General features: G+C 41.9%; 1 protein-coding gene and 1 long non-coding RNA gene across 4 annotated transcripts; both read left to right on the plus strand.

Moving 5' to 3' along the window:
- The first annotated feature begins 557 nt into the window (after positions 1-557).
- ATG5 (autophagy related 5) lies at positions 558-99,971 on the plus strand. Of its 3 annotated transcripts, XM_073220848.1 has the most exons (9): positions 558-780; positions 9,459-9,624; positions 13,574-13,701; positions 22,241-22,319; positions 28,536-28,698; positions 57,647-57,741; positions 83,712-83,829; positions 98,179-98,266; positions 99,234-99,367. In XM_073220848.1, coding segments are annotated over exons 2-9 (780 nt in total). In that variant the 5' UTR covers positions 558-780; positions 9,459-9,516; the 3' UTR covers positions 99,235-99,367. The 3 variants fall into 3 exon arrangements, with proteins under 3 accessions (XP_073076949.1, XP_073076947.1, XP_073076948.1); XM_073220846.1 differs by lacking the exon at positions 98,179-98,266 and having other exon boundaries at positions 99,234-99,971; XM_073220847.1 differs by lacking the exon at positions 98,179-98,266 and having other exon boundaries at positions 609-761; positions 99,234-99,971.
- A 37,332-nt stretch (positions 99,972-137,303) lies between these two features.
- LOC108396452 (uncharacterized) lies at positions 137,304-140,949 on the plus strand. Its single transcript, XR_001852950.3, has 4 exons — positions 137,304-137,388; positions 138,420-138,797; positions 139,954-140,058; positions 140,851-140,949. It is a non-coding gene; the product is annotated as an uncharacterized lncRNA (long non-coding RNA).
- The last annotated feature ends 3,230 nt before the right edge of the window (positions 140,950-144,179 follow it).

Consider the following 144,179-nt stretch of genomic DNA (forward strand, 5'->3'; position numbering starts at 1 on the left):
GGCTCCCAGGGCTCGGCGGACGCTCCTCCGGACAAACCGCTCCCGGCGAGTCCGCGGAGCCCCTGCTGTGAGCGTGGGCCCGACAGCGGCCACGGCCACGCTCGGGGAGACGCCCGACAGCGGCCGGAACAGACGATTCTCCCCGACGCGGCGGTTTTTGTTTCAGCCAGTGCAAATACAAAAAATCCCCCAAACCAATTATTTTACTAATGTTACTAATTTGATTCTGTGAAGCCTGGAGGAGCGGGATGCCGAGATCAAGCGTCAGAGAAGCGTGGCTTAGTGTTTCCGACACTCTGGCAGGACTGTCACCTCCCGGACACCAGTGACCGAGCGAGGCGCGCGGCGGCCGGGAACCGGACCTGCCAGGGGGCACTGCCCGCCGCGCTCAGGCGCCCGCTCCGGCCGCGCATGCTCCCGGGCCGTTCCGGCCTCCTCGCGGGGCGGGGCCGAGCGCGGAGGGCGGGCCCCGTTGCCCGAGACGTCATCTCCGGGCGCCTACGGTGCTGGACTCGCCGTGAGCTTGCAAGGCTCCGGGCCGCTGCGGGTCGGGTCCGCGGGCACCCGGAGGGCGGAAGTGCAGCGGGGCTCGGCCGCGCCCTCGGCGCCGGTGCCGTCTGCGGCTGCGCGGGCTCTCGGGGCCGCCGGCTCGCCCGCCTGTGCAGGGCCGTGGGTCGGACGCCCTCGGCTGCCGCCTCGGCAGAGCCCGGGACCCGCGATTCGTGCGGGCAGCCGGAGGAGGAGCCGGCGCCGCTGGCAGGGTGTGTGTGCCCGTCCCGGGTGAGGAAGCGCGCGGAGGAGGAGGGCCGGGAGGTGCCCGGCAGCCATGGCAGGAGGGGCTGGTGGCCGCGGCGGCGGCGGTGGCGGCTGGAGGCGGCTCCGGGGGGTGGGGTTGGCCCGACGCCGCCCCGCAGCCCGCGCCCGGCTGGGGTGTAGCCGGACGGCCTCCCTGGGGCGCGCGTCTGCGGCGAACTGCCGTAGGGAGCCCGGGTCCCCGGCAGACTCCAGGGTGCAGTTGAGGACTTGCATTTTTCCTGGGGCGGTTATTTATATCCTCATTATTTCACAGGCTGTTCGAGTCTATCCGAATGTAGTGGTGTTTCCTCCAATTTATCTTCTCAACGCATGAAGTATCATCATCATAATAATATTTAACGCTTACACAACTGTTTCTTTTGGCAAAGCACTTTCACACACTTGAAGTATACTTTGGACTGTTTTCCGATCATATCTAAACTGGAGGAACACCGGGCGACTAGATTGGTTCTCTGTTTTTCGGAGGGGTGGAGAGGCCCAGCGTGTCCTCAGCATCAGAACCCAGGGACTGTCAGTCAGGGCTTCCCAGGCCTTCCAGAATTCACTTGACGGGTCTCGGAGACTTTGGTAGGGCGGGTCTTGGATCTGCACCGAATTGCTTGTGATTTCCTTAGAGGGAGTTGTTGCTTAAATGTTGAATTTAAAAGTAAAGATGTTGGGCTGAGGGTAGTCCTTGAGGGGAATTTTAGAGTTCTACCCTAGATTTAAGCATGTGCTGTGATCCTCAGACGCAAGCTGGTTAAAATCGGGGGAAAATGAACAGCATGGTACTGTGTAGATGAGTTTTTAGGAGATGTCCACACTTCAAGCGTAGGTTCTCTTTATTCACTTAACAAGTCCTGAGTGCCTGCTTGTGTACCAGGGAATGAACAAAAAGTAAACAGAGCAATGGTGAACAGCCAGAAGGACTCCTGCCATCCTGAAGTTTACTTGGAGGGTGTGCGGAAAGACATTCATTTAAACATGGATTAAAATACATGTCAGGTGGTCACAGTGTTTGTGAGAAAAAGTAAAGCAGTGAAAAGTAAGGGAGAGTGCTGGCGACAGGGAAAGTCAGTGGTGGCTTCATCCCAGAAAGACACTGGAGCAGAAACCTCAAGGCAATGCGGCAGAGCGCATGGAGGGATGCGGTGGGAAGAGCCATCGTATCAAGCAGAGGCCCTGAGGCAGGGCACACCGGCCCTCTCGGCTGGAAGTGAGCCAGCCAGAGCCTGGAGAAGTGGACAATCAGGTCCGAATGGGGCTGGGTCACGTAGACCCTTTGTAAGACTTTGTAAGAACTTTAGTTTTTCCTTTGACTGAGATCATAGGATTTTGGGTAAAGGGTTAAACTGATCTGACTTGGCAGCTTTCTGATCAATGTGTTGTCTGTCTGCAACAAGGGCAGAAATATTGACACTTAGTAGGCCGTTGCATTTACCCAGGTTAAAGGTCAAGGTGACTTGTGGCTTAGTGTGGTAATAGCGGAGGTGGTGAGAAATGGTCTGATTCTGGGCTTATGTCTAAGCTGGAGCCAACCTGCGTGAAGAGGATGACTACAAGGTTCATGGCTGCAGCAACTCAAGAACAGAGTTATCACTTGGTAAATTTGGGAAGACCCCGGGATACTAGGGAGAGGAGGGAGTGAGATCTGAAGTCATTTTCAGTTTTGCACATGCTAAATTTCCAAGTGAAATGTCAGTATGCAGTAGTATATATGAAACTCAGGTTCAGAATAAAAGCCTGGCCTGAAGATACAAATGAGGGACTAGTTGGTGTATAAATGATGTTTAAAACCATGAGACACCTGCAAAGGCCTGGTTCAAGGACTGAGCTCCGGTCCCCTTCAACATTTGGAGGAAGGTGGAGACATTTACAACCGTCCTCCTGGGGTTGGGGTGGGGCTGGGGCTGTTCTTTAAAACACTTGTTGATAACCACTTATCCTTAGGAATGGGATAAAAGGAAATAGAGATCCAGGTCATTGGCCGAGAGTCAGGGAGATGTGGACATTTGAGGAGAGAGAAGGCAGGAGATGGTGTTCAGGACAGTGGAAGGATACATGGACTACGGAAATGTCAGAATGCTGGCCAGTACTCAGGGCCCGCTTTGAGGCTAGAGCTCAGGAATTTAGAGGGAGACCAGCCAGCAGAAATTGTTATTTTTCGATGTTTACAAATTTACTGCTAATAGGTATTTGACATGTAAGGTAGTTTCTAGGTAGTTGGGGATTTTGTCGGCAAAATAGCTGCCAGTGTAGGTTAGCCTTCCTCGGTTTATAGCGTGAAAGGCGCTGTTAACCGAGCGCTGTATTTTTATCATACTTACTGTGCTATTTGCTAAATGGTGCTGGGGCGCCTGCTCTGTTCTAGGCCCTGAGCTCGATGCCAAGAACACAGCAGCCAAGAAGTGGCTCCGGCCCTTGAGAAGCTCACTTCTAGTAGACCGACCACCTCCGTGGTGCTTCCTAAATGTTGCCTTTGAAGTTTGGTGCATGGTGGTGACATGACAGTGTAGTGTATAGGTGGGAAGGAGAAGTATTTTTCTAAAATAATGAAACATTCCAAATTTAAAAAGTGATTGTATTGATTTGGAAAAAAGTTTAGGTGGAAAAATTTCTTAAGTAGCTAGTATAGTATAACTTTTGGACTTACATATTTTATATATTTTCCAGTTGTTTAACACAAATGCCAGAGTCTGCTATGTGCTAATTATACAAATATTGAGGATACAAAAATAAATATGACTCAGTTTGCTGCCAAGGAACTCACAGTTCAGTGTGGGGTGGGGCACGAAACAGATACCGTAAAGTAACTGCAATGCATAGTTATTACATGTGGTCATAGAAATAGTGAGAATGGAGGTTGCTTAGCAGACGGCTTCCCAAAGAGCTGATGTTCAGGTGACTTCTTAAAAGAGGATTAAGAATTGGCCAAAGGAAGAGAAAAAGGGTGTTCAAGCTGAGGGGCCATGCATGCATGAGGAAACCATGTATTAAATATGAGCCATTTATTGAGTGGTTACCAGGTGCTAAACACCCAAGTGCCCTCTGAAATGAGAACAATCCTCAGTTTACATATACAGGGTTCAGAGATGTCAGGTTTGTTTCACACAGCTTTTATAGCGGAAGTCAGGGTTTAAACCCATTCAGTTTGATTTCCAAATCCCTTAACTGCCTTACTGTATTCCCTGCTGCCAGCGATTAATCTTTCCTGTTCTGTTCTTTGTCAGCCAGGTTTTCACCAGCTTCTATTCATTCTGTTCACATGAGGTCTTTCCTGTCCCTTGTCATTGGGTCAGGCCCTCATTACTGTGTGCCTTAGTTGCTGACCTTGTTAACTGGCTCTCCTATCTCTGGGTCGGCATCTCTTTTTGTGTACTGCTACCGGGTAACTGTTTTTATTTCCCCATTATAAAACCTTATAGGTTCTTGAGGCCTGGTGGATGAAATTGAGAACCCACAATCTTACTTGGTTCATGAACTAGTCTTATTTTACATTTGCAGATTTGAAATGAAAGGAATGATAATTGCTTTACTTCTTGGCATTTATGACATGTCTAGTACCGTGTCAGACATTTTACAGATTTTTTTAATTAAACATTTTTTTTCAATAAGTTTTATAGGTAAGGGAATTTAGGCTTAGTGAAGTAAGGTGACTTGCCTAGGATCACATGTGACATTAAAATATGTCACAGTGTCAGCTCTTTCATTATCTACTCTTCCTAACCTAGAGTTTCCCAAAAAGTTGGTATATATATGGCTCCTGCCCAGTCCTGCCTTTGCTGATGCTATTTTGCTCTGCTTGGAATATTTGTTGTCCCTTTGCCTGTCTGTATTCTGCGAGTTCCCTATCTTTTGAAGTTCTTGCCTGAGCACTCCAGGATATATTGATATTTCACTTCTCTCTCTTCCCCTATGAAAGCTCTCGCAAAGTAACATTTAATTGTAACTATGGACATTTTGGAGTTGGAAGGGATGCCGGCAGTCGGTATATTGGAAAGAATATGAGACTGGAAATCAAACAAGTCTCTCCTACAAGCTTGTGAGTGCTGGCATCGCAGAGGAAGGGAGGCGAAGGTCCAGGGGGGAAACAAAGGTTCCGCCGGACTCATGCGTAGAAGAGAGGCTGTTTTGAAGTGAGTCCTGAAGGATGAAAGAGGAGGTGGGAAAGGCTGCTTTCAGCTGAGGAGCCATCGTGAGCAGAGGATCGTGGGCGTGAAGATCCGTGGCGTGTGGGGTTCCAGTAGCTTTGGAGATTGTACCTTCTGGGCAATGCCTGAGGTTTAAAAACATGTGCTGTTACTGTCACCGTCCTATCATCTTGAACGCCCTCAGCACGTGCCACAGTGCTCGCCATCTCAAATGATCAAGGTGACGCCATATTGAGTGGTGTTAGCCATGCGCAGCACATAATTTTTACTTATTTTCCCTTACTTTTTTATTTTCTGTTTACAGTGTATAATGCTTATGATTATTCTTAATTCTTGAAGTCTTTATGACTTTTAAACACTTTTTGAGGCTTGCTTTTCCTGGTTCTTTAAGTTATAACGATAGGTACTCTTTATAGTACTATTTTATAGGCATCGTTGTAAGTGCTGTACATGTAAGGATTTAATTTTTCACATTTGTCTTATGTGGTTAGTGCTGTTATTCCTGTTTTGTAGACGAGAAAACAGAAGTTACGTGACTTACTTGAGGCCCCCCAGTGAGTGGTAGAGCGAGGGTTTGAATCTAGCAGTCTGGCTGCGTATTCTGCGTTTTGAACCTCCACACTGTAGTGCCTCTCCAGTAAAATTTTGTTTTTCTGCCTCTGTTTTAAAAAAGATGATTGAATACTCATCCATGTATCAGCCAGTTTTTCTTGTACATTTTTCGTTTAGTGTATTCACTAGAGACATGCTTTCATATATAATTCATTGTAGATGAACATTTATTAATATTGAAAGTAACATTTTATGAGCCTGTAAGCTGGGTGTGTATTCTGAGGCAGTAAGTAGCCTTGTTTGCAGTTCTCATAAATCTGTTTTGCAGTTTCTATTTGTTTTGTGAAATTTCTATCATTTCTTTTGTATATGTTTCTTGAGGTCCTACAAGAAATTTTTTTTTTCGTTTGAGTTTTATACTTGATTTATATGTGAATCCCACATTTCTCCCTTATTATTCTTATTATTTTTAATAAAATGCTGAAGTGGTAGGTAAATGCAAGATAAAGGTAGAAAACATAGTTTAGTGCTGTAAGAAAGCAAATGTAGATGATCAGGTGTGTGCCTGTAGGCTAAGTATTAATCCAAGCTAGACAAGGGCAATAAAACATCCACAGATGCAGAAGATTTCTCTCAGAACAGGGGGGGTGAGGTTCTAAGCCTCACCTCTGTTGATCCCCAATTTCTCTACAAGAAATTTATACCTAAGAAACAATGGTAGATGGAAGTAAGGTACCAATTTATCTTCCACTGGTTCTGTCCCTAATATCCTACCTCAGGAGTTTGGTAAGGTTCAAATGATCCAGGCCAGTTTACCAAAGTTTTGCAATGGGATTTTAGGTGCAAAACCAGTAAGTGCTAACTTCATTCTTGCATCACTGTTGAGTGAAGTCTTGCAGAAGCAAAGAGAAGAGGGAGGCATCGGCCTTCCTTTTAATGTGCCCGACACATGGGGAGAAGCAGAAGAAAATGCCATGGAAACAAAGAGCAGGATGACCAGCTGTTTTCATTTGGCAGCGTGGAAGGGCGAGTAGGGAGCCACCCCCACATCGAGATATTTTGGCTTATGGTGACCCTTGCCTATTAATAAACAAGACTCAAAGAGTGTCTGGAATCTGACCAGTCGGATCGTCATGCCTTCTTGAGAGGATGGTGGCTAGAGAGAAGAGAGACCTGCGGAGATGCCTTTCCTTAGGCGGCCATACCCACTTTAATTTTTTAATTAATTTTTACTGAAGCATCATACATTATTATGTTAGTTTCAGGTGTACAAAGTGATTTGACACTTACATACGTCCCACAATGCTCACTGTGATAGTCCCCGTACAAAGTTATCACAATATTATTGGCTCTATTCCCTGTGCCATAGTTTCCATTACCGTGACTTACGTGCTTATGATTGGGGGTTTGTACCTCTTTGTGGTCATCTTCCCCCCTCCCCCGCCCCACACCCGACCAGTTTGTTCCCTGTATTTGTGAGTCTATTCTGGGTTTTTGGTCCTTCATTTGTTTTTTAAATTCTACATGTAAGTGAAATCATATGGTATTTGTCTTTCTCTTTTGACTTACTTCACTTAGCCTAACACCCTCTAGGTTCATCTACATTGCTACAAATGGCAAGATTTTGTTCTTTTTTATGGTTGAGAAATATTCCATTGTGTATATGCACCACGACACTTAGGTTGCTTCCGTGTCTTGGCCGCTATGAATAATGTGGCAGTAAGCACAAGGGTGCATATATCTTTTCAAATCATAGATTTTGTTTTCTTCAGGTAAATTCCTAGAGGTGGAGTTACTGGGTTGTACGTTATTTCTATTTTTAGTTTTTGATGACCCTCCTTACAGTTTCAGTGGCTGCACCAGTTTACGTGCCCATCAACTGTTGGCAACGCTTGTCATTCTTGTCTTTTTGATACTAGCCATTCCAGTCGGTGTGAGGTCATACCTCGATATTGTTTTTATATTCATCTCCTTGATGATCATCATGTTGGTCATCTGTATGTCTTCTTTGGAAAATTTCTATTCGGGTCCTTTTTAATCAGGTTGTTTGTGTTTTTGTTGTTGAGTTATATGAGGTCTTTATGTATTTTGTATATTTACCCCTTATCAGGTATGTCATTTATAAATACATTCTCTCATTCAGTAGGTTGAATTTCATTTTTGATTTAATTTTAAATTTTCTCCTGAATTACATTTTCTACTTATTTTTTCTGAGGAAGAAAAATCATCCAGTATAACAATGTTGATAATGATTTTCAACTTTAAAACTGTATTTAAATGTTCTTAAAATCTCTTAGGAAATAATAGCTCTTTGTCTCAAAAGCTCTTTCTCTCTGAGCACAGAATAATCTCAGTTGTAGCTGTCAGCTACTTGGATGTAACAGGGTTGCAGAAGTCACTGCTAACCACCTTTATATCAGATTCAATTTTAGATTTACTTATTCGTCATACCTTGGATTTCGTTATTTCCTGCCACTAGTAAGTTTATTCATAAAGAATAGCTGTTACTGTGATCAGAAGGCAATGAGGGCTGACCTATTTTCAGTGAGTTAATTTTTTGTGATTTGTAAATTTGGGAATTTCCTGCACTGAGAAGAAATTCAGTATGTTGTTTGAATTTGATGCCTATCAAGGTGAAATCAAATGAAGTTTGAGTGCATGTATCATTTGCTTAAAATGGTGACTTTTGTGGATAGATTTTAATTAAAGCTAAGACATGTATGCTGAAAAGAGGACTGTGCCCAGAATTTTTATCCTAGTCTGGCTGTTACTGAGCGTTCTTGTTCTGGTTGATGGAGTTGTTCACCTCTTTTCTTCTATGACTTACCTGTAGATAAAGGTGCATTCTGTTGACCTCCAGGTGCATTCAAGTATAAGGATAGAAAATTCAGACCTCTACTGGTGTTTTTCCTCTCTTTGACTAATTAATTTATGACAATCTTGCATTTGGCTTTGGTCAGTGGAAGAGAAAAGAGAAAAGAAGTCCTTCAATAATTGTTAATAATTGATGTTTGACTAAACTAATATGGTTATTTAAAATACTTCCAAAGGCTACACTGTGATTAATTATGAATCAGCTAGCCTATGAAAGGTTGTGGTGTTACCCAGTTGTTGGATTTTTGCTCTGGAAGACACTTGGCTATTACAGAAGTCAAAGCCATGTCCTTCTTGCATACCCGGGGTATTTCAGTTTGCAGATTTGGTGCTATCTTTGTGGTGTAGGAAATAGTCCAAGTTCCGAGTAAAAGCATTTCCTTTTTAACTGGGGTGGGGGGTTGTGAGCGGGGTTTGCAGAGTGTTTAGGATTTGAACAGGTGAGAGAAGAGCCTACTAGTCAGGAGGAAAGTAGAACAGACAGCAAGATATTTCAGGGGACAGTTTTGCTAGAGGATTTATAAAAGCAAGTATAGTAAATAGGACTAGAAACGTTGGTGGAATCAAATTTCAAAGCATGAAGTTTAGAATGGAAATAGGATTATACAAAGATTTTCCCCTGAGGGGAAGGGAGAGGTGTTTTTTTGCAGGAAGAGTCAGAACTGTGTGTAATAGGAGGGGCTGAGTATGTTAGATGTCAGGGATAGTTGTGGGGGGTAATATTTTGGAATTGGACTATAAGGGCACCTAGAGCGCCGGTGAAGGGTTCTCGTCAGATAAGCAGCGCACTTTTTAGGGGCTTGAGCGCTGCAAGTATAGTTTCCCTTGGGCTGTGGTTCCTTAGTTGTGTATGTCAGCATATGTAATTTTGAATTGGTTGCTTCTGTGTTTCCTTTCAGTAATAGCTCTGCATTAAGAAACTGTCTTACTGATGTTTGCATTCATTCTGAAGAGTGCCTATCGCACAGTTTTTCAAAGGGAATGATGTTTATGGCATTCATTTTTTTCCTCTAATCTTTTTTGTTCCAGAGCGGGTTCGTTGACCCTTGCAAAGATCTGACTAATGCTCTTCCTTCTTATTTTCAGTTTGGCTTTGGTTGAAAGAAGAATTTAGCCTGTATGCCCTGCTTCAACCATTGGAAGAATGACAGATGACAAAGATGTGCTTCGAGATGTGTGGTTTGGACGAATTCCAACTTGCTTTACCCTCTGTCAAGATGAGGTAACCGAACGGGAGGCGGAGCCATATTATGTAAGTCTGTGGATGGTGGCAAATGCGATATCTAACTTTGTCCATTTCTGTAAAAAAACCTGTAAAAAAAAAATGGAGGCTGTTATCCAACATTTTACATACAATTAATAAATGCTATTTACAGAAAAAAAATTAGAAAATACACATCAGTAAAAATTAGAAGATGCAGAACTTTCTTTTTACTAATCCTACCATACAGAGGAAAAAAAAACACTGTTGATACATTGATGTGGGACCTTCTTGACTATTTCCTTATGCATGTGTAATATGTGATAACAGAATCGTAAGTTATGTGCTGTTTTCTAACAGGAAGTTATTTTGAAAATAATAGGTTCAGATTGATTGTTTTGTATTTAGGTCGTTCCAACAGCTGTATAACAAATTCTTTTTTATAGCTCAGTGAACATATGAATGTATGTTTTCACATTTTGATGAGCTAATATGCATTATATGAAACAGTATTTAGTAACAGATTGCTGTATGTAGACTTGTAGGTTTGAATTAGTATGTTATCTGTTGAAATAAAAAAGGATGAAATTATCTTCTGCTTTTGACCTGATTTAATTCTGACTCTCCTTTTCTGTGTGCATATATAATTCCGATCCATGACTCTGTCAATCAGAGCCAAAAGCATCTTGCCTGCGTACTGAACAGCCCCCAAGAGGTAACAGCATTCGCAGTTGTCATTATTTTAGTTTGCTCTTTTTGTGTCTCAGGTACACGTAATATTGTTTGCCCAGGAGGATCTGGGTAAGAGTGGAAGTGCATTTGTGGTCCTTGACCATTTCTTGCTTCACCTTAAAGAAGCCTGCCCTCTGCTCTCTCCCCGTCTCTCTGAGGGGCCGCCCTGCCCCTCAGCCGGCTCCAGCTAGGGAAGGCAGCCAGTGGAGGAAGCTACCCCAGGAGCCCCTTCACCAACTTGTTTAGGATAGGAACTGCTTCACTTTTCTCTGTTCACCCTCAGTGTCTGGTGTAGGTTGTGCAAGGGGTGGATATTTGGTGCACGGAAGTCTCTCACACTTATGTTGAGGTTTTGTTTAAAATTGTCTCTGGATTTTCTCACTGGAAATAATCATTTAAGAGAAATAGGGCAATCTTTTGTTACTAGTACTCTTTATCATAATTGATCATATACACTTGAATCATTTTAATCTTGGCAATCTCGACACTTTTCTGCCTTAGAAACCATAGTAAAAAACAAAACATGGTCATAATTTTTTTTTAGAAGAATTTCATTTGTTGGATATATTTTTCTCTTCTCCTGCTATAATGGTCAGGATGTCATTTATGTTTTGTTTCCAAACTAGTTTTTGCTATTTTAATTTTAAGTTTTTACTTTGGATGGCTTTCTAATAGTATCTAACCAAAAGAGTATGTGTGGCTAGTTGGTCAAAGTGGCAAAAACTGAGAAATACCTAACTTGCTTGTTTACTTTTAAATCAGAAGGTGATGTTTGACACACTTCCTGAAGTTAAAAAAAAAAGAATCCAGGTGAAGAAGATAGTACTTTTCCTTCTTTATATATTAATCTGTTTAAATATGAAAAGACTTGTGAGAACTTGAGTGTAGATTGTTTTCTAGATGTTTCTAGTCGGATTAAAAATAGCAAAAAGTTGGGACTAACTGTAGGAGGAAATTTGTTTTGTCTGGTTACTAACCTTTGTCCCATCTGTGGCATCTCTGATTCATTCAGCAAATGTTTATTGCGTGCATACTTTAAAGCAGGCCCTGTTTTGGTCATTTGGAATATAGTCAAACAAAACAGACAAAAATCCCTGTCTTAATGGGACTTACATTCTAAAGTCCCTCATTCCTTACTGTAAAGAAGTTTTTGTTTTGTCAGAATCATTTGTGAATTTTTCAGCAACCTTAATTGAACCCTAGGCATGTAGTACAACCCTCTCCGGAATCAGGAACCTATACCCATACCTCCTTAGTCCTAAAGTGTCTTCCTTGTTACAATCGCCATTGGTTAACAGCATTCTCTAGAGACCAGATTACTAACTATGGATCGCCCAACAGACATTTTAAATTAAAGTTCTGGACTTAACTAATACAGAACTTATTAGACTGACAGGTTACGTTTATTTATTTATTGTAAATGACTATCATGCTCTTTTAATTTTTTGGAGACTTCCCATGTTACATCTGTATTTGATTCTGTCATTTCTGAACCTAATGAACCTTTTCTTTGCCATTTATTTAATAGAATGTGATTTTGGCATGTTACTTAAGCTGTACTTAAATAAAATGTAGGTGATAATACTTTCTATAAAACATTGTGCTTTCCCTTATGTATAGTCCATCTTAGTTTCCTTTTTCTTTTCTTCCCTAATCCATATTCTAGTTGTTTCTTTACAAAAGAGGGGCTTCATTCTGTTGAAGTCAAGGTCCTAGCCAACAGCTCGCTCCTAGTGTTATTAGTACCCCCTATTCCGTAGCGGGGCATGCCAACTACCTCCCACACCCCACTCCCTATATATCCCCTAGGACCTCTTAGTTCTCTTACCAGCTGGGGCCTGTTTTCTTGGTGTTCAGTGATTAAACATCAATTCCTTTAACCAGAATATTTCTCACTGTATGTGTTCACCAGCCTAGTGGTTGTTCTTGGTGATTTACGAGCAAAAGGCATAACCTTGAATAAGCAGCAAGAAAAATAATGCAGAGAGAGACTCACAAAAGCAACTGAGAGAGAGTAACAGAGCACTTTTCTCAGCAAAAGCAGACAGAAGCTTAGGAAAGCAGGAAATGGCTAGAGTGTCTACTGCAAAGGAGGAAAAAACATGAATTTTTGCTCATTTCCTCCTTTTATGTATTTGTAGGCTCTTTGTATAAACCCTAACCAATTTTCTAAAATGCTCTCTTATGTTTTCTTTCTGGATATCTTCCTGGGGGTGGACACCGCTGGCCCAAAATTCCCCCCAGAATTTTCTCTCTCCCAAGTCCAAGCAGCCCAGCCTCCATAAGGACAGAATTGAGATCTGATTGACAGTGGCAGGATCACCAGGCTACCAGCATCATACCTTAAGCTTGTGCTTTATTGCTCTTTAAAGACTTAATGTGTAGCTCAAAAGTCAGGCATCTTTGTCTCTTTCCTTCAGTTTCTTGATTAGTAATTAGCAAAATCTGTTCTGACTGATGTCCAAATCTTACCACTTTTCCATCCCTTCATCCCCATCTCCTTATGTGATATCTCCTTAATGGATTTCCTGCCTATATATAATCTTAGCTTCTTTGAGTCTTTTAGGTACAACTGCTAGAATGTTCCTCAAGTACTGTTTGCCCTTCTATTGATGGCAGTTCATCAGATGAAAATTTCTGTTGACCTTTAAAGGCCTTTCTTTCTGCTGCTGCCATGTAGTATTTTTATGAAAAACAACTTTTTTTTTTACTTCTACTCTATTTTAGCTTCATATAGAAGAGGACAGATTATGTCTTTGTGTGTTCTTCATTGCCACTAATTAATATTCAATAGATTATCAAACACAGTGGACCAATGAGAAAGCCTGATTGATATGTCAAGGTACATTAGGACTGAGTTGATTATCTTCTTAGAATAGTTTAATTAACTCAGGTGAGCCATACTAATTTTTAAGTTAACCTTGATAGAAGTAGTAAGTATCCTAAATAGTAGTATCTGATCACATTATGTATGACGGCTGTTTACATTCTATGTTTATTTGGAGAGAAGTATGGAAAGATTGTACATAGGTTTGTGTTGCTTATTCAAGGCACTTATGCTATGAATTGTACTTAATGACCTCATGAGAAATTTTAAAATGTCTTAACTTTTAGACTTTGATTTGCTATATAAAAAGTAGTTAACTTTGTGAGGAATACTTTAAGTAGTGCAAAGGTCATGGCTATTTTTCCTCAAAATTCAAAAGCCTACTTAGTATATTTTTTTGAAAAAATAGTAAATAAATTTGGTTTTACAATTTCATTTCAGTTGCTTTTGCCAAGAGTAAGTTACTTGACGTTGGTAACTGACAAAGTGAAAAAGCACTTTCAGAAGGTTATGAGACCAGAAGACATCGGTGAGATATGGTTTGAATATGAAGGCACGCCTCTGAAATGGTGAGTGACTCTTTCCGCATTATTAAGCGTTGAGTACATACTAGCTTTAAGAAGACGTGGTGCCCTGAAGCAATTTTTAAAAAATTCTTTAGAGAAACAAATCACTAGTTAACCTCATAAAATACAGTGAATTTTGAACCATTGTTAAAATATTTTATTGAAGATATTTCTGCCTTCTTTATAGATACAATAGGAGACTGGATAGATTTGTGTATTTTCAGCAATAGATTTTTATGTGGGATAATGAGAATATATATATATATTATATAACAATCACACACACACACACTTTTTTTTTATAGATGTGTTTAAAACTCCCTTATGAATAAGTCACTCTGACACTATTCAATTTTGTTTTATCTCTAAAGTCTTTATGGTGTATCTTTATATGCACATGGTTACCCAAAGTGGCATCTTTTAAACTGATAGCCATGTTTAATTGATCATTGTGCCATAAGTGCATCTTACCTAGCCTTAGTTTTGTATTTAAAATACATTGCTTTCCTTTTTATGTGAAAAATAATTTTAATAGTATATCATTTTTAAGAAACATATTGAAGATAAATCCCAAATCTGGGCCTCTCAGTGTAAGATGGTGTGTTTTTTTACTTCCTCTTTTACTGGGAGTATTGTTCATTGTGCTTACAAAAATACTTAATGAAAGTGGAGAAAATACAGAGAGAATAATATTAAAAAATGGTTCAGGGTGTGCTGGGATGTAGGTGTTGAAATGCTGCCATGTGAGTGTTGAATGAAAAAGATGCAGACGGAGTCAAGGTTTAAATGAAATATGCAAAATATAAATAGGTGAAAAGTGGACTTCCTCTCTGAATCTGGGAGTATTTAAATGAAGAATTTTAAAAGAGAATTAAACAAAAGGAAGCCAGTGGTGTTTAATAAGGGCAGCTGACTTAAATTCAAGGATCACTTAGAAACCAGGAATGAACTCTTGGGACTCTGCTGGTAGATTCCCAAGAGTCAGTAGATTTTTCATACTGGTTTAGAAATATACAAGATGATATTCTGTATTGAATTATAGGCAGATTTCTAATCTTTTGAGATGGTTCTGGGAAGGGATGATAAAGTTCTTTTTTTATAGCCTTCATTTTTTAATAAAAACAGAATACTGAGCTTCAGGGTCACGTATCAGACTCATTATGACTCTTGAGTAGTTGTACACCTCAAGCAGCACAAATAAGTACATGTTTTTCATTTCTGTTTATTTCCCAGAAGAAGTGGAAGTTTTGGAATGGGAAGGTGGCTTAAAAGAAGTGTAAGAGGAGTAAGGAGGAGGGGAGGAGGGGGAGAGGAAGGAGGGGAGTGGTTGTGGGTGAGTAGCAGGGGGGTGTATCTATGTTCTCAGGAGCTCTGTCTGTCCTGCACTTGGATATTAAAATTGTATCGCTTTATGTGTATCAGGTATAGGTTATTGTAACAATCTGTGCAACTGACGCTGGGACTTCCCAGTTGCATCCTGGTGCAGCAGGGTTTCTCAACACGGGCCCCGGTGACCTTTGCCCTGGATGATTCTGTGTCGTGGGAAGGCTGCCCTGCACACTGTGGGGTTTTGAGTTAGCAGCCCTGGCTCTACCCGGCTGTGCCAGTTGCGTTCCCTCCAGTTGCAATAATAAAAAAGGTCGCAGATGTCCTGGGATGAGGGGCACGAAAACCACCCTCCATAGAGAAACTCTGGGAAAGATGGGAAACTTCAATTTAGCCTTCATATTTTATAGTAAATAATTGCTGAGTCACCATCCTTGAACTACTGTTTTAATCTATCCTGTGGTGTTTATTTTTGAATTTCATATGATTTATATTCTGTATTTGTATTTTATGATTATCAACAAATGTTTGAACCCATTTCTCCCTGTCACTAAGGAGTAAACACTTTGAGTTAACATATTATATTCCTACTTTGTCAGTATTTATCTCTCCTGATAGTCTTTTCTTAAAGAATACAAGTATTCTCCCTAAAAATTATTTGGAGAGCATATGTGAAAGTAATTGTGTCCGCATGTCATCTTTTTAGGTTTTGGGGGTTAAGTTCTATGGACGATGCCACTTGCGTAGTCACGTCTTGCCATAAGCTCAGGTGTGCCGATACAATCTGTCTTGTAAGTGCAGCAGGCACCCCCTTATCACAGTCTGCTTTCCGTGGTTTCGCTTCTGTGGTGTCAGTTACCATGGTCAGCCGTGGTCCAGGAGCTGACGATTCTCCTTCTGATGTATCGTCAGAAGGTCCCTGGTAGCTTAATGCCATGTCTCAGTGGCTACGTCATTCACCCCATTTCCTCTCATCACGTAGGCATCTTATCATCTTATGTCATCACAAGAAGAAAGATGAAGACAGTACATCAGATATTTTGAGAGAGGCCATATTCACATAATTTTTATTATAGTATATTGTTATAACTATTCTATTTTATTAGTTACTCTTCATTTCTTACTGTGCCTAATTTATAAATTACACTTTATCATAGGTATGAATGTTTATCTGTTCTTTACTCACAGTAGTAACAATTTTCTCATATGTTAAAATAATTGTGTTCCTGGAAATAGGCTTTTAACTCTATCTGTCATCTCAGCAGTGGGCTTCATAGGATAGGGTCATCCTCGAAGGGAAGCAGCTGCCGCTGAAGTGCTGTAGCACTTGCACTTTGGAGACTGTACAAGTGTCTTAAGAATACAAGCATTTATTTCAAGTTTTAAATAAATTCAAGTGAGAAGAGAAAACACCTCAGACAGTTCATAAAAGAAGGGAGAAGGAGCATAAGCTGATCCTCCTTTTCCCTCTGTAGCTCCTCCTGCGCTTAGTGTTACTATGATTGTTTGACTATCTGTGAGATACTTGATCAGGGGCTTTGCCTGCTAAACAGCAGCAAGCAAGAGGTGCTTAAGTGATGTTCAGTGAATGAATGAGTCTAAGTCTCTTTTTACTGAGAAAACTGAGGCTTGGATAAATAAAATAGAGCCACATTTTGAAAGTCTCGTTTCAGAGCTCTCTCCACCACACCTGCTGATGCTCTGACTGTCATGTGTTGTTTTCTTCCATTCTGTATGTTCTAATTGCTTATGCTAATTTGCCTTTATTAGAATAGGAAAGTAATAATTGTGGTATACACCTAATGAATACTTGGCATATTGTTGATTTATGGAGGGATTTCAAGGAGGCTTTATCTGGTAAGTACTTTTTCCTCTACAGTCCTTTGTCTCTTTAACTTTAAAAAATTACATGGAAGTAGAAAGTGCTGATGAAGCTCAAATACAAGGGCCTCTTTTTAGACTGGTTTGATTTGATTAGTCAGCAGAGGGTGCTCTAACATTGCATTTTAAAGGGTGAAGTTTCTTGTTACCTTAACCCAAGTGTTCAAATTTGTTATTTGCTACTTTTATATTAGACTTACTTTAAGAGAATAGCTCGCGGCTTTTGCAAAGACTGCGTTGTTTGTATACCCTGAGGTGGGCTAGCTCTTTGGCCTTTTCAGTTACAAAATTTAGAAGCAGCTTCTCTTTTTGTCACTATAAAACAAGTATCTCTAATAGGATATTATTGTTTTGTGTAAATTGACTTGTTTTCAGGACTGGTTGTTGAGAATAAGAAGTTGAAACTGCTTTTTGAATTAAAAAAAAAAAGTAAATAATCTTAAACATAGATGTAACAGAATCACCCAGAATTTAATACTCAACCTGTATGATTTCAGAAGTAAAGTCTAGCAAAGTAACTTTAACATCCTACTCATAAATACTATACAGGTTCTTTTTTTTTTTTTTAACGTATAGTCATTTCTCTAGAATTGTGAATTTCTTGAATTTTATTATTCTGTAAAGTAGACTGCTGAAGTGTGGTTTACTTGACACACTGTATTTGATCATGATCTCTCCAACTGTTCAGAAGCTTTTTCCTCATTATAGTAAACATCTTAAAGAAAGAAAAAAAAGAAATTTGATTTACTTACCATTTTAAAAATGTTCCCTTGAATATTCTTGTATGTTTTCATACGTAAGAGTAGACTCAGAAAGCTGTGAAGCACAATGCTAGTCTGCAGTTTGTGTTTGTCTTGTAGATAAGAATAAGGCAACTGATTGTAATTATTGAATCACTTTGGTTTACATTTGAGTTACACCCATTTTATTCAGTGAAATGTAATCCTGTTTCCAGTGAATCACTAATGTAGCAAACGTATGAATAGGATGCATCCAGTTTCAGTGAAATGGAATGCGGCAGTAGTTCTCCAGTATACAGGGAACCTTCCTTTCCGTGCCGGTCTTCGAATACCGGTCTGCTGTCTGCCCGCACGTTTAGACTAGAGTGCACGCCCTTGGCGGACTGCGGAGCAGGTCCCTTGCGGCTGCATCAGGTGCCGGTGTGTGTTTAAGCAGTGAAGAAAGGGTGAAGAAGAAACAACTTTTACAGAGAAAAGGGAAAATGTTATTCATTTTGAGAAATGAATTTAGAAAAGACGAGCAATATAAGAAGGAGAAAGAAAACACATAAAATGTGACAGCAGCAGACCTGGCACTCGATATTCCGGTGCGGTCCGTTTTCAGAGGGCGGTGGATTGAGCCTTTGCTGGCCGAGCGCTCTTCCGGGGCGGACCCCAGGCGCCAAGCCTCTCCGCTCCTTCCTCTATTAAATTTAGGTCAGTTGGCAGGAGTCGCCAAACGGGCTACTTTACGATTTTCTTACAGTTGCAGCCTGTGTGGTTTCTGTGTTGTTGGTTAGCAGCCTCCTGACACAACTGTACAGAATGTGTTTGGAGGAGTTGTGCAAATTAGCTTTTTTAAAATCCTTAATGTAAATCAGATCATAGTGTAAGAGAAATTCAGTACCTTTAGTTTTTGCCAGTTGTTTTATTTATTTCTTGCATATTAATGGATTAACTAGAAATAAACAGTCTTGGAGCCAGTTAATTCAGATAGTACAATTATTTGGAGTTAGCATCTTTGAATCAAAATCTTTCTGATATAAACATCTGCATTGACCCACATATGAGCTGTAGGCTTTGACAACAGAAATAGTTATTTTGTTCCTAAGTTTTTCTAACTCAGTTTTATTTTTAAGGATTATTAAGGATAATTCCTAGTTATGGTATTTAGAATGCTTTTATTTTAATACTTTATATGTATATATTTTTAAATATAAATTTTAGAAGCCATAATCCCATCCTAATCTTTAGTATATCAGGGTCACCATTTACCATCTGAGACCAGTAGCACTTTAATATATGTGTGTGTATATATATATTTAAGTCATTTTATAAATAACTTAGAGAAGTAGGAATGAAAGAATAGTGTGTAACAGTTTCATTAGAAATTTTTAAAAAGCATTTAAATGTAGAAAAAAATAAAATTTTCACTCTATTTTCCTGGTTTTGAAGGTATATATACTGGAAATGGGCAACGTCCTCTGAATGCAGCCAGCCGCTTATGGGTCGTCAGACACTTCCCAGCAGTTCTCTGAGAGCTTCTAGGTTATCATTACTTCTGGCTTTTCTTGCACTCAACAGTGATGCTTGAAGAAATTTTTAAAACCCTTGACATCATGACTTTATTGTAAAATATTTTTTAAATTAGTACACGTCAGTTAGAATGATCTGTCCAATACTTTTTCATTTCTACATCATCTGATTCCTTCCAGTCACTTTTGTGTACAAATTTGCCTTTAGCATTCACAGTGCACAAATGGCGTAAAAGGTAAAAAAAAAACACTGTCATATAGCCTTTTGGCGAAATTGAGTGGTCCAGATTCTTGTCATAAAATACTGTTTGATGAAATCCTTCCTGTTGAATGACTAAGTGGATAAGAATGCCGTGTATCCTTAGAAATACATTGTTCATTAGTTTTTGAATTCTATAAAATTCATTTAGGAAATCATCTCAAGACTCAGTCTGAGGTTTCACTTAATTTTACCATTGTCGATAAAGTCTAAAGTACTGCAATCCATGTCTTTGCAAGTATCTTCTGATTTATCTAATAATTAATTGTGCTACATCTTCCCTTGTCAGTTTTCTTCTCTTTTCCATTGTAGGTGGAAAATTAAGGCATTTTGAATTTTCAGCTCTATTAATCTAGCTAAAAGCAGACTCCAAAGATAGGGTCTGCATCCTTATTTTATACTTTCTTGAAATATGTAATATTTTAGATGACAGTAAGAAAATGGAAAAAGGATGCATCATTGTATCATTCTGGTAGGCATGCCATTATTCTTACAAAATTACATTTTAGTCTTTTTTTTTTGCATAGTTGGGAATAATTGATGTAATGATGAAATAATTGCTAGAATGATGAAATAGCAAACAGTTTCAAGACTTGTGAAAAAATAAGATCACTAAGATCCCATAATATATCCTAGATTTATAAAAGGGCCCAGTCGATCTGTATGACTATTACTAGGTAGCATGTTTTATTCTTTTCTTTTTTACGTGAGTGTTTTCTGTGGTTTTTGGGAGACCTTTAAGAAAAAATAAGTTATCAAGTATCAATCCTGAAGTAGAACTACTCAAAAAGGAAACTCAGAATCCAAAACAGGGTCCATTGGCTCTTTATGGGATTCCAGGGGTTGACTGACTCGCCTGTGGATCTTGGATTTACGCAGTCAGCAGGTATTACCTGCTTTGTTAAAGATCTTGTGCACTTATAGTCTCTTTTTTATATCATGGGTAAAACAATAGTTGATGATAATGAGCCTTTTAATGTTTAACTTGTATTTTGACCCAAATACTTCTTATTTCTGTTAAAAATTGTGTTTGATTTTATGTGACATTATAGATTGCTTTAAGGTGACATTTGATTTAGCTTTAGAATTTACTTACGGTTCTATTTGTGAATGGCAGAGAATGTGTACAACCCTGAATTACTAGTCATTTTATGGGATCACTAGTGGATCTGTTCAATAAATCACTACATAATTTGCTAAAGGGATTCTATAATTGTGGGTACAGTGATACATCGAACTTGGAAAGCAGTATGCTCTGTTAGTTTGCCCTAATTGCAGATACCTAAGACAGACATTCTAAAAAAAGTATGGAGACTAGAAATGTGCAAGCCATAATGTAGAGTTCTGGACAATTTTAAGAGTTCAGAGAGAAGGACTAGAGCTCAATAAAATCTATAGCTTGTCTATAGTGTAATATATATATTTTTTGATTATTATTTTTATTTTAGTTTTTTACTTAGGCCAGAGTTTTTTCTGGTTTCTAAAATGTTTCTGAAGGAAATAATAAGGAAATGTTCTGTTTTTTAGATAGTCCAAAATTTCCTTCAGTGTTCATATCTAGTCATGAAAGAGTCTTGTTAGATGCTGACTTTCAAACAGAGAGAAGTTAAAGGGTTTTTTATTAGGAGAAACAGTGCGTATATGACTAAAGCTACCCACTGTTTTATTTTACTATCAGGGCATTCATCCTAAATTCATTCTAGATAAAATACATGAACTCTAATGGCTGATGACTTTTCCAGTTATATTATGTAGATGTAAGCAAGCACAGACGGCATAGCTAGCATTTGAATCTTGGTCAGGTAATATATGGGGTCACTCATTTTGAGGGGCAATTAGATGTGTTTTAAAATTTCTCATTTCTTAAAATCTAGGAGTAACTAAGGAACAGATTGTCCATAAACGAAGTCAACCTCTTTTTGCGTTTGTATTACTTAATTCTGATTTACTAATTAAGCAATTTTAGATTCTTTAAAAGGATGATTTTAAAAGTAAGGTTTACTCATTGAAAGTTGCAAGGTTTGTATTTTTAACTTTTGTTTATTGCTAAATATTTCGCTTCACTGTGAGTAATGGTTATATTATGAAATGTTCTCTTACTTAGAAAGTCCAAAACAAAGTGAATTTGTCATTGCAAGGGAGACAACTGACGGCATTTTTTGCCAGTGATAAAATTTGAACTTCTAAGTGAGAGTTAGAATTTTGGAGAATAAAACTTTAGAATTAGGTTGCAGAAGAATATTCATTGACTTTTGAGAATGTTGACAGTATTGAATGAAGAAAGTATGTTATAGCAGTTTGTAAAGGATAAGTGTAATCTATGTTTAGATCTGTATGCATAAATAAAAAACTGGAAATTTGTATGCTATAATGTTAATAATAACCACGGAATAGGTTTTGCGTGCCTTTTTAGGTGCTTTTCTCTGTTCTTAATGTCTCCTAAAATTTTAAGTTTTTTCAAGATAAAAAAATACTTAAATAAACTTTAAAACACTGGTTGCCCAATATGAATACTGGGATGATAATTAAATACTGTGGTACTGGGACATAACAGTGCTCAGGGTGATGAAAAGATGCCGTAGCAATATCCCATTATGTATTTTGAGGCTTCCCTGGGGAAGGAAATGGTTAGAAAACCACCTGATGCCTGGAAACTATGCCTGTCAGCCCAGGCAAGAAACTGTACACCTGTACCTTCCTGTGATTTGTGGTTTCAGCCCCCTTGTATTTGATGGTAAAACATGTGCTGGAAATTGGTTTTGGAATAATAGTTATAGCTTTAAATACTTATTCTTTCTTAAAACATACTCTTTCATTTTTAGGCATTATCCAATTGGTTTGCTATTTGATCTTCTTGCATCAAGTTCAGCTCTTCCCTGGAACATCACAGTACATTTTAAGGTATAGTTTAAATAGCATTTCCCATTCACCCCACTTGTGCTACTTAGTAAGCAGCCTTAGAGTAGAATTCTTTTTTTTTTAAAGTGAAGTCATTTATTGCTTTTCCCTTGACACTTTTTGATTGCTAACCTGCCGTTGGTGTTCATCTATAAAAGCTTTCAATTTCTTCCTAGCTTTTTACAGAACCTTTTAACTCAAAGAATAGGCATTTAAACACATAATGTATAAACGCCTATTCTTTCTTGAAGCTGAATACACTGTGTTTAACATTTTTAATATTTTGGAGTATTTATATTCACTTAAAAAATCAAATAGGAACAATAAATCCTGAGTTTAGATAAGGGGGCATGGGAGTGGGGAAGAGGACAGTCTAACACTGTCGAGGTCACTGAGGTTATTTTGATTGAATTGTGAGAAGGGTTCGGAGACAGAAGTCCAAGCCCTTGCTCTGAGTCTGTTGTGAGAGACACTAATTCCTGTAATTTTAAGACCGGGATAGATTTATTGTAACCTAATTTTGTCCCAGTATTTTATGAAGCGCTAGTCTCTCTTTCCTCCAACCACACTGATTGCCCACCCCCCACCCCCCAAGCAATTCGTAAATACCATTAATTGATCACTAGGTGATGATTTTCCAGTGGTGATGGCGAGTGGGCGGGAGGCATTCAGTTAACATTTAGGGGTCTGATTTGCTTTCCCGTAAGGGGCATTCATTTGAAGTCACTGCCCAGAGACTGCTTACCCACTCTTCCTGAAATGCTTTTGTTCCCATTTTACTGAAATTGAGTGTGTGGTCATTGGTGTTTATTTCCCTGTCGTTTGCACTAATGCACTTTGCCCAGCACTGCGTTACCGCAGAGCCATGCAGAGTGAGGCTGTGGTGCTGATACACATGAGTTTCAGTTTCCATGGTGCTGTGCATGTCCAGGACTGGCTGTGTCTGTGACCTTTTAGTTGAGAATGGCATGATGGTAAAACCACCCCAAGCATGATGAGGGTAGAGTTTTCATAGTGCCTAACAAGTCTTTTCTATTATATTGAAAAGTACTTCATAATTAGATTATTTGTGTGGATGGTGTGTCTATGTGCAATCTAAAAGACTTTCAAATCTAGGTTAAAATATATCATAGCTACCCATTTATTTATTCATTAGCAAATATTGAGAGCCTGCTGTGTGCCCCCCAGGCACTGTTCTAAGTGCTTGAGATACATGAGTGAATGACCCAGAGACACAAACATTCCAACACTTTAAGGTGCCTGGCTGGCAATACATACTAAGCGCTCTGTAATTATTGATTGTATGAGTCCATGGATTGTAGTAATGACAGAAAAGGTATAGAATTGTTGATTGCTTCAATGTAATGGTTCTCAGAGTGATCTGTGGACCCCTGGGCTTCCCCATGCCCTTTCAAAGGATCTATGAGGTTGAACCTGTTTCCATAGTAATTTTAAGATGCTGTTGGCCCTTTCCACTGTGTTTACATTTGTACTGACCTGCCAATGCAATGGTGGGTGAAACTGTTGGCATCTTAGCACAAAGAGAGGCTGGCATCAACCCACACTAATATACTGCACAGTGGTTATTGTGTTCTTCACACTTGCAGTAAAAACAGTTCCAGTTTTCACTTAAGATTGGATGAAGCAGTACAGATTAATGATGAGTATTTATCGTGACTGTTTAAGTACATGTCTTTTTAACCTCCTGTGTGATGAAATGGGAAAGTACACAGAAAGCACCCCTGCTTGTTGCCAAACAGGATAGTTTTCTTAAGGAAAAGCACTTGTGACCTTGGTTGAGTTGCAAGCTGAGTTCACTTTTTTCATGAAACACCATTTTTGCTTTGAAAGAATGACCGAAAAAGTGTGGTTATTCAGACTTGGGAATTTGTAAAGCCATTTCATGAAAACAAAGTGAATTTGTAATTGCAAGGGAAACAACTGACCGCATTTTTCGCCAGTGATAAAATTTGAACTTCTAAGTGAGAGTTAGAAATTTGGAGAACATGTATCTGCCACCATGAACTTGACAACCTTATTATCTTTAAAGAACTCTCTGGTGAGATTGGTGGTTATTGTAACAAATCTGATTTTTAAGAGATTTTATACAATAAAATGTGTCACCATTTGGAGAAGATCTACATTTAACTCAGTTAACAAATATTTTCCAAATGACCAATGCATGATGTTACAAAATCATGCATGTGTGAAAGATTTGTTCAAAGACCAAGGTTAGAATCAGGGATTTTAATGAAACAGAAGTCAAATGTTTATTGACGCAGTTTCAGATTCTACATTAGTGTTATAATAAATCCTACTTAGTTGAATTTGTGTAGTATCCAAACAATATCAACAAACCTAAAAATGCTATTAAAAATATTATTCCTTTTTTCCCACTACATGTTTTTATAAGCTTGTACATTTATATAATCTAATGATGTTCTAACCATTGTAGAATATTGAGCATAGAAGCAAATAAGATAGTCCATCTACTTTTTATTAAGCCAGACATTAAAGATGCTTACAAAACTAAAATAGTGCCAATCTCCTCTCTATGCTTTTGTTGTTCTGGAAAATAGTTATTTTTCACAAAAATATGATTTTTATGTTAACATGTACTGGGTTTATTCTTGGTATTTTTAAATGAATTGCTCTTTTTAAATGAATTGCTGTCTCTACTAGGTCATATTTTCTTCCAGATGGAAAGTTTATTAGGGAAATCAAGTAGAAAGCAGAATCTTAGCACTAATAAGGAAATTGTAGAAGATGTTTTAAATTTGCTTAAACTAACAGCGTTTCTATTGGGTGTTCTTTCTGACTCTGGCCTGTGCTGGGGGAAAATCATTGCCCAGTTTCCTTTCTGTATACTAAGCACCCTTTATTTAGGGTTGTAAGGCTTAGCTTCCTTTAGAGGTTGTCCCCTGGCGTTTCACTGGAAGCTTATACTGACTGATACAGGCCCACCTCCCTTGTTTTACCTTATGGCTTCTGATTGATGACCCTCAGTAAGCATTACATTGGCAGGTAGAAAAGCAGTGCTTTTAGAGTGAGGAAGCAGCTTTTCTTTTTAACTTTCTAGCAAATAGTTTATCATCAACAGATTGAATTTTTAAGTAACAACTTTGTCAGTTGCTGTGTCAGTGTTTATTTTATCTTTCATGATGTAGAATGTCACATGCTGGCTATGTTTTAACCAGGCTGCTTGGAAGTTATTTCTTTTACAGTTGCTTTCCAAGATACTTATTTATTTTGATTAAATTTTGTGCAATACTTAAGTCTTTCCCCACTGCCTGTAACACACACAAACACCACACACACACACACACACAGGTCAGGTTGGAGTTCAGACTGAATTCTTAGAAGGGAGCATGCCCACTAAAAAGCCTTCAAGTGGACATATAGTCTCTGATTTTTAACTCACTTTGATGCTTGTAATTTGAATAGAATTATAATATTTATAGTAAATTAATTTTAATGTCTAGAGCAGTGCTTTTTAAACTTTAATGTGCATGCAAATCACCTGAATATCTTGCTAAAGTGCAGATTTTGACCTGATTCTGTAGGGCTGGGTTGAGGGCAGACATTCTCTATTTTTAACGGAAAAATCACAGGTGAATGGGATGTTGTGGGCCCACCAGCCCACATGTTGAATGACAAGAGTACAGAGAACCATGCAGATTTAATAGTTAGTAATATTGTGTACAGAACCAAAAGGTTATAATAATGGTTTGGTTTTAATTAATATTTTTGGGGAAATTTTTATATTATTTTTTTGCATTCTGAGATATATAATTGTAAAGTGGTAAATGCTTTAAAACACGTAGATACTGGTATTTGCTTTCTTTCTCTATTTACCAAAAGGAGTGAAAATGGTATCTTCTTCAGACTTTTCTAATTAACTTCAAGGACATTTTAGATTCCTAAACTTCACTAACCTACTGAGAAAATTATCTTATTCCTCTTTCCTCAATTTGTTGTGTTTTGGAAAAGTCGAGAACTGTACAGTGAACATCCAAATACCTTTCACCTGGACTTACCACTTAACGTTTTGCAACCTTTGCTATTTCTGTCTGTGTTTTTTTCTCTAATATTTTCATTAATCCTCTAGGTGCACTCCTTGCAAAGCTGCATTTTAACCAAAAGGTTGCTAACAGTGTGTGGAATTTTTAAAAAGGGAAAATAGTAGTGTGAGTCAAAAATTTAGTAATATCAAGTGATGATATTGGGCTCTTTAAAATGCCCAGTTCTGTTGCATATACTAAATAAAGTTTAATGAGTAAACAAATCTAAGAATAACTTGGCATTTTTCTTTTCCTCCTGATAACATAGTGCTAAATTAGTGTATTTTGGTTTTGATAAGAGTAGAAATTCTAATTTTGAATTTTGATGGTGATTATTTGGGGTCAGAGCTCACATTTGCTGGGTAAAGTTGGGTCAGCATTAAGGTAAGTGCTTCTGTGCAAAGCATTGCTGAGTGGTTGTGACCAGACAAAGCCTGGTTTGGGGACCAAGGCACTCATCCTACAGTGGTAGGAGGCACTGCCACAGCCCTGACTGTTCATGTATGACTGACCGAGACCTTCTGTCGATGGACACGTTCTTCTGTGCTGGGCCGAGAGCCACTGTGTCTGTCCAGGGTAATTCACCATTCTCCTGCTGCTTCCGCCTGCGTGTTGAGGACGTAGGTCTCACGTATCTTTCCTTGTGGAAGATACTCCATGGTCTCTCCCATGTTTCTGCTGCCCGGACTTCCCACCTTCGTTCTTTATGGATTTCTGGCTCAAGAGCACCATGAATCTGATTCCCTTTGTACCTAGAGAGACAACTTGATTGTCTCAATTGTTCCTTTCTGCTCCAGGCAACTGTGACCAGTAGATAGTAGTAATACAGTGACTCACCTTGTACTCAGCAGATCTCTGAGATCAGACTCTGCTAGAACAGAAGGAAGTATGTGTCATTTTTTACATTTAAAAAATACACTTTAGGAAATAGCCATGGGTAGCAAGTGCCCTTTCCTCTGGTAGGACGGCATCTGCTGGACGTTTCCTTGTCATTCAGGGGCTTTCCGTGGCTTGGACAATAAATGGTGTCTCTTAGTAGAGTAACCCAAGGAGCCTATAGCTCCACATTTTCTCCTGCTATTATTTGACTCAGTTTTTACTGACAGCTTATAGAACAGTGACTTTTTTTGGTAATATAATCATTATCTCAAGTACTTAGGTCTTCCAAGAAAATGGTGTCACATCGGATCCTCGAGTCAAACTAGTCCTGGTCCACCTCCTCCACTTGAAGGCTCCGGCTCCATCCACTCTTGAGCTTTAGGCTCTTTATCTGTAAAAGAGCAGTACCACCAGCGCTAACCTAAAGGGTTGTCATGGCTGATAGAATCTGTATGAAAAGGCCCAGTACAATGTCTGCTCCCTGCTAAGTGTTCAATTAATGTTGCCTACTGTCTTTCTTTTTTTCAGTGAAAAGTGTTGTAGTCGTCTTATTTACACAACTGCTTATCTGTCCAGTGATCACTTCCTCAGTTGCCTGAAAGGTTCAGTGAAGGTATAGGATGTAAATTTAGGTATTTGACCTTAAAAGGTACATTTGAATAGCTTTATTAAGATCTAATTGACTTATAACAAACTATACATGTTTAAAATGCACCCTCTTATATGTTTGTACCATGCTTTACCTGTTGACATAAAGGATGTTTCCTGTTAGCATTCACATACAAGTCTTTGTGTGGACATAACACTTTTATTTCTTGTAGGTAATTACCTAGTTGTAGAATGACTGGATCTGATGGCAGGTGTATGTTGACCTTTTTTAAGGAATTACCAAACAATTTTCCAAAGCAGTTGTACTGTTTCACCCTCCCAACAACCGTGTATGAAGATTCCACTCCACATTCTTGCCAACACTAGGTATGGTCAGGCAACAAGCTATTTTTTAAATTATTACTCTTTCATATCTTTGCATATGATAAACACACATCATACTACAAAAGAATTATTTGGAAAAAGTACAAAATATGCCAGATAGCCAAAGATTTTTTAATTCACTTAAAAAAAGTATTTGGAATTGTACTGAAATCTCTTTACTGGGAGGTTAAGAGAAAGTTTGCTAAAAATATTAGATAATTAAATTAGGGAAGAAACACTTCTTTAAGATGTTAATTTTGTGATGTGTGTACCTGTTTTTATATGTGTATTTTTTTTCCTTTGATAGAGTTTTCCAGAAAAGGACCTTCTGCACTGTCCATCTAAGGATGCAGTTGAAGCTCATTTTATGTCTTGTGTGAAAGAAGCTGATGCTTTAAAGCATAAAAGTCAAGTCATCAATGAAATGCAGAAGAAAGACCACAAGCAGCTGTGGATGGGCTTACAGAACGGTAAACAGCGCGTGTGATTCCAGGGCGCCGCCGTGGGAAGTGACCACAGTCCGCTGAGATTGGTGCAGCGTACGATTGGTGGTACAGGTTTCAGTTCTAGCCTCTGTGCCCAGAATTCTGCAGAAAGCCACCTTCAGTCACCCCTTGCATTGTACCCTTCCAGCACCCATCTGTTCATGGGTCCCCTAGTGTTAGCACGGTTGCTTTTTCTGTAACCTATGTTGGTGTAAGTAAACTTCCTGTGCTTAGCTTCTGGAGAACGTACTCGTATACCTAGTCACGATCTCTCTGGAATCGGCCCTGAATACCCTGTGTGCACCCCAGAGCGCCCCCACTTGAGTAGAGCATGAACTCCAGCCTCTGCTTTCTCAGAACAGGAAACTTGCTTTGAGCTCTGGGCTCGGACTCTCTCTCCTGGCTGGGATTCAGAGTACACACTCAAGGAGAGAGTGGCAGGAGCCTGCAAGTCCCCTCTGTGTTCCCCACCTTTCAGAGCTTGCTGTGACCGAGCTTTGCCCACCCTGGTGCCCCCGGTGCCCTTGAGCAGTCGTTCTGTATGCAGGCTGTCCCCACTGTGCACGGGTCCAACGCGCTTCGGTTAACATGCTTTAGCTAAGTGATACCAGTTCCTCAGCAATATGGTTCCTGTTTCATTTACTACCACTTATTAACCGAGTAATTACGTAAAGTACAGACTTTATTGCCAGCTCTCCAGTTCATGAATCTTTATATAACAACAGATATACATCATTATCAGTGACCAGTCATGTCACGTTCAGTGTCTGTCACTGAATAATTGTCACGCATCTGTTACTTAGTTTACCCGCAGACAGCAAAACATGTGGTTGTATTGGCTCCTTGTCTCCAGAGATAAGCCCACATAACATTTTATAAAACGGGATAATTGAAAGAGGGAATTGGCCAAGAAAGATGAAGTGTGGAAAAGAAACAGTAAGTGATAATGCCAGAAGTGAGATTTGAATAGAATGTAATGGAATTAGACGAAATAGTTGACTGTGAGAATGTTGGCACTGTTGCCATTTGAGAGACATTAGGTGTGCAGCCCCCGAAGCTTAGCGAGGGTGAACTTTTCCACGTAAATGGAGAGAGTAGTGGTGATAAAAAAGGGTGAGGTTATCCCAGAAGAAAAGATGCTGGCAAAAAACTTCGCATTAAAGGAACTCACGGAGTTTCGTAACATTGAAAGCACAAATGACAACTTGTTGGGAAGTGGATCTGAACTTAGAAAGGATGTGACAATTTGCCAAGGTTTAGGAAAGATGCTGGCTTGTAAGTTACATGTCAAGTAAACATGCACTGTTCAAACTGTGCTTAAGTGTTTTACAAAGAAATAAAATTCTTTTTTAATTCTCAACATTTCTAATGCTTTAAATTACAGAGTACTAAGTAAATGTTAGTTTTATTTACATTTTTCATTTTCCTATACATTTGTAAACAACAGGTGTTAATGTTTTGACATTTTTAAAGATCACAAAACTATCATAATTTTTCCTGTTAAATATTAAGATCACTTTATGTGGTTTCATTGTCACTTTTCCAGCTCCATGTTACTATCAAAGCAAGACTGAATGTATTTTCTTCATCTTGGGCAGGTGTTTTTGGACAAGGAGTTACTCCAATATAAGCTGCTCATTAATGGCAATAATTAGAAGAAAATAGAAGGAACCCCCCAACCTCCCCACACCCTCCAAAAAACCATAATTAAGAAAAACGTGACTCAGTTTTATCTTTTGGACTATACTATTACCATGTCAAAGAAATGTTTATAATTATTTAGTATTTATTACTTAAATTATTCAAAGTATAGGGCATTACCAATGACTTCAGTAGCTCAAAAGGCATGAATTTTATGACAATGTGTAGTAGAAATTAAATTTTTTCATTTAAGTTTCTTAGATCTGACCTGAGTTACATGGAGTTGCTCCTCAGTTTCATACTTATACACCTGGTATTTTTTTTTTTTTGAGAGGGCATCTCTCATATTTATTAATCAAATGGTTGTTAATAACAATAAGATTCTGTATAGGGGAGTCAATGCTCAATGCACAATCATTAATCCATCTCAAGCCTAATTCTCGTCAGTCTCCAATCTTCTGAAGCATAACAAACAAGTTCTTACATGGTGAACGGATTCTTACATAGTGAATAAGTTCTTACATGGTGAACAGTACAAGGGCAGTCATCACAGAAACTTTCGGTTTTGATCACGCATTATGAACTATAAACAATCAGGTGAAATATGAATATTCATTTGATTTTTATACTTGATTTATATGTGCATCCCACATTTCTCCCTTTATTATTATTATTATTTTTATTTTTAATAAAATGCTGAAGTGGTAGGTAGATGCAAGATAAAGGTAGAAAACATAGTTTAGTGCTGTAAGAGGGCAAATGTAGATGATCAGGTGTGTGCCTGTAGACTATGTGTTAATCCAAGCTAGACAAGGGCATTAAAACATCCACGGATGCAGATTTCTCTCAAAATAGGGGGGGTGAGGTTCTAAGCCTCACCACTGTTGATCCTCAATTTCTCACCTGATGGCCCCCCTGCGACTGTGCCTGTCTTAGGTTGTTCCTCCCTTGAGGAATCTTACCCGTCTCTGGCTAACCAGTCATCTTCCGGGCCATACAGGGAGATGTAAAGTTGGTAAGTGAGAGAGAAGCAATATTGTTTGAAAAGGTTAGCTTTTTACTTCTTTGCAGATTTATGCCCTGTGGCTTCTATGCCCAGCATTTGTCTTGAGGTATCTTTACCACTTGGAGGAATTATGATACTCGGTAAATTTGATATGAGGCACGATTTCTATTTAAGGGTTGTAATTAGGAAGGAAGAAGAAAAGCTATAGAAGTAGCAGGCGGAAGAGAACATGGGAGGATTGAGTATTTCTTTGACATATCTTCTTGTAGAGTAACTTAAGCATGTATAGGTCTTAACTACTAATTAAATTGCGCACACACATTAACATAATAGGAGTAGAGTTACATAACCAAAGCAGATCTATAATTACCAGCCATCTCCAGTGAAGCCAAGAAAACCAGTTAGGCATCCTAGGCATTTGTGAAAATTTATTCTATGATATGATGGATATTGTCCAACTGTACTTGAACAGTCTGAGAGAAATCAGACAAATTAAAACAACCCATTCCTGGGAACTGTTCACATCCCATATGTTCTTTTAACAGTAGATAGTTTGTAGTCGTAAGATTTTGGAGCGCCACAACTTGCACTTCTCCTAATTCTTGGTTGAGTTCCAACAGTATAAATCCAGTCAAATTTGTTGTTTTACTGTATGCACAGGCCAGCTTAGATATCTCCTTCTTCATTCCCATGGCAAGTCCAGGAACCGGTGGGATGAATGCAGCTACAACTGTAGCAGCGCCTGGATCTTTGTTGAGGTTTTTTGATGATCATCTTCTGGTATGAGTCTTCCAGAGAGTGCTGATGTTGGAAGTTCTTCATATCATATCTTAGTTCATTTTCTGTGTAGCCAAATTAGGCTTTGATCCTCTGTATAAACACAAACAGACCCTTTGCCCTCACTTTGATATGCCCTTTATACCACTGTGTAGAACTCATTGGAGGTCACCACACAGGAACTGCTTTTTTTTTTTGTTATCATTAATCTATACTTACATGACGAATATTATGTTTACTAGGCTCTCCCCTATACCAGGTCCCCCCATAAACCCCTTTACAGTCACTGTCAATCAGCATAGCAAAATGTTGTAGAATCATTGTCTTCTCTGTGTTGTACAGCCCTCCCCTTTCTCCCCCCCCACCATGCATGCTAATCTTAATACCCCCCTTCTTCTTCCCCCCCCTTATCCCTCCCTACCCACCCATCCTCCCCAGTCCCTTTCCCTTTGATACCTGTTAGTCCATTCTTGAGTTCTGTGATTCTACTGCTGTTTTGTTCCTTCAGTTTTTCCTTTGTTCTTATACTCCACAGATGAGTGAAATCATTTGGTATTTCTCTTTCTCCGCTTGGCTTATTTTGCTGAGCATAATACCCTCCAGCTCCATCCATGTTGCTGCAAATGGTAGGATTTGCGCTTTTCTTATGGCTGAGTAGTATTCCATTGTGTATATGTACCACATCATCTTTATCCATTCATCTACCGATGGACATTTAGGTTGCTTCCAATTCTTGGCTATTGTAAATAGTGCTGCGATAAACATAGGGGTGCATCTGTCTTTCTCAAACTTGATTGCTGCGTTCTTAGGGTAAATTCCTAGGAGTGGAATTCCTGGGTCAAATGGTAAGTCTGTTTTGAGCATTTTGATGTATCTCCATACTGCTTTCCACAATGGTTGAACTAATTTACATTCCCACCAGCAGTGTAAGAGGGTTCCCCTTTCTCCACAGCCTCGCCAACATTTGTTGTTGTTTGTCTTTTGGATGGCAGCCATCCTTACTGGTGTGAGGTGATACCTCACTGTAGTATTAATTTGCATTTCTCTGACAATTAGCGATGTGGAGCATCTTTTCATGTGTCTGTTGGCCATCTGTATTTCTTTTTTAGAGAACTGTCTGTTCAGTTCCTCTGTGCATTTTTTAATTGGGTTATTTGTTTTTTGTTTGTTGAGGCGTGTGAGCTCTTTATATTTTCTGGACGTCAAGCCTTTATCGGATCTGTCATTTTCAAATATATTCTCCCATACTGTAGGGTTCCTTTTTGTTCTATTGATGGTGTCTTTTGCTGTACAGAAGCTTTTCAGCTTGATATAGTCCCACTTGTTCATTTTTGCTTTTGTTTTCCTTGCCCGGGGAGATATATTCATGAAGAAATCACTAATGTTCACATCCAAGAGATTTTTGCCTATGTTTTTTTCTAAGAGTTTTATGGTTTCATGACTTACATTCAGTTCTTTGATCCATTTTGAATTTACTTTTGTGTATGGGGTTAGACAATGGTCCAATTTCATTCTACATGTAGCTGTCCAGTTTTGCCAGCACCATCTGTTGAAGAGACTGTCATTTCGCCATTGTATGTCCATGGCTCCTTTATCAAATATTAATTGACCATATATGTTTGGGTTCATGTCTGGAGTCTAATCTGTTCCACTGGTCTGTGGCTCTGTTCTTGTGCCAGTACCATATTGTCTTGATTACTATGGCTTTGTAGTAGAGCTTGAAGTTGGGGAGTGAGATCCCCCCTACTTTATTCTTCTTTCTCAGGATTGCTTTGGCTATTCGGGGTCTTTGGTGTTTCCATATGAATTTTTGAATTATTTGCTCCAGTTCATTGAAAAATTTTGCTGGTAATTTGATAGGGATTGCATCAAATCTGTATATTGCTTTGGGCAGGATAGCCATTTTGATGATATTAATTCTTCCTAGCCATGAGCATGGGATGAGTTTCCATTTGTTAGTGTCCCCTTTAATTTCTCTTAAGAGTGGAGTAGTTTTCAGGGTACAGGTCTTTCACTTCTTTGGTTAGGTTTATTCCTAGGTATTTTATTCTTTTTGATGCAATTGTGAATGGAATTGTTTTCCTGATTTCTCTTTCTATTGGTTCATTGTTAGTGTATAGGAAAGCTACAGATTTCTGTGTGTTAATTTTGTATCCTGCAACTTTGCTGTATTCTGATATCAGTTCTAGTAGTTTTGGAGTGGAGTCTTTAGGGTTTTTTATGTACAATATCATATCATCTGCAAATAGTGACAGTTTAACTTCTTCTTTACCAATCTGGATTCCTTGTATTTCTTTGTTTTGTCTGATTGCCGTGGCTAGGACCTCCAGTACTATGTTAAATAACAGTGGGGAGAGTGGGCATCCCTGTCTAGTTCCCGATCTCAGAGGAAATGCTTTCAGCTTCTTGCTGTTCAGTATAATGTGGGCTGTGGGTTTATCATATATCGCCTTTATTATATTGAGGTACTTGCCCTCTATTCCCATTTTGCTGAGAGTTTTTATTATGAATGGATGTTGAATTTTGTCAAATGCTTTTTCAGCATTTGGTTTTTGTCTTCCTTTTTGTTGATGTGGTGGATGATGTTGATGGATTTTTGAATGTTGTACCATCCTTGCATCCCTGGGATGAATCCCACTTGGTCATGGTGTATGATCTGTTTGATATATTTTTGAATTCGGTTTGCTACTATTTTATTGAGTATTTTTGTATCTACATTCATCAGGGATATTGGTCTGTAATTTTCTTTTTTGGTGGGGTCTTTGCCTGGTTTTGGTATTAGGGTGATGTTGGCTTCATAGAATGAGTTTGGGAGTATTCCCTCCTCTTCTATTTTTTGGAAAACTTTAAGGAGAATGGGTACTATGTCTTCTCTGTGTGTCTGATAAAATACCGAGGTAAATCCGTCCAGCCCCGGGGTTTTGTCCTTGGGTAGTTTTTTGATTACCATTTCAATTTCTTTGCTTGTAATTGGTTTGTTTAACTTTTGTGTTTCTTCCTTGGTCAGTCTTGGGAGGTTGTATTTTTCTAGGAAGTTGTCCATTTCTTCTAGGTTTTCCAGCTTGTTGGCATATAGGTTTTCATAGTAGTCTTTAATAATTCTTTGTATTTCTGTGGAGTCTGTCGTGATTTTTCCGTTCTCATTTCTGATTCTGTTGATTTGTGTTGATTCTCTTTTTCTCTTAATAAGTTTGGCTAGAGTCTTATCTATTTTGTTTATTTTCTCAGAGAACCAGCTCTTGGTTTCATTGATTTTTGCTATTGTTTTATTCTTCTCAATTTTGTTTATTTCTTCTCTGATCTTTATTATGTCCCTCCCTCTGCTGACTTTAGGCCTCATTTGTTCTTCTTTTTCCAGTTTTGATAATTGTGGTGTTAGACTATTCATTTGGGATTGTTCTTCCTTCTTCAAGTGTGCCTGGATCGCTATATACTTTCCTCTTAAGACTGCTTTTGCTGCATCCCACAGAAGTTGGGGCTTTGTGGTGTTGTTGTCATTCGTTTCTGTATATTCCTTGATCTCTATTTTAATTTGTTCATTGATCCATTGATTATTTAGAAGCATGTTGTTAAGCCTCCATGTGTTTGTGAGCCTTTTTGTTTTCTTTGTAGAATTTATTTCTAGTTTTATACCTTTGTGGTCTGAAAAATTGGTTGGTAGGATTTCAATATTTTGGAATTTACTGAGGCTCTTTTTGTGAGCTAGTATGTGGTCTATTCTGGAGAATGTTCCATGTGCACTTGAGAAGAATGTATATCCTGTTGCTTTTGGATGTAGAGTTCTATAGATGTCTATTAGGTCCATCTGTTCTAGTGTGTTGTTCAGTACCTGTGTGTCCTTACTTATTTTCTGCCCAGTGGATCTATCCTTTGGAGTGAGTGGTGTGTTGAAGTGTCCTAAAATGAATGCATTGCAGTCTATTTCCCTCTTTAGTTTTGTTGGTATTTGTTTCACATATGCTGGTGCTCCTGTGTTGGGTGCATATATATTTAGAATGGTTATATCCTCTTGTTAGACTGAGCCCTTTATCATTATGTAGTGTCCTTTATCTCTTGTTACTTTCTTTGTTTTGAAGTCTATTTTGTCTGATATTAGTACTGTAACCCCTGCTTTCTTCTCACTGTTGTTTGCCTGAAATATGTTTTTCCATCCCTTGACTTTTAGTCTGTGCATGTCTTTGGGTTTGAGGTGAGTTTCTTGTAAGCAGCATGCAGATGGGTCTTGCTTTTTTATCCATTCTATTACTCTGTGACTTTTGATTGGTGCATTAAGCCCATTTACATTTAGGGTGACTATTGAGAGATATGTACTTATTGCCATTGCAGGCTTTAGAGTCGTGGTTACCAAAGGTTCAGGGTTAGCCTCTTTAGTATCTTACTGCCTAACTTAGCTCGCTTATTGAGCTGTTATATACACTGTCTGGAGATTCTTTTCTTCTCTCCCTTCTTATTCCTCCTCCTCCATTCTTCATATGTTGTGTGTTTTGTTCTGTGCTCTTTTTAGGAGTGCTCCCATCTAGAGCAGTCCCTGTAAGATGCCCTGTAGAGGTGGTTTGTGGGAAGCAAATTCCCTCAGCTTTGTCTGGGAATTGTTTAATCCTGCCATCATATTTAAATGATAGTCGTGCTGGATACAGTATCCTTGGTTGAAGGCCCTTGTGTTTCATCGTATTAAATATATCATGCTATTCTCTTCTGGCGTGTAGGGTTTCTGTCTAGAAGTCTGATGTTAGCCTGATGGGTTTTCCTTTATAAGTGACCTTTTTCTCTCTAGCTGCCTTTAAAACTCTTTCCTTGTCCTTGATCCTTGCCATTTTAATTATTATGTGTCTTGGTGTTGTCCTCCTTGGATCCTTTCTGTTGGGGCTTCTGTGTATTTCCGTGGTCTGTTCGATTATTTCCTCCCCCATTTTGGGGAAGTTTTCAGCAATTATTTCTTCAAAGACACTTTCTATCCCTTTTCCTCTCTCTTCTTCTTCTGGTACCCCTATAATATGGATATTGTTCCATTTGGATTGGTCACACAGTTTTCTTAGTATTGTTTCGTTCCTGGAGATCCTTTTATCTCTCTCTATGTCAGCTTCTATACGTTCCTGTTCTCTGGTTTCTATTCCATCAATGGCCTCTTGCATCTTATCCATTCTGCTTATAAATCCTTCCAGGGTTTGTTTCACTTCTGTGATCTCCTTCCTGGCATCTGTGATCTCCCTCCAGACTTCATCCCTTAGCTCTTGCATATTTCTCTGCATCTCTGTCAGCATGTTCATGATTTTTATTTTGAATTCTTTTTCAGGAGGACTGGTTAGGTCTGTCTCCTTCTCAGGTGTTGATTCTGTGATCTTTGTCTGCCTGTAGTTTTGCCTTTTCTTGGTGATAGAGATAATTTGCAGAGCTGGTACGAGTGACGGCTGGAAGAGCTTCCCTTCTTGTTGGTTTGTGGCCTTCCTCTCCTGGGAGAATAGCGACATCTAGTGGCTTATGCTTGGAAGCTGTGCGCAGAGAGGGCTTCTGCTTCCTGCCGGGCTGCTATGGAGTTTATCTTCGCTGTTGCAGTGGGCCTGACCTGGCTGGGGCTGCTCCTCCAAAATGGTGGAGCCCCATTGGAGGGGGAGTGGCCGGGAGGCTATTTATCTCTGTAAGGGGCCTCCGTGCTCCCTGCAGCCCAGGGGATTAGAGTGCCCCGAGATCCCAGGATTCCCTGCCTCTGGGCTAAGTGTCCTGTCCTGCCCCTTTAAGACTTCCAAAAAGCACTCTCCAAAACAAAACAACAACAGCAACAAAAAAAATAAAAATAAAAAATTAAATAAAAAATTTTTTAAAAAGAAAAAAGCACGATTTTCTTTGTCCTCAGGTGCCGGTCTCAGGCACCCACTCACTGGTCTTGCTTCCCTGTTTCCCTAGTATTGGGGTCCCTGTCCCTTTAAGACTTCCAAAAAGCACTCGCCAAAAAAAAAAAAAAGCCACTCCCGTTCCTTTGTTCTCTGGTGTCGGCCTAAGGGACCCGCTCCCCGGTCCTGCTGCCCTGTTTCCCTAGTATCCAGGGCCCCATGCATGCACTGTGCCTGCGCTCTGGTCCGGAATCCTGGGGCTGGGTGCTCAGCAGTCCTGGGCCTTCTCTCCCTCCCTGCTGACTTCTCTCGATCGGCTGGGAGCCGGGGGGAGGGGCACTCGGGTCCCGCCGGGCTGGGGCTTGTATCTTACCCCCTTCGCAAGGCGCTGGGTCCTCACAGGTGTGGATGTGGTCTGGATGTTGTCCTGTGTCCTCTGGTCTCTATTTTAGGAAGAGTTGTCTTTGTTATATTTTCATAGATATATGTGGTTTTGGGAGATTTCTGCTGTTCTGCTCACACCGCCATCTTGGCTCCACCTTTCTACACCTGGTATTTTGTAAATTGATTATAAGCTCTGTGAAATAAGTACCACTTATATCACTGAGAACACAAATTATTTTTTAATAACTAAAGGAGTTTAAAACCCCTGGCAAAGGTGTACCTAGTTCTTTTTCATGGTGGCTATTTGAAGATGAATAGACGTTTTAGGAGATTTGTGAATAAAAGCCTGAACAGAAGACCCAGATCTTGGAAAGAGAGAAGGGTCCTGAGAATAACCTGCGAATGGCTTCAGAATGGAAGTAAATAATTGAAATGAACTTCTCAGTAAATGTTCTTGAGAGCTATTGTGAATGTGGTGAGTCAGCTCTCAAGAGCTCCAGGCAGCAGAGGAGTCCAAAAAGGGTGCGGATGTTTTGATTGTGGCCTTAGAGGACTGGCCACAGAGGGTGAGGGTTAAGAATGGTGAAAAGAACAAACATCTGGTTGTTAGTTTCAGCTGGACTAGCAGCTTCTTAGGCAGCTCACTTAATCCATTTAAACTTCAGTCTCTTCACCTGTAAAACAAATATCTGCTGTGTTCTCTTCTAGGTGTCATTAGAGACTTGAACAAAACACTAATACAGTTTATGTGCAAGGGCCTAAAAGGAAGTACAGCTGTCCTGATAAAAAGAATTATTGAGAAGTCACTTTGAGGCTCTAGAACAGGGGTTGGGAAACTGTGTTCATGGGCCAGCCACCCGTTTTTGTAAATAAAGATTTATTAGAAGTGTGCCACACCCATTCATTTGTGTGTCGTCTGTGGCTGCTTCCATGCTACAACAGCAGAGCTAAATGGTTGTGACAGAGACCCGGTGGCCCACAGCCCAAAGTATTTACTATCTCTGACCCTTTTAGAAAACCTTTGCCGGTTCATAGAAGGTTGACTAAACCAACAGCTTGTATTTATCACTGACCTAAACCCTGACTCAGTGTCACACACTCAGAACTTGATAATATCTTATGTATCAAACTTTGCCTAGTAACTGCCTTCATTGCTCTTTTTTGGCATGACTTCCTTTTTTCCCCTATTTTTGTCTTACCTCGTATTTTTCTTGGCTATATGACTGTCTTAAAATTATCTTTATTAAAAAGTTATATTTTATTAAATGACTTTCAAAATGAGTTTTATTAAATCTGACTCAGAATGGTACATGGCTAAAATATACCTCACTCCATTCTTATTTTTAGCTGCAAATGACTTTTGGAGCTATTAAGTTTGGTTTTGTTTGTGTTGGTAATGATCGAGCTTAAACACTCAAAATCTTACATGTGGTATCCAGTGGGTACTGGAGACCTTGACAGTTTATTTTCTAACTTTTTTTAATTAAAATATTTACATAGGAAATCTTTATGTGGGTAAAGGAGGTTTGTACAAGATATATTTTGGGGTGAAAGGCTGAATGTTACCTACATTAAGGTAAATTGTTAAGAGGTGGGTGTGGTGATACCTCTCTTCCCTTTTATTTAACAACTCCTCATTGTGGCCGTGGAGGACTGTTTTTATGCTCATCTCTATTGTCACTTTCTGTGGGTGGCTTTCCTTCATTAATTTTTTTAGCCAGCAAATAAATTTATTGAACACCAAATGTGTGCCTGAGGCTCTGCTGCCAGCTAGTGACCATCCTGCAGTGACAGAGCCCCCGTGGGCCCTGTCACCATAGAGCTTACAGCCAAGTGGAGGCAGAGCTGTCCATGTTTCCATGCTCCTTGTCCATTTCTGTGCTAGTGTTTTATTGCTATACTCTCTGGTATGATTATGGTTGATGCAATTCTGCTAGAATATAAGTTTCTCCTGGTTAGAGTATATTATACATTTTTCACCCTCCGCCACCTTATCTAGTCTTAGGCATAGAGCAGACAGAATTAAATACCGACTGAGTGACTCCTTTATTAACAGCTTTTTGTAAATAATTTAATGTTAATATAAAACAGAAAGAACCTTGTTTGAATTTATTTACAGAAATGGATTTTATGTTTAAGAATTTTTCAGTCCAAAAGAAGTTCCTTTTAATTTTTGAAGTCATAGTTATACCTTTTGGTTAGTATAACCAAAAGTATAACCAACAATGAGTTGGTCAGAAGTGAGACATAGCAGATAGTAAATTTATTTCATTGAGAACTGCACCTGTAGAGCCTAACAAGTGAACAATTTAAACAATTTTTGAATACTTATAAATGCCAATTTTAATTTTTCACATCTCTGTGAAAGAGAAATAAGAAAAGCTTTTGAAACCAAGAAAACTCATTTAAGACACAATGTGCCTTTCAGTGTTTTTTATGGGTTTTCATTTTAGATATAAAAGTATTTATCCTCCCTGTGAAACCAAGTTAATGACCACAAAAAAAGAAAAGAAAGTAGCATTTTCATTATTTATGAGGCAGTTGTCACTACATGTGCAGGCTATTTTCTATTAAATGTGAAGCTGTTTTTCTTCTAAGCTAGAGATTTGAGGAAATCTCTAAAAATATTTTTAACGTAATATAGGACTTAGTTTTCAGCCTTGGTTTTCTGAATATACTAACAAAGAAAGAAGATTCCTATACACTAATGATGAACTAGCAGAAAGGGAAATGAGGAAACAATTCCATTCACAATTGTATCAAAAAGAATTAAATACCTAGGAATAAACCTAACCAAGGAAGTGAAAGACTTTTACCTTGAAAACTACAAGACACTCTTAAGAGAAATTAAAGAGGACACTAATAAATGGAAATTCATCCCATGCTCTTGGCTAGGAAGAAATTAATATTGTCAAAATGGCCATCCTGCCTAAAGCAATATACAGATTCAGTGCAATCCCTATCAGAATACCAACAGCATTCTTCAGTAAACTGGAACAAATAGTTCTAAAATTCATAAGGAACCACAAAAGACCCCAAATAGCCAAAGCAATCCTGAGAAGGAAGAATAAAGCAAGAGGGATCTCGCTTCTCAACTTCAAGCTCTACTACAAAGCCACAGTAATCAAGACAGTTTGGTACTGGCACAAGAACAGACCCACAGACCGCAGCACAGAAAAGAATAGAGAGTCCAGATATTAACCCAAACATATACAGTCAATTAATATACGATAAAGGACCCATGGATACACAATGGGGAAATGACAGCCTCTTCAACAGCTGGTGTTGGCAAACCTGGACAGCTACATGTAAGAGAATGAAACTGGACCATTGTCTAACCCCATACACAAAAGTGAGCTCAAAATGGATCAAAGACCTGAATGTAAGTCATGAAACCATAAAACTCTTAGAAGAAAACATAGGAAAAATCTCTTGGACATAAACATGAACAACTTCTTCATGAACATATCTCCCTGGACAAGGGAAACAAAAGCAAAAATGAACAAGTGGGACTATATCAAACTAAAAAGCTTCTGTACAACAAAGGGCACCATCAATAGAACAAAAAGGCATCCTATAGTATGGGAGAATATATTCATAAATGACATATCTGATAAGGGGTTGACATCCAAAATATAAAGAGCTCACACACCTCAAGAAACTAAAAGCAGATAATCCAATTAAAAAATGGGCAGAGGATCTGAACAGTCACTTCTCCAAACAAGAAATTCAAATGGCCAACAGGCACATGAAAAGATGCTCCACATCACTAATCATCAGAGAAATGCAAATTAAAACCACAATGAGATATCACCTCACCATCCAAGTAAGGATGGCTACCATCCAAAAGACAAACAACAAATGTTGGCGAGGATGTAGAGAAAGGCAACTCTCCTACACTGCTGGTGGGAATATAAATTAGTTCAACCATTGTATGGAGGTTCCTCAAAAAACTAAAATTAGAAATACTACCATTTGACCCAGGAATTCCAGTATGGAGGTTCCTCAAAAAACTAAAAATAGAAGTACCACTTGACCCAGGAATTCCACTCCTAGGAATTTAACCTAAGAATGCAGGAGCCCAGTTTGAAAAAGACATATGCATCCCTATGTTTATCGCAACACTGTTTACAATAGCCCAGAAATGGAAGCAACCTAAGTGTCCATCAGTAGATGAATGGATAAAGAAGAGGTGGTACATATACACAATGGGATATTACTCAGCCATAGGAAGAAAACAAATCCTACCATTTGCAACAACATGGATGGAGCTAGAGGGTATTATGCTCAGTGAAATAAGCCAGGCGGAGAAAGATAAGTATCAAATGATGTCACTCATCTGTGGAGTATAAGAACAATGCAAAAACTGAAGGAACAAAACAGCAGCAGACTCACAGAACCCAAGAATGGACTAACAGTTACCAAAGGGAAAGGGACTGGGGAGGATGGGTGGGAAGGGAGGGATAAAGGGGAAAAGGGGGCATTACAATTAGCGCACATAATGTAGGGGGGGCACAGGGAGGGCTGTACAGCATAGAGAAGACAAGTAGTGACTCTATAGCATCTTACTACACTGATGGACAGTGACTGTAAGGGGGGTTGTGGGGGGACTTGATATAATGGGGGGAGTCAAGTAACCATAATATTGTTCATGTAATTGTACATTAATGATACCAAAGTAAAAAAAAAGAGACGATAGCATTAAATAAATTCCATGGACCGTCAAATGAAAATTTTGACTGCTAAATATGTTGAAAATTTTCATTGTTCCTAAAGTATAATCTTCTTTAGGAACTAAGTAATTTTTTAGAGAAATCAGTTACTTGGCAGTATACCATCTTAACTTAAAACTTGTTTTTAAGAGGAGACAATGATAATTGAAAGGTAATACTTATATTAAGTCATAACATTTTGAAAGTACTCTGGTGCTGATTTAGTGGAGGCCTGACAGCTGCATTGTAAGTGTATTACTCTGTCTTCATCAGGTGTGTGTAGTAGCATTAGTGTGTCAGACTCATCTGTTGGTCGAGAGGGACCTGATGTTTACCTCGCCGTATCTCTTTCTGGTTGTGTGGTCATGACAGGTCACTTTTCTCTCTAAGCTGGAGTTTCCTTTTAAAAGTGAATGTGGTAGTAACTCACAAGTCTCAAATTCAGGGTCTGTAAAGTGGCAATCCCATATACCCAAATTCTCACCTTTTCAGTTGATTTCAGAAGGACTTCTTGGAAGAATAATTAGGTGAGATGCAATACTTGCTTAGACTATATATGGTGGCCTGAGGGTAGCGAGCAGTGGATGGATTTAAGGAATGTTTGAGATATAGCACCCTTTGGACTTAGTAGTTGGTTGAACATGGTAGGCAGTAGACTGAGAATGTCCAGGTCGACTCCGGACATTTCAGAAACTGTTGAGTATGCTGAACTGCTCATCCATCTTATGCATATTGTCCAGACGTACATCTTTGTTATATTGTTACATTTAAGATAAGTCACTTATTGACGCCCCGTCCCTTAATACTGTCATAAAAAGGAATGTGGATCACTTTGATGCCATACGTATTTTTAAATTTATGCTGATTTCTTCTAATTACTGTTCTGCCTTTGGAATGCTCAAAAGCATTCTAAAATTTTGCTAGAGATTGATGTCAGGCTTACTAGTTGATAAAAAAACATTAGTATGTTTAAGTCGAAGCACTTACCTGTCTCCTGACCTCTAGCACCACCCCCATTTTTCATCATTTCAGAAGATGACTGGCATTGGCTGTGTGACCCTACCTTCAGCTCTCTTAGTGTCCTCTGAGGTGGTCCCCCTTTATCTAAAGACTTGCGTTAAAGCAGCAGACCCACCTGAGCAGGGTACCTACTCTCATGTCTGGGTCCATGCAAGCATCATCTTCACTTTAGCTGTATGTTTTCATGTTTTTCTTGAAAGATCATTCTGCTGGTGGAGAAAATGGAAGTTAAACAGAAGTTGAATAGCTGACTCTACACTATTTTGAAGCAGTAAAGTGCTGAGAATAGAGACTCAGAGGGATGGAACCTATTTATATTAAGGTGGTTAGCAAAGACCTCCTTACAGAGATGATACAAAACCTAAGGATGAGAGAGAACCAGTCACATTAGGGAGCAGCATGTTTCAAGGACATGAGATACAAGAGAGTTTAGTATGTTTTAAGAAATTAGGAGGACCAGGGTGTGGATATAGTGGCCCAGAAGGAAGGGTGACACGAGATGAGGTTGGATGGTGGAGAAAGAACTAGGTTGATCATGCGGGGCCCCTTAGGCCAAGGAAGAAAATTTAGAGGGTAAAGGCCGTGGGAAGCCATTAGAGGATTTCTAAGCAGGAGAGTGACGAGCTGCAGAATATGATGTGAGGACATTCTGGCTGCTGAGTGGTGAATGGAGAAGGAGGGGCAAAGATGAGCAAGTGGAGAGGTTATAGTAGTAGGTCCAGGTATAAGATGACGGTGGCCTTAGCGTGATGATGGTGGAGATGGGGAAAAGTCAGGAAACTTGGGTTTTGATTCAGAGGTAGAATTGACAGAATCCATTGTTAGATTGGATGTAAGTTTAGGGTGAAAGAAAGGAAAGAGTTGTTGCTGATTTTGACTTGAACAGCTCAGTGGATATGGTGCTTTATATACCAAGATCGAAAAAACTAGATAGGGAATAGGCTTGGGTGGGAACACAGAGGCGCGGTGGTCAGCCTGGAGGTGAAGGTTGGAGACGCCTCCGAGACATTCACATGAGGATCTCTGAGTGCTGCGTTGCTAGTGTTCCGGATTGTGAGCGCTCAGTACATGGAGGTGTGATAGATTTGATCACATATAGCAAGTGGCATCTTCGTTATTTCATCTTTAAGGCTGTGACAGTTATGTCCCCAGTGATACAAGGTGACAAAATATGGAATGATCCCCTATGTTCCGGAAGTTATGCGATTCTTTATACCCACTAACCGTTGTGGGCTTTTCTTTCTGTACACAGCTGAGTTAGTAATTTCCACTATTTTTCCTGTAGTACAATAAGGTGAGTAAGTTTAGTTTGAAGCTATACGTGTGGCATTCAGGAATCTCTAACTTTGTGAGCATGTTGCTTAGAGTAAATTTGTAACCTGCTTTGAGCATTCAGTTAAGTTTCACTGTGGAACAAACAAGGATTTTACTGTGTGTTTTAAATCAGTCCCTTAGTGTCCTATATTTTATAATTAAAAATAATGATGGAAATCTAATAAGTTTATTTGTATTTTAACATAACAGTTAGATTGCTGGAGAAAGACTGCTCTTGAAAATACATGATTTAAATGAATAAATAAATTTGGTAATGATTGGGATCACAGCCTCTTAGAGTTCTTGGGTAGAGTTGGCAGTGAACATCCTGGATAATAAAACTTGGTGAAAAACACTTAGGCAGGTATTTCATAGTATACTACAAATTATTGTAGTATATATACTAACTAGTTTATTGGGAAGAGTTCATTAATAACTGTCCCAGAGCTCTTCAGTGGTAGAGAATATATTTTGCATATGAGAGCCAGTTGAATATGTATAAATGCGTATGACTAGGTTGTACTCTAAACTGATTACTAATTGAAAATATTTTTAGTGAACTCTTAGTGTTCTAGGAATGCAAAAGTTTCATTTGTAATGTCCTTTTTAATAAAACTTAAAATCATCTACAGTAAAAAGATATCATTATATTTATTCCAATTAAAAACTAAAAACATAACTTTTAGCATACTGACATTTTTTTTGTTTTTTTAGAAGTTAAGTCTGGGAAGGTTTAAGTCTAAAAGCTTTTCCTTGTGAATGTTGGTGCACGATGTAGAGGAAATACAGACAAACATCTATCTGATAAATGATTTTTACTCTTGGAGTTACGACCTATCGTTACTACTGGAATTTACAACACAATTTGTCTTTTCCTCTTAAAAAAATACACCACATACAGCTTAACTTATTTTGTTTTTAAATGAATGTTTTGTTTTGAAATTTAAGAATTTCATGGTTCTCAAGAGAACAGAAAACCCCAAGTGTACTTACTTTCCTAAAATGCTTTGTTTTGTCCATTAGCTCCTCATTCTCTCTGGAGCACTGTTTGTCAAAGTGTACACAGTGGGCCAGAAGTCTCAGCATTACCTAGGACCCGATTAGAAATGCACCCGCGACCAACTGCATCAGAAACTCTGGGGTAGGTCTCAGCATCTTTGCTTCCACAAGCCCTCTGGGCAGCCGTGAGGCACTAAGATTTCTCATTGTTGGCAGGTGTTTTGGACTGGGTCATTCTTTGATGCAGGGGTAGCAGTGGCAGAGGGGCTGACCTCTGCATTGCAGATGTGAGGCCGCATTCCCGGCCTCTACCTAGATGCCAGTAGCGCACTGCTTCCCACCCTCTATCATGACAGTAAAACGCGTCTCCAGATACTGCCAGACACCCCCTCAGGGGCGAAAGCAAGCCACTGAAAACCGCTGCTGCAGGAGAGGAGTGATGTGGAGTTAATGCATAAAACTGGTTCGCCTTTAGAGTCCTAGCAGTGCTCGGTATTGAATACCGAGCTTGTGCTGGGCACTTCGTGTGAGCTCTCAGCCTTGCGAGATGTGTTTGAAAGTCTAGTGCCTGGGACCCCCACTCAGGACGTTTCTTCTCTCTTCACCAGCTCAGCCCTTGAGAACTAGTCTGTTTGGTTGTTACAGTGACACACTAGGCTGTATTTGGAAGTATGTATTTTAATTTTAAACAGAAGATATTTGGCATTTAAACAAATTAAACAGTTATTTTAACCAGTTAATTCTTCTTATCCGTAAACTTAACCATGTGAATTTCTTATGGTAACCTTAGCCATAATTGTTTCTGGATGATAGCAATTATTTTATTTTGCTGAGGTTCCTGTTAAATGGCAAATAAATCAGTAGTACAGTATGCTGTCATTTCAGTAAGGCTAGATGTGCAGACATTTTTGAAATAACAAGTGTCTTCTGTATTTTTCCTTTTTCCCTTTTTGTTTCCCTTCAGTGTCCTTCGCAGCTTTCTGTGTGCACTTGACCTAGTTCTGTGTATCTTAGCACTTCTTTCCCTCTCTCCTGCCTCTTAAATTTACCTAGTCACTGACCCACTCCTTCATTATCTTTCTAGAGTCTGGATGGCCAGATATACATTTTATCTCAACAATCTGTAGTTACTGCTGGCCAGTATGTTACCCATTCACAGGTGCCTCTTTCATGCACTTTTTAACAAAGATCTAGAAATGGCTGTCTTGAAATATGTCAGAGTTTCCAGCCGCCTTGCCCCTCCTGTCCTGCCTCTGGCCCCCAGGACATTCTGCTCGGTCCACCTCTGCCTCCACCGACCAGTTTTGATTAGTGGCTGCAGTGAGTTCTGGGTGTCACAATTCTGTATAGTAATGTTGTCTTTTCCTGAACTGGAAAAGTAAGAACAGTTCTATAGCACGGCTAGTTTCTTGTTATCTATTTCATGTCTCTACTCTTTTTATTGCTTGATTCAGAAATCCTTTTATGTGAAAATCATATTTAAATACTATTAAACTCTGTTTTAACTAGCATTCAAAATGTTGCAAGATTTTAACCTGAAAACTAGGAAAGAAAGAGCCCATAAACAAAAGAGTGCAAAATAAACAAATTTGTTCATCTCATATGCAGCGTGTTCAGTCAAGTCCTGATTATTATCTTCAAAGTGGTTTTCTACCTAAGAAGTGTTTCTTCTCACAGGGTCCTGTTAGGATCCACACTATCCTTGGTTCCTGGGCCTTTTTACATCTAAATTCCTTCTTTCTGTCCCAGTAGAAGGATAGCAATAAAATAGCCCCCCAACCATTTTTAATTGGAGTTAATTTCCATAAAAGATTTAACCAAAAAGATTTTACTTTATTTTAAATTACCACAAGGTACACTCCGAATTAAACTTCAAGATTTTATGGGTCTTTTCCTTAAACTAGATTCTTATTTTTGTTAATACACTCCTTAGATTTTTTTTTCCTGACAGGTATGTTAGTTTTCATTTATTCTAAAGTGAAGGTAAAGTTATTTTTATGTAGGATTTAAAAACCCTATAAACACATTCATAGTTTTTTTTTTTGCAAGATAAAAAAGTATTGATACATGTGCACTCAGAATTTAAAGAAGGAGCAGAAAAGAGAAGATATGAGGGGAAGTCTAGTATCTGGAAGTAGGGAGAGAAGGAAGGCAATTCCTCAGGTGTGATAAGGGGAGAGGTTTTACATTTAGAAGTCCCCCCCAATATTTTTACCATAATCTATTTTTAGATGTTGTAACACTACATAGGATTTAGATATTTGAGTTGTAAATGAGTAAGCTGAGGAACAATGGTTGAATAATTTCAAATTTTAATAACTTCATTCTCATTTTTACTCAGGATTCTTAGAAATCCTGATTAAATTCTTGTGTGTCTTACAGGACACGTTATATACGTCACTTATCACTAAAAGCTACTGAATTTGTTTAAAATAATAGTATTTAGTCCAAAATAAACTCATTATAGGAAGTAGTACAATGTAATGTTTATAATATTAGATGGGTCCTATCTTTGGAGGTATGTATATAATTTTAAGAATCAACTGTTTTGGCAATGAATTAGATATTATAATAAATCAATTTTGTAGTAAATGTCACCTGAATAATCCTAGTAGCTATAAACTGAACTATGATTGAATTTTCCAGTTTCACTCGTCATTGTCCTTGACTTCTTTTAAGAGTTATTTCTTAATTGAGTGGTGTTTTCAGTTGATTATCGCCGTACATTTTTCCTTGTTCACATTGAAAAATTACATGTTGAAACTAGTAGCATTTATTTCTGTGGCAGCTACTACTAACTGTTCAGTTTTGTCATACATAACTGCTGTTAAACTATCATACCTGACATTGAAGCATAGAACTCTGGAATTTTTGACAGTAGGAACATTTCATTCATTAATAGTTTCCCAGATTCTTGTTAATCTTAGGTCATTGAATTGACTCAACTAGGAGTTTTACCAAGCAAGCGGTGTTTTTATTTCTGGAAATGTAACTGGAGGTTTTCTCGATGTGCCAGCATCCCTGAGAGGCGACTGGCCCAGTGACCGCAGGTAAATCATTAACCTGCTTTAAACTGCAGTTTCCTCCTATGTGAAATGAAGATAGCTGCCTCAGTAAGTTACTGTGAAAACCAAACAACATAAAACCCACATAGAGTTTTAAAAACGCTAAATTCTGTGCAGGTCTGTTTTTAATAAGAATGATCGCTGACGTCCTACTTAAATCAGAACCCACAGCTTTTCACTCTAGCATCACGTTAGTGTTTTAATACCGTTCCTTAACCAGCCCAACCCTAACGTGCTTTTTACTTAAGTGTCTGCCACTTGAGATGGGGGTGGGGTGGGAGGACTTGAACCGTGGAGCAGGGCAAGTGTGGGAAAGGGGCCCGCCAGACCGCTGAGAAGCTGTGATAACTGTGTATGTCAGTTAGGCTTCCCCAGTTAATAGTAAGTGAAGGAACAAACACTTTGCATAGCTGTTCCATTTTGTTTATTTTGTTTTTTAATTCTCTTTGGCGCCTAGTACTCAATTAGATACATAATAGAAGAAAGCAGATAGTTTGATAGATTTAACTCTTCGCAAATCCTACAAAGTAAAAACCTGCAGTTTGAGCGCGCCATTCATTCCTTCTGTCCACTGTTTGACTCTTACTTCTCTCTTCCTTGCCTAGAATTAGCCGAAAATTCATAATACGAACCATTTACAAATTGGAAACTTCTTTTAACAGGATATTTTTCATATAGTCACCATGGACAGGTCAGATGGCTTTGAAATAGAACAGAACTTACCTGGAATTACATTATGTTTACTAAATTCCTGTGATGTTCCAGGCCTGGATACTTCTTATATGCATTACCTCCGTGGTTTCTCACATGAATAAATTACATTATGAGCTTTGAAAATGAGGGTAAGAGCTCACAGAACTACCTAGGTGGGACCAGAATTTGAATTTAGATCTCTGATTCTAAAATGAATGTGTTTTCCATTACATTTGGGGTTTTTAACTCTGGCTACATATTAGAATCATCTGTGAACTTCCAGGTTGGGAGAGAATCTGAAATACCCAGTGTAGAGTGGGGCCGCTGTGCAGTGGGTCCTCAGGTGACTGACGTCAGCAGCTACACCTGAGAAATGTTCAGAGACCACTGGTGCCCCCAGCCCCATTTTTGAAGCTTTTATTTGTCGGTGAGTTACTATTAATAGGATCTTCCATTTACATTTTCTCATCGGAGGCATGAGGTATTTGTATAAACACAGAATATCCTGCATAACAGACATTGTAGAGATACAGTGAATATAATGGAGTATCTTCTCTGTCTTTCAAAAATTAAGGATTTTTGTTTTTTATGATTTTGGAGTGCTCTCTGAAGTGAAAATGAGCTTGATGACTTGTTAGATTTGTTCCTGGCCTCCTGACTTTGGGGAAGTGGTAAACTGTAATTTAGCCTACGAGGAAAAACATTTTGTCAATTTACAGTAGCTTTGAAAGGTAATAAGTCAGGTTATTGGTTATAAATCTGTAGGTGATGCGCACAGGAATACGTTTAGTTAGTCTTGGCCTGCCACTGTGCTAACAGCTCTGTGAATCTCTACTTGGCAAACAAGCCACTTTAAAGATTGTTTTGTAGATTAAGTGAAGACTTGACTAAAATTTAAGGTAATTTTTCCTTTTTTTATTTTTAATATGAGCACATAGAATAAATTTTTTTTTTTTACATTATGACAGTTTTGAATTTTGAATTCCTTTTATGTAACTCCTGGCCCAATTTCAAAATAAATCATAAGTAAACCTCTCTAAACTGGTTAAAACACAGTAATTGAGTTCTATTTTCAAATAAACTCAATTACTAGGATTGACTCTTAGAATACATGGAAGACATTGTAACTTGTAGTTATGGTTTATTGGCTTGTGATGTTGAAATTAAAATTTACATTCTTCTTTTCCCTATACTTAGTAAGATTAGTTTCCTTTAAGCTCCCAGCAACATCTTTTTAACCATTTATAAAGTAACTAGTTTTTACTGGCTGTGTTTATAGACCTTTGCTGTAAAGGTATAATAGTTGGGAGCCTCTTACCATCCCAGATTAACCAGAAACCTCATTTTTTTCCCCCTACCACGCTTGTCCCCTCTCCCTTAATATTTTGAGACATGTTAGGAGAGGGAGGGGTTGAGAAAGTGGTTGTTAGATCTTCAAGGCTGTAGGAGGTAGAGCTCAGACTAGCCTGACAAGACTGGAGGGCTCCTGAGAAGTTACCTAGATATTCTTGGACCACCATTCCTGGTACAAAGTACATAACTCTAAATAACTAAATAACTGAATGAATGGCTGAGTCAGGCAAGTGGGGAACAACACAAAGGAACCCAAATGCCAAAATCGTGGTGTGGTTGAAAACTAATGCACTTGAAACTGATGGAAGGTAAATAGCAACTAAATTGTTCCCTCAGAGTTTGGGGCCTGATAATGGTAGTTGAAAGGGTTGGAGGCAGAAGCCAAAGGGGACGTGAAGGGAATTCGGTCTGGGGAAGTGCTACGGCTGAGCTGTGTGGTGGCTCTTTCTTCCCACCGTGGCCGGCACAGCCCCTCAGTTGCATAGCCTGGAGGCGCTCAGAGCTGACACGGAGCCGCGTGCCCCAGGGGCAGGCGGCGAGGAGGAGTTTTCCAAAAAATGATTCCAGTACTTCAAATAGCCATATTGTTAAAGTACATCATCATTTATTCCTGACTTTATAAAGGACAGACATGAAGCACAACATACTGTTCCTTAAGGCCCATTAGAAAAATATTTGGAAGTGTGTTCATTAATGATATGATTCGATTTGTGTTTTAAAAGCATCCTGAATGCTGTGTGGTGGGATGTAAGCAGAAGGACAAAGTCCAGTTAGGAGGCTATTAAAATGGTTCAGGTGAGAGATGATAATGGTTTAGATAAAAGTTGTAGCTGAGAATACAGAGAAATTGTGTCTTGAGTATACATATTGTTTACGCTTCCTGATGCCAATTTTCTAGACTGTAGCACTACTTTTGTAGGGAAAAGGAGTAAATACCTTCCCTCAGTTTATTCTGAAACAGCACTCGTCCAGTTCAAAATTTTCCTGGGATCCAGGTTTTCTGCTCTTTTGAGTCACTCAAACAAATAGCCCAGGTACCGGCCTAATGCCAAAATGAGTGCTTAGGCCCAGGACGAGGGATTGGCCTTCTGCCTCCAGGACCCGCACTCCTCTCCACGGTGATGCAGAGACCAGCCTTTTGGTCCTGACTACTTCTGTCTTCATGAGGAATTTTAGGGGGCCTGAAGCCTCTCCCAGGTCTTGGTTAGGGCCTCCCCACCAGCTATGTCTCGGTAACTGCAAATCTCAAACACGAGGCTCACAGAAGTATGTGGCTGTGCTTGTGCATGGCCAATCCAGGCCACCAGTGCGTGTGCTGCCTAGAGAGACTGTCCCTGCCAAGGCTCAGCCTGACTGCCCCATTACCCTGTGATTCTCTTAATTTGACTTGACTCAGAAGACAACTAAGTTGGAAGACACAGATTACTTGTCTAACACACCTGCATTTGGCACTCTACCAGTAATCACCATTCCTTTTCCCCCTCCTGTTGTGCTTTACAAAGATGTTCATCGTGTTACATGTGAAGAGGATTCTGATCTGACGCTTGTTTGGGGTGCTGCAAGTCTGTTCGTGCTGACATGACAGGTGTGGAGACCGGAAGTGCATAGTGTGTGCAGATGGCAGCCGTCACACTTCTCCCTCCAGCCAGCAGTACTGTGTTCCTGAGTTGGGACTGAGTAGCAGCTCTGGCAGTCCCTTAGACGTCCTCCGTGTCTCCTGGGGGAGCTTGTAGACACACACGCTGTTGGTGACATCAGAGTGTTAAAAGTTACTTTGTCATGAGGTCGTAGCTCTCATGAAGCCCGAGTGAAAGAACACGTACATCCTTTAAAATTGCCACTCCTGTTCTGCAGTGTGGGGAACAAAGAATACAAATGTAGTCAACGTTAGCTCTTCTGCTTCCTAGGGAGGACTTTGGTTTGAAAAAAGCTTTCCCCTACTTTTTAACTTTCCAAGACCAACATAAAAGCTTAATTCAGCAGAGAGCTAGAAAAAAAATTGGTGTCTACCAATACCTTGAGGAATTCTATTCTTAATATATTTTTAATAAGAAATAGGTTGACTTTGTATAGGACAGTCCTTCAATTGTGTGATCCTTGATTTTGGCCTCTTCATAAATGTGCTAAGTTGAAAAAACAGACACCGACCTGCCAGTCATATTGTGAGTAGCTCTGGCGGGAGGGACGCCGGGTCTCCCACCCTCCCCCATACTTTGAATGAGCTGAGTGGCGCTTGTTGTGATTGCCTTCTGCTTGGCTGTTTCGTCTTAGGATTCGAGCTAAGCTAATTTGAAGTTCTTGATCCTGATGCACATTTACCTACAATTACAGTCTAAAAACTGAACAGCCAAAAAACATCCTGCTCCCTTTATGTACAAGTACTGCCTTTATGGCTGACAAAATGACTAACTTTATGACTTAATTACGATAACTGATTGCATAGTTCGAATATTCAAAGTTCTGCGTGGTAGCAGGTCAGTATGCTCTTGATTCAGTGATACATAGAAAAGCAGTAATGCCTCCTTAGTCCATTGTTTAGTTATTGACTAGGGGATGGAAGAGATACTGATACCACAAATCCAGCGTGAAAGACCTTTGGCTGCACCCTCAATCTCAGCACTGATTTTCTTCTAATTCCTCCTATTTGTGTCCTTCTTGTTAACAACTTTGACTTATAAAAATTACGGTTTTTGTGGTTGGAATGTTTTTCACTGTTTTTGAGGAAGTGCCTATTTTATATAGAAACCTAACATTTTTATAAAAAGATTAAAAGCTAATATTAGCTAATACAGATCTTTTATGGTGTCTTTATTCCTATTAAACATAGTTGTATCAGACTGAGTCCAGTAAGGAGATAGAAACCACACAGGGTTAAACAGGTTAAGTTTTATATAAAAAATTATTAGACTCTAATGAAAGAGTGACTGTAAGATAAAGATATAAGAAAACTGCGTACGGTGCCCTGGAGCTAAGGGGAGGAAGGTCACGTTTATAAGGAGCTCATTTCCAGCCCCAAGGCTGGGCCTAGAGCTCATTGGTGAAGGTATAGTCCAGCCCACGGGGTTAGTAGGGAATTTCACTCGCTGCCTAGACTGGCGCTGGTCTGCAGTCACTAAGCCTCTGGGCAGGTGGAGTTCAGGCCCTGTGCGGGAGTGGCAGCTCTGTGGGACCTGGGAGGCAGGTTTGGCCTCCAGGGGAAATCAGATGCGATGAGGTCTGGAAGGGCCTGCTGTGCGCCTGTGCATGCAGGAGCCTCGTTGCTCTGCGACGGCCTTTGAGCACGCAGTTACTGAGAACACTTGGTGTGCTTGTCCAGTAGCGATGCCCAAAAAACTGTCTGTTATGGCAGTACGTACACTGACGGGTAATTCTGTAGTTGAGTCATTAAATTGATAATGGGCATAATAGTGTACCTCTTTTCAGTTCACTTTTTGACATTTAGGTATATAAAAGCCTGTTACTAATTGCCTTTCTGTATTGGATGGTTTTGTTTGCTGTCCTTCCTTAAGCCCCATTGATGTTTGGGGTCGGAGAATTCTCAGCTGTGGGGGGCTTCACGGTGTTGCAGGGGGCCTGGCGGCATCCCGGGCCTCTGCTCCGAGTGCCTCTGCTCGCCTGCTTACAGCTGGGACGAGCTGTGTGGCTCGTCCAGGCCGCTGGGGAGCAAAGTCTGTCCTGGGTGAGAACCACTGCTTTAGCCCATGCTTTTTTCTCTCTTAAAAACATTTGAGATCTCTCTTCTAATGAAGGTTTCCTTGTGGCTTTTAACAAGTTCTATTTTAATAAAGAGGGTGTCTTAAACAACTATAAAGTTTTATTTTTGGAAGAAGCAGAAACTAATCTAACTACTTTATTTCACGTGTAAATGAATTTAGTCAGTTCTAGTCATCCAGCTACTTCGTTGCAGATCTAGGTTCAGAATCCAGAATGTTTCCAATACAAAGTGACACCCATAGTGTCCTGTCACTCTCTGACTTGTGCCTGTGTTTCGTGGGCCCTGTGGGAGGTGCTGGCGATGTATGCTGAGGCGGTGAGTAAAATTTCATGTATGCCGGAAGAGCAGTTTATTTAGCTATCACACTCTTTCTTGATACTCGATGATAGATTTTTTTTTTTAAAGCAGTGAAAGAATAATTGATTCATATATGAAAGGACTGTGGTCAGAGGAGCTACTCTTAGCAGTAAAATGCAGTTTTGTGGTTGCAACTGTTGAAACGGCTGTGGGCTTTGAAGCAGCAGACCCGGAGGCTGGTCTTGGGACTTCATTAAACTCATAACAACTTGGGCCTTAGCTGTCCTCTGTCAAATTGCCCTGGCCTGACTGGATTCTAAGTTCCCTATCCTGCCAGTTCTAACTGAACTCCCAGACGGGGGTTGAGAATGAGAGTAGAGAGGCCTGGAGCCTGTCACAGTCTTCTGGGACAGAGTTACAAGATACAGCTAAACATTGTCATATAATTATGATGGCCTAAACAGTATCAGTGGATGGGCAGTAAATTGGATTAGGACGAGTCTAGTGGGAGAGAATGTGCTTCAATACCAAGCCGATCTGAAATTCTGGAGCTATTCACGTGCATTAAAGAGATTTGATTCTGAAATTTCGGAATATTAAGAAATATTGTAAGGTAGGTTCTGGGTGAGTTCAAAAGGAGTTACTTAAAAAACTACACAGAGTGGGAAAAAACTATTTGTATATCATTTATCAGATAAGGGGCTTATATCCAGAATATACAGAAAAACTTTTACAACTCAGCAATAAAACCACAATACAATTAAAAAGGGGACAAAGGATTTGATAGACATTTCTCCAAAGTAGATATATAAATAGCTAGTAAACAAATGAAGGTGTGCTCCGAGTTACTAGTCATTAAGGAAATGCAAATCAAAACCATAGAATATACTACTTTGCACCCACTGGCATGACTCTAATAAAAAAGATTGTCAGGGCATGACTCTAATAAAAAAGATTGTCAGCATTGGAACCCCTATCACTGCTGGTAGGGATGTGAGGTGCAACCTCTTTGGAAAACAGTTTGCTGGTTCCTGAAAATGTAGTTACCACGTGGCGGTTAAACAGTTACCATGTAACTCTGCAACGCCACTTCTAGGTTTATGCCCAAGAAAATTGAAAATACGCATCCCCACAAAGGCTCGTATGTGGACGTTCATAGCACTATTCAGAGTAGCCAAAAAGTGGAAACAGCCCAAATATCCATGAACTGATGAATTGGTAAACAAACAAACAAATCGTATCTCCATACAGTGAAATACTATTTGGCCACAAAAACAAAGAAATTCTGATACATGCTACAACACAAATAACTGAAAAACACGCTAAGGAAAAAAATACACCAGAGGTCACTTACTGTGTGATTCCACGTGCATGAAATGTCTGGAAGGGAACAGATACTTGTGGTTTTCAGAGGATAAGAGGAGGAAAGGATTATGGGTCTCTTTGGGAGGATGAAAATGTGCTGAAATCGGATGTTGGTGATGGTCGCTCAACCCTGACTGTACTAAAAACCACTACGCTCTACACTTTAATAGGGTGAATTATTATATGCACATTACATCTCTGTAAAGCAGGTTTTTTATTGAGATTGAAAAATTTTAAAGTCGTTTAATCAACCTGAGATTAAACTGCAGTTGAGTTACTGTTCATGTCAGTTCGTTGCTTTCAAAGCTTTTCCTGTCATTCTACCCTTTTTGCTGTTTAATGTTTGCTGTGTTTGGTATTTTGACTTTGTTTCTTGAAGCAAGTTCTGGTTAAAATCAGGTCATTTGAAGCTGTGTCTTTCTAGTTCAGACAATAGGGAGCAGCACCGAGGGAATCAGACTTTTATCCCTGCCTGATGTTTTTTGCCTCGATAACACAAGTAGTCATACTCTGTTCAGGGTTTCTCTGACGAGAAAACATGTCTATGCAAATGTTTTTTTGGAAGAGGAAGCAATAATGTAGAAAAAAATTAGTTTTATATTTTGTCTTATATTTAGCCCTAGAAAGATAAGTTTAAGAAAAAATAATATATAAATGAAGCCCTTTCGGAAACTTCTAAGAGGATGTTTCACAACTTACAGCTCTTCATGTGAGGTATTAAGTTACAATGTTCACTTTTAATAACAAATAATTTATCATTACAGATAGATTTGACCAGTTTTGGGCCATCAATCGGAAACTCATGGAATATCCTGCAGAAGAAAACGGATTTCGTTACATCCCTTTTAGAATATATCAGGTAGGAAATGACATTTTTAATAGTACCAACTGTGAAAGCCTCAGACATCTCACCTCTTGAAATACTCTAGTCCAAAACTCTCGAAGTCTGTGTAGTAACTGAAAAGTATTCTCAGACTTCCATCTTTTGGTGACAGATCAGAGACTTGAACCGAAATGTATTTGACTTATTCGCAGTCGGTTGTCACTATTTGCAGATTCTGTATTTGCATATCAGTTTGCTTCTAGAACTTGTTTGGACCGACAGAGTCAATACTCTGCGGTCCTCATGGACGTGTGCAGAGCTGTGAGGAGTGTGACTTACCCAACGTGCGTGCTCAGTGAGGCTGGGTGTACCTTCGTGTTTCTGCTCTTGTTCTGAAAGCAAGGGGCTTCTCCCAGTCTGTTCAGTGCCATGTTTTTCACATTTTTGTGCTTTTTGATAGTGATTTTGCTGTTTAAAGTACCTCCTGGTGCTGAAGTGCTATCTTTAAACAGAAACTCACATAAAGCAAGGTTATGTATTGAGGAGTTGAAGAATATGTTGCCATCGGAGGCGTGAGGTGACCCAGTCCTGTACTTCCCCCAGGAACAGTGGTTCAGTATTTGCTAATTCAGTGTGAGTGATACTATAAAACCTTATGACTAAAGTGAGAATCAGCTGTATGTGTTTTAGATGGGGAGTCTTTGGTGTTTTACAACAAAATAGATGGACTTTGAGCACGCTTCGGTGTGATAGAGAAACCTCCTGTTTCTGTAGAGCTCTTTGAAACTCAGCATGCTTCATGATAGCGAATGCTGGGTGAATTCTGTTGAACAAATGGTATTCCAGAACCCAAGTTATCTACTATCATGAAAAAAAAAACAGTTGAAAACAGGAATTGGAAACATCATATCACAGACATAGACTCTAATAATAGCAGGACTTCCATTCAAACTCAGTTAAGAGTTTGTATCCGAAGTTCCCTTTGTAGCCATTTTCACTACCCCACAGTCTTCATTCATAGTTCTACAGTTAGTCTTTTACAGCTCCATCCTTCATCACATAAGTGTGTTCAAAGAGGAAAACGTTGTCTAATTAAAAATTCAGTTGTCTAATTGCAAAAAAATAAACAAAAGTCCCCAATATACTTAGAATGAAAAGTTTCTGATTTAAATAAGGTTACTTTTCATTGATTTCATTAACATAGTGGCAAGTAGACTATTTTTAGTTCATGGATTCGTGATAGGTATAGTAGAAATATAATGAGAAAAATACCTGGTGAAATAAACCAGTGATCTAATCAGCCATGTTAATTAGTTTCTCTGATTCCATTTTTTAACAGGGAAATAAAAGTTTAATTCCAGAAGTCTTTGTTAAGCATAGATATATTACACAGTGGTTTTGGAAATATCATAGCTTAATTATTTATACTTTATCTTGTATCATAAAGAATCTGAGGTAATTTGCAAGAATATATAGGCACACAATGGAAAAGGATTTAAAATCAAAGCCACTGAAAATATAAAATGGAAACTCAGCATGAAATTACATAAGCTGTGAATGAATGAGATCCTCAAATGTGTTAAAATTGACCTGCAAATTTGACCTTGAGCTTACTCGTTAGCCAAAAGCACAGGGAGGAAAATGTAATGAGATACAATTTTTTTTTCATACAAAGGTAAAAGCATCCCAGCTATCAGTGAAAGCTAAACTTTCTTGGTCATTACATAGGAAAAGAATATCTCATATGGCTTCATTTAGAGGGGGTAGGGTAATGCCCTTTATAACTTAGCCACAGTAATAGTTGCCGTAAAGCTGCTTCCTGAAGTGTCACTCATCAGTGGCTGAAGACAGCCTGTCATAAGCCACGGGTCACCCATACCGTGACACACAGTTGGGTGGAATAAAGCAGAGGCTAAGACTGAAAAGATTTTTAGGTTATTTTATGGAAAAAATGTGTTTATCAAATAAGAGGCAAAGTAATAGACGGAGCAAGGTGGTTGGGGATTGGGATTCACAGTAAAGGTTTGTCCAGCAGAGCTGATGTTTGCAGAAACCGTTCAGGAAAAGGAGGGGAAATTGTTGCCCCTCAGAAGGGAGCACCCAGTCTGCTCTGTCCAGTGGGAAATAAGCCGTCTGCTGAGAAGAGCCGTGCTGTAGCTTTGGAAACTGGTCTGTTTGTGAGCAAATACAACGGTTCCTGTATTTGCATAAAACAATATGAGAAAGAGGGCAGGAAGCCTGGTTGTTTGTATTGAGAGAAGAAATATCTCACATTAGATGCTTCTGTTCTGATCACGTAGGCATTCCCCAGGGCAAACTTGAGGACCAGTTTTACAGCTAGATTCAGTAGTGATATACCTTAGTTATTTCACAGAGAAAAGCTGAAATAGAGCCAGATTTATGGACTAAGCATAATAATTATAGTGACTAAGTTCCTTCACATAGTCTGTAAATCTCATAGGGAGCATCTGCTTCTTCCCATCACTGATGCAGGTATCAGTGATTAAAATGCAGATAAAAAAATGACAAGTTATCATGGAATTTTAGACTAGTCCCTGTATTTTCTGAGTGCATTTCAATTTTTTTAAGCAGCAGCCACTTTGGGACTGAGCTTGGGAGGGAAGGTTGGGTGGGAACAAGTGGGATTGGCTCAGACGGTTTGATTTCTCTCCTTCTGGAGCCAGTAGTTGTCGCATCAATTATTCATGGAAATACTGAAGCACAGTTGGAAAGTCACCTCTCTGTCTCGGCCCGGACAGAATCGGTGCTTTGTGTAAGTTAGATGGTTTCTGATCTAGCCGACACTCCAGATGCACTAGACCTCAACATACTAGTGGTGTCTCGGAAGGCAAGATCATAATTTTTTGAAATCTGTGTAGTAGTATTTAGTATAGTGTGTCATGCATTCTGAGTGCTTCATTAAATACTTACGTAATCAAATCCTAGAGTATTAAAAGCACTGAAAAATTACATAATTTTAAAGCTGAAAAATGACTTTTATACTTTGATCCAAAGGTGCAAAGGCTAGAGGTTTCCTTGATTTTAAATGTGTGGCAGCTTTACCAAGGACGGTGCCATTGTGGTGAAGAAAACAAAACACGTTAAAAATGAACGAAAATAATAGGAGAGTAGGAGCAAGTGGAAAAGAGCCGTTGGGGTTGCAGTATAACGGGGCGCAGAAGACCAAGGTCCTATTTCTGCCTGTTTATTTAGTAGAAAATTATTTTGACTTGTTGCTGCAGCTTCATGTAAACCTCACTGAACTCAGAAGGCTGTGAAATGTGAGCCATTGAAGCCGAAGCACCCGTCCTAGAGTAAGGTTGTGTTTCCTAGACAGAACGCTGACTTAGAAGGGGCCTCTGTGGCTCTGTGGGAGGCTGGCACTACCAGCTGTGCAGCCGTGGCAGGCCGCTCAGCCTTGCTGGGCCTTCGTTTCCTCAGCCATTAAATGAAAGGGGGCATGCCCGAGTGGATTTATACATCTGGTTGAAGTTGTTCTTTAAAGAAGACATATTAAAGTCCATGTAATTGTATCCATGTATATATGTAATTGTAGAAAATGGTTTTTTTTTTAAGTTCTATAATCGGGTAGAAAGTGGAAAGCTAGAGAGTTCTCAACATTTGCTTGACAAAACTGGCTGCCAGGTGGGGACTGTTTGGTGAGCTTGCTGACCGATCTTCCCCGAGGCAAGAGGCTGGCAGCTTCTCCTCAAACAGGAGGAAACCGAGCCTGAGAACCTTACTGGTTTTCGGTTGACTTACATAACTTTCCTGTTGGCTTTACCTAACCTCTCCGATTAGGTTCTTACTTGAACTTGATGAAAAATTTTCGAAGTGAGGAAAGTGAATATAAAAATGTAGGGGGCTTAGTTTTTGCCAACTGGACATTTCCTGGCTTTTCTCATTTCCTTGTTTCGTATTTTTGAATCTTCATCCAAGGAAAGATAGGCTCTGCTTTTCATTTTACTAATTATATAATGTAAAGGTAATTGCAGATTTCCACTGCTGACCCCTTTACAGCTGATTAGTTTGCATGGTTGGGATATTCCACTGATTAAGTGTAGCTTTTTGATGAATTTTGATGAGTTTGCAACATTTTGATGAATCTGCAACTTTCATTTCTTTAACCTACTGTATATAAATACCTGTATTATTTCAGACCTTTACTTGCTATTCAGAAATAGTAAGTTAATTAAGCAAAACCTGAGGATCCAGGTTTATTAGTAAGGGAAATGAAGGACATAATTTTCACTAGAACATTTGTTTTTCTTTACAGATACCTAATAAAACTGCTATGTAACAAGGAGTAAAAAGGAAGGGCCCTGAGCATGCGCAAGGCCCATTTTATCTTTTGAAGCCTCAAAAGTGTTTTATGATGTTGGGATCATTGTCTGATTTTATGTTCGAGGAAAGTGAAGCTGAAGGATTTTAGTCACTTGCTCAGGGGGCACACAAATGAAAAGTGTCAAAACTAGAGTCTAGATCTAAGTGATACTTACAGAGTATGAGTTTGTGTATAAAATGAAGTTTACAGAATTTATCAGGACATAGTTATCACATAAAGTGAAGTACACCTTGACCAAATAAGTTGATTGAAAGCTAGAAAACCTCTAATTGGTGATATTCTTTAAAGGCTGACTTTCGTTCAGATTGTTGAAACTTTATTTCTCTTTCATCTGTAATTCAGTTATTATGGGCACAAAATGACTATAATCTAGTGACACAGTGTTAGTGGTAAAAGTAAAATAGGTCCAAAAGTAGTCTACAGATCCATTACAGACCAAAATGTGTCATTTCTGTCATTTACATAGCAGTTTGGTTTAGTGTGGGGGTTTCGGGTCTGTGTTCCTGAGATCCAGGTGCTTCATATTAGCCAGTATTCTAGAGATGAGGTCAATGGCAGGAAGTGTTTCAGAAATGTAACCTGAACGTTATTTAGAATAGCACATGTAAGCAGATGGTGATGAATGAGGGTATCTGTTAAAAAGATTTGTTAAATGACTGTGCAGTCCTCAGGCATTGGTGTTTAGGTTGTAGAGTGAAAATTAGGCACACTTTTTCTGTTTTCAAGAAACAAAGAATTTATTAATGTTATGTTGCCAGTATACTTTATGTAAGAAATTATCTTATTCATTCATTCAACATGTTCATTTACTCACACCTATGTTGTGCACTTGTTCTGTGCACAGGGATGCAAGTGCTGATTAATACTGTACGTCATCCTTTCTGCAGCATACATTATAAAAGTGGGGAAAAAACTGATCAAGTATACAAATTAATGTAAAATCGCAATTGTGATTGGTGCTGTGAACACAGGAAAGGCATGTAATGCAAGAAAAGCCTAATTCCTCTAGGTGGAATTTGATTTAGTTTGGGGGGGGCAGGGAAGGCTTCCTTGATGAAGTGGTAGGTCTCTTGAGATGTGGCAAATGGGTGGAAGTAAGGTGGGTAGACATGATGGGAAGAGCTTTGTAGGCAGAGGGGACATTGAAAGTATGAGGAGAGCCTTGAGCACAGAGCTGGGGGAAAATAGTTTGCCTTGAACACACAATTCGAGGAAAATTTGGCTGCAAAGATAAGGGTCAGACCATATTAAGTTTTTTCTTTATCCTATAAGGATTTTTAATCCAAATACCCATTCATATTTATTCAATAAAGATTATTTAATCACTTACTTTGTTGTATATGTTATTTTAGAGGTTATAGGTAAGTTCAGAAAAAATTTCCAGGAACAATGTCACAGTATTATTTTTAGTTTTAAACAAAAACCTAAAGCTGATAAACAATGGTTGTTTTCTAATAAAGTCAGAATGGTTCCTACTTGTCTTCGGAAGTTGTTCATCAGTTAAATGGTAGTGCATAAATTAGAATTTTAACTTAGTTTTGTTCTCTTTCATAATCCCCAGAACTCTGCTCTTCCCTGTTATTTTCTTACTATTTCATGATAAAATTGTTCGTTATGTCTTTAAAACTCTATATAATATTTTGATTGTCTTAAGAAGTTGACCATCCAAACTAGAGGGTATTATGCCCAGTGAAATAAGCCAGCCGGAGAAAGACAAGTACCAAATGATTCCACTCATATGTGGAGTATAAGAACAAAGGAAAACTGAAGGAACAAAACAGCAGCAGAATCACAGAACCCAAGAATGGACTAACAGTTACCAAAGGGAAAGGGACTGGGGAGGGTGGGTGGGAAGGGAGGGAGAAGGGCGGGGAAAAAGAAAGAGGGCATTACGATTAGCATGTATAGTGAGTGGGGGGCACGGGGAGGGCTGTGCAACACAGAGAAGGCAAGTAGTGATTCTACAGCATTTTACTACGCTGATGGACAGTGACTGTAGTGGGGTGTCGGGGGGGACTTGGTGAAGGGGGAGCCTAGTAAACATAATGTTTTTCATGTAATTGTAGAGTAATGATACCAAAAATAAAAATAATGAATGAATGAATGAATGAATAAATAAATTAATTAATTAATTAAAAAAAGAAAGAAAAAAGGAGTTGACCATTTTATTTAACCACATCTTTCTAATTTCTACTTTAATGTGCTAAGATATTTAAGAATCTAGATGCTTAGGGGTTTAGGGGGGAGAAAGAGTGGGTGCTGCCCAGCCTGAAGAAGGAATCAAGCTTTAGACTCTGTCTTCAGAATTATTAATTTATGAATTTTGCAAAATGAGGGCAACAGAAATGTACGGCGAATTATGGCAGTGCTGTGAGGGAAGGATTCCTCCTTCCCTAGGATTGTGGCAGTTTGGGGGAGAAATCACAATTCCATTCTTTGACTGTTTTCCATTTCAGTCAATATTGCATAATAACATGTAGTAAAAAGGCCAGAGCAGAAAAGGAGGGACTTAGTGGGAGGCAGGCTGAATGCTGTTGCTTTCAGTGAAAGTTTTTGGTCATTTCAAAAAGAAATACCGAGTAATTTGTAATACATTCTGAACTGTGCAGAGATTTTTTTAATATCTTTAGCAGGATAGAATGTAAATATTCTCTGTGCCACAGCTGAATGTATGTTACTTAATTTTTTGAGAGTTATTTATAGTACCTTTCCTTAAATATTTTTTAATTGTGGCAAAATACATATAGCATAAAATTTACTGTCAATCATTATTAAATGTATACTTCAGTAGTCTTAAGTACATTCACATTATTGGGGATCCAATCACTAAAACACTTCATCTTTCAAAACTGAAATTCTGTATTCATTAAACAACAACTGGATTTGACTACTCTCGGTACCTCATATAAGTGGAATCAGAAAGTATTCTTCGTTTGTGACTTGCTTATCTCACTGAGCATATTGTCCTCAGAGTTTATCAATGTCACAGTGTGTATGTGTGTCTGAATTTTCCAGCAGATAATAGAAGATTAAATAAAATCACACCAACCCAGGTTATAGCTCATTAGTTATATAAACTAAGGGTTGGCAAACTTTTTCTTTAAAGAGCCAGATAGTTAAAAATTTTCAGCTCTGTACGCCAGATGGTCTATGGCACAACTGTATAACATTGTGGCTTGAAAGCAGCTAGAGACACTTGGCGGATGGTGGGCATAGCCGTGTTCTAATAAAACTTTATAAAAGGAAGGGAAGGGCACAGTTTGGCTTGCAGGCCACAGTACATTGGCTCCTGATACAAACTGATATAAATCATTTTCCTACTGGTTAAAAATGCCACCTCTGCTTTATGTTAGAATACTTTGACTGCTGGGATCTATTTCTGGATTCTCTATTCTGTTACATTGGTGTATTTGTTTATTCTTAATTCCAGTATTATTTTTATGTGATTTTTATTTAGTCTTCTATTTGCTGAGAAAATTCAGACTTTCCTTTTTTTCATAATTTTTATGTTTATTCTGCATCATTTATCTTTTCATGTGACTTTGAAAATTATTTTATCAATTTCCTATAGTGTCTGTTAGGTTGTAAGTGGAAATACATTAAATTTCTATTTTAATTTTGGTAGGGTTCATCTTATGTTGTTAAATCTTCCCAAACAAGAACATGATTCATCATTCTTACTATTCAAATTTTGTTTTGTGTTCTGTGTAGATTTTAAAGTTTTCTTCAAATAGGCCCTGTGCCTTTCTTTTTAATTTATTTTTAGGTGTTCTGTAGGTATTGTTTTTCTTCATTTCCATTTCTAGATATATAGCATCAGCAAATAAAAAACAGAAACACTTCTTTCCAACATTTTTTCAGTCATTTTTTTTTCTTGCTTTATTGCATTGTCAAGACAGCATTCGAACAATAATGGTCCTAGCAGACATTCCTGTTTGGTTTCTGGTGTTAATTGATATGGTTTTAATATTTCATAGTTTTGAATGATACATAGTCTTTATCAGAACAGAGTAATTTCTTCAAAAATTTAAATTGGAGGTGTGTGCAAAGTAATTCGCTAGTTTAATTAAGTTACTTTTTTCTCCTTTTGACCTTTTTGATTTGGTACTTTTGTTTTTTCCTTACATTAATGTTGACCTTCCCTTTCCTGAAGCGCATAACATATTACTCTAAGGTACTGCCCATTTTTCTCACTGAAATCTCTATTACTACTTCTCCTCTCCATGAAGTGAAACCTTTAAAGTACTTTTCCTTCCCTATACTTGTCAAGTCTTCCACTCTACAGAGACTTTTATATTGTTCTTACTTCCTGGCTTCCTAATGCCTAGTTTTTGCTAAAATAACTTAGTATCTTTTAGGCTGTTACTAGATTTTCCCTTGCAGAAGCTGTCTTCTGTTTCAAGAATATTTATTTAGCATTTATACTTCATATCCCAGATATTCCATCTATTTTCAAGGTATCATTTCCTGTCTGCCAGGACTTGTACTGGGTCTTTCTGTTCCCTGGCCTTCTCTTTCTTTCCCTGCCTACAGAGTAAACAAGATTTAGGCTCTTACTCAACTTTTTCTTAGTTTGGGGGATCCATGTGCTTTCTGGCCCGTAGGCTCTCATCCACCCAGAGAGAAGACCACAGAGGTTCGCAGCCCCCTTCCTGCAGCCCCTGCCAGCCTGCTCAGCCCAGCAGCTGCTCGAGCTCTGGAGGGCCTCTGTGCTGCATAGGAGAGGAGGAGGTGTTAGGCTCACAAGCTCCCAGAATCCCCTCCATGTATAGTTGTTGATGTGTTATTTTTCATATATAGAATTATATAACAGTATTCCTTGGTGAAAGGTGTCTAATACTTAATTCATACTTTAGCTATGGCAGTAGCATTTTGAGACATATGTTGAGACATATGTTGAGACATCTGTGCGTAAAAATAGAATTTGTATCTCATATGTAATGAAAGACAAGAAAGTAAAGAATGTATGTATGTAAAGAAAGACACTATAGAACAGATGCTCAGTTCTTAAAATAACTTTGCATCTGATCTAAGTGAGGATAACTTATAAAATGATAAATGACTTGGAAGTTTGAAGACATTCATTTTCATCTCTTTGTGTAGGTACTAATCTGAAGTCAGTTTATGAAGTTAATTTCATTTCTTCCCAGAGTATTTTAAACATTTATTAAACAGCTAAGGAGAAATCCGCTTAAGTAAATTCAGAAAAGAAGCTGAACCTCTGTACTGTGCTTCTGTCTTTGTACCCCCCTCAGTGCCTTACACATAGTAGGTGCTCAGTAAGTACACAGATGGTATGAACAAACTAAGGCAGTCTTGATCACCTGTGAAAGTGGTGGGCATTCTGGGCTTATAATAAATTATACTGTGTAACATTTATACCACACACTTTTACTGTAGAATTAGGGCTGGATTTTCTGTTAGGCAATAACTATCCTTTACTTTGTTCTACATTATACAGTTCCTATCAAAATCCTGCTTGCCTTGTTTGCAGAAACCGATAGGCTGATCCTAGAATTCATTATACAAATACAAAAGGTCCAGAATAGCCAAAATAATCTTGAAAAAAATAAAGGATTTCTCTAAATTTCAAAACTTACTACAAAGCTACAGAATTCAGGACAGTGTGGCAATGGTATAGAATAGACATGTTATCAGTAGAATAGAATTGAAAGTCCAGATACAAAAACCCATAAATTTGTGGACAATTGATCTTCACCAAGAGTGCCAAGACAGTGCAATGAGGGAAAGAGAAGTTTTCCAACAAATCATACTGGGAGAACTGGAATAGCCACATACAAAATCCACATACAAAATTATGAAGTTGGACCCCTGCCTCTCTCCATATACAAAATTGCAAATGTGATTATAGAGTATCAAAGCTGAGGAAGCCTTAGGAGTCATCTAATCCAACCCTTAGTTTTAGAAATAAGACAACTTGCACAAAACTTTTTTTGTCCAATATTTAACTGGATATTTGATCTCAGAGACAGGAGTAGAACTTGGGTTTTGGATTCCAGCCTAGCTCTTTTTCTCTATGCCCCATTGTAATATAATATAGCCCTTTCTTAAGCCATTTTGCTGTATTTCACTGTAGATTGAAGTCTCTGTAGTTTACCTGTAAGCGTAACCTATGAATTCCTGCAGGACAAGGAATTGTTTCGTTGCTAATTATCTTTTAAATCTTTCTCAAAGACTCTTTCCTGCTAGAGTGAATGAATGAATAAATGGGGAATGAATGATTGCTTTAATATCAACATTCTTAAATGTAAACTTGAATGATGTTCCCTACTTACACACCTTTTAAGAGATTGGTAAGTGAGCCTGCAGGGGGCAGCCCAACACAGCAAGTTCTCATTGCCCTTGCTAAGTAAGCTAGCTGCACTCTCGGACATTATTTTAGACTTAAATGACTTCCTATGTGGGTAGATTTTTGAAAAATGAAAGCAACTATTAATTATAAGCTTATTTGCCGGGTACATTTTAAAACAGTTTTCATTTATAGGAATGGGAACTTATTGATGCAGATGATTGCTTTGTTTTTAAAACATTGGATGTGAGCAAAGGATATTTGTTAGAGCTTTGTAAATTTTTGCTTTATTAATTTCAAAATAACAAAGATACTCTGGTGGGAAACGTTATTTCTAATTTATTGCTAAAGAAATTAAAATATGCGAAGTTATTGCTGTCCCAAATTACTAAAGTTGTTACTAAATGATGTCAACATTTTCTCATTACTAATTTGTTGCACTAAGCTAGCTCATTGTTTCATTTAATGTTTTCACGATCAAAAAATACTGCTGGTGATTCAAAGAAACTATAGACAAATAATAATAGCTGATACTTAAAGTGCACCAGACACCACGTAAATATTTTACCTATATTTATTTATTCATTTAAACCTCATTGTAGTCCTCTGGGATAAGTGCGGGTCCTGTCTCCGTTGTGTGGATGAGGCAATTGAGGTAAAGACTGCTGATTGAAACTGGCTCAGGGTCAGTCAGTGTCGCACGTAGCAGAGCTGGGATTTGAACTCGGGCAGTGCAGTACCAGAGCCCACACTCTAAATCACTATTCCTGTGATTATGGGTGAGTTCATTGCTTGTATTTTTTTACTCCTTTCTACCATAACTTTCCACTTGAGACTGTTTTCCACTTCTTACCCACACAGGCTTCTTAATACTCCACCCTTGCAGTTGCTTCCGGCCTCGGTCCTTTTTTTCTTCTAAATAGAGAAAATGCATGGACAGAAAGTAAAAACATAACATCCTCCCTTCGGTGTGAAGAGATTGAAACAGTTAGTTAAAATTGTGCAGTTTTCTTTCTCTTTTATTTACAAGAGTGTCCTTTTTCCAGTGATCAGTTAAGCATTGTTAGCGATCACATTAAAATATGAACTCTCAAATTTAGGAATGGAATGAATTTCACTCGCCATGCTTAAGCATATAGTATTATGGAGTAGTTTTAGAAGGCAAAATGTTAAATACCTCATTTTAAAAGAGATGGATTGTAATAAGATGGTCTTAATTATTTCACTAAAAATGACTTCTAGCTCCCTTCACAAAGAAATTCTTAATTATAATAAGACAGTATATATATGTATTAATAGTAAAAATTAAGTTTATTGTCAGTTATTGTCTTGTATTTTCTCCCTCATTTTCTGCTTCTGTTAACTTCACCTCTCTTCAGTGCCTCTTTGAGAATATGAGTAGCTACAGCAAAAATAAGTTATTAGACTCCACTTGGTCAGTTTGGAGTTGGACAAAAGCTTAAGTGTGAGATGGCTTAAAAAGTTAAAACTGTTGGCTAAAATGAAAACAGAGGTGCTCCACACCTAAATATTCAACAGCATTTGTATCACAAAACAAAGATCTCAGTGTATATACTAAGAAAATGTTTCTTAATGAAGTTTACTCCTTGGCTTATCATTATTTATCAAGGCCCGTCAGATCACAGTCACTGTCAAGTTTCTTGGGGGAGTGGTCAACCCTAGTGATACATGCTGCCGACAGTGTGCACCTTAGGGTGGTCAGCCAGGGTCTTGCTCCTGCTTTAATGATTATGCTACAGCCTCCCCATCTCCCCCCACTTTCTCTGACAGTGGTCTGAGTGTCCCAACGTACTGCTGGACTAGTAATAAGTGTCGGCAGTGGCGAGCCCCAGCCCGGTCCCAGAGAGTGTTGCCTGCTTCCACCCCCTCTTCAGAGAGATCTCTCGGACCCAGACTGGCTTCTTTGTGTCACTCTCACATTCTTATTCAGCCCCTTTTTCCACCTCAGAAGATGCCAGCGTCCAGAAACGATGCCCCAGACAGTGTCATTCGCTCTATTGACAATTGCACATTGCAAGAAATTTGCTTAATCACTTATCTGTTCCAATAGTGAAAACTACCTTCTCATTTTTTTTTCTGTTCTTCTCATAAATGATTTTCATATAACATGCCAGAACACACAACACCTGCCTGTTAAGAACAGAATTACTAGGCTTTAATTCTTAGTAGTGGTTCCTTCTTTTGGGTAAATATGAGAGTTGCTTTTGGTCTAATTACTCATACTTTAAAATAACTACTTACTAATAATTTCAAGTAGGTAGTAAATAGGATGATAATTTAGAAAATATCAGAGGAAAAACCAATAAAAAAATACAAAGACTAATATCCTATTCTTAATCTCTGACCTGGGCCTGGAAGATTTTGTTTGACATTTCATATCCTGGCATCATACCCTTTGAAGAAAAATGTCTTAGTTGATGGGGTATTCTCTTGTTTTGTTTTTAATTTTTGAGGTTTTATGAGAGTTTATATAATTATTTTTCTTTGTGATCCATGCAGATTGTTTATGAGACAAGTACTAAGGAGGTAATACACAGATATGTATGTATACATATATTGATGTATGTATTGATTATGTTGATGTCACCTTTAGGTACAGATATTGATAAATACATATTTGAAACTCCTTGAGTCTTCAGGCAAGTTACATCTGCACATTGATTGTGATATATTAAAATGTTAATTCTCATTTGAGAAATACAGTGTAGTGTAAACATTTCCACTGTATTATCTTACTTTGATGCCTTAGGAGCATTTTACAGAACATGTCTTGTTTTAAACAGGATGTATCTCTCAAAAGCGTGCTTCTAAAAAGGCTGTGTACATTTAGAGAAAGGTCAGTGATGTTCAAAGAACCACTGTTTGAGTGTATTGCTTAGAGGGGGGCAAGGGGTAGGGAGAGGTCCCCCGTCTGTGAAATGATGAGTGATTATCATTGAGTTCAGCAGAATTGAATCTACATTTAGAAGCTATATTTGAGTAGACCATATTGTCTGCCTTGGGTGTGATCTTTTTATGAAAGTCACCTTATGAAGTAAGCTATGTTGTGACACAATTATGTATACAACATAAAGTTAAATTGTACCAGTTGTGGAATTATTTGAATTAGTAAGCTGAGGATTTCAAACGATTATTGAGTTCATTGATGAGTGATTTGTATATTAGATATGTGGCTGAGCTAATTAGCACAAAACTGCAAAGTCAAACTAATATATGTTACTTATTACTGAATGGCATTTAACCATGTTTTGCACCATATTAAGCTTGTCTTCAAAACATCGTGAATAGAAATTACATTTGAGAAGTAGAAAATGAACATATATTAAGAAATACATGTTTTCCAAGCTAAAGATTCAGAAGTCCAAATGTATCAACATTTTTATTTGTCTGATTTTTCAAAGCACAGATGAAAGAGACATTGGTTACTTTATGTATATGAAAAGAGAGACTACCCTGCTAGTTTAAACTTTGAAGGAAAAGAAAAATATTTCAGTAGGCCCTTCTATCCCTTCTCTTACACATTTCCTCCTTCCTTTTTCTTCATCTTTCTGTCCCACTTTTTGTGTTTTACAGAATCCTTCCTTTTTCTGACACTCTAATCTGAAAAGTGTTTTTAATACATAGTAAAGCATTTCCTATTTTAATGAAAGTTTTGAAGTTTACTTTTAAAAGCAGAGCTTTGCTATAGGAAGAATACCTCTATTAGCTTAATTTAAAATCCTTTTCATCATGACGAGGGTAATTATCTGTTAGTTCTAAGAAGTAAGCCATAGCTAATTCCTGCCTCCGCTTACATGTTTAAAGTAACTTAGTATCAGCCTGGGACAGTTCTGACGTCCGCTTATGTAATGCAGCATCCGTGCTCTTCACTAGGTGTTCATTTTAGCTACAGATGCTTCATATAAAACAGGGTAGAGTAGCTTTCAAAAGGATCTGCACATCAAAGTGTAATTTGAACTCTGGGTTTTTACATTCCTTGAGGAATCCTTAATGGGGTGGGACTAAGAAATTTGCTTTTCCCCCTAACACATTATCATTTTAAAGTTTTAAGAACTTGACTTCTGTTCTTTCCTAAGCCACACCGAGTATCACTGGGTCTCTTTATCACTTGGAGCATGTTAACAATACCCACCCCACATGGAAGATTATTGTGATTCACATTTTGTGTCATAAAGGTTTCCTTTAATTGTAATTAATCCTGGGGAATAATGAATGCTACTTTTGGAATCGTAAAAAAAATCCCTTAAGCAAAGCACTGTATTTTAAGTCGGAATATCACACTTTCGTTTTGTAGCTCGGCTGATAACTGTTCATGAGGCCAAGCTTATCATCTTTTAAGACCTGGGTTCTTAAGGGGCTTTAAAGTAAGTGCATGATCATAGCTTTTAGCCACAGTATATCCACTTTTGCTAGTGAATTCTTTGAGGCAAAATGCTTCTTGTTCAACCCCTCACCACAGTCCTTTTTCCGTTTCTCAGACGGATAAACTGTCCCTTAAATTACACAAAATTAATCTTTGATTTATGTGATCCTCTTATAACCCTATTTAAAAATCTCCACTTCAATGTTTTGCTGCCCTTGTCTAGCTTGGATTAACACTTAGTCTACAGGCACAGACCTGATCATCTACATTTGCCCTCTTACAGCACTAAACTATGTTTTCTACCTTTATCTTGCATCTACCTACCACTTCAGCATTTTATTAAAAATAAAAAAAATAATAATAAAGGGAGAAATGTGGGATCAACATATAAATCAAGTATAGAAATCAAACGAATAATCATAATTGATTTGATTGCTTATAATTCATAATGCGTGATCAAAACCGAAAGTTTCTGTGATGACTGCATCTTGCATCTACCTACCACTTCAGCATTTTATTAAAAATAAAAATAATAATAATAAAGGGAGAAATGTGGGATCAACATAAATCAAGTATAAAAATCAAACGAATAATCATAATTGACTTGATTGCTTATAGTTCATAATGTGTGATCAAAACCGAAAGTTTCTGTGATGAATGCCCTTGTACTGTTCACCATGTAAGAACTTATTTCACTATGTAAGAACTTGTTCACCATGTAAGAACTTGTTCGTTATGCTTCAGAAGATTGGAGACTGTTGCGAATTAGGCTTGGGGTTGATTAATGTTTGTGCATTGAGACCCCTGTACAGAATTTTATTGTTGTTAACAACCATATGATCAATAAATATGAGAGATGCCCTCTCAAAAAAAAAAATCACCACTTCAGTGTACTAAATAACAAAGTGTTTATGCTATTTTAAACCTTCCATTGTGGAAAAGAAGCCTATAATTTGACTCGCTGAATTGGTGATGTTAGATTATTATTATCTTGAAATAAAATGCTGTTGGGATGTATCAGCCTACTTTAGATTCTATAGGCAGTCCTCACTTATATGATCTTCCAAAGTTTTTATTTGTTATGGAGATAGGGGATTGTATTATAAAGAATAACATTCCTAGGATGGGCCATATAATTAATAATGAAACTGAACTGTGATAGCAGTACTGTAAACCCTAGCCTGCATTTACGGCATTGTTCCTTTATCATTCTACATTCTAACTCAAAAGAGTCCGCGAGAGGAGAGTTCTCTCAGAGGAGCATCCCCCTTCCCCGTGGGTCACAGCAGTGTGGGTGGGAATCCGGTTCCCAACCAGTAAGGGGGGAGTAGGGAAGGCAGAGCTCCTGGCTGCCCTGACCGGAGGAGAGTTCCTGGGAAAGCTTGGAAACAGCAGACGTAAGGAATCCACAGTCTGAGCAGCGCTTTATCAATGAGCACATTTTTTTATGTTCCTTGTTTGGTAAAGATAAATTACCAAACACTGTTTGGTAAGATGAATTACCTCTGTTTCATGTAACTCCTTGTTATTAAATTCTGTATCTATTTTAATCTATTTTAGTAAACCTGTCTCCTTTCTAGCTAGCATTTTTTTTAATTTCAAAACTTTTTAGCTGCAAGTATCAAAACATGAATTTTAAATGAGTTTTGGGGAACACTTAAGGCAAAGTTATATAAGTTCCCTCAGACGACTTTAAAATTGCCATGATGCTATGTACCTTTTTAAGGAAAAATATTTTACTTTTCTGCATTGTTAGGGACTAGAATATTTCTCTGATGATTATTGTTTGGGGTCTCTTGACCTCCTTTAAAATTTATTAAAATTTTTTTGGGAAATGTAATGACTGGTTTTTAAAAACTTAGGAAACAAATATATGGTATGATGAATGGTTATGAATCAAACTGTGATGAATTTGGGCTAAGGTCTCAGAAGGATTCTCCTTATAACCCATATGAGGATTCTCCTTACATTTTCTTCTTAATGCAGTTTTATTCAGGTACAAGTTTGATACCATCAAGTTCACCCTTTAAAAGTATACTAATTTTTTTTTTAAGAATATTCAGAGTTGGTGTACCCATCACTACTGTGTAATGCAGGACATTTTTATCACCCCCATAAGAACTCTCATACGGCCTTAGCAGCCGCTTCTCATTCCCCCTTCCCTGCAGCCCGTGATGACTGTTGGCCTACCTTGTGTCTCTATGGATTTGCCTATTGTGAATACTTCATGTAAACGGAATCTTGTAAGTATGTGGATTTTTTTGTCTGGCTTCTTTCACTTGGATCATCTTCCCTTGGTTCATCAGTGCTGTAGTGTGTTTTGATAAATTCCTTTTTATGGCCAAGTAGTATTCCACAGTATGGAGATGGTACATTTTGTTTAATCATTCATCATTTAATGGACATTTGGAGCATTTCTACCTTTTGGCTATTACAAATAAACTGCTGTGAACGTTTACGTACAACTTTTTGTGTAGATATATATTTTCAGTTTCTTGGGTAGATACTCAAGAGTGGAATTGCTGGGTTATGTGGTAATTCTGTGTTGAATCTTTTGAGGAACTGCCAGCCAGTTTTCCAAAGCATCTGCACCACTTATATTCTCACCAGCGATGTAAGCAGTTCCAACCTGTGCACGTCCTTGCCAAACCTTATTTTCTGTTGTTTTAATCATACCCATCTTAGTGGGTGTGAGGGCTGTATTATTTTAGTTTTGATTTGTACTTCCCTACTTGCTGGTGATGTTAAACATCTTTTCATGTGCTTACTGGCCATTTGTATATCATGTTAGGAGAAATATTTTCAAATCCTTTCTCTTTCTTTAATTGGATTATCTTTTTATTGTTGAGTTGTAAGAGTTCTTTATATGTTCCGATCCCTGTTCAATACATGATTTGCAAGTATTTTCTCCCATCCTTCGGGTTTTCTTTTTTCATTTTGATGAAGTCCAGCTTTGTGTGTTGTATCTAAGAAACCAGGGACTAATCCACAGCTGTAAAGATTTCCGCCTGTGTTTTCTTCTAAGAGTTTTGTAGTTTGACTACATTACTTTTTTCATATATTCTTCAGAGTAGTCAAGTGCTCTGTTTTTTTGAATTTTTCAAAATAGCAGATTACTTCAGTGAGACCCATAAAATATCTGTTGCTTGTTTTATTTGCTACTTCTGAAAGTAGCAAATTTATCCCTTCAGTGGGATAAATTTTTAAAAAGTATTTGTGTCACAAAATTATCAATGTTCCCATATTGTTAACTTTCTTTAGTGTTCAGTGTAAAACCCCCAGACGAGGCTCAGAGAGCTGAGAATCTTTGCAGAGTTTCACTAGCTCCTAGCCAAGGTTCAGAAACACTTTTCTAGTGGATAAGACACTTGACTGGGCATCAAGAGAACAGAATACCTGTTCTGAGGTCAGCACAGCCTCTTTTACTGAGTGTTTCTTCTCGCTACTTAATTTATACAAATTATAAGTGCTGCTGAGTTATTTTTTGCAAGTATACCATGAAGATAGAAATAGTCCATATATGAATGTGTCCTTGGATTCTTCAGTAAAAAGCAGCTTATTAATTACATCATGCTCATACTGGCCTATATTTTCAGTGTGGCTTTGGATAAAATTAGCAGATACTTTACAGCTCTTACAGATCATGAAATTTAAGCCCTGATTCCCTTGGTAGGTTTTGAAATTGTTGGGGGAGAAACCTTAGTAGAAGTAAGATAATTATTACTAAAAACCTAAATCCTAGCACTTTTATACTTAGCTTCTCATTTGGCTACTGTACTGACAATATCAAATAAAAAATTTTAAAGCAATGTAACTTGTTTTATAAATTGGCTTGTAAACAGCATCAATTGATCTCAATCCTGAGTAAGAGAGAAATCGTGCTTACCTGTGACATTTTATTCAGTGAAAGGATAGAAGAGAGAAACTGCCGCCTGTATTTGAAGAAAATTTGCCTTAACTATTTATGTGACAAAATATACTTGGCATGTCTAGACAGAATTATGATACATATAACAATTTAAATGAGACAAAACATAAACTTCAGACATGTGGATATAATTCTTGGGAGTGCTTCCATAAATCATAGTATCAATTAAGATAACACTGCTTTGAGGATTAAGTGTCCCTGACTGTAACAATGACAACTTCTCAAATGTTAATTATCATTTTTTGGTGGTGTCAGAAATATTAAAAGTGGACCTCAGACTCTGGCAGCACAGCTACAAAAGTGCTTATTTTCAAGTCCTGTGTTTCCCTGCGTTAGAGGATAAAAGCAGCCTGATTAAGTGGCACAGATTCCCTGCACCCTCTCCCTGCCCTGGTTCCCCAGTTGTCACTACCAAAAGGACTGTTTACTGTAAAGGTCTGAAAGCATTCATTTGAAAATGGTCTGTTCTTTGTACTTAATGAGGTTTTGTAATTGTGTATATTCTTAAGCTAATTTCAATATGAGGCTTCTTTTGAAAAGCATGTGATGTAAAATTTGACATGCATGAATATATCTTAGGCCAAATATACATGTGACAGACTGAAGCACATATCATGTGTCGTTGTTGGTAAAGTCTGGCAGCATATCCTGTGTAAACCCCTGTATTCTTTTTCTTTGTGGCATATATTTATTCTGATTAACAAGACTTCAAAGGGAACTGATGATGGAATACTAGTTATTTTTCATTCTGTTACTAATTCTGTAAAGACTAGCGTTACTTTCTTTGTTCCATATGTGACTGGCTTAAAAGCGAGAAATGAAAAGAACTAATCATTGTTAAGCACTTATTGGATCAGGTGTTTATGTATCTCATTTTATCACTGCAATCACTCAAAGATACTCTTCGCATTTTTCAAATTCAGTAGCAGGCTCCCAAAGATTGATATAATTTGCTGTAGTTACAGTCAGTTCTGTTGTGAGTTGGGGTTCCAACAGAGCCTTGGCTCATTCCACTATGTTTCACAGTTGATGCTCTGTATACTAAGCTCCTAGCCCACTTTTCTCCCCTTGTCCACTAACTACTCACAGGAACCACCACATTCAACTGCCCTCTGAATACTGGAGTGGGAAGGGGCAGTTTGGAAGGGAAGGATTGGTCCTGTGCTCTGCCTGAAATGCCTTATCTCTTTCTCTGTGTTAAAAACAGTATGTATTTCAGGTTGGAAGCGTGAAGACCTTCTCTGTTCCCTCCTCTGTTTCATCTCTTTTGAGGCGCCCTACTGTTTTAATTCACTATATTCTTCCACACTTGGCACATTTTACTTTATACCTACTGATATGCCTTCCACTCTTAGAAAATGAAATTACGTAACCAGTTATGGTTTTTCTTTCTATTTTTGTTTTTGCTCTAGCTGCCAAAAAGCCCAGAGTAAAATTTTGTGCTCAGACTTCCGGATTTTTCGCTCAGAGCGCATTACACATATTTTTGTTATTTAACACTTGTATTACAGTTATTTTTGTGTACTTTATTCATCTTTGTATCCACTAGCACAGTGATACCGTAATAAGTGCTCGGTAAATGTTTAATGAATGAAGACTTACTTATTCCTGCTCTCGGTCAGTCAGAGGCCCTGGACCTGGGCCCTCTATTGGGATAATGCTATTCAAGCTGCATAGAGTTGTTACTATACACATGCTTTTGTTATGTGCAATCTCAATTTTTTTAACATTGGCAGGAGTAAATATAAATTATTCGCTGCAATTTATCTGTCTTTATATCCTTATAGTGCCTGACACACTACTAATGGAGTATGAGTGACTATGATTTTCTAAAGTATTATGTTGGGGGGTTTTAAACTAAGGATCTGTAAGCAAAGCTTTACTGGTATTCATCATTGTCAACATTTTGGTAATAAAGGAAGCTTTTGCTTATTATGTAAAGCTTCAGAAGTAGTAAATTCATTATTTTAAAATTGTGTCAAATGAAAACACTAATTTTTTGGTGGTAGCTTTAGAGGTAGCTTTTTTGCATGGATGGCATACTTACAGTTATTTGTATTTTATGAGAGTTGTAAATTACAAAATTTAGCTTTTCTAATGCCTTTCAGTTCAGTTTATACTAGTTACAATAACTTTTGTATAAAAGTGAGAGCAATCTTTCTCACTTGATAGTTCTATATAATCTCTTTCTAGACTTAATTTTTCTAAAACATAATACTATTTACATAGTTCATGACATAAATTACATTCTTTATTAATGATAGACATTATTATAAATTCCAGCTATAGATCAGTATAGCTAATTTTTTAAAAATATCCTCAAATCTAACAAGTGAAATCCTTTGATACACATAAGCAATTCTTGGTAAGTCAAGTAAATTTTACTCACACACATAGTAAATCAGTCATCCTATTTCAGAGGATTTAAAAGCAAATCATAAACACAAAGTAACTGATGAAATCAAAATGTGTAGCTACACCTGGAACAACAGAACATATATAAAACCAATATAATATCAGTTTCTTCTGCCTAACCAAGGAGAATAGAATGGCCTTCAGGGGAGATGATACAGAATCATTTTACAGTGATTTTAGACATTCTGGTAGGTGTGGAGTGGTATTTCACTGTAATGTAATTTGCATTTCTGTAGTAGCTCATGATGCATCAAACGCCTTCTGATGTGCTTATTTGCCATCTGTATATCATCTTTGATAAAAAGTCTGTTTGTATTTTTTGCCTATTTTCTAATGGAATTCTTTGTTTTTCTTACTTTTGAACTTCAGGGTTTTTTTAAATACCTTAGCTGCAAGACTTTTGTTGGGTGTGTGGCTCACAGATACCCGTCTTCCAGTCTTGTGGGTTGTTTTTTCATCTTCTTCACAGGATCTTCTGCAGAGCAAGACTCTTATTTTGATGAGATCTGGTTTATCAGTATTTCTTTTTATAGATCTTACTTTTGGCGTTAAGTTCCAAACTAGTTTTGAATTTAATCTTGAAATTACTTTGACTTTTTTTTCCCCTTGCCTTATAAACGTTACAACACAAGCTGAATTTCATGATTCTGGACCCTTTAGCTTAAAGTTCCAGGCAAGTGAACTTAGAGAAAATAGATTGAATTAAAAGGAAATAAAACTTGAGTCTGCTGAATTAGGATAGTAAAAAGTTAAAATATCTGTTACAAAACTGTTCGGTTTTTTGTGGAGGTGGTATGTGTTTTAGGTGTGTGCCGACTGCTCAACAGTTGTGCTGTGCACGCACTTCACTGTCTCTAAAATTCAGCAATGGAGGTGCTGTGTCCATTTGTACTCATACGTACGTGTGTGTGCATATGCATATAGTCATCCCTGTTTTACAGTCGAAGAAACTGAGGTCAGGGAGGTGGTAACTGTGCCCGTGATGCTCTAGTGAATGACAGAACCTGGACTTAAAGCTCCAAAGCCTTTGTTCTTTAACAGCTGCTGTGCACCCTTTGTTGCAGTTTGTACCTTAAGTAACGCAAAAGAATCAGACTTGTTCTTGGTGATACAGTTTTGTTACTCTTGAAGTCCATTCATCGTCTCATTTTATAGTAAGTCAGCATTTCTTGTTTTAAGTCAACTTTAATGTTAACCTTTCTGGTTAACCTGTTTAGCTGTACTGAAAATAGGCCTTTTTCTATATTATTTCTTAGATAGGAATTTACAGTGTCACGATTAGCCTCCAGTTTACACTATAGTTATAACACAAACCATCTTTAAGAATTTAAGCGTCACTCTTGAACTGTCACTTTAAGAAAAAGGTTCACTAAAATTTCACAAATTTAACTTAAAATATTTACAGATTTGTTTCCTTTGCTTTTTGTTCAGTGTATCTCCAAGGTAAATCAATGACATGGCTTTTCCATATAGAAAAAAGTTATTGTTTCAGTGGTAAGGATTCGTGAGTAGAGGGAGGGATGGGGAGAAGCCAGCCGGTGCCACCTGTTTAATATTCCATTTGATGTATTTAAGAAATGACTGACATATTTTAAAAGGTAACAAGGGCAGTTTCAGAGACGACTTTACCAAGTCATAATTACTTCTCATGAGACAGTAATACTTGTTTCTTGGAAGTCCCTAAAGTAATTTGCATATTTACAAATAAGTGGCTGGATTAAGGAAGTATTGTAATCACGTTCCTGGTACAGTGGCCTCCTTGTCCGTCGGGCTGACACTCAGATCACATGGATATTGCTAGCGATGTGTGGTTCCATGTGTGCTGAATCAAAGTTTATAGGGTTCATGTTCATGGAGTTTCTTGTACTTTTTAAATTCTTGCCATATTTAAAAGAGATAGGTTTTACATGCTTCCTAGCATAACTTTGTCTTCTTTGCTGGACTCCAACTTGGTTTCATGAGATCTGTTAAGAAATTTGCATGCATCTACCCTCCATTCCCATTGCCCTCCAGAAGCTCTGTAACGGTGCTTGAATGGATGGATGATCTGTCTGTGGCTTTTGTTTTAAGGGTAAAGACTCCCAAAATTGAGTATTTTTCATAATCTTTGGTGTGACGTAGTCAGACTTTTAATTTTTTCTAGAATACTAAATTTTTAAGAGTGCAAGTTTTCAAGTGTACTCTAATAAATATTAAACAGAAATATCTATTACATTTTGGATTGGAGTACTTTGGGTCTGCATCTCTTAAAATAAGGTTTTTGTTAGAAAGAGCACTTTAGTTTGGTGAGAGTTTTCTTGGTTATCATTTTACAGAATTTAGTTAGAATACACGACGAGTACTGGGGCTTCCCTCCTCCTTCCAAGCAAACAACGTCATTATAAAGGTTATTGAAGTTATGCCTTTATGGTGACCATAGATTTGGGAGAGTGGAAAAAAAGAGAGGTGCAGAGAAATTACAGGCCATTTCTGTAGGAATGGGGGTAGAGGAGAATTGCTGTATTTTAATATGTAGCTAAGACTACGTATTCATATATTGGCTTTTTCTGTTTAGCATATTGTTTTCGGGTGGTTATATTATAATTTTCTATATATTATTATAGCAAAGTCACCTCACAATTCTTTCACTAAGTAGGAGGTGAATGAATCCTGCAAAGACTTCTTTGATGTAGCTGAAGCCCTAGTTATTTTCAGATCAGACTAGGGATCATGCATTTGAACTTTTCCTTCTTTGACTGGGGATACAGCCCTGCCCCTCCTTTTCCACCGACCCAGTCCCCGTTGTCATCGCACAGGCTTGCATTATGCAGACAGCCTCTCACCAGTCATCCTGATGTTACCTCTTAACCAAGGCATCACACACAGCGCTGCTTTCCATTAGCCTTCAGAAAGAGCCTCTTTCATCACGTCACTTCCTTTGCTAAAAAGTCTTAAAAGCCTCTTCATTGCCTGGGAAATAGAAAGCCCTAAGTGGGTGGTGGTTATTTTAAATTATTATGACAGCCCCCATTCATTTCTTCTCTGGACTCTCCTAACCCTCACTGTCTTCACATAGCTAATCCTCAATTGTGCATGATATTGTTCTCAGTTTCACTTTACGTGAGAAGTATGAGCTTCCTAAAGGAAGGCTATCATCATACTTAAAAAAAAAATCGCTCGAGTTCAGTTAGTGAAGTGAATTGGATTATATTTGATGCATATTAATTATCAGGATTTTAGGTTTCTGCAGGTTTTCTCATGCTTGCCACACCTAACTGTATTATTGGAATACCATTTTGACTATTTTGTGTCCCCTGAACACACAGTGTAGAGCTAGGAAAAGCAGCTCACATGCCTGCATGTCTGTTCTTCTTCTATTTCAGTTTTTGTCCGTACTTAAAATGATTATGTTATACTGTATCTCCAAGTTATGTCAGACACATTGAGGTATGCCTCTGTGATTTAAAAACAAATAAAAAAACTTGTCTTTAATGGTAAGGTATTTGAAATCATGTTCTTATGAAATATAAGGCATTATTCAGCTCTTAAAGGTTTTTATGATTTTTCACTCCTGGAAGCATAAAATAAAAACTAACCTTCTTAAAATGAAGTAACAGGTATGGGGGGGATGATTTTATTCTCTAGCATTTATTTATTTATTGACTTTGTGCTTGGCACCGTTCTTGAATTATTTTCGCAACAAACTGAACAGGCATGGAATGTCCTAAATGTCCAGAGGAACTGGGTGCAAGGTCATAGAGGTCATGAACGACTTGTGCTGTTCATGGCCTGGCTGATCGCAGAGCCCCTGCCCTCTGTGCCATTGGGAGGCTTCTGTCATCATTGTCACCTCCTGTAGGAGTGGTTTAGGGAAAAAAAACTTGATTTTAAAAGTGAGTAAAACATTGAAGTTATTCGCAATAAATTGTGACGATGTTAACAGTAATTGTCAGAGGAAATGCTGCATCTACTATTTTGAAAATTTTCAAACATGTAGAAAATGTAAAATATTAAGCAAGACCAAATATACTCTTCTCCGAGATCCACCGGTAGTTAACACTTTTCCACATTTGCGCGCGCCACACTCCCCCAGCCATTTGAAGGTAAGTTTCAGATATGGCAACTCATCTCTGAATTCTTGAGTATGAATTTCATAACAATTAGGATATTGTCCTTACAACCATTATCATACCTAGTAAAGTTGACACGTTCAATAATGTCTAATGTTCATTCTGTATTTTCCCAGTTTTTCCTAAAATGTTTTTCATAGCCGGTTTTTTTTTTCTTCTCCAATCCCGTATTCAGTGAAGGCTGATTTTTTTTTTTAGTTTAGGTGTTATATCTTGCTATTCGGTCTCTTGATCTTTTTGTATTTTTTTTTTTTTAACGCCGTTGACTTATTTGAAGAACCCAGGCCAGTTGCCTTTAGAATATCACACATTCTGGATTTGTCTGATTGCTTCCTCTTAATGAGATTTGAGTTTATTGTAAGCATTTTTGGCAATGATAGTATACATTTGTGATGCATGCTTCTAATTACTATACTAACGGCATCTAATGTCCACTTTAAATTTCTGATTTATCAATTTGTAATTCACAGCAACAAAGACTCAGTTGTTGGACTCCCCTTTCCTTTTTCGAACAGACAACAACGGAGCGGCCCTTCGTCCAGAGGCTTTTCCGGCCTGTGGCTGCAGACGGACAGCCGCACACACTAGGCGATCTCCTCCTAGAAGCTTGTCCTTCCGCGGTTGCTCCTGAAGGTAATCGGCAACATTAAAACATTTCTTGTATTTTTCTTTGTTACTGAGGTTATATATAAGCATTCTGTATTTATAAATAACATTTACTAGTTTCTTCAGGAAAATATTTTCATATTCTTGTAGGAAAAAATCTATTAAAGCAGAAGTACTTAATATTTATTTTTCTATAAATTATTGACTGTAACATATTAAGGAATTGACCCTCTGGCAAAATAAAGTTCACTGTTTTTAAATTACCTTCTCATCACATGTCTGGTGCCCTCGGTCTTTCACGTGTGTCTTTAGTTCTAGTAAATTATTGTTAATCTTCATTGTATTTCTTGCTTCCAAAGATATAAGAGATGGTTAAAACAAAAAAAAACAATTCTTGCCTTTGATTGATATTTTAAAGTTTAAACTACTGAATAGCGGATAAGTATTTTATTTGTATTTTCAGCTACTTTCTAATGTTCTACTGAGCATTGTTCTCTTAGGCTTTGACGTCCCACAGGTCCAACCAGGGACTTGTCCTTTTCATTGTCCTCATTTTGTAGCTTGGGTTAAAGTTGTTTTCCTGTAGCCAAAGGAAAAATATAAAAGTTACCGAATTACTGTTACCTTAATCGAAACATAACGGACAGTAAAAAAATGCAGAAAACAAAAGGAAAAAGTATGCTCTAGTTCCCTGACTCCCAGAGCCCGCTCTTGACACACACATGCACGTATACTGAATACTGCGTTGGGGGAGAGGGTGTATAAAATTATACATCCTGCTGCTTTTTTCACCTACCATAACTTGAGCATATTTTTAGCCATTAAAAATTCATTAAAGTTGTTTTTTAAATAGCAGCGCTATGGCCCTTCATGTTAATGTACCAAAGTTTGATTCTCATCTTATTACCGAATGACTTGTAATCTTAGCCCCGTTACTGGTTACTAAGCTAGAGGGCAAATTTCAGTGGCATATTACTGTCTTTGTTAATCTGTTGTGTAGACTTGTATTTATTATGTAGAAAAGATTTTAGAACTTGGCACTTAAAGTCCTTTATGGAAAGAGGTAAGGCATTATAAAGGTAATACTTCGATAGCTAGTGGTAGTGCTGTTTTTTATTAACATACTCTAAGTTGAGGTGATTGCAGTATTATTTACATGACTTGTAACTATCACACAGTTCAAGAGTCATGTACTGAGGAAAAGTTTGCCTGAAAGGTAGACTTAGAATCAGAGTGGAATTGGGGAGGATGTCGGTATGCCAGCCTAAATGACCAAACAAAGAATATGCAGCTCAAAATAGGTGCCCTTTGGTCTGCGAATGTAATTGGTTTCCCTGATCCAATATGCGTGCCTTTCTTGGCATTGCTGTGTGTATTTAGCTCTTCTCAAAGGAACAGAGGCTCATTAGGAGAGGAGAAGGGCCACCTGAAGCACTGCCTGAACCAGTGCCAGAAGGGATCACTGAGAAAGATCGCTGAGGACTACTCAGACTTACTGAACATGAACGGGTTTCACTGGTTTGAGAGGTTATAAATATATTTTGTCAGTCTCACTGTATCGTTTGTCATCACTGTTCTCTGTTAGACTGTAGAGTCAAGGTTGTTGATGGCATTACACATCCTTGTGTCTCTAAAGTGAACGTTTATTCAGTATTCCAATTCCTGAATTCTTTCTTTGTGTCATTTACTGAAACATTATTTATGATCATTAAATCATGGCATAGTTACCATTAAGTTGATTATATTATTACAGAATCCTGATCTATCTTGCTGTGTAATTTAGTTTTTAGAAGAGTTTTTTTGTATTGGACACTTAGGTTGCTTCCACATCTTCGCTGTCACAAACAGTGTGGCAATAAACACAGGGGTGCATATATCTTTTTGAATCAGGAATTTTGTTTTCTTCTGATAAATTCCTAGGATTGGAGTCCCTGGGTCAAATGGTGTATTTCTATTTTTAGGTTTTTGAGGAACCTCCGTACTGCTTTCCACAATTGCCTTATGAATTTACATTCCTACCAGCAGTGTGGGAGGGCTCCCCTTTCTGCGCATCCTCGCCAGCATTTGTTGTTCCTAGTCTTTGGGATACTGGCCATCCTAATTAGTGTGAGGTGATACCTCATTGTAGTTTTAGTTTGCATTTCCCTGATGATTAGTGATGTGGAGCATCTTTTCATGTGCCTGTTGGCCATTTGTATTTCTTTGCAAAAGTGTCTGTTCAGGTTCTCCGTCCATTTTTTGGTCAGGTTATTTGTTTTTAGGGTGTTGAGAAGTATGAGTTCCTTATATATTTTGGATGTTAACACCTTATCAGATGAGTCTTTTACAGATATATTCTCCCATACTGTGGAATGCCTGTTTGTTCTGCTGATGGTGTCCTTTGCTGTACAGAAGCTTTTTAGTTTGATGTAGTCCTCTGTTCATTTTTTATTTTGTTTCCCTTGCCCAAGGAGATGTGTCTAGGAAAAAGTTGCTCATGTTTATATTCAAGACATTTTTGCCTATGTTTTCTTTTAAGGGTTTTATGGTTTTATGACTTACATTCAGGTCTTTGATCCATTTCCAGTTTACTTTTGTATAATATTTTAAAGAACATTGAAAATATGCTTTTATTAATTAAGAGTAAATCAAACTACTTTGTAGAGTAGCAGATGGTAACTGGATTTATTGTGATCATTTAGTAATGTATGTAAATGTCAAATCACTATGTTGTACACCTGAAACATAGTATTGTATATCAGCTACAATAAAAGAAAGAATAATTGAGATTTCAACTAAAGCTTAGTATTCAAATGGCTACCTTATTGTTCTTAAATATTTTTTGACAGTCTGCTTTCAAAGATATTATGTCATTTAAAATTTACTTCTTTATAAAGTCTTTGGCTGCTGAGTGAGAAGATCACAATGAAAGTTAAATTCTGGAAGAAAAAGCTTCTACTGTAACGATGTATCTCCCAACCAACAGCCTGTCAGCAAATGCTCAGAAAAATGGGCAAAACCTTTACTAGAGGAGACCAGGAAGAAGTTGGCTGGGTGTTCATTTTGCATTTGAGGTCTTTAGGGAATCATAAGGATCATATGACTGTAGAACCTTAGAGTGAATTTAGTTCAGTCTCTTAATTTTTTAGATGATTTGCTAAAGATCTCTTAGCTATTTAATCGCAGAAACCAGGTTTAGAACTTGCATCTCCGTCTCCTCCTGGTCTGTTGGTTTCTGCTCTCCTGTGGTACTTATTTGTCTGTGTTTTCACTCTTTTCAACCTTTTAATTTTTTAAAATTAAACTATCATTGATAAACACTCTTATGTTGGTTTCAAACATACAACACAGTGTCAACCTTTTAGTTTTTTTGTTTAGTTTAAAATAACATTCTGAAATGTTTGCTTTTTCCTGTTTGTTCTGTGATTTGTGTTTAGTACCTAGTCTCACCTACGTACTGTTCTCTCTCTTTGTAGCATTTCCTGGTGTGTCATTGTTCTATTCATCTTGTTATTTTAGTGTTTCTGTATATAATTCTGGCCACTCTTGTTGAGTTTATTAAAATGGTGGCTGTGACATTCAGGCATATAAATAAAGGCATCCCTTGCTGTGACCTGACTACCGGGGCAGAACACCCTCCCCTCAACCCCTGTACTCTTGTCCTTTCGGCACCCAGATTTTGACAACACATGCAAGATGGGCATGGCCCTGCGCCGTGAGGGCATTCAAATTTGTGAGGCTCTTCATTCTTTTAAAGACTCTATTTTTCCCTACATTTGTAGCCTGCCCTACCTGTATTTCCATTCCTGGAGAATACAAAGTAGGGTTTCCCATGTACTTTTTTGAAGGGAGGCAGTGAGGTAGCCACTCACAACTCTAAAACACAAACCTGCCCCTTAAGTGATCCCTGGTGTTGTGGGTGAGTATCTGTGTGTGACAGCGTGCTTCCCGGAGCTTGTACTGACTGGAGAGTGCACAGACCGTACGTACACCTCACTACACCTGTGCATTTGGGGGTTCTTCTGATGGTGCCTTTCACACAGCAGGAGGCCACCTTTCTATCACCACTAGATCATCTTCGGAAAAACTCTTGTTTTCTTCTTCCTCTTATCACCTCATGTTAGGAAATACCTGTCATTTCAGGATCTGGGGGGAGTATCCACACCGTCAAGTCACTGTTCAGTAAAGAACTGTTGCTCTCTGGGTCCGTATGCCTGTGTCAAATGTGAAGCACTTTGAACCCCTGCACCCGCCTTAAGTGGAAAGTGGAAGGCGTTAAGGTTGGGCGTGTGTGGCTAAGAGCTGGCTCTCATCACACGATAAAAAGAGAAAGTAGTCCATCGGAGTTGCGTGGCGCCAGTGTCTGCAGCTCCTCACGCATGACTCACGCCTGGGGGACTCACCCCTTATTTCAACGCACGGAGCAGAGCGCAGTGGTGTTTGTGAAGATGTGCTTAGGGCACTATTCTCGTGGGTAGCCAGTGACAAGCTCCTGTTGTATTTCCTTTTTTCTTTGGTTGTGTAAGTGGCTAGAGAAATTAGCCAAGTTAGAGGTAACAGGAAGTCACCAAAGGTGAGCTCAGGTAAGTTTTTTCTGTGGTGTCAGCTGTAGTTAAAATGACTCAGAGAGCTGAACTTCTGTACCAGACTTAAGGTAAAATACTTCTTTGTTCAGTAAAAACAACATAAAAAAAACAAAAATTAAAAACCACAGCTTTTACAGCTTTTATTCTTTTATGTTGGAGGATACAAAGAAACCTGTAAGCTTTGCCTAATCATGTTTCATTTCCTAGTCTTCTAATATAATATGTGAAAACCTAGTAAATCAGGCTTATGAGCATAAAAATGCCCATTCTCGCTTTCATAACCACTTATTTCAAGGTTCCGGTTGATTCGTCCTCTGTAACAGTTGGCCTATTTTAATCCTGAATTCCTGTTTGATACTGTACAGATGGGGTGCGTGTGTAGGGACAGGCTTGCATTCCGTGGTCAGTGAGCAGAGGTCCCTGGACCCTTCTTACCAACAAGGACAGTCCCATCGCCTCTTGGCTTTTCCATTTCCACTTCTGCGCTGCTCCGTGGGAGTCCATTCACCCCTTGAGAGCCTTCCCAGCTGTCCTAAAACTTGGGGCTTCCCCTCAGTGCTGCTGGTTTCCTTGTTCCCCAGTCTCTCTGCGTCGCACTGTCTCTGGCCCCGGGAACACCTTTAAGAGACAGGCAAGGCCGGTCCCTGCCACTAAGAGGCTGTGGTTGGAATGGTCAGAAAGATGCACAGATGGTGCACGCGGGGGGTGGAGATGCGCAGAGAATGTGAGGGCCTGGAATTGCTGTCTTACCATTCTGGAGGGTGTTGTGAAGGCCGAGCTAAGTCTGAAAGGATGAGCAGTAAGTGGGTGAAGGGGGCCGCATGAGCGCTGGGGACATAGAGCCTGTGACACCTGGTCTAAAATGTCCCTATTCTGTTTGCTGAGGGACTAGCCGTGTTTTTTTACTTTTTTCCCATGTATGTGCAAAACTTGTCAGTGATGTCAGAAGCCTAGAGAAAGCACCGAGGAAACGAAGTGACTAAAATTGATGTGTTGTTTGCCTGGTTTTAGTGTATTGGAAGATAATTTTAACCACTTGAGGCTAGGGGCATCATCATACCCTTAACTTTAAGGTGCTGGTGAAAGCTATTTATGTTTGATATGCTTCATGAGTAATCATAGAATAGTTTTACAAAAAGTAAGAAAAGGTCTTATGTTTACATTTTTTCCTTTGCTTTATAACATAGGGTTATGTTGTATTTATAAAGTGAATTGATTTTTATGTTAGTTATTTTTTTGTAGATATAAAGCAATTAGAGAAAATAAACATCTAAAACTCATGTTGTTTACATGATGCATGTCCTTTGACGTGTTAGAATTAAAGCTGGTTGATTGACACCTTGTGATAGAGGCTTAAATCAGCAGTTGTCACTTTTGTTGTCATGGCACTGACCCCACTCTCCCCAAAAAAGAGGTGGCATTTCAATTTGCAAATTCAAGCTGCAGAAATGTAAAACCTGCAAACCTCCAAACTTCATCAGAATGAGGGTTAAAAGTAAGAATAACACTGGTTCTACAATCTCAGTAATTCTTTTCCCCTCATTTAGAGTTTGTTCTCATCGTGATGTCCCTTTGTATCTTCACACTGTTTGATTGGGAAGATCATTTATTTAGCTGGTGTGTTGTTAGTTTTTTTAAAAAATGAACCCAAGTTTCTTACTCCATAAAATACAGCAATTTCCTGCTATCAGCCTTATAGGATGGTTGTAGGGTTTAAATGAATGAAGATTGTAAGTGAGATTTCATGAATCCTGTATTTTTCCAAGGGTTTACAATTAACATATTTTTGTTTTTCTGAAGTTTTGCTAATTTTTTTTTACAAATAACTGCACTCATAAATTATAAATAGGCTTAGAAAGAAGCAGCTTAGTTTTCCTTGTTGTTTGTTGACAATCTCACTTTTCAGAGGCAAGACCTTGCTCATGTTCCGCCTCCACACCGAAGGTGTGAGTGTATGAACCCCAAAAGCCGGTGTTGGGGCTGCTTTTCTTAGAGTTCCGCAAGAGTTCCATGCCACTGAGTTTTACTATTTCTTAGAAGTTAACTTCTGGACAGGATTAGAAATGCCAGAGGAGTGGCTCTGGTAAGGAAGAAAGAAACGTATTTTACTAAGAGGTCCTCCTTCGTCATGGCAGCCAGCTTGATTATCGAATACTTCTTAAAAGTATTCGATACATTAAAAAGTACATAAATTCGATACATTAAAAGTAAAAATCTTGAGGCAAGAGGTCTGCCAGTGATGCCGTCAGTGAAAGCTGTTTTTGGAAGGCGGTGAGCAGTGGATTGCATGTTTCTTTGAAGTTTGCTGCTCACAAGCAACTGCGGAAGGCCCGTATGTGACTTTGGGGGCACGGTGAGCTTGATGTGCGGGCCGGGGTCACTGGTCACTCGCCTTTCTGTTTCATCCAGACACTCTCTGTTCTCGTTTCCTCTCCCTCGTTGAATGCACATTGTATGTTAAAAAAATGAGACAGGTCATTCATTGTGGGGATTCAGAAAGTTCTTCAAGTGTAGCCCTCAGGGGCAAAGATCTACTATACTCGGGTTTGGAGAGTAGCCCTTTGTTAGGCTCGGCTTAAACTTGGTAATTATAATATATTTTCTTGAATGTGTCATGATGCCATCAACTTCTAAACTAAAACTGAGTCAGATTCTTTGCCTGGATTGTTTCATTCTCCCTCCATCTCTGCTTTGTCCCAACACGTGGGTGACACGGACTAATCCTGGTGATGTGGAATCTGTTAATGACTTAATCCATTGACATATGTCTTTTCTGAAATTGAAAAAATAATAAATGGATTATTTTCATTATTCTCCGTTAATGATTGATTTCCATTAATTACTGAACCTGCCAGAAGAATCTTTTGGTTTCCCTTCAATTATTGCTCTTTATTTAAATCTCAAGAAGTTAAATGAATTAGCCTTTTTCAAAACTGGGAACAGACAATCACACAATTATTATTGCATCTATAGCACTAGAAAAAAGGCTCCTTTAGCAAAAAACACATGCAGGTGATTAAAAGGTAGTCATTTCTTCTTAAAACAAGTCCTGTGAGCCCTATATAAACAGTGTAATTATTGCCTATATTTTAAATAAAACAGTTAATTCTGAACTATTCTGTAATTCATACTTGACAAATATTAATGGGCCCTATTATGCCCAACAAGAATTACTGGGTCATTTTATGAAAGCAGGTCAAAAAACATTTGAACCCATATTTTCAAGTGTTTTTGTTTTTGTTTTTAATTAATTTTAATTTCTTTTACCACATTTTTATCTTATCATGAGGTTTTTAAATCAGTTTATTAAAATGTCCCTTATAATCACTTACTTTAATACATTGTTCTTTTCATAATTATAGCTAACATTGCATATATATGCATATTTGTTTAGATTTTGGTTTATGTCTCCCATTAATAAAAAGGTTATAAGCAAAGTCAATGAAAGAATTAACATGGACATGTTCTGAAAGCTTGTTTAAAGTGTTGAGAGTCAAGGCTCTGGTATATTTTGGGCAGAAATTTTAAAAATATATGAAATTTAAAGTTTACCCATAGGAAGAGATACATGGTATATAGTAACTGTGATCCATATATTCATCAAGACCTGTACTGCTAAGTGAGCACAGGTCCGGAAGAAGTTAATGTAAGTATTTTTAAATGGGTTTGTATTTCTCTGATAAACAGCACTCTCCTTCTGTTTGTGATCACAGGATAAAAGCTCTGTAAGCTTGTATATGTTCATTTTTACTGCTACATCATGTAGTGTGCTCTTAAGATTGAGATCTCATTCCCCAGGAAGCATTTCTGTCTAAGATTAATTGCCCTTTTAAAATCAGCGTTTGATGCCTTCCTCTGGCTATATCCTGGCTTGGTTTGACCCTCTTTGACCTGACCTCGCCGACTCTTACTGCCAAGGTGGAGTCCGAAAATCCTTCAGCATGATGCATGCCCTTCACATTTCTGCCCGTGGTTTTTCATGTCGATGGATTCAATTAGTTGGAGTTTTACTAATGAGCATATCAGAGGTTAAAGAATTCGTCAGACAGAGCAAAACTGTTCAGAATAGTGGTAATCAGAAAGCTCATCTTTTGCGTTTGTTTAAAACTTATTTAGAAATACTAAGTATTTTCCAGAAGTTTTACCTTCAGCACGACACATTTCACAATAGCAAATCAAGTTATTTTCTACTCAGTTAACAAATGTCAGTGAGAAGTCACAAAACTAAACTCCAATGGTGATAAGCTTTGGCTTAGATTAATATTGTTCCATATTCACAAGTGTAAACGAAAAAAAGTTCTGAAAATTTCTGATTAAAAACAATTTCCCTTGCAGATATACCATCTATTTCTTTAGCCTCCTTTAAATTCAAAAAGTATACTTACTAATAGTAAGAATGAAACTCATGCGTCTCTCTAGAACCTCAAGTAACCTATTTTTAAAGACATTTAGGTCATATTCTTTATGGAAAATTAGCTAAAAAATAAAGACTAAAATGCAGATTGGGAAAAGAGAGGGTTATGAGCCATTGCGAATAGAGGTCTCTAAAAGGCAGAAATGAGTTCGCAAATGATAATATCTTTGAAAATGTGTAACAAAGATTTTGGCAATTTTTTCCCCTACCTGAATGTTTTTGTCTTTTTTTTTTTTTTTTTTGCCATATCCAAAGCCTATTAAACAGCAACCATTGTACGAAAGTGCTCATTTGACTCGTCCGTGTGCTCTCCTGATGTGCTTTGCATGTCGAGAGTGCAGCAATCGTAACCCGGGGTCACAGTGCTTGAGGACATTTAAAAATGTCCTGAGTTTTGTTTGCATAATGATTGAGTCTTCGACGTTTTGTAGTTGTCATCTTTTTTTTTCCTTAACACATTTCATAAAATTTGTGCACCTCACGGTGTACTAATGGACTGAGTGATTCGTAGTATATGTTAACATGAGGCCAAATTCTCACAGATCTTTGCATGCCAATCACATAATTGAATCCGTGTTTTTTATGTATCTTTTGATATATCTAATGCTAAAAAAATCACCTTGTTCCTATGACTATGTGAAAAGAGAATCACAATATGTGTTTACTTTTTGTAACTAAGCCATAATCTTTTGAAAACTGATCTGTCTAGATTCACTCTGTATGTAATATTCTGACACTTGTTCAGGGTATGAGAAGAGAGTTACTCATTTTTTTGAATACCTACTGTGTCTCAGCCCTGTTTGGGGGCTCTGTGCTGAGAGCTCTGCTTAGATGTCCCATTTAATATTCATGCAACCCTGGAGAGTGGAATGCTTTATTCACACTATAAGAGGAGGAAATTGAGACTCAGAAGACTAAGTAATTTGCCTAAGAATTCAAAATTAGTGAATGACTCTGATTTGAACTCCGAAAGAAATACTCTGCTGTTGAGGCATAAATGTACTAGAGTGGGAAGACCTGTCCGTGACCCTGTACTCCAGACCAGTGGTCACAAAGCAGCCTGGGGAGCTTTATCAGAAACTGTCATGGCTTATAAGGTGGCCCGCAGGGGACGTGGGAGACAGGCCCGATCTCACGTCGGTCAGAGCCGCCCCACTTTCACTTGTGTTACATGTTGGATTTCCCCATGAGATTTTGTTTGAAGAAAAGTTTTACCCCTGTATTGTCATAAAATTTATTCCAGGGAGCATTTAAAAGCAACTGTACCCTGGAGATAGATTCAGGAAGTCTGGAGAGCGGCCCAACTTAATATGTTTCTTAAAATCTTCCAAATGGTTCTGGTGGTCAGCCAGAGTCACAAACCACGGATCTAGACAGACGCCTTCACTGTATACGTCACACTCTGAAAGAGAGATGAGGCCTCCCAGAGTCCTTCATTCCCAGAATTCAGGTTGCCTACCTCCCGATTTGTCTGTTTTTCAGTAGCACCTTAATAACTATAGTGCAAAATGGGCTGTTTCTCCTTTGTTTTATTTGTATTATTGTATATTTATTATATTCATTTTATATATAGGAGCTTGTATGTACACACATCCATATATAGACTTCTTTTTTTATATATGCATTAGAAGTTACCATTGTTTTAAGCTCACTAAGTTTTCATTAGTGACTTGTGTGGCTAATGTGAATTTTCTTTCTTTAATTTTTGCTTCTGTATATAGTTTTTCTTATTCTAGTCATACAGTCAGAATCCCTCTGAATATATTTTTCTTAGAGTGTCCCACAACTCTAAAAATACTCAGTTTAAAGTACATGCTAACTAATACTTGAATTTGTTTTTATGAGGCTATTGGTGGTAATACATTTTATCTTTCATAAAAACTTAGGCCTATAAGTAAATATGAAAATGAAACTTTATTGTGATATTCTCTATTGATACATGATCACTTAATATCTGACTTTTAAAGTGAATTGGATTCCTCTTCTATCTGAAGAAAAATACACTTTTCTGACATTGGTTTCTGGCCTTTTCCTTAATTTGTAGACCCAAAGTATTTATGAATGACTATCTTTATATTTACAAGATGAATTAGAACAGGTTTAAAAATTGCTTTGTGGACATTCTACGTAATGAGGTGTACTCTTCAATATTGTCAAGATTAAGAAATCCAGAGAAAAACTAAAAACTCTCCGGATTAAAGGACAATATAGAGACATGAAAATTAAAAGCATTGCGTGATTCCTGGACTGGATCCTAGACTGAGAAAAAAAATAACTAGGATTGTTGATAAAATTTGAGATGATAGTATAGTAGTAGTATATCAATGTTAAATCAAAAACTTTTTTCATAACAACTATAATTAGGTAAAAGAGTATCTTTACTAGAAAGTATACACTAAAATATTCAGAGGTAAAGAACTGTTTCTAATGTATTCTCAGATGATTCAGAAAATCTATGCACAGAATGATAATTAAGCAAATGGGGCAAAATGTCAACAATTGATGAACTGGGTGAAGGGGAATTCCTTGTACTACTTTTGCAACTATTATATAAGTGTGAAAAATATATCAAAATCAAAGTTACCTCCAAAAAGTGCCCTGTGTATGAGAATTCATATAGAACGGGTTCACTTGATTACTGTCTCAACATTTGCTTACTCTAAACCATCTAGCTGACTTTTAAAGAAACCTGAGTGGGCGAGGTGTGGAATAACATTTTTCTCCTGAGTCATTTGCTTTGTAGTGACATATTTTTTATTCCCAAGTACTAAATTCTAGATTCCCATTTTGAAACACAAAGGCCTCTTTACCAAAAACATGATTTGCTTTAGCAGTGTATCAAGTGTTTGCTTTCTACTGTTAGGAAAAAAAAGAGACATCTAATTTTTCACTGCTCTGTTTTGTTAGTTCTGATTATTACCAAAGTGCCCAGTCATGCTTTGTTGTTATTTATGGCATGAATTTTGGTGATGGCATATACACCTCTTGGCTTATCTGGGAACACTTTGACTTTTTGTTGTCTTAATGATCAAAACAGTCTTTACAGGTAGAGCTCTTCTGCTGATAGTACTGCTGTCAGAAGCTGTTCCCAGAACAGTAATTGTGGCAGTGTGTTCTACAGCAACGAATAATCCGGCTCCAGAAACATTTATTGACCGACTCCTAAGCATCAGGCACCGTGCCAGGCCCTGGAGGTAGATGATGACGAAGAGAACAGCTTTGGTTAGTAGTTGGAAGGGGACTGCCTCCCAGTCTAAGAATCAATCCCCCTGGTGACAGTTGTGTTATTGGGGGAAGTCAGAAGACAAGAAAGATAAATTTGGACAAATGTAGGCAGTGACAAAATAATGTATTTAAAATCTTAAACTGTTGTCTTGAAGAATATGACAGTCCTAGATCCACTCCCTTTGTTGTCTAAGTTTAGTTAGTGACACTTTTATGTTACAGATTAAAAGTCCCCCAAGTTTTTTTTTAATTAAAAATTTTTTATTGACTTAAAATCAATGTTTACTATCATACAAGTTTCAGGTGTACAGCATTATAGTTCAACATGTGTGTATGCACTAAAAAGTGGTCACCACTAAAAGTCTGTTTACCACCTATCCCCGTGCAGGTGATCCCCTTTCTCCTCTGTGCCTGCCCTCCAGTCTCCTCCCCTCTGATAACCACCAATCTGTTCTCTGTATCTATGAATTTGTTTTATTTATTTTGTTTTTTAAGATTCCACATGTGAGTGAAATCATACAGTATCTGTCTTTCTGTCTATTTCACCAGGCATAATATCCTCTATGTCCATCCATGCTGTCACAAGTGGGGAAGGTGTCATGCTTTTTTATGGCTGAGAAGGATTCCACTGTATATATACATCTTCTTTATCCATTCCCCCATCAGTGGACACTTAGGTTGCTTTCATTTCTCAGCTATTGTAAATAGTGCTGCAGTGAACATGAGGTGGGCAGCATATATCTCTTCAAATCGGCATTTTTGTTCTCTTGGGATAAATACCCAGACGTGGCATTGTTTGATTGTCGGTGGTTCAATTCTTAATTGTATGTGACCATAAGGTTTTCTGTAGTGGCCACAATTTACATCCCCAACAAGAGTGTACAAGTGTGTTCCCTTTTCTCCACATTCTCGCCAATACTTGTTATGTCTTGTCTTTTTTTTAAAACTGAAGTATCATTGATATGCACTCTTACATTGGTTTCAAGTATACAACACAGTGGCTCACCAGTTCCCCATATTATTAAATCCTCCCCCCAATAGTGCAGCTACTATCTGTCAACATAAGAAGATGTTACAGAATCATTGGCTGTGTTCTCCATGTGACCAGCTTACATTGTGATTGGAAATTATTGTGCCCCTTTATCCCCCACCTCCTCACCCCAACCCCTCCCCGGAAAAGTCCCCCCAGTTTCAAGCAGAGGGTCAGTGCTGCCTGTTCAGTTTTCTGATAACCTGATTTACTGGGTTTGTTACGCACAGTGTTCGAATGATGCTTATGTCCTTCACCTTCTGTGGAGAACTCATGACCTCCCTCCATCCTCGGTGTTGGTGTCTTCATGTGCCGTGTTGTATTTGTTCCCACATTTGAACATGGTTTTAGGCACAGTATTTGGGGTAGGGCCTTGTGACTTGTTTGTTCTGTTTCATAGTGTCCAAAGATGACTCTGGCTTAAGGAAGAACTTTACAGATAAGGAGCTTTGACTCTTACACTACATGCTCTTTCAGTTTTTGACTCAGTGCTCAGTAGGAGGAAAATTCTGAGAACATTAAAATATTTCAAAGAACTATATAATAAGAATATGGAGAAAACTACACCGGAAATGTTTTCAAGTATTCTAAGAAAGATTTGATACAGTAAAACCTTGGCAATGTAGAACTTACAAAGAATGAATCATTCCAGATGGCTGAGGGCTTATCCATTTGAATACCAGCATTTAAAAATCTTCTCAAGTACCAACACCGCTTTCTGTTGTATTCTGTATATTGCTTAATTTCTTATTTATAGATGATCCCCATCATTATGAAAACCAGCTATGGTATTAACACAGATCACAACTGTGTAAAACAGTGTGTGTAGATGCAGCAGAGACTGGCAGCAACATCTCAACATGAACACTTTCTAGGTTAGTATCTTGAGGGATGTCTGCTTCCAAAATTGTTTTAAACTATCACAGTGAATCATGGGTTTGTTTGGGGGCTTTTATTTGGTCATCTTTGGGGTTGATAGTATGTGTGCTTGCTAGGTTTTTATCTTTGGCATTCTTTTATCAATTCTCTGCAGTGTTTTTATGTCCTCTCTCACTGCCAGTCCATCAAGCATCGCCGAGGACTGCGCTGCCTCTAACAGGAAGTTTAAGTATATCTTCAAAAGGGTTTCTTTTTATCACCAGACATCATCAGCCCCTTCTGCCTAAACATTAGAGTACCAGCGATGCAAAAGTCATGTGGACAGAGCAGAACCGGTGGAGTGTTTCCCTGGTACAGTTCCATGAATTCCATGTTTCCTTATTATTGTCTCCTGTTTCCAGGAAGCAGAGAGGTTTAGACACTGTATTTTGAAGACATTACAAGAGACAAAACAAGAACTGTGCTGAGTGACAGAGTTTCTTGAAGGTTCTATGTTTTGTTGTTTCCAAAGGAGTTCGGTTTTGTTTTCCTATAGCGACCAGGGGTGCTGCCATTTACTTAAAATATTGTCAGTGCTACATCATACCAAAATCATAAAAGATGCAAAACTAACCTTAAATTCCATTTGTAATAAAATCTGAATTTAGAAGGAAAGTGAATTGCAGCACCCTTTCGATCAGCAGCTGGGCGTTAACAAGAATCAGGTGTCATGACTCCCAGGGCAGGAACCCCGGAGTCAGACTTGAGTTCCTTCACATTAAAGCTGTAGCTCTTACTCTAATAATGTTCCTCAAACATGCTGATATTTGAACAACTTTATGATAAGTTTAAACAGCTTCCCAAACACTGATCCCATTCTTGATGATTTCCAGTCACATTTCTATTTGACACATGCCAAGTATGCATTGACCTACTTCATAACTGTTGTTTTCAGTAGCCGTATAGTACGGTTTTTAAGTGTAACTAAAATAAATTTTGGTCAGTGGGTACAATGCGCTGTTTTCTACACTGCAGTTTCATTAACGTCAGTCTTAGGTACGCACAGTAATTAAGAAAGAATGAATACTTTCACATATAGCAACAGAATTTTTATCAGAATTCATTGTAACCCTCAGGTTTCTGTTTTGGGTGATACATACTGCAACATTTGAACTTTCTCCATGTCCACATTTCCTGCTCAGGAGACAAGCCTGGTTTCACCTGGTGAAGCTGTAAAATCCATTTAATTCATTACAGATCCCTGCAGAGCAAGATTTTATTTTTTTCCTCACCTCTTTTCACTCTTACTGATTGTAATTGAATTTCTTTCTTGGGCTAGATGGAGAAAAAAAGAATCAAGTGATGATTCATGGAATTGAGCCAATGTTAGACACACCTCTGCAGTGGCTGAGTGAACATCTGAGCTACCCGGATAACTTTCTTCATATCAGTATCACCCCACAGCCAACAGATTGAAGGACCAACGATCTGCCTGCGCGGAATCACCCTTAGGCAGGACTTTCCAGAGCATGTCACCCTGCTGCTTCGGTCAGGTTCGGTGGAGGCAGCCTGACCAGAAACGCCACTGCAAGCCGAGCAGGAAGATGATGCCATGGGAGATAAGGGCCCCCCTGCCCCCCGTCTCTGCTGTTCCGCCTCAGCTGCGACAAGGAAGCCTTTTTACAGGACAGGACCCCTGCGAGGCTGCTGCGTGCCTGGAAAATACAGTGAAGCTGAAACCTTTGGCCTAGGAAGAAAATGGAAATGTGTGCCACTCAATTGGTGTTTCTGATTAATAAATCAACAGGGGTATTTCCTAAGGTGACCGTGGTTGAACTTTAGCTCGAGGGACTGGAAACAATGGTTTAATTTTCAAGAGAATTAGACTTAAGAAAGTAAAAGAGAAATTCTGTCACCAATAACTTGCAGTAATTTTTTGTAAAAGATCAAATTACAGTAAACCCATCTTTCCTTAATGAAAATTTCCTATGTTTACAGTCTGTCTGTTGGTATGCAAACAATCTTGTAACTTTGATAATGAACGGTGAGAGATTTTTAAATAAAGCCTCTAAATATGTTTTGTCATTTAATAACATGCAACTATTTCACTTCTCCAGTATTTCTCACTCACACACACTAGTGCCCCGTTTTTACTCTGTGTCCCATTCACGCTGGTCACTGCTGGCATGGAGTGGACAGGGCAGAGGGCCGCTCGTCTCAGGAGCTGTCACAGAATTTCTGGCTGCCGATTTTTAGATCTATGTTCTTTACATGCTAATGGTATAAATACTGTTATCATTTCTCTCTGCCGTTTTAATCACTGTAAACCTGTCAAATCATAGTATGCTAAGCATCTGTATAAGATAGCTTTGCATTTTGGGAGGAAACACGTTCTTTGCCAACCTAGTATTTTTTCCACTGGCTTCAGGTCTGATATTCACTGTGGTCCCTGGCAGCCAGTCTTTGAAGTCTAAAGACAGCCCTCCCCTGACTGCAGTAGCTTTTCCTTAACTTTACCAAAAATACTCCGAGGTTGCTGGAGTTCTTATTCAAATAAGGAAATGTTTGCTGCCCTTTATTGCCGTGCTGCTGGGGTCCTACCAGCTGCCCGTATTTGTGCATTACGCTTTGTTTCCTGTGAGCCAGCTTGCTGTCCATACCGAATGCTGGCACGTTTGAGAATGCTGCAAGATGTAGTACCATACAATAATGGTTGTAGATTCCCTTAATAAAAGTGAATGTTTTTCTTATAAAAACTGGTATGGATGTTGACGTGAGATCCTGCTAGCACTAGTGTTCACTGCTTCCTTTTTCCTTTTATGAGTTTCACTAATTAATAGCAGATCTATTCACAGAACAAGATAGTCAAAAATCAAATATTCTGGGATGGAATGCAATCAAAAAGAAAAACACAGGGTACCAGTGTGATTAGAGAAAAATAGAAGCAAGAAGCAAATAATTGGCTAATGTCAATAACATGAAAAGTGCCATTTAGTAAAGGCAAAAAAAAAAAAAAAAAACCCAGCCATATTTGAGTTACTTAAGGATGAAAAACCCACTGACTTTTATTTTTGCAAAGGAGGTTAATCTTAATATGATTGTTCACACGAAAAGTGTTTATTCATCTGTTCGGTTTGGGGATTTTCCCCCTCGATGTTTTGACAGACCGAAGTGAGCTTCAGTGAGCAAAAAGGGTCAAAATGCCAGAGAATGTGGAGCTGTGAAGAAGAGAGAGTGGCAAGAATGGAAAGCCAGCGTTTCCTGCTGACCGAGACCGTTGTGAGGGCCGCGGTGGGCTCAAGGCGGCTCTGCATCTTTACTTCCAGATTGGAAAGTAGAGTTTGCCAGGCCATCGCCCATTTTTACTTGTTCCCTTATTATACCAGCATCATGCCTGTGTTACCTACTCTAGTCCAGGTAAGTCAGGCCTCTGGTACCCAGAAAGTGGGGCCAGCTTAGTTCTCTTTCTTTTTATTTGAATATTTAAACTGTATGACTTATTAAAAAAAAATATGTTAGGCATCTGTCATTATTTCTAGAAATTGGGAATGAAATTTATATAAAGCACGTTACCTATTGGGAAAATCATTAATAATTCCTTAGTCTTATGCCTATCGTAAGTTTCCTCAAGAAATAGAAGAGATAGGAATAGAGAAGATATGAAAGAGAACTGGATAGGTCCACATCTGCATGTGCTTGTTCATCCTTGGTAGTGACCACCTCCCCTGCCCCACCAAGAAAATAAAAACATGTTTTATAGTGATTGCCATTGTTAAGTAGGAAGGAATAAAGTCAGCCTCAAAAAATCATTGCTTGTCCTTCACACTGTTGTTTCTCATTTGGGTGACCTAAGCTCTCACCATGGGCAGACTTGAGTTGATAAGCACCTTATGCATCTAAAAACCCCAGTAGCCTGCTCATAATTAAAGTTGGCCTGGCAGTCTTCACAGCATGATGGCATACATACCATCTTCCTGTCTAAGGTGAGCCCGTGAATGGCCTAGTCCCATTATATTTATTGCCCGTTCAGCTGGAAACTAGATAGGAGTTGATCATTTGCTAAGAAAACAATATACAAGATTTGATATTGAGTGACCGCAACTTTTAATGGTTACCTTTCTAAAGTATATTTATTTTTTATAGGCTCTATGAGATAATCTTTTCTTCCAGTTTTCAGAAGTTTGGTTTATGTGGATCATGCCAAAGAATGAGAGGCTCTCTTTTTATTTATCATACTGCTGATATTTCAGTCTGCAGTAAACTGGGTTTCCTGTTCGATGTGCCAGCGTAACTGAGGTAGACTGTAGAATCTTGGGGTGTGATCGGAAAAAGTAAGTGTGATGGTATTTATAGTCAGTCTCATTGATTATCAGTCACTTGAATGGAATCAGTCAAAATGCTTCTGTATGTCTCTCTTGCATTCCGTCCTCCAGCTATATTCCTTTTCTGGTTTGAAAGTATTAAAAATTACCCATGGGGGATTTGGGGAGGAGAGAAGAAAGGCATGCCTCTTTTCAGGTAACTTGAGATTATATTGTCACTGTGTAAATACAGAAATTCATTTTACATATAGGTTTGTTTGACAGAAGAATCTTTTAAATTCTCTCAAACGTGGATTACAGATCTGATTCCTCACACTAGCAAATGTAATCACCAGTGGAGTCTAGCCGGCACAGTTAACAGAGAATGTATTAGACTAATCAACAGGTAAGGTCACATCTGAACATGTAAGGATGTCAGTATGCTCTGACACAGCGGTCGAGTCCTCTGAAAGTGACGGCTGGCTCTCTCTCTGTAGCATCCCCACCCCCACATCAGAAGGATAAATTAGGAAACAGTCAGGCTTCCTCCTTGGTTTTTCCTGGTTCTTATTGGAGTCTATAGTTGGTGCTTTGCAAACATATATAAAAGGAAGAAACCAGCTCAGGATTATTTAGTGACACTTTGAAGTCAGTGACATATTTTCCTTTTCTAACAAAATTTTTTATTGAATTGTTGATAGACAATCTTATGTTGGTTTCAGGTATACAACACAGTGGTTCAGCAGTTCCCCATATTAAATCCTCATCCCCTCTACTGTGGCTACTATCTGTCAGCACAGGAAGATGTTCCAGAATCAGTGGCTGTATTCTCCATGTTGCACTACCGTCCCCATGACCAACTTATACTATGACTGAGAATTTTTGTGCCCATTTATCCCTGTCACACACCCCACCCATCCAGCCCAACCCCTCTTTCATGGTAACCACCAGTCATTTCTCAGTGTGAGTCTGCTGCTATTTTGTTCATTTTGTTTTGTTTTTATACTCCACAAATAAGTGAAACATATGGTATTTGTCTATCCCTGCTTGGCTTACTTCACATAGCACAATACCCTCTAGGTCCATCCATATTGTTGCAAATGGCAGGATTTCTTTTTGATTTTTTTTTTTCGTGGGGGGTGGCTGAGTAATTCTCCATTGTGTATATGTACCACATCTTTATCCATTCATCTCTTGATGGACACTTAGGTTGCCTCCGTCACTTGGCTGTTGTAAATAATGTGGCGATGAACATAGGGGTGCATATATCTTTTCAAGTCAGGATTTTGTTTCCTTTGGGTAAATTCCTAGATGTGGAATTACTGGGTCATATGGTATTTCTATTTTTAGTTTTTTGAGGAACCTCCATACTGCTTTCCACAGGCACTGCACCAATTTATATTCCCACCAACAAGTCTCTGTCTTGTCTGATTGCTGTGCCTAGGACCTCCTAGTACAATGTCGAATAAAAGGGGGAGTGGACATCCTTGTCTGGTTTGTGACCATTGAGTATGATGTTCGCTGTGGGTTTGTTGTATGTCGTCTTATATTAACTTGAAGTATGTATCCTCCACACCCATTTTGTTGAGAGAGTTTTTATCATAAATGGATGTTGAATTTTGTCAAATCCTTTTTCGGCATCTATTGAGGTAATCATGTGGTTTTTATCCTTTTTATTACTGTGGTATATGACATTGATCGGCTTGCTAATATCGTACCGTACTTTCATCCCTGGAACAAATCCCACCTGGTTGTGATGGATGGTCCTCCTGATGTATTTTTTTAATTAGGTTTGCTAATGTTTTGTTGAGGACTTTTGCATCTAAGTTCATCAGGGATCTTGGTCTAAAGTTTTCTTTTTTTGTGGTGTGTTTGTCTGGTTTGGTATTAGAGTGATGCTGGCCTCACAGAATGAGTTTGGAAGTATTCCGTCCTCTTCTACTTCTTGGAAAACTTTAAGAATCACTATTAGCTTTTCTTTAAATGTTTGGTAGAATTCAGCTGTGAAGCCATCTGGTCCCGGACTTCTGTTTGTTGGCAGTTTTTTGATTACCCGTTCAATTTTGTTGCTAGTAATTGGTCTATTCAGATTCTCTGTTTCTTCCTGGGTCAGTCTTGGAAGGTTGTATTTTTAAGGAATTTGTCCAGTTCTTCTAGGTTGTTCAGTGCTGTATTTTCCTGTTAAAAATGCAAGCTGTAAAAAATAGGAAGAACTCTGTCGTTTAGAAATCAGTATACAAAGTACAGTTGGTTCAGGTTTGCATTAGTGATGAAGAGTTGCTTACTCAAACCGGCTACTTTCAGTAGGAACCACTGTGGATCAGATCCATGCGTCATCCACATTCATTTTAGTTGCAGTGTAGACCGCAGCGTGTATCTTCTGTTTCAACATCACTCTAATTTAAGCAGCCCCTAAGGTTGCAGTTATTCTCATCCAGCATCTGGAGATATTTATTTATTCTAAACTTTTCATAAATGAATGGTTTGTATCTTGCTTTTGCCTCTAGACTTTACTTCTGAAAATGTAATACATTTTTAGCAAGGGAAATATGTTAGATGTGTGATCAGGGTAGACTGTGAGACTGTGTTCATGAAAAGCTTTAGGAGATACACTTGGGTTTCAATCTTTTATATTGGGTGGAAGAGGATCTCTGCCTGCTTCACATATTATTTGGAAAATGTTGATGAACTTTCCCTTATAACATTTGCTGTGGTTTACAATAAATCTTTTTGTAGTATTTGATCGTTTCTCACACCGAACATTAGCTCCATAAGCAGAGATCTGGTCTGTTTGGCTCAGTATTAGACTCCCAGGACCTAGCAGTGTACCTGGAACAGTGGAGCCTACTAAATATTTGTTGAATAAAATTAGTTTTGAAAAAGCTCTTACAGTATATATATATTCCTTTTAGAGTCCAGAGCACTTTGACATATTAAAGGTATTGAGAAGTTCTAACGTTGAGTTATTTGATCCCGCATCTCCCAAACTTTTCTAACCATAGGATTTTTTCTCCCTAGTATGACATCATATTGAAATCTAGTTTGGGAAATTCTATGTTAAATCATTACATCCTAATGACCTAGGAGTTTATAGCATAAAGCTTACTCCTTCTTTCCTGACAACTCTTTGAAAGAAGCTCTGAAGCTTCTGAGTTCACATAAAACATGTAGCTTGTTCAGTCTCTCCTTCAGACATGTCCCGTTTTGTCAATGTCACTCTTGAAATTCACTTACCAAGAATATGGTATCTAATACATGCCAAGCCTTGTGCAGGATATGCAATATAATGCCAATGTTGGGTAGGTGGGGAGCCAAGCTGCTCGGCAGTGCCATGATTTGACAGGGCAAAGTCGGAGTAAGATTTGGCACAAGGCCTGGGAACCACAAGTTCTCTTAACAGAACATCCATCCAAACATAAAAACCAAGGCAAGTGGTCGATGGACTGGAGAAAAACTCTTAACCCAAATCGGATGCGAGAGTAAGCAGGAATCAGAGGTGAATAACCGCCCTCAGAGAGCCGCCAGGAAGCCACTGGAAGAGCTGTGGAGCTAAATGAAGTGCGGCCTGGGAAAATGACCTTCAGGAGCCCCGGCGGGAGGGCCTGCGGCCAAGCGGAGGGAGCCTGGCGTCGCCGAGGGGCATCCCCGGCACAGGCGCGCACAGCGGGCTTTTCTGATCTCCAGGGGGACGCACCGCTTCTTCAGGATGGGGTGACTGTCATGTTGGGGCTTGTGGGCACATTCTCCAAATGGGGCATGTTGGGGAAAGCTTTCATCTGTAATTTGGGTGTTGATACTCTTATTACTCAAACTGTTCTTAGCTTTCTCTTCCAGAGCCAGTAACTCGGTGACCTATTAACTGTAGCTGATCTGTTCTGTGCAGGCCCAGGGAAGTTTCATCGCCTGACTGTTAGCCTTTTTCTGGGTATGCCATCTCAACCACACCTCTCTTGAGAATTTGGTCATTCCTACTGCCTGTATTTCTATAGCTCCTTCTGTCATGGTTTTGAAATTATGTAGTATGAAATTCAATTTATCCCAAAGTCTCTGATGCCCCATAATGATGCTAATACTCAAGTGTGACAGAGTTCCAGATGACCTCTGAAGGCATCAACGGAAACCAACTTAGATAAGGGATAACCAGGTCGGGAGGGGGAAATACATATATTTTTATTTGCATATATAATGCACACCCAAAGATCATGTGGGAGCAAGTCAGGAAAAAGCTAAGTTAATTTGGATTGCACCATGCATGAAATATTAGAGTGAAAAAAACAGAAATGCCAGACAGATTGTGATTAGCAATAGTCTCATTCAGATGTATGGTGGACATCTTTAATTCAAGGCAGGACAAGGCTCACACATTAGTCTTTAAGGAGAACATTTGGACAACTCAGTAAAAGCGATTCTAATTGCTCGTTCTGTGTTAGGGGTGCTCATCCACATTTTACAGAATTCCACATCATTCATTCATCTATTCACACATTGAGCCAATGGGATCGTACATGTTCTGGGAGGAACAAAACAAGGCCTCTGATCTTAAGAAAACTCTAAGAGACGACAAACAGAAACAAGTACAAAGTCACAGTTGGAAAATGTAATGAGAAAGGTACAAATAAAGCACAGCAAGAAAACAGCTAAGAGGACAATTTACTCTGAGCCAACTAGATGGTATCTTGATCTCAGAAGCGTTTGACGGTTGATGACACCTTCGTTCTTGAAACACTTTCTTCCCTGGACACCACACCCTCCTGGTTTCCCCTCCACCTCAGCTCCTTTCTCGGTTTCCGGTTTCCTTTGATGGTTCTCTTCTTGACCCTTAACTAATTGAAACGTCTCAGGGCCCAGCCTCTGCTGCTCTTTCTAGCCACACTCAGTGCATGTGCTCGCCCCATGGCCGGTAACCCCAACCGTACCTCCCATACTCGCTTCTTCCCTGAGCCCCAGAATCGGCCCAACCGCCTACTTGACACCTGTCTGAGGTGTGTAATAGTTCAATTCTTACTCAATCAAAGCAGAACTCTCTTGACCTTGCCTCATATCTGCCCTTCTCCCACTCTTCCTCCGTCTTGATAAATGCTACCGAGCCCCAAAGCCTGTATCTTTCACTCCTAAGCTGGGCATTTTAACCCCCCTCTCTTCACATCCATATCTAACCCGTCAGCGAGTCCCAACGAGTCTGCCGTAACCATACCCTGGAATACACTCACCTCTTCCCACCAACACTGTGACCACCCAAGTCTGAACAGCCGTCTCACCTGGTCTAAGGACAGTAGCCTCTCATCTGGTCTCCCTGCCTCCCTTCTTGCTCTCCTTCAGGCATTTTTTTCAAAATACAGTGTCCTTCTTCAAACATAAATGACATGGCAGTTCAAAACAACCCAGTGTTTCTCATCCCACCCAAAATGAATCTAAAATCCTTACCAAGTTCTGCCTGATCTGGTCCCTGCTTCTGACCTCACTGCCTCTGCCTCTGATACTTGGTGTCCGCCTGGCCTCCTCGCCCACCGTGTCCCTTGAACACACCACAGTCGTTCCCTCCTGAGCCACCTAGGGTCGTACGGCTAATGGTTATGGAGTGTTCACAACGTCCCAGGCAGTTTTAAGTGCTTTTCAAGGATTGACTCATTTAATTTCAGAGCTGTTTGAGACAGTTACTAATATTGCCCCCTGGGGAGACTGAGGCATAGGACAACTAAGTGATAACTTCACCGACGCCACGAGGTGAGTGAGAGCTGGGATTCAAAGCCAGGCAGAATGGGCCCAGAGCCCACGCCGACGTCCTGCGGGCGCCTTGTCTGTTGGTCTCACGCAGTGTTAGCGCCGTGAGGGCAGGGACGTCATTCTCTTTACCCCCTTATGTCTAACACACGTGTGCCTGACACATCACAGGGCCTTATTGTTGAATGTGTAAGTTTCTGTAGCTTCTGAGTAGGTTAGGAGAAGATCCACAGATGGCAGCTTTGGAGCTGGAGCCTGAAGAAAAGGAAATTCTTTCTTCAACAAATTTGGAGTAGAAAGAAAGGGAGTGAGCTACGTGAGCCAGGTGGGGCTATATGAATAAAAACTCAGAGAAAAGGTTGCCCCATTGGGTGACAACCTCAGTCACTTGCAGGAGAGAAGACAGATTGGACAGGAAAGATGCATCTGCTCTGACAGGGTCATGGAGAGCCGAGAGTACCGGCCCCGGGACGCAGTGACGCCCATTCCCGGTAGGTTTGTAGCAGGTACGTCCTGTGTCCAGAGCAGCTGGCTGGGAGGATGACTGGCGGTGGTGCGTAAGGAGGTCCAGAACAGGCCGGGTCTGGGAGACCCCTGAGAAGCTGCCGCTGTCAAGGCCCTGACATCTCTTGGCTGTGTTGTCAGGAAATGTGGTTCCTGTGTCCACTCCTGTCCCTTCAATTCCTTTCTCTTCTGGCATCCAGAAAGATCACTTAAAACCATCTCCGGCCCTGTGATAGTGTGACTTGTATACATCCGTGCTTTCCCTCAGCACTTACGTCACTTGGGAAACTGCCCCGGATCTGTGCTGCCCCACAGTTTGCCATCCAGGAGGGCAGGGGTGTGTGCCTTGCTCACCAGCGCCCCGCCCGGGCAACAGCATGTCCCGGGCCCCCTGGTGAACATCAGACAGATGAGAAGAACCCGAGACCACCAGAGTTCTAGAGAGGGACCAGTGCCGAAGGTGCTGTCGGGGAGGATTTTTGCGTGGAGGTGACCTCTGCAGCAGGAGGGGCAGTGATGGGTGGGGCGGGGACAGAGCACGTGACAAAGGTATAGGGCCGAAAGAGAAGGCGTTGGGCTGAGCAGAGGGGAATGCCCAGGCCTGGGTGGCAAAAAAGAGGAAGGAGGGCGGATGCCTGAGACAAGGGTGCTGAAAGAAGATCGAATCGCCTGCAGAGATACCAGGGAAGTCAGACCAGGCCTTGGGCTTGGGTGATTAAATGCTTGGGACCTTCCAGAGGGCTGGTTGAGGTCTGATAGCCCTCGGGTTGCAGGCTACTCTGGGGAAATGTAGCAATGGGGGGACAGATTGTAGCCGAGCCATTAGCACGGTGCCCAGAACATGTGTGTGTCGGTTTTGTGCATAAGGGAAACCTCAGTGTGTCACTGGTGAAAGGGAGGGAACCGTGGATAAGGAGGGTGACCGTCCTGGCAGAGAGGGTAACAGGTAGTGCAGAAGTAGCGGGGGGAATGGACTCACAGAAGAGGAATGATGTTCACAAGTAAGAGGAGGGTGGGAACACTGATTATGACAGTCATTTCTGATAAATGTGACTCTCTAGCTGGTCTAAAAAAGAAAGCCACATTGCCTTATTACTAAAGGTGATACACAGTGTTCACTAAAGAGTAGAATCTGAATTTGAACATACTTAAGGTTTCTGAGCCCGGGGCTTCTGGACAGGCTTAGGAATTGCCACCTGGGGCTCTTGCTTAAATGCAGGCTGCGATAAGTGTAGGTGGACGGGCCTGGAGTCCTGCCTGTCCAAGCCCCAGGGCACACTGATGCAGCTAGTCTTAGATTCCCATCCTTGCTTCCAGGAAGCTTTTTTTTTTTTTTTTAAATAGCTGCTTAATGTAAATATTCCACATTTGGCTTAACCCTGTAGTAAACTCTATGCAAGAAAATCGAGCATCCTTTCTCCTAAAGTTAGCTGAAATGTGATTGAAATATACCTTCTAGCAAACACATTCTAGTTTTAAAAACTTAAAATGCTAAATGGATCTCAGCCATCAATTCACTCAGAGCTAAGAAAGGAGTTGTCTTTGAAAATCATATTACTTTAGAATGTGAGAAAACAAAATTGCTTAAAAGCAGAATGGGATCTTGATGAAATTTTTACCTATAGTGAATTATTGATTATTTATTTAAGGAATCTATTATTTGTTGATTCAAAGGGACTTGAGAAATCTTTTCTGCATATGTTTTTAGCATGATTCATTAATAATGGGCTAGATATTATTTTTAAATGTTTACATTTAACAAAGTCATGCTTTTTAACAGAAAACCACAGTATAATAAAAGTGTAGTATACAAAATACCTATAGGATTTATTTTTTAAATTAATTCATAGTTTAGGGTTTATGAACTATGACGAATGCCTTCCTTTTCAATCCGTCAGTGTACTTCAGTCCCTCCAGCTAAAGCCTCATTTGAAGATGATGCTGAAAGTGAAGCCTTGACTTGATAGGCGGAGCAGCCTACCTGTCTACCGCCAACATGTGACAGATCTTGCAGAAAGCAAGAGGCTCGAAGATAATCCAAGCATAAACAGATGATTATAACCTGTGGCCCAAAATAAGATTTTTCTTGCTCTAGAATCATGTTTAAAAGCTTTTAGTTTCAAAGACACTATACATGTACAAAACCCAAGAGGTCCCAGAGAAAGCCCATCTCTCCAGACTCATGGGCCCCCGTCACAGAGCTGCCCCATCACCAGCTCCTTGGGCCCATTTCAGGGACCAGCTGGGCATTAGTAACACCCCACATGCAGCATAGCAATGTCCTAGGCTTGCTGTTCTGTAACCCTTTTTCACTTTCTATATTAGGGAGAGTGTTTCATGTGAATAGTGCTAATTGCCCTATTTTTGTTATTAGGTGCATAATTAGTATGGAATGATTTCCATAAGTTCCCCCAAATTTGAATTGTTTCGTAAACAAGGTTATATGCAACGTGAATATATTGAGCACTTAGGACCCCTCAGGAGAAGTGTCTGTAGATGTCTACAGGGAAATTCAGTATCCCTCTAAGCCATCTCCTTACACTTCCCAAGACCATCTGGACAGCTGCGAGGGCCTGCTGACTCTGTCATTCCCATGGTGCTGTGAGCCCCCGCAGGCCTAACAGGGCTCTAGAGCAGAGTTGGGAGAAGACGCCCCCCACGCCTTGTCAGCAGGCCTCTCCACTAATACCCCCAAGACACGCTTCAAGGACTAAGCTTCCGTCCACGCAGTTGAATGCCTGAGGATGAACATTAGGGCCTTCAAAGCCTGTGCTGACCTCTGTGCTTCCCAGACCTGGCAGGAGGCGAACACAACCATCCCCAGGGATAGAGTGCGGCCCCAGTGGGCGCCCGGGAGACCTGGTGGGCCACCGTGCTTCTGGAGTCCCAGGGGCGATCCAGCAGGACTTGTCTGTTTGTCCAGTTTGGACATTTACTATGTTCCAGGAACAGTTCCTGGTACTAGGCATGAAATGACGAAAAGACAGACGATGTCCCTGCCTTCAGGGAGCTTCCATTCCCGCGGGGACGCCTGGGTCCATGTTACCAACGCTAAGCAGGCCTCGTCTTGCTTTCTCACTCCCGTCAGCGCTGTCTCCCATCCCCATCCTCCCGACGGGCACCCACCTCTCCTTGCCGGCTCCCTGGAAACCTGTGTGCTTTGCTCACGGGTGTCCACCCGCCCCCTGCCCGACCCCTCACCAGCCGCCTTGCCTTGACTACATCCATCCACTTTTGCTCCAAGTTCCAAGCGTCATCTCTATGCCCAGCAGGATTCGAAGTGCTTCATAAAACCAACTGACTGGAGGCCCTGCTCTTGGCAAGAAGGCTGAACTCTCACTTCAGTAAACTTCTAATTTTAGCACAATATTATACTACAGAAAAATTGCAAAGATAGAATACCCATCACGCAGTTCCTCCTGTTGTTAGCATCTTACATCATAATGGCATGTTTGTCGCAGTCAGTGAGCCAATTTTGCCACATTCTCATTCCCTGCAGTCCATACTTAATGCAGATTTCCTCACTAACTTGGCTTTGCACGTAGTTATCGTGTCTCCTTCATCCTTCTGCTCTGTGAGAGTTTCTAGTCTGTTTTTCATGAAGTTATGAGAAGTGCTCATCAGGTATTTTGTAGAATGTCCCTCTGTCTGGGTTTGTCTGATGCGTCTTCACGGTTACACCAGGGGTCAGGGAGCCTGGAGGAAGCCCGCAGTGGTGAGGGGCCTTTCTCACCACATCACATCACAGGGTACTTGCTATGCACGTGACGATGGTGACGTCAACCTTGAACACCTGGCCGGGGGCTGCTGGGAGTCTGCACCCTAGGTACCTTGCCCCCTTTTTCCCTACGCTGGTGTTGGGAGGCAGGTCACTCAGGGCAGGCAGCCCCTCAGCCCTTGGAGGAGGGGAGGTGGGAGAATGAAACTTTGCCTCCCGGAGGGTTATTCCAAGTTACGTGAAATTCTGAAAGGAAGACTTATCTCTTCTTCCCCCATGTATTTATTTAGTCAACTCTCATGGATGTCTGTTTAATGCTTTGGGTTTATAACCTTAAACTAGGTTATTTTGTTCAAATTGTTCCAGCTTTGGCCATTGGGAGCTCATTTAGGTTGGCTCCTGGGCCCCTTTGATGTGTCTCAGCCTTTTGTCTCTTGAGCATTTATTTACTTTCTGCCACTGCAGTTGACCTTTACACAAAACAGGTTGAAACTGCACAGATCGACTTATACATGGCTTTTGTTCAATAATATATATTCATGTATGTCCTGCTCTAGCCTAGCATCAGCCATTTCTCCGAGGAGACCTGGTTCCTTTTATTGGAGAGGCTTACTTTTAAACCCCGGCTTCAGCATCACTTAGCCAGCCAGTCACTCAGTAATATTTATGTATATTCTAATGTATATGCTAATCACTGACCAGACGCTGGATATGCAGGGGGAGCAAAACCAAGTCCCTGCCTTTTGAAAGCCAGCAGTGTGTGGTGCAAGACAAGGAGCGAGTCCCCGGAGGATTCTTTCACCCAGAATTGATGCGACCTGCGAGGACAAGGGACTCACGTAAAATTGAGCCTCAGTCGGGGGCTTGGTTTGGATGAGGCGGCCAGAGAATGTTCCATCTAACATCCAGGTAGAAAGCTGAAGCCTGAGAAAGGGTCAGCCATTTAAAGAAACGAGGGAGGAGTTTTCAAACCACAGCTTAGTGGGTCTTGACTGTCTTTTCAGAAAAAGGAATAGAAAACACTGAAGTATTATATAAAAATAATGTTGCCTTTTTATGTGCAGGTTGATGTATTTACTGGTTCACGACATGCATTTCTTTCTGGGGATCCTCGTCAAAAAAAAAGTTGAAAGCCAGGACGTAAGAGCAGGTGGCGAGGTCTGGAAAGAGCGAAGGCTTAATCGGCTTGAGGATCTGCAAGGAGGCTGGTGGGCCTGGGAGCAACGAACATGGGTGTGAGAAGAGGCTGAGAGGTCAGCCTAGGGGCCCCGGAGGCCCTGGTACTGTAGTTAAGGAGCGAGGGGAACCCACTGGAGGATTTTAAACAGGGAAGGATTGATGTTTTAAAAAGATCTGTTAGGCTACTATGTGGAGATGGGCTGAGAGGGCAGAAGGGGAGGCAGGGGGCCGTCAGCAAGACGCTCTCCCAGTGGCCCAAGCAGGAAGGCTCACCAGGCTGTACGGGGCACGTTCCACTGCTGTCTTGTTCTCCCAGCCCCTGGAACCATGTCTGGAACACAGCAGGTCTTCGACGTGTATTTGTTGCGTGAATAAATAACACGATTGTAGTAAAAATGGAGAGAAATGGATGAATCAAGGCGTAGTTGGAAATCCGCAAGTCTTGCTCATAGACTCGGTGTGGGGGAAATGGAGGCGGAGAGGTGAGGCCGAGAGCCCTCCGCACACCCAGCCCCTCCAATACCCCTTTCCGTGTTGCTCTCTGCTGTTGGACACACAGGGTAGTTACAAGCTCCTTTTAACTGTTCAGACCATGTTTCTGCCTCTGCTTGGTCATACTGGCCAGACGTGGAAATAACAGAATTTTTCAATAGAAACCAAGATTGTGTAGAATCGCAAGAACCAGTCCTTGTCACTGATTTTCAGACACACGAGATTTATGATCTTCGATGCCAGATCGCCGCACTGCACCTCTGTGCGAGGCGGCCACTAGCGGAGGGGCATCCCCAGAGGGGGCCGCGGGCCGTGGGATTCAGCATCCGACGGGGAGCCGGGGAGGGGGTCACTTCAACAGCTGTCGTCCGCAGAGCCCTCTCCTACCTGGCCTTTCAGTCCCGGCCCCAGACCTGCGGCTGGCTGCCCGCCGCCCGGGGCTCCCTCAGCCGAGCGCGACCATCCCGCCCTGCAGAGGCCTCGGCCAGGGGCCCACACCAGGCAGAACCCCTGAGGCAGCTGCACCGCAGGCATGGCAGCCATGCGTCCCTCCAGGGACTCGGAACCGGGGATGCATGCGCCTCCGTGATGCCGATGGACTGTGGCGGACTGGCCGTTCTGCTCAGATGCCTTTTACGCCGTTGACCGGGATGCCCGGGCAGCCATCGCTGTTCCCGAAGCCACCGGCGGTGTAGCGCCGATCTCCCCGGGCGTTAGAGCCAGCCCGCCGGCTGCAGAGGGCTCCGGGCACTCCAGGAGGCGCTCCCAGCCGTCTGTTTGGTCCCCGCACTGCCTCATCTTTGCAGCGCCAACGGCCAACGGGACTGGGGACCTTGCAGGCCCCAGGGCACCACTCGGGAAAATGAGTGACTGCGGCCTGGGGCCTCCCCGCCGAGGCCGGAGGATGCTTTCTCCCAGAAGTTTCTAGCGAACATTTCCTGAAACCTCATTGGCCTGACCCAGGCCACGTGCCTGCCTCCGAACCAATCACTGTGCCCTCTGGGGGCGGGGCACTCTGATTGGCGGGAAGCCCTCTGCATCAGGGGGCGGGGCTGGTCCACCTGCTGGACTGGGGCCCCCGCGGTCTCGAGGCAGAAGGTGTGCCATGTGGCCCCAGAAGGGCCCGGACGCCGGCGGGACGAGCTGCGTCCAGCCTGTGCATGGTTGCACGTCCACCTCGTTGCTGTGATAAAGGCCGACTTGGAGGCGGTGCAGATACAGGTAGGAAAACCTGCGCCCAGAACCCCCGGCTCCCTGCGTGGGTAAGTCGCTTGACCTCTTCAAGTCACTGTTTCTTATGCTAGAAAGATGTGGAGGCCGAATACCTTAGGGAAAGTCAAGTCCATATACCTAAATATGCCATACCTGTATCAAAATAGGTAAGGTCACCTATCTGAAAAAATTAAAATACGTGGTACTTTCCGTATTTTCTTAAAGTGTCAAATACAACCAGTCCTGTCAAAGCCCGGATTGAGCAGAGGCTTCCCCCCAGCCTGACAGCAGTTGGAAGACTCCCCAGGCCACCGTGAGTGCTGGGCAAGTCAGGGCCTGTCTCACGTCTTCATCACAAGAGAGAAGTTTCACTGGTTCAGAACCAAACTGAAGCAGCAGGTGTTCAGGGCTGGGGTGTTGCAGTTTCAGCTTTGATTTTTCTATGAAATCGCTCAGGTTATTAAAATGTCGGCCCTATTCTCTTGTTTAAGAACTGGTTTCATTTCGAATGACACAGCACCATCGTGCCGTTCCTTGATTTAGTCACGAGAACCAAAACTAATGTGTGGCTAGTTTCATGTCGTTTTTATAGCCGTTAGTACAGAGAACAACAGGCTCTTGTGGAAACAGATGTGTTTTCCATCTCTCCCTCCTATCTGCCACCTCTCAGGCCCGAAGCCCGGTTTCTGAGATGGCTTGGTCGGCTGGTCTGGTCCTTGTTGGAGAAGCTCCGGGGAGGACAAGACCCCGGCTGTTCTTGTCAGTGGGGACCTTTTTTGTAAGAAAGAAGAGCACTGTCCCCCAAACCTTGTAAGAATTGGAAAGGGGTGCCAGAAAGAGGCCTTTCTTCTCCTGAGAGAAATTCCCTCGGCATTATTGTCTGTTGTGAATGCAGAGGAGGGTTCTTTGATTGATGAGCTGCTATACATGTCTTAAAGGTCTTAAAGGCCTGTGATATTGCATGAGAAAGTGGGCCTGTCATAAGTATTTCTGGAAAAAGCATTGCCTTAATAGCATTGCTCAAACAGTGCCTGGCACACAGTTTGCACTCAATAGATGTTAAGTTATCGTAATTATCATCACCTTCACTATCCACTTTTTTTTTATTAAGGTATCATTGAGATACAATCACATGAGCAACATTGTGGTTACTAGATTCCCCCCATTATCAAGTCCCCCCCACATACCCCATTACAGTCACTGTCCATTAGTGTAGTAGGATGCTATAGAGTCACTACTTGTCTTCTCTGTGCTATACTGCCTTCCCCGTGCCCCCCTACATTATGTGTGCTAATCATAATGCCCCTTGATCCCCTTATCTCTCCCTTTCCACCCACCCTCCCCAGTCCCTTTCCCTTCGGTAACTCTTAGTCCATTCTTGGGTTCTGTGAGTCTGCTGCTGTTTTGTTCCTTCAGTTTTTGCTTTGTTGTTATACTCAGCAGGTGAGTGAAATCATTTTCAGTACTTGTCTTTCTCCGCCTGGCTTATTGCACTGAGCATAATACCCTCCAGCTCCATCCATGTTGTTGCAAAAGGTAGGATTTGTTTTCTTCTTATGACTGGATAATATTCCATTGTGTATGTGTAGCACCTCTCCTTGCTATCCACTTTTCTTAATAGCAAGTCAAATGCCCTCGCTCTTTGACTCACACACATACAACCAGTGTCTTCCCTGGCCTGGCCTCCCTCCAACCTCAGTTATTTGTCTGAGCTTTGACCTCAGGTTGCCTTACTACTTCTGTCTCAGGTTAAAGAAAGTCTTACTTCCCTGCTAGCAAGCTGGCTTCCTCCACAGTCAACTCACCAATCTTTCTTTCTTGCCTTTTAATGCTGAATATGACTCCTGGGGGCACTAATAAAAAGAATATGTTGAATATTAAATTGAATATCATGTCTGGGTAGGTCCAACTCACCAGAAGACTGGATCTGGCAATTAGGCCTCCGGTCTGTGCTCTGATCTGGGACTGGAGCCACGCTGCCATCAAACTCAGGTAACCTCCTTGGCCTAGTTTAAAATTTTTCATCCAGTTGTACCAAGATTCTTTAACTTAATTCCTTCATTTCTTTTTTCTAATTGCTACAAGGGAACATTGTCAGGAAAGCCTTTCTATATTTCATCTCTTTGATTATCTTATTCATTCATTCTTTCAACCAGTATCCTCTCACTGTGTTCATCTGAGCAATCCCAGCAATTTATTTATTTTGTGTTGTGTATGTGTATTTATTGCTTTACGAATGTATGTCTTGTCCCTTCTAGATTGTGAATTTCTTGAGGCCAGAAATCCTGGCTTCTGTTTCTTTGCCTCACCAGCAAGGCAGGTCTGCGTGAGCTGAGCCTTCATTCCCGGAGGGCCCGTGGCTGCCCACCGGGTCTCCCTGGTCTTCTCCCTCTGCCTGCGTCCTTTTCTGTTCTCCTAAGCATCTCACAGGCCCTCTCTGCCCGAATGTAGTTAGGCCTCGAGCAAGCAGACAGACAGATTTCATTGCTGGGGCTGGTCTGTGCCGAGGTGGAGCTTTGGAGGTGGTGCACCCAGGTGGGTCCTTGGACCCAGCTTCCCGCACCCTCTGTTGGTGTGTGTGTTTGTAGAGGACCTGCCGGTTCTCATTGTGTTGTCTTCAGTCTCATCTCTCTCCTCCTGCACACACTCCCCTTTGTCTGCCTTTCCCGGGATCTCTCCCAGGCCCACCCCGGCCGGGCCTCTCTCATGTGTGGCCGTTACCCTTGCCTGGTCCTCCTATACGTCTCACTTGGGTTTCTGTTCCCCCATTCTTTTTCTTTCACTTTCCCCCGCCCACCCGTCATTTTTAACAGTGTCATCATGACTTACAGTGTGGGAACATGGCACTCGCCGTCTCCCACATTACACAGTCGCCCCTGGCCTTCCTGTGGCCAACATTCCTTCCCTGAGCAGCAGGCCGATGGGAGCTCTGCCGCCAGATGCCAGAGCGCAGTCCTCGCAGTGAGTCCTGCCCCCGGAAGCAGGTCAGGGCAGAAGATGGAGGCCGCAGAGAGGTGTCGGGACACCTCTTCTCAGCTTCTGCGGGGCGCTGTGAGCTGGGTGTGACCCAAGGTCCCCAGAACAGCTTCACTCTGTGAAAGCATGCACCCGGGAGGTGCTCTTAAAGGAACGGCATGGGCTGCGGGGAAGAGGTGGGGTAGCACGTATGACTGAGACCGGGGAGGTTGCTAGTGCTGACATGACTCGGCCTCCTCATCCACAAAACTCAGCTGAAATGCTCAAGCCAGTGAGTGACAGGGCCCCAGTCATAAGCAGAAAACACTCTTCCCTTTTTCTTCCCTCGGCCTCACACATGCAGGCTTGTGCAATCTGTTCTTATGCAAAGGTTTGCAAAACTGTCCACGTGGAGGACAGGTCGGGCTGCATGGCCGCACCCCCTTTTGGGGGTCAGTGGTCAGTCAGGACGTGGGACCATGAGAACTGCCAAAGAAGGAGGGCAAGGGGACGTCAAGGCTGCTGGGAGCGGGGCCTTCTAGGACTCAGTTTCAGAGGTCTTGTTTCAAACATGCAAACCGGATTTGGTCAGACACTCTCCCTGCGAAGCGGCTGCCCTTTGGAGCTGTGGACCAGGGTAGAAGCAGTGCTCCTGTCAGAGAAAGGACTGGTTTCTTTCTTACCCAGTCTGCTGCCCATTCTGTTTCCTGCTGATTCTCTGCGCTGACCCCCTGCAAGCACCGTGGGGGAGGCTGAAGACCCCAAGCAGCAGCAGGGCCACGGTGACCAGCCCCCGGTGCTCTGCAGCCCGCCGCGGCCTCCGCAGGCGCGTGTCCAGCACGGCCTCCCCTTGCTGCCTCTCTGATGTTTTGTGAGCCATGCTCAGGAGCTGAGTTAAACAGGCTAGTTGAAGAAAGGAGTACCGCAGGCCTCTTGGCCTCCTCTCAAGTCTCAGAAAGGAAATGCAGACCTAACCTGGTGCCCTTTCTTTTTCTTCAGGTGCAAGTGGTTAAATTGAGATGGGCTCATCTCCCCCATGGCATAGGCGGGCAAGCAAATACAGCCAAACTCAGGATGGGCACTTGTATGCCAAGATCTTTTGCACCCACCCACATTACGACATACAGTGCTGAGAATGCATTTGGGATTTATCAACCCTCCCAACATTTACAAGTTCAAGGCAAAAGACAATGGGAATTTTGCTAAACAGGATCAAGGAATGCAATCTTTTTGAACTCTATTTTTTTTTAATTGAAGTATTGTTGATATACAATCTTATATTGGTTTCAAGTATACAACACCGTGGTTGAAGTCGATTTTTAAAGAACTGTTTTTATAGAACCTTAACCTCAGTTGGCATCAGCCAAAGTGTGTCGGCCCCCTATTCCTGGCTGTCTCATTTTAGAGCTAAATTTATAATGTCACCCATACCAAGTATCTTTTTCAATTGATTTGGGAAGTTCACAGAGCTGGACTTCGGAGGCCTTTTACCCCGGACCTGTGGAGTTTGGGGATGATACAATGAAGTGCAAAAGAAGATACTTTAACCTCTATTTATATCTGTTTTCACTTAAAATGAAGAAAATACGCTTTACTACTAGTAGAAGTAATATGACTAATATTACCACACATATTGATAAATACACATGTATAACATTCACAAATAAATATAAGTACGAGGGACATGGGAGCTAGGTGGTTCTTTTGTTTTGGGATTGTATTATCCAAAATGCTCGGTGGGACTTCTGCTTCTGACCACAAATTTACCCTTTGGTCTGAAACAACTCCAACAAAGAACCAGACAAAATATATGAAACCACAGTTTTCAAGACCCTGGATGTCAGGCAATGAAGAGACCTTTGAGGGTCAGGAGGTGAGCTTACAGCCTGTCTGACTGTCTCAGCCTACAGCCCTGAGTTCCCATTGCTAACAGGTCGGTATGTATGTTTCAAAAATAACTTTGGTGACTTTTTACTAGACGGTGAACTCCTGGAGGCCACCTTTTGTTCCCAGTACATCCCCAAAGGTCGCATGGTAATTGCTGAATAACGGTGCTGAGTAACTGAAGCTCTCCAGGGAGGCCCCAGGTGGCTGGATCAGAGGTGAGGGGATGTCGGGGCCCAAATGCACCTCAGAGCTGATCTTGTCCAGTTTCCTCGTTATCTAGATGAGGGGACAGTCCCAGAGCAGTGCAGTGACCTGCCCCTTAGTCGGGGAGTTACTGGCAACAGTCTTGCCTGTAAACCAACCCTTGAGCTAATAAGTCAGTTAGTAAACCAGAGCCCCAAGTTGCCGAAGGGCCTTTGTTTTTCTCTTTTTTTATTAAAGTATCATTGATATACAATCATCTGTTGGTTTCAAATATACAACAGAGTGGTTCAACAATTCCCCATTATTATTAAGTCCTCACCCTCTCCAGTGTGGTCACTGTCTTTCAACATAGTAAGATGTTACAGAACAGAAGGGCCTTTCTTTAAAAGGCTAATTCCTTCTATTCACAGAGCAGGGGCATGATGGAGTTCTAGATGTCAAAGGTAGTGTGTTCAGAAACAAAAATATTCAGAAATATTGTAAGCACAGCCACTTGGAATTGAAGATACGGCCTGACACTGCTCAATGTCTAGAAGAATGTGGAAAGAAACTTCCAGGTGGGGCAGAGAGGCCAGAGGAGAGTGGCTTCTTCATAAGCCCTGGCTGTCACCAGAGAGGCCGCAAGCCTCTACGGGAAATGCTGCACTCTGATTAAGGCAGGTCTCTTTCCCTGGAGACTGTAGAAGCTTCTGGGCCTGACCCAGGCGGATCAGCACGTCGCGGGAAAGGCCTGTGGACCCTGGGTCTGTCCTGGGAGTGGCCGGCAGAGGGGGCCACAGGGCAGTCCCGTGTTGGGACCCAACTGCTCGGCCTGACTGTCCCCTGTGACCCCGTGTGGAGAAGAGCCAATCCTCAGAAGATGCATGTCCTCAGGTCACAGGATGTGTCCATCCCAGAAGGATCCTCCTGCTTGCGACGCGAATGGCCTCGGACCTGAAGGTCACAAGGAAGCGGGAGCAACACCCTGCGGGTTGATCTGGCTGCTCTCTGAAGTCTGGGCACTGTCAGGCAGTCTTAGCGCTGTCACCTCTCTGTCAGGTGTGTCCTGGCTTCTGGGAAGAGGCAGCTGTCATCAGACCCTTTGCCTTGGGTTTCTGCTTAGCTCAAGTCACTGCCCGCTCCACAGAGTCCTGGGAATGGCCGCCCAGCTCTGTCTGAGCTCTTCACTGGGGGCCAGACAATTCTAGGGCATGTCAGTGATTGCCTGATGTTGTCTTGAGAGTTTAAGACTTGCCCCGGGCTCAGGGGAGGGTGGACTTCTGCCTCCCTGCAGTCCCCACTCCCCACTCTGCTCCCACCCAGCATTCATCTGGGGGACGCCTGGGCTGGACGCTAATGCTTGGCTCCTATTTCACAGACTTTATAGTAGCCTCACCATTGGACATCTTTTCAACAGTGACAGTTGGGCTTCACCCGACAATATGAGCAGGGTCTGAAAGTGGTGGTGATTTAAATGTCACTTATGGGGACTTCTTTGCCCTGGAAACCCCAGGAAGAGTTCCTTCAGAAAGGAATCTAACAGGAGATTATTCTATAGCTTGAAGGCAGTCTCCTGAAGAAGAATCGCTGTCTGCTTTACACCACGTTTGGCTGTGAATGTCCTTGGGCCCAGGGCCCAGCTCGTGAGGGGGTCTCTGAGCAAGCCTAGCCCAGAAGTGGGTCCTAACAGGGTAAGTGGCACCTGTGCAATGTTCCCCCTCAGCACAGAACTGTGAACTCAACTCACTAGCAGAGGCCACCACGCAAAGCCCTGGGATGGGGGAAAAGGCATGTTCCTGGCTGCCAGTGACAGCCAGGTGGTTTCTGTGTGCTGATTAAACTGAGTGGCCAGCAGAGGTGCTGTTAGTCCCCATTTTATAGATCAGAAGACAAAGGCGTTGGGAGGTCAAGTAAGGTGCCCGCTCTCACGCGGTGAGTCGGCAGTAAACTGGGCCCAAGGCGCAGACTCGTGCCTGCTGGGCCTGCAACTGGCTCTCTGGTCTTAGGGTGCGCGTCGCTGCCTTTTCCGTAGTGAGAGCTCCCTGTGGTACCCGTGCCGTGAGTCTAGCCCGACCTGTGTGTTCTCTGCAGATGTGCTCAAAGCCCGACGCCCTTCACCCACCCCCAGTCTCCCTTCCTCCACCCCTCGGCTGTCTCATCGGCTGTCCAGCTCCAGTTGGCCTCTTGTAGACCCGCCGCAGGTGGACCGCCCACTCTAGCTCAGCCACCCACGTGGGCCCCGTGCCGTGGCCTTGGCATGCCAGCAACTTCCCCACACACCATGGGGCAGAATCACAGGCCTGCCTCCGGGCCCCGGGCACGTCTCCTTTCTTACTGCTTCTGTGCCTGCACTGGCCTCTGGGTCCTTCAGGGTCAGCGGCCCCTTCATCCACATCCTGTGTCCTCTTCCTCATTTCCGTTCTCTGTCTGAAAAGCCTTCCCCATACCATCGAGGTTTGCCAACTTCTCCCAACTTCTCAAGAATTCCTGTTTTCCCTTCTCTGCAATGTTTTCCAACACTCACCGAAGAAACATGGGGGTCTCTCCAGCCACCATTCACCCCCAGAATCGATCAGCTCTCTCACCAGTGATTCTAATTGATATTTAAGGTGATGTGGCAGAATTCTAAAATGGGCCCAAGATTTCCTGTTTCCCCAGCTGTGTGCACACCCTGTGAATTGATGGACTTTACTGTCATGCCTAGGTTGTGTTATGGGACAGTTGCTCCTAAGAAAGGGGGAGGCATCCTGGTGGTCCTGACCTCATCATGACAGGGACCCCAGTCCTATGACCACAGGACACTAAATTCTACCAGTAAGAAAGGGTTAAAGTGGACTATTTCGCCAGAGCCTCCAGGTAAGGACTTGGTGGGGCCAACCCTCTGCCTTCAATGTTCTGTCCCGCTGAGCAGAGCCCCAGGCAGCCGTGCCAGACTCCTGATTTATGGAAGTGTGGACTAAGAAAGGGCATTGCTTCAAGCCAGGAAATCGGTGGTAATTCGTTACACAGCAGTAGGAAACTAATACAGGCAAATATTTAATTGTGTTGGAGTTGTGGATTTTCCATGCTTATCCTGGCACCAGTCGCAGGTGAGGGGCCGCAGCCACCCTGTGCTGTCAGCCTCCCAGCAGCAGGGGGCCTGGCCACCCAGTTTCCCTACAAACACCACTGGGCGGCCGTGGGGTGCTTGGGTCCCAGCACTGTGCCACTGAGTCCGAAGCAAGGCGAAATCTGCCCTTCCTGCCTGCAGGGTCTAGCCTAGTACGCACACGGGTTGTTTGGAGAGACGGAGGGGCACGGACGTTTTAGGGGCCGCGGTGGGGTAGAGTCAGGGCGGACCGAGTGTGCAGGATGGGTTCAGGTAGAGGCGGGTACAGGCTGGGGAAGGCCCTGGCAGTCGGGCCGGAGGAGGAGACTGTCACAGCCCCGGGAGGCAGAAGCTCCCTGACGCAGCCACAGGAAGAAGCGGCCCCCTGCGCAGGTCCGTCCGTCAACCCACCGCCTCCCGTCCACTCGGTAGGTCAGGTGGGCTGTCTGTCTCCTCCAGCCAAACCTCTGTACCAGGTGCTGCTCCAAAGGCAGATCCTCACCAGCTTGGGGGACATAGGAATGCCTGGCACTGGGTGGTACGTCCTCTGAGAGAAGCCTGGCTAAAGAATGGGCAGGAGGGGAAACAGGGCACTGCGCTGGGCGGGGGCTTCTGGAAAGAGGGCCCGACTCATTGCTTCACTTACAGGCGGCAAATTCAAAGGAGAGGAGCTTGCATTTCTCCTCATAGAACTGCACAGAGCTTCACCTCATCCTGGCGGGAGCCTCCTGACTCACGCCTGTGTGACCTTCACAGCGACACACAGGGACAAACAGCTATTCCTGCACATGCTTAGTCGGACTGTTCCAGAAGACAACTTGGTAGCCATACAGGGTCCTTTGCGCCACTCCAGACACTGGCCTCCTTCAGCCGCCCCCCTGACCGACTGCCCAGGTCATGCTTGTCCTCATGTTTTTGTGGGGTGAGGGACAGACAGCACCGTTCCTGTCCAGCCCCCACCAGCCCAGTCAGCACACTAGGCCGGCAGAGCCCTGCCTCCATCCCCCTCGGCTCCGGGTAAGCACACATCTTCCACCCTTCCTTTAAAGGCAGACAATTTGTTTTTATCATTTGCCAACACAGCTGAGGATGATTATTAATTAATCAAAAACACTGACTTTTAACTTCCCACGCTCTCTCCAGAGATGCTGCAGTGACAGCTTGCATCTGGACTTCAGAGCCGTTTAGATAGAAGTGGGCACCATGCAGCAAAGACTTGTTTTTTCTGGTTTATTCTTTTTTAAACACAACTCTAGCTTAATCCCATTTAGCCAGTAAACTTGATTTTAAGGTGGTCTCATTTTGTGTGGTTTCTGTTGGTCTTTTTATACAGCTTCCTTTGAAACCAAAAATGCTGTGTCAGGATTTCACAAAAAGGAAAATAAGTTGAGAGCACATTTTCTGTTCATCAAAAGCTCACTCTGAAGCGCACCAGCAGCGCATTTCCACGAGTAATGAAACACCATTGTCTTCCTCTGCTGGCAGTCTTATGTTCTGGGATTTCCCACCAAATTCAAGGTCTGGGCAGTGAATACCGAACGATTTCTGAGAGCAGTTGGAAATGTAACATTTTAAATATCCCAACAAAGGATTTTCCGATTTCATTGCCTGGGGTTTAAGCAACTGAATCCCGTTCCCCTGTTCGGAGATGGTGCTGTTGGGCAGCTGCCCCCGACTCCAGATTTCAGCTCTGTGGCTGTGCAGTGGTTTTCAATGGAAAAAGGGGGAAGCAGAAGATGGCTTGCCTCAAATTACACATCAAAGCCGAATGGCTACTCTAATGGAGACGGGGTGTGGTGCTGGCTCCGCGGTTTGGCAAAGCCAAGAATAAAAACTTCAGTGCCTTTAGGGGCTGCACGGACTGATCAAAGATTCTAAGCAATTCAAATTTGGGAGAAAGTGTGCTTGATTTCCATTTGGTGCGAGCCACCTCCTCAGAATCCCAAAGGCCTGGAGGGGCTGGGTTGTCCTGTAAAGCAATGACCAAACTTGGGAAGGGGGTCTGTGAAATTCGGAGCAGGACCCCCCAGGCACACCCTCTAGGCTTCCTGTCATTTCCAGTCCCCATCTTCAGTGGGACGTGCTCCTGGGGCCCTCTGGCTTCTTCAAGACCTCTCCTGGGAGCTGTCTGGCCGGGGCTCAGGCCATCCAGGTTTCTGTTTCTTTTCTTTGCCCCCCTGCCAACTGTCTTTTTTGCCTTGTCATTGTTCATTAGCATCTCCACTGGAGGTGTGGAGGGAAATAAAAGCAGATAAAAACTCCGCTTGTCACAGTCCATTTGCTTCTTGTCAACAGCTCGGTAAAAGGCAGAAGGGGAAGCTGTCTGCTAAGATAAGAGTTTAGATAGGGTCGGGGATTATATGTAAAATTCACTTATTCATAGTTACCCTCCAATCACCTGAGAGTAGTAGGCAGGGTTATCTTTGTCATGCTTTTTTTTGGGGTTGGGGGATGTTAGCAAAATTCTTCAGTCATTTCTGAGAGCCGGTCAAAATAACTTGAGACAAAACTAGTATATCTACTTTGTATCTTTGTGACATAAAACTAGCGTAGCACCTAAATAAATACCAACTCCATTTAACTCTAAAGCCAGTTGCCTCTGGACGTGGAGGGCTTCCTATCTCCAGTTAGGTGGGGAAAGAATTCAACTCATTCTCGGGTTAATAGGGGTCCGGGATGCTCTGCAGTTCTTGAATGGCCGGGAAGAAGCAAATTGAATAGATAAGTCAGGGGGTTTGATGACAAGTAATAGAAAACAACTGAAACTAATTTAAGCCAGAAAGGTCAGTTTATTAGAGAGACAGCAGGGGGGTCTCACGGGCCCAGGACCAGGCCTCAGCAAAGGGCCCAGGCGGAGGCCTGCAAGGCTTCTGCATGCCCGGCCGCCTCCCCGGCCTTTTTGTTCTTTGCCTCATCCTCTGCTCCTCCCCCCAAACCCAGTGGAAAGAAAATCTAGCTGCCCCCCGGCTCCCAGATTTCCGCTTCCACCTGTCTCACCACAGAAAGAACAGAACTCACCTTTGGTAGTAGTTCCAAATCCCCCAGCGGTAGCGTCTGATTGGTGGGGCCACTGGGTGTGCTCAGCCAACAAAAGAAAAGGGGTGCAGCACCTGGCCTCGGGCTTACCATCTGGGGACAAATCCTACGCAGGTAGGAAGAAAGACAGACGAGTCATTTAGAGCCCTAGTGTGTGCGCAAGAGCCTGATGGGCGTGCGCCCTCGGGAAATAACTGAAATGGCCCATCTTCAGGAGAGATGGTAAATACACCGAGGATGTGCATCAAATGGAACCCACAAAACAGCGGTGGAAATTAATGAGCTGCAGCTACACATCTCGGTGTGGGCGGCTCTCAGAAAGTATGATGGTGCGTGAAAGGGCACGTCACAGAAGAACACGCGCCAGACGATTTTACTTAAGTGAGCTTCAAAAACATGCAGAATTGGGCAATGTGTTATGTAGGGCTGTATGTGTATGTAGTGAACTATAGAGAAAAACAAGAGAATGGTAGCCTGAACTCCGGGGAGTGGTGACCTGTGAGGGGTGGATGAGAACGTGCTGGGGCAGGGAGAGCCTCCCCGGGTCGGCCGGGTTCCACTTCTTGTGCTGAGTGGTGGACTGGGCGGCATTCATTTTGGTCTTATTCAATCTGTACTTATTCCATTTTTTGTTTAGTTTTGTATTTTAAAAAATTAAGCAAGAGTTCTATCTAAAGGCGGCCGTTTCCCTGTCCTGGACGATGGTCAACAGCGCGGCGCTTGCCTGGTCAGGGGACGAGAATGAGTAATTCTGTTGGTCGAATGATTCCCTGGTTTCTCTCCATGTGACCAAGCGCCCGAGGCGGCCTGTGGGCGCCCCAGGGAGAGTGCCCTGCCCAGCCGTGCCCTCCGCGGGGCCCTCCCGTGGCGTGGCCCGCCGACCGCCCACCACCGTCTCCCGCCGAGGCGGCTGCCTACCTGCTGGGCACTCCCACCGGAACATAACTGCAAACCGGGGGTTTCTTAGGCGGTTGGAGAACGATCAGGTGGCCCGGCAGTTCTGCTCCTGGTATGCATCCTACAGGACTGCAGGCAGGGACTCGGACAGAGTGGCCCGGCGATGTTCGCCGCAGCATTCTTCACAAGAGCCGGTAGGTGGGAGCGACCCAACCGTCCAGCCATGGACAGATGCATGGAGCGCCTAGCGACATGAGCCAGGAAATAAACATTTCAGGATTCCACTTGCGTAAGATGCCTGGAATAGGCAAAGTCATAGAGACAGAAGAGAATGCTGGTTGCCAGGGGCCGGGAGGAAGGGATTGCCGTGCAGCGGACACAGAGCTTCTTTTCTGGGGGTGGGTGGTGATGAAGCTTTTCATATAGATGGTGTGATGGTTGCACAACATTGTGAATGTATTTAATACCACGGGGTTGCATGCTTAACAAATGGTCAAAGTGATAAATATCACGTTATGTCTATCTGAGCACGGTGAGAAAGAAACAAGCTGCAGAGCTCTGGGGAGGACCCCCTTCCGGATGGAGGAGAACAGGACCGGGGACCGTGGAGGAGGCCACAGCATCCTTTCCTTTTGGGATTTCCTCCTAAGTCATCCTTGCGAACTCCCCAAAGAGAATCTAAACACGTTTATTTCCAGTCTGGTATTTCCAGCAGTATTTTGGGTGCAACGAAATGAGAACACATGTGGGCTTCATGGAGTGGGATTGTGGGTCCTGTGTGTGGTGGAAACAAGCCCACGGGTGGGGGGCTTGTCTAGTGGACCTTAGTGGTGGGCCGAGGCGGTGCTAGGACCGTGCAGCCTGCCTGTGAGGTGTGGGGTGCAGCTGCAGTCCTGCGTCCCAGCTAGCACACGCCGTCTGGTGGCCGGCTGTGCGCCGCTTCGGGGGAGGAGAAGGGACCATGTGCGCCGTCAGGTCCGACTTCTGCTAATTGCAGTTTGCTGAGACCAGGCTGTTTTCTCTGACATGGAGAACGTCCTTTGTTTAAACAGGCAAAGCTCATCTCCAGCCCCCACAGCGTGGTGGGGCCTCGTGCGGTGGTCAGGAGCTGGGCTGTAAGGAGCTGCCAGCTGCAGCCGCCTCGGCAGAGGGAACCCCTCCAGGGAGGCGGGGTGCAGGCCCAGCGGGGCCATTCCCAGGTCCAGGGCTGCAGTATGACCTTGGAGGGCGCCGTTGCCTTTAGGGTCCCCTCCCACTGTGATAATATAAAAAATTATTATTAATGTAACTTTGAATACTTCACCTTTTTTTTCTTTTTTAGGCAAAATTTAATCAATTTTCTTTTCTGGTGTGTTGCTCCAAAGTGCAGTCCTATGGCCCTGTCTGCCCTGCACTGCCTGGAGCCCAGATGCGAGCCTGCTGCTTGCACCCTGGGTTGGCAGCCCGTGGGTGCGCTCAGGCCCGTGAGCCTCCTGAGCCTCCTGGCCCGGGAGGGGGCGACCCAGCCCCGTGGGCACCTCTCTGGGGCGCGTCGCTGCTCTGCGCCTCTCAGGTGGGGCTGCAAGGTCGTCTGAACCAGACCCCTTATCAAAACTAACTCAATTTCTGTGGGTCTTCAAAGTTGCATTTATTTCTGTTGGGAGAAATAAGTGGGAAGAGAGAGTTTCACAGGCCCCTGCAAGTGTTCTCTGCCCTCATCCTGGGCCTGCTGCGCGCACTGGGAGGGGCCGTGCATGCTCACGTTCTTCCCTGGGGGCTCCTTCTGTTGGGTAGGAAGGAGCTTTGTGGCCGCCCTATGCCCCGCTGGCAGGAGCCCCTCCCAGGCACCCTCGCGGTGGGATGGGGCGTCTCTGCCTCTGCTTGGCACCTGGCAGCCCCTCTAAGTAGCAGCAGGCCCCTGAGATTGTGCTCCTGAGCGAAAACCTGCATCCCTGCTGTTTTCTCCAGCGGCTCTTATTTCCCCTCAAATGGACCAAACCAGAGCAAGTTTTAAGTCCTTTAAATATATGAAGACAATTCCTATGTGTCACTGTTACCCCTCAACCCACGTTCTCTCCTCCAGGTTAAGCACCCAAGGCCTTGAGTGACGGGCTTTATATGCCCTTCATCTGCAAAACACCCTCCTCTGGACAACATCCAAATCCCCCTGGACGTGACCCCAGCTGACCACACCTGCTGTCTGCGCTGCAGCATCACCCTTCCACCTGGTCACTTGGGGGAGATCACACAGCTGCCACACACCAACCTGTGATCAGTGAAAGCCCATAGCAATTTGTTCGCATCCCAGAATGCAGTGAGGCCAGTCTTTCCCAGTCGTAGCTGAACCACTGATTCGGCGTGGAGGCAGCTTGCCCTCTCTGACTCAGTCCGTGGTGACTGCATCCTCTGGGACATAGGTCGCCCTCTGTGTGCCTGGCTAGCTGCAGCTCTGCCAGGCGTGCCTCCTTTGTCCTCACCCGGATGTGGCAGGGACCAAAAATTCATTTTCCAGATTTGCCAGCGGCTTTGTCTTTAACTGAAAGTTGAGTCTAGACTGTGACATGGGTGAAGCCAAGAAATTTCCATTTTGGATTTGAGCGATTTTTATGTTCTAGGGAAGAAGGAAACTAGCTGTTGGAGTAAACTGTCTTTTTGATATGGGCTTTCTTTCTTTTTTTTTTTTGGAGTCATTGGTACAAGGCTAGATGTTACTGGACAGCCTTCCAGGAGAGATGATCTATCCGGGCCCCACGGAGGACCAGTGCTAAGTATCTAGGAGGTAGCTAGGAAAAGAGTGGTTATAAGGAAGGCCAGTGGCCTGTGGGGAAGCTGAGATGGACTTGAAGTTTCTTTTTCTGCTCTGTAATCCCCTTCTGTTATTTTGGAGTCCTCAGCTGGGGCCGTGGGGAAACCGAGGCAGCTGGCCTGACCAGGAGAAGCAAGAGTGAGACACAATTTTTTTAAGAAGTGACCAAGGTGGATTTGGATAACAAGGACATACTCCTTGGGAACCCCCAGAAAGGGAGAGGGGTTGTGGGGGCATAGGTGGACCTTCTACCTGGGTTAGTTAGCAAAGGGTGGTGGCGGAGGGCTGGAGAATATGGTATGTCCAGGTTATAAGAGACAGTGCCAACGGTGAGCAGGCAGGGGTTAGAGGAGCCCAGCCCCAAGAGTGCATCTGAGACGCTATCAACTCAACATTCACTATCAGCATTTAAGTCACACGCTGCAAGCACAGATCCACACCCGGTTATTGTGCCAGTTCTGTGCCCCTTGTTAGCATCCCACACATTTCTCTACATCTTTATTTTCCATGGAATTTTTGGGGTTTTTTTTCAGTTACAGAAGTAATCTCTGCTCTCAGGAAAATCCAAATGAGGCAGAGGTATATTGCAGAGTATCTTGTTGACCGTTTATATTAAAGTCAAGATGCCCAGGCTTGTGGCATTTGCTAGCTCCCTCTGATGACGGAGCTCTCGTTGGCTTCGCCGTCTGTCTGCCGCCCTGTCTCTCTCCCGGCCCTGGAGTGTGGTCCTGGGGCCCATGACTCTTACACACCCAGAGGAACTGGAGACACACTAGAAGGAGAATCATACTTGCTTTCAAGTTCCTCAAGGCACTGTTTTCAATTAGCAGTAGTGTTTGAGGGCCAAGCTAGGATTTTATGAGTGGGAACGGAAACAGCACCTAGAAGAACATTCTGTGAGTATATATGGTAAAATGGTGACTTTAATTTCTACACCTGTGGTGATAGAGATCTGTTGCTTTTACCCACCTTACATCCTTCCCCTGTCTTTTGCACACCTGTTTTTCTCTTGGGGGTGCCCCTCCTTGCACATACTTGGCCCCAGTGGCCTGTGATGGGCCACCCCCATCCCCTGGCTCCATGAGCAAGTGTGTGATGTAGGCCTAGGCAACACAGGTGACCCATCCACCCGTCACAGTGACCTCTCAGGGGGCCGTGGAGTCCAGAGGGCCAGACACGGCCGGCCCAGTGCCCTCTGCCTGCGCTGCCAGTAAAGGAGGGCTCTCACGTGGCCACCTGGCCCCACACGGGACAGCGCGGGCTGAGGAAGGGGGAGGCCCGGCTGCCGATGACTTCAACTCCACCGATGACTTCTGCTCACAGGAGTTGAGCTGCAGCTCAAGCCATCCCTGGAGCTCTGCACCTGAGCCCATTTGGACAGAGTCCGTCATGACAGGAGGCCAGCATAAGGTTGTCCTTTCAATACCTACCCAAGACATCATCTTCCAGGAAAAAAATCGTTGGTATGTTAATTCTATTTTGTTTATTCTGTGTAAAATGTATCAGTTATTAGATATATGAACATACGAGTGGGTTCGTTCAAATAGGCTGTTGTTTATCGTATAAGCAATATTTGAGGCCCTTAACAGTCAATGCAAGCTTTATAAACCCCAAGCGAGAGCTGGGCGAGGTGAACTCGAGGACAGGTCATTCCCGCATGGCGGCTCCATCTTTAGCTCTTGGGTGTAGAGCAGGTTAACGCCCCTAACTGGCCCTGTCAGCTCTTCAGGCCGCACTACGAGAGAGAAGGAGGCAAAGAAAGGAAGTGCGGCAGGCCCACGACATTCACGTCAGCTGCAGCTGTCGGGACGGCTGACCTGCCCATTGCCGCCGGCCCTGGTCTGCCTCCCAGGCTGTCCGCACAGCAGGTCATTGGCTTCGCCTGGGCCGCAAGGCCCGCACCACGCCATGCCTATCGTTTCCCCCCAGACTGCCCGTTGTAGGGTGTGTGTAAGTTTGACAATGTCCTTAAGTCTCTGTTGACAGACAGGTGTGATGCAAACCTTAGAGCAGGGGACAGGGAAGCCCAAATTCTAATTCCAGGGAGATGCTGGGTCCCTGCCTGGCCGTGAAACAGCCACTTAACCTCCCGGCCTCGTTGTCCCTGTCTGCAAAGTCAGGCTCGTAATCCAAACTTAGGTGCCTCCCCAGACTGCCGTGTGCATTAATTATTGTTTACAGTGCAAGTGGAAGTGGAGCTGTGTTAATTATTATCATCAGTTCTGGGTCTTCCAGCCAAGTTGAAGGCAAGCCCTTGCCTTGTTTAGTTCCTGAGATCTGACAAGATACAGCCTGAGGAAGGCCATAAATCAAGGCTAAACGGCAGATCATGCGCACCTCACTGGCAGGGGACTGGCCCAGAAGGCTCTGCCAGCCACAGGCCTTGGGCTTGGGGTCCTAGGGCATCGCAGAGACCCACAGGCCTTATGAGAGCCTCATTCCAGCAGAGCAGGGCTGAAAGCGGGTGCCGCACTCCCGTCCCTGCCTCCGTGTACCCGCCGTGCAGTTTACTAAGAAGCCTGGAGATCAATAAGAGAGCTGGCCCTGTCATTAGGCCCTAAATTGCAAGTTGCAGGTGGAGAAGCTTCAGAAGGGTTGTGATCACTCAGGAGGAAAGATGACTAATGGGTTTCTTCTGGTCACTTCTTTGGCTTAGGCCTTTGGTTTCTACTCTCTAAGTATAGCAGTTATCAGATTTCCACGTTAGGAGGTGGCTGGCAATGCATATGTCAGCCTCACTGCATACACTGTGGCTTCTGCCACTTCCCCTCGTCCTTATCGCCCAGTCACATGCCTCCCACCGTCCTTTAAAGTTATGTAGGCAGGTGAAGGAGAGAACGCTCATCTCGCCTCGCCCGTGGCCATCTCCCCCTCCCACTTCCCCTCCACCAGCATCACCTTATGTGTCCGGGAGAACCCCTGTGTTTCACCCTCTGCAGGGGGGTCGATCCCCCTCACCCAATGCAAGTTGGGTAGGTGGTTCCGGTGGGTTTGGGTCTTGCCCTGCTCAGAGCCCTGGAGCTTAGCAACACCACGCCCAGATAGACGAACATTCGGAAGAGCAGAAGTCCCTCTTCCACAGAAGGTCGGAAGCCTACTGTCCAGGGCACAGCAGCAATCTGCTTCCTGTATGAGCTCAGGGGCCAGAACATTCTGACTCTGGGAATCCTAAGGCCCCCGAGAGGCACCATCCTCATCCACCCAGGACCAAAGCCAGTTGTTCAAGGGCTGTGGGCTTGACATCCTTGTCAGGGAATAGACCCACATCTGTTTGCACTGACCTGTAACTGCTTTCTGCCAAATGTAGTCCTAGATGCTAGTGCCCCCTTCCCACCCCCAACTCTTCACCCCACATGCCCAGCCCTCACTTTCCCAGCTCTGCAGGCCCCAGGCACACAGGCAAGTCCTGCCAGGCTTTTAAGTCTGCTCAGCACAGCAGGCAGACAGTGAGTGCTGGTGAGTTCTGGTGAGTGCTAGTTCACTAATTAATGATTGTAAAGCACTTTGAAAGCACAAAGAACTAGATAAATGCCAAGTATTATTGTTATTAATGATGAGGAGGCTGTTTAGTCATCCTTTGCCGTGAACTCAGCTCGCTGCCCCCACTGTGGCCGCAGGCTCATCTGTGAACTAGGATGAGAACCCCCGCCTCCTGCAGGCGCTGTTTCACACTGAGTCAGTGACCGAGGTGGAGGGCAGGGGCCAGGAAGCCTCTCCCCGTCTCCCACCTGCTCTCGAAGCACTGCCTGCTTCACGGCTATAACGCGAGCATTTACCGAAAGCTGGGGCCCGAAACTGCCTCTCCACTTCCCATTCACCTGTTTAGCTAGTTCGTTGATGTTTGAGTTCTTGATTGTGTTGATTAAACTCTCCCTGTTTGAATCCAGGACGGAGTGCAAAGGGCAGCCCCCTTTCCACTTAGTGGCTGTACTCACTCCCTTGCACAGCCACTGTCTCTCTCACCCACACACGCGATCATTGTCTCCTTTACTTTGTCTCTAAGGGCTGTGTGTTTTCTAAATGCTTCCATGCACATTGGCACCTTTGGTAGAGTCACGTTGCCTGGGAAAGGCAGACAGTATCTTCCCATTTTACAGATGGGAAACCTGAGGCCCAGGGATGTTAGAAGCCTTGCATAAAGCCCTAGGGCACCTAAAATCTGGTGGCAGGGCCAGGGTTCACCCCAGCAGCCCCGAGCCCTAGGCTGCACGGGGCCCTCCTATTTAGAGACTCAGAGACCTGGCAGGGTGATCAAGGACACGTTAAAGGGGCTTACAGGGCTAAGCCAAGCAAACACGCTGAGGAGTGCCTGGTCTCTGCCCAGCCTCCGGCCTGAAGTCCCAGGCACTGGTGGCATTAAGCAGTGATCCACGTCCATGCCCTGTCTGAGGCCTTAGAATCAGACATCCTCTAGAATGCCAGGCCAGAGAGACCTCAGAATCCATGCATGTTTAACCCCCTCCTTTCACAGGAGACCAAACCACCTCCAGGGAGGTCACACTGCTTTGCCGAGAGGACAGGACCCATTTAGGAAGGAGGCCCGAGGCATGCTGTTTGCATGTGCCTGCCACGCCTGCCCCTGGGACGTGCCTGCCTGCAGTGCCCGGTCTCCTCCAGGGCAGTGGCCACCCTGGGGACTTCACGGTCTTTGCACTTTGATTGTGTTTTCCAAATTTTCCTTCTGGAATAACTGCTGGAAGCAGTCAGAAAACAAGTGACTGTTACACTTGTGTAAATGGGGACGTATCTGCCAGCATGGGGAACTGAGCTGCTCCGAACGCTGACTCTGCTATGGAGTCTCCTGGACACTTAACTCTCCTTGCGGAGGCTCACCAGAGGGTCTGGGCACAGCTGGTCATCTCAGCCTCTGCAGCCACTGTAACAAAACACCGCAGTGTGGGAGGCTCATCGACAGCAGGAGCTTGCTGCTCACAGCTCTGGACGCTGGAAGTTGGAGACCAGGATTCCAGCACTGGGGAGGGAGGGCCCCCTTGTCCCCCCTCCCATTTACAGACTTCTTGTATCCTCAGGTGGAAGGGGCCAGGGAGCTCCGTGGAGTCTCTTTCATAAGCACTAAACCCGTTCATGAGGCCGCACACTCCTGACCTAAACACCTCCCCATGCCATCCTAATACCATCCCACTGGGCATTAGGGTTTCAAATTAGGAATTTTGGGGGGCACATCAACGTTCAGACCACAGCATGATTATCTTCTCCCATTTTAGTTTCTTAAAGGGAGGCATTGCAAACAGACCTACTACTTGGCCCCAGATCCAAGGCTCTGAGGTGGGGCAGTGGGGCCTGGGGTGGCTGGGGGTGGCCGATCTGAACCTACAGCCCCAGGGGCAGCTCTCCTGGCAGGGCTGCTGCTCTGACGTCAGCATCTGCCGCCTCAGAAACCATTTCAAGGGCTCCTGGTGACCAGGAGCTCCAGCTAATACCACACCCCATGCACTCTTTTGACCAAGCTCTGTGGCCTAGCGCTGTGGTCTAAAGCGCTGTGGGATTTCTTTTTTAAGTAGTGAGTTTCTTAAGTAGCTATGTTTTTAAAAATTGCAGCTTCAAAGTACATCGAAGTTCCACTGTGCAGCAGGCGTGCAGCCCGGCCTGGAGCAGGGCTAGGCAGCCGGGCCAGGAGGCAGGCAGCCGGGCCAGGCCGGGCTCTGCCTTTCTTGGCCCTTCACAGTTCAGAACAGCCCCCTGAGCCACTGCTATCGCTGCCCGCACAGTGGGGCTGCAGCCCTGCTCACAGAGGTGGGTGGGGGGCTACTGCCAGCAGGTCTGAGCCCTTCAGTTGCTTTTGAGCAGATGCCTTACCCCTAAGAATTCTGGTGTCCCGGGAAGCCAAGGAGAGGCCGTCCAGGGGAGAATGCCACTAACAGGGCTGACCCAGTGGGAGGCAGCAGGCCCAGGGTCCAGGAGAAAGGACGGCCAGCATGTCCCAGGGAAACCAACACCCCCTGTGAGGTTTTCTGGCATGATGACAACAGCATAATTCACAGGGCCAAGTGGGGACAGAAAATTAGCTTCTCAAAGCTGGAGCCATCACGCATCCCAGCCGCCCCCTCTTCCTCTCGCGGCAGAGCCCACAGGGACTGAGCACTTGCGGTGTGTCGGGCGTATTGTACAGGGTCTCAGTGAACCCTCCCAGGAGCCGAGCACCTTGCTTTTACGGACGAGGCAGCGCAGGCACGGAGAGGTGAGGAGGTGTGCCCAAGGGCACGGGCCGCTGTTTGGTAGAGCTGGGATTTTCTCATCTGGTCGCCAAAGCCCATCCTCTCCAACTTCCTGATACACTAGATCTTTGAACAACTCAGCTGACTGTCCCCCAACCCTCGCACAGGTGAAAGGCCACACACAAGTTTTGGCATCCCATAACCTTAACTAGCAATAGCTGCTGTTGACCTGAAGCCTTGCTGACAACATAAGCAGTTGATGAACACATATTTTGTATGTGACATCTATTAGATACTGTGTTCTTTCAAAAAGGTAAGCTGGAGAAAAGAAAAAAATTATTTTTTCAAATATTTGCAGATCTTCAAAAAATTTTCAATGTATTTATTGAAAAAAGATCAGTAAGTGAACCCACATAGTTCAAACCCATGTTTCTCAAGGGTCTGCCATAGACATCAGAATCCCATCAAATTCCATCAAAACCTCTAATCACATCAGCCCTCTCAGGGCTGAATGCAAGTGGAAAATATTCCAAGATGGCTTGTAATCCTGAAAGAATTGTCCCGGAGTTGTTGGGAAGGCCATGAGCTCAGGGAGGCCGGTAAGGGCACTTGCCTGCACAGCAAGCCTTCCCCCAACGATCTCAGAGCCCCTCTGACCCTCATGCCCCTGTGCGGGGGAAGTTGTGGTGGCCTCATGCTCGCAGACGGGACGGAGAGGCCCCTGGTGCTGGTAAATGAGTTTTTTCAGGCAGATTCCCCCCACCCCCAAGACCTGGAACTGGGTCCTGGGCAATTCTGCCCCTGAAGTGGGAACAGCAGAGAGTGACGCCAGGCTCAGGGGGTGGCAGTCAGGCCCTCGTGTCCCGGCCACCTTGCCCTCCCCATTGCACCTGTTCCCCAGGACACACGGACCGTGGCCGCCAGCAGGGGGAGGGGGTTCAGAAGAGACTCAAGACACAAGTGGGGTGGGGGCAGGGAGGGGTGGATGAGAACGAGAATGGAAAGCAGTTAGGGAGCACATGAGGGGGTTAGAGGCTCTCTCTGGCTTCCTGTAAGCACAGCCCTGCCGGCCACATGTGAGGGAGACCGAATGTCACCCAAAGCGCTGAGATCACCGCCCACAGGAGGTGGGCCTTGTACTGAAAGGTCAGAATAATCCCTTCTCTAGCGCAGCAGAACTCTGAATGCTATTTTTAGAAACTCCTAGAACTTGCTGCCTATTTTTAGAGACTCCGAGAACTTGCCGCTTTAGTGTGCCAGGAGAAGAGCCCAAGAATGGCTGCCCCTCTGCAGTTCAGGGCCGCACCTCCGTGCTCTGCGGCCGATGGGCTGGCTTCTGAGAAGCGGATGCAGGACAGGGGTTGGTAAAGTGGATCAGACCTTGAACACACTGGGACTTCTAAGGGGTAAAGGACTTGGGTGGAGAATCCAGGCAGCAGGCAGCTGCCCACCTGTGCTGCTGCAGGTCAGCCTAGTGGTTAGGAGTGTGGGCTCTGAGATCCTGCAGAGCAGAGTTCCAATTTCAGCCCACCTCCCCCGTAGCCACGTCACCTCCCGCCATAACTGGCAAGTGGCTTGGCCTCTTTGGGGCCCTGTTTCCTCATTTGTTAATTAGGGCCACTCATTCCCTCCTTGCTGGGGTGGTGGTTAGAGTTACCTGTGGCAATATGAGTTCCTAACGAGCAGTCAGTGAACAGCATCTGTTATTATATTTTACATACTGGTTTTTCTTTACTAAAGAGACATCTCCAGATGATTGGAGCTCTCAAACATCCCACTCCTCCAGGCTGGTTTGGCCTGTCCTCTAAACACAAGTCTGAAACACGACTTTGTCTCCTTGGCCTAGAAGACCTTTGTTTTCTTTTCTAATACTTGCTACATATTTTTCAGTCTGATACATTTTATTCTTAACTGTTCCTTAATTTACTTGGAAGGCTTTACATCTTCGATGAAATCAGTTTACCATCTATAGTTCCTCTAATTCAACAACGAGTAAATACTGATGGCCCACACCTATATCCAGGCATGATGCTGGGCACTAGGGTCACAAACAGCAACCGAGACAGAGCGCAGTGCCGTCTGTGAGGCACTCGCCCTGCGCCCCTGGAGGGAAACGAGCAAACAGTAGTGCAGTGACGTTCAGGGCTGCCGAGGGCATTGTCTGTGCCCCTCCGGTGGGCATGGAGGCCAGCTATGGAGGAAGGTGAAAATCATAAGGAGATGGTACTGGAGAGGCAGACAGGGAGAAAGCCTATTTTCTCTGAAGAGGAAACTACGAGAAGGTCCTAAGCAACAGCGTACCAAAATTTGCAATTTAGGAAGCAGATCTGCGTTTTAGGAAGGTGACTACAGTGAAGATGATGAAAGACCTTTGCTTTTTATTTCCCTCAGGGAGAGCGCGCATCCAGAGGGCAGCTGATGTGGCCTCCGGGCTGGCCCCAGTCACTGGCACCACTTCTCTCGTGCCTCCAGAGAACTGCATGATTTTCCTGAGCGTAGAGGGTCTGAAGCCATGGCTGTGCCTTTTCAGTGTCCTCTTGAGAATCTGATAAAAGTCATATCCTCTCCGTCTCAAAAAACGCCCGTGTGCGCAAAGGTTATGCAGTCAGCTCCCACCATCTGCAGTAGCTGCGTCCCAGAGGGTCTCCCCAGCGCTGAATTCTCCAGGATTCTGGCTTAGCACCATTGCCCATGGGGAAAACGCAGTCAGGTTCCTGCGAGCTCTGGCCACAACATTTTCATCAGCTGGTCAATACGTACCTTTGTTTGGTGAGTGTTTCTGTGTAAAGACATCTTATTTAATATGTATCTTGTCGATTCATTAACACTGAGCTCCGTGCACAGCACTATAATTCCTGCCTGAATGAAGCTTGGCTAACGGGTACTTCCTGTGTCAGACACAGGACAGCTTCCTTGCCCTGAGGACACTAGGTAGCTGGTCAGGACAACACTCAGGGCCATTTTTAAACAGTGAAACCTTAACAAAAAGCCCAAAGAGGCAAATAACACTGAATTAAATAGTCTGCAAAAAGTCACTTGTTCATAGTATGAGAGCCGAAGCAGGACGACCACACTGCCTCCTTCCGCCTCAACTGGGGACATGCGGATCAGCTGAGCCCTGCATGTACGCATGTCTGCAAAGGACTCCTGCAAGGCCAAATTGGGGATGACAAGTACATTTTAGCAAGTGGATGGATTTACAGATATGGAATCTGCAGATAATGAGGACTGACTCTATATAGTTTGCAGGCATTCAAAGCCCACGGAGGCCAATCCTATGGGAATTGGGGCAAAGAGAGATGTATTTTTGTGGCCCCTGTAGGAACCTGTCTAAAAAAGAAACAAGGAAAATGTCTTTCTGCAAAGGTGTGGGTCTCCTCTAGCAAGGATGCCATTTTTTCTTCCATGCTATTTTCTACCTTTGGACTTTGCTCAAGGTTAAAACCTAGGCATTTGGGAAAAAATGAGCTTATTATTATAAAAACTAACCATATTTGATGTTTTGTTACATTTACTGCTATTGGCCTTAGCAGTAAAATGTTCATCTTCAAACTTTCTCAAATTTGATTACAGCTATGTAAAAAAATATGTGCATGTAGAAAGATAGCAAGGAGATGTGGAAAAGTGAAAACAGTTGTTGGGGTGGCAGATGTGAAAACATTTTTTCCTTCATAATGTGCTCTTCACTGTTAACGTTATGCAGTCTCAGACACAAATAAGCTTAAGAAAAAACTTCAATTAAAGCAATATGTCTGCAAGTAGAAAAATGACCAACGAAAATATATTTAAACATAGTGGACTTAATTATCTTCCATCATTTCTCCTTTGAAATGTGCCCACAGTAGCAAGAAAAGGTCGAGCACTCCATGTTACCCAGCATTTCTGTTCGGCAGGATTCTCTGAGAACTATGTTATTCCTCCGCAGGACGGATTTTAATATGCTAAGCCCTCTAGTGGCTCCCATTCCTGCAGACACCTGATGCTAAGACAGAAAGTAGAAAACCACAGACCCAAGACAGAAACGGCACAGGTAACTAGCCCATCATCAGGTGTCCCTGGGGAAACAGAACCTTGACAATATGTGATTTTGTGAAAACTACCAAGGAGAAGGTCCAGAGTGAGATCACCAGCAGGGGTGCAGAAAAAGTGGCCTGTGAGAAGGTGGATTGGACACAGGTACAACCTGCAGCTTCTAAGCACCAAATCTGATGCAGTTCATGGGCCCACATGCCTTAGTAAGATTCCCCCTAAAGGCCAAAGCAATCAGCCAACCCGGGTTTTACTGAGCACATTCTTCATGCCAGGCCGCACTACATGTAGGTACCAACAAAAATCAGACAGTCTCTGGCCTGAAATCACAGTCCACTGGGGAGACAGCATCAGTCACCGGGGAAGCCGTGCCCTTGATGGGCACACACCGCCCGGACCATAGCCTTGCCTCTCAGGCCCTGCCTTCAGGGACTCAGGTTCTCGTGGGAGACAAGACCACTTCAGACAGAGGTGAAGTGCCGTGGAGACAAACGGCAGTGATGAGGAGTGTGTGGCCTCTTTGGTGAGACAGCATTCGAGCCCTGGGCGGCCATAAGCCGGCTGCAGCAGTATCTGGTGGAGGTGGGGGAGATTTCCCCTGGCAGGAGATCTATGCTGCATGCGGCAGGTCAGGAGACCAGTCTGGGGCAAGAGAGACACCTGTAAGGATAGAACCCTAGAGCAGGTGGAGGAGATGAAGCGAGGCTGGGCTTTGTTCTGTAGCTCAGGGATGCTCCCTGTCTCTGTTCCACAGCAGACATTGCCAATCTAACCCCGCACTCTCTCCCTCCAGGCCCAGGGGCAGCCTCTGAAGCAGACATTACCAATCAACTGGAATTGATGTGTAAGTTAAAAAGACAGTTTACCACCTGTACTATAAACAATAGGAAGCTGTTTAAATGTTTTTAGGTGGAGACTATCAAAATAAAAGGATTGTTTTAAGAAAGTTTGATCTACCCATGGTATGCAAGATAACTTGGCAGGAACTGAAATGGGTTTTCCTGAGGCTTCATAGAAGAGAATTTAATTGTGAACATTTATTTAGCACACATTATGTCCTAGCACTTAACAGCTTCATTCACTTTCATCAACCTCAAATGGTAGGTAAAGAAGCCGAAGCTCAAAGAAAGTAAATCATTTGCCCAAGAAACCAAGATTTGAACCAAGTCATTCAATTTCAAAGCCTTGCACATTTCACTATGGGACACTGATATTCTAAGTGTAAGTCAACAGGAATTTGGATGGAAAGATTAGACAGATGTGAGAAAACACAAAGGAAAAATTAGTGGGCGTTGATGACTAATGGATATTAGAAGGACGGTGAGGGCAGGGTCAAAGATACCGACCACAACATAAGAATGTCTTGGTTGCACAGAAAAAGCTCTAGGATGGTGCACATCAGACTGCTGACAGCGTTGCTTCTGGGGAGTGGGAGGGAACACGGGGGTCAGAGCACATTTTTACTTGCAACTTCACAAGTGTCTGCATTTTTGCTTTTTGCCGTAGCACATAATTCTATGAATGAAACATTAAATTATTTAAAAATAATTCAGAGTTTCTTTTGGTCACTGAGAGATGCCACTGGCACTCCAGCTCTGTGAAAGTGCAAGGATTCAGTACATACTAAGTTTTGGGGTAAAGATAACCCATATGACTGAGGCGTGTTAGGCGAGGCCCTGGTGGGAAAGCCATGTGGCAGCCGCCCACGGTGGGTTAGCTCCTATTCAGGACTGAGGCAGAATTACAGTTCTGAGCTCTGACTCCATCTGAGATGCAGCCAGTCCAGGTCACCCTGTGTGCCTTTGACTGTCCCCACAAGACAGGCCCCTCAAGCCAAGAGCCCCAGGGACCCTGGCAAAACTCCAACGCCAGTTTGGCCCAGTGCATGGGACCAGGGCGTGCTGACACCACTTGGGACATACTGTTCTTCATTTGCTCACAGTTCCTGAGACGGGTTCCAGCAAGGGTCTTGGGGAGGGGAGGAGAGGACTACCTGGGGCACCCCTGGCCCTGGCCGAGGGCTCACCCTCCAGCCAGGAGAGCCTCTTCCACACTGCTGGCCTCTCTGTGCCCCATGCAGCACCACCCCACGTCTGTTTACCTCAGAGCAATGGGACTGTGAGCAATGGCTAATAAAAGGAGCTGTTTGACAAGAGGCAGTTGATACAGTCACAGTCATAACAAGAACAATAATAATACTATGTCCAGGAAAAACAATAGTTTACTGAAAATTTGAGAGTAGATTCCTGAGGCGGGAATCAGATGCCCCCATAATTATCTTAGTCAAGATGCTTTTTAATAGAAGGTAATAACCAGAAATGAAACCAACAGCATAATGCGTGCCGTGTCATAAAAAATAATTGCCGGTTCGGCCAGGCGCCCCGGAGCAAGCCTTCTGCTGCCCTCCCTGGTGGCCAGCTGTGGGCTTCATCTTCCACGTTTGCTTAGGAGCAACCTGTCCTTAGTATGCAGGCTTTCAGACACGTATGTCCTTAGTATGCAGGGAGAGCCCGTTAAGGCAGAACGTCGGGCCCAGCTTCCCAGCAGGGGGGAGAGCTCTGACATACAGCAGTGGGCCGTTTCCTCTATGGGAGCGGAATGAGCTGGAAGGTGGGCATGAGCACATGTCCCTCCTGGCTGTTTGCCATAAGTGCAGGCCCCCTGCAGCCTGGCCTGGAGTGGGTACCGGCTACACGGCCTGGGGGGGCTATGCGGGAACCCAGCACTGTCAGACCGGCCGTCACCCTTGAGCGCTGGAGAAGTCAGCCACATGGCATTTCCCAGCCCCGAAGCCTAGAAATGCAGAATGTTTTAAGAGATCCGCCTGAAAACAGCTACCTAAACACACGAGAGCGGCCAGAAGGTGCCCACGGCCCGAGCAGCACCGGGGAGCAAACGCGTCATGCCTGCCAGGCCTGAACTGTGTGTCCTCATGACAGTTTCTGGGCTGACATTTGACCTGACGTCTCTCTGACCCCATGACTAATGCCTTGTGACCCTGGAACTCTACTTTCATGATAAAAGGCATAATTTTAAAGCATCACCTCACACTTGTGGCCTTTGACAGGAAAATCCTCCCAGGCCGCGGAAGGCAGAGCTCATGGCTGTGGGTGTGATGCGGCCCCTCCCCGTGTCTGGAGCCTGGCCGAACCTGTGACGTGAGGAGAAGATCCCGGTTCTGTGTGTGTCGCCCCTGCCCTGCGTTACTCAGAGGCCCAAAGCTGATTCACAGTGATGCAGAGAGTGGGGGAGCTCGGTTACACAGCTCTTTGTCACATTTAGTCACTTAGAATCCTCCTTCATCCTCTGGGTTGTTTGAGGATGTAGCATTCATGAAAGCTGGAGGGGAGACACACCTTGGCAACCCCCACCTGGTCCCTGGAGGCAGGGTCCTGGGCACCTTGGCCACTGGTCGCCTGGCTTCTCCTGCAGGCGCTGAGCGGTTGCCCCCGAGTGGGTAGTACATGCCTTTCCTGCTGCGGCTGAGACTCCCCCTGGGCAGTCCGTGGCTCCCCTGCCCCTTGGCAAGCCTGGTGAGCCCCCAGGAGAGGGATCATGTTCAAGGGAGCCCAGAAGTCAGAATGCCTCCCTGTAGTTCTGGCAGAGCCCGTGCCCTCGCCCTGCCTCACGTCCTCTGCCTCGCTGGGTTCTGCCCGGGCCTGTTACTTCTTCCCAGACGGCCCTGTGTCTCCACAGCATGGCTTAGATAGCACAGCCTCAGCCTGTGAGCCGGTAAAGAGCTCTACCCCTTTCCTTTCTCCTCTGCCCCGACTTGCCTTTCTTTGCTGACCCTTCTCTACCAGAAGCATTATTCTGCTCAGCTGGCACCAGGAGGGGCAGGCATTGGGCATTTTCCTGTGCTTTGCTTCCCAAGACTAACTTCCTGGGGTCAGTGCCTGCAGGGGCCTCCTCCTGGAGCTGGCCTGCAGTGTCCCCGGCGGAGGGCACGGGCAGCAGCTTCCCAGAGGGGCTGGGCCTGCACTGTGCCCTCTGGCAGCCTCTAGCCCCACTTGCAAGGTGGCTGGTTCCGAGAGAGGTGCTGTAAGTGTAAAATGGACACCCGCTTTCTAGGCCTAAAACAGCCTCAAATATCTAATTTTTATATTGATTAATGTGGAAATT

This window comes from Manis javanica, chromosome 13, assembly GCF_040802235.1.
Source record: "Manis javanica isolate MJ-LG chromosome 13, MJ_LKY, whole genome shotgun sequence".
NCBI lineage: Eukaryota > Metazoa > Chordata > Mammalia > Pholidota > Manidae > Manis > Manis javanica.

Coding starts and splice junctions, on each gene's coding strand:
- ATG5 (XM_073220846.1), top strand. CDS start 9,517: ATGACAGATGACAAAGATGTGCTTCGAGATGTGTGGTTTGGACGAATT. Junction 22,320..28,535: donor ACATCACAGTACATTTTAAG/GTATAGTTTAAA, acceptor TTCCTTTGATAG/AGTTTTCCAGAAAAGGACCT. Junction 28,699..57,646: donor GTGGATGGGCTTACAGAACG/GTAAACAGCGCG, acceptor TTATCATTACAG/ATAGATTTGACCAGTTTTGG.